Source organism: Lolium perenne, chromosome 6, assembly GCF_019359855.2.
Source record: "Lolium perenne isolate Kyuss_39 chromosome 6, Kyuss_2.0, whole genome shotgun sequence".
NCBI lineage: Eukaryota > Viridiplantae > Streptophyta > Magnoliopsida > Poales > Poaceae > Lolium > Lolium perenne.
In genome coordinates, this window is record NC_067249.2 from 13,014,734 (window position 1) to 13,158,912 (window position 144,179).

The window sequence follows — 144,179 nt, forward strand, 5'->3', positions numbered from 1 at the left end:
TCACTAAAGCCACATTGAAATTTAAGATGTTTAGTGTCCTCTTTAGAGCAACAGTTTATATCATGGCGTCTAAGCAAGATTCTAGCCATTGTATTCAATTTTTCTATCATAGCACTCATTATTTTACCAGTTCTTGATTCTCTATAATTATTATAGCATTCTATAAGCTCCAAGTAGGTTGTAGGTTCTCCCATAACAGCAGTTTTTAATTTTTTGGTTTTTCAAATTTTTATGGATTTTTGGGTATATGAGACAAATAAAACAAGACAAAAATAAACTAAGCAAAAGTAAACTACGCAAACTAATACTAGACAGAAATAAACTAAGCAAAGCAAAATAAAACAGAATAAAAGCAGAGAGAGAGGTAGAGTGTACTCCCCAGGTGAACTTATGAGTAGAGCTATGCCTCCCCGGCAACGGCGCCAGAAAACAGTCTTGATAACCCACAAGTATAGGGGATCGCGGCAGTCTTCGAGGGTAGTATAACCCAAATTTATTGATTCGACACAAGGGGAGGTAAAGAATACTTATAAGCCTTAACAACTGAGTTGTCAATTCAGCTGCACCTGGAAAAGCACTAGCAACAGGGGTGATGTGAAAGTAGCAGTAATATGAGAGCAGTAGTAACAGTAACACAGCAGCAGTAATAGCAATATGAGAGCAATGGCACGAGAGAATAGTGGATACTACTTCCAATGACATGTAGAACAAGTATATTATGATGAAAGATGGACCGGGGTTCCCAGCGATCTACACTAGTGGCAACTCTCCAATAACAAGTGTTGGGTGAACAAATTACAGTTGGGCAATTGATAGGATTGATAAAGCATTAAGAAAGAACATCAAGATTATTAATCATGTAGGCATGTTTTCCGTATATAATTAAATGCGTGCTCGCAATGAGAAACTTGCACAACATCTTTTGTCCTACCAGCCGGTGGCAGCCGGGCCTCAAGGGAAACTACTGGATATTAAGGTACTCCTTTTAATAGAGTACCGGAGCAAAGCATTAACACACCATGAAAACATGTGATCCTCACATCACTACCATCCCCTCCGGTTGTCCCGATTTCTGTCACTTCGGGGCCATTGGTTCCGGACAGTGACATGTGCATACAACTTGTAGATACAATCTAAGCAACAATATAGAGCTCAAATCTAAGATCATGCCACTCGGGCCCTAGTGACAAGCATTAAGAATAACAAGATTGCAGCAACAATAACTTCACAAACTTTATAGATAGACTAATCATAATGTATCATCCATCGGATCCCAACAAACACAACACCGATTACATCAGATGAATCTCAATCATGTAAGGCAGCTCATGAGACCATTGTATTGAAGTACATAGGGGAGAGTATACCGACATAGCTACTGCTAGAACCCGTAGTCCATGGGGGAACTACTCACGGAGCATGATGGAGGCGATGGCGTTGATGGAGATGGCTTCCGGGGGCACTTCCCCGTTCCGGCAGGGTGCCGGAACAGAGTTCTGTCCCCCGAATTGGAGTTTCGCGATGGCGGCGGCGCCCCTGGAGTCTTTCTGGAGTTTCGTCAATTGGTGATGCGTTTTTAGGTCGAAAGGGATTATATAGGCGAAGAGGCGGCGCAGGGGGGCACCTGGGGGCGCCACACCCTAGGCCGGCGCGGCCTAGGCCTGGCCCGTGCCGCCATGTGGTGTGGTGGCCCCCTGGCCCCTCTCCGACTCTTCTTCGGTGTTCTGGAGCCTTCCGGAGAAAATAGGAGGTTTGGCGTTGATTTCGTCCAATTCCGAGAATATTGCCCGAACAGCCTTTCTGGAACCAAAAACAGCAGAAAACAGGAACTGGCACTGTGGCATCTTGTTAATAGGTTAGTTCCGGAAAATGCATGAAATCATCATAAAGTGCAAGCAAAACATGTAAGTATTGTCATAAAACAAGCATGGAACGACAGAAATTATGGATACGTCGGAGACGTATCACCCTTGCATGATTATACCAATCTGTGAGTAGTACCTGAGCCAACACACTTTCTTGGAATCACTCGTTTTTTGGGATAGAGTGTAAACCGTATGAGAAACTGTGTTCATTGGTCACTTGCAGTTATTAGTGTTCAACACATCTACTTATGGCTGCTATTTTTCTTTGTTTGCTGTGATGGATCACAAGGATGGTATATGAGTAAGATTTCTCTTGAAAAGGGCCGTCTTCATTGATTATACATCCTAAACTGATCATTAGAGCAAACATGTGCTATACTAATTTGACCCGCAAAAAATTTTTTTTTTGACAGAAATTGACAAGCTGTGATAAATATATTAATTCTGAGTAAGTTAGAGGAATAATTGTTGCTTGGTCTAGTTAACAACTTCTGTGATAAATATGTTCAGAGAACAACTCAAGGATATAGCTAAATATGAGAACGGATTCTACAGAATTGTTGTCCAAGAACGAGCCCTAGCTAACATGAATTAGAAAACTTGAAGTTTCTCTCTTAGAAATTTAATTACTCTTGTACCTCCAGGCATCGACTCATCTCACAGGGAAACAGGAAACGGAACTTGAACATGGAAAACTAGTATTGGTGGCCTCACATACCGGTATACCTGTACTCCAAGAGGTCAAGAAACATATCAGGGATGGACTCCTCCATTCCAGCGATTGGTCCTGGTGTTTATCTTCCAGGCGCTGGCCATTGTAGGTGGTCGCGATGGCTCCAACGCTAGTTCTTGGAAGAGCTGCTATTTGGGTCAGTTGCAGTATGCTGGGGAATGGATCACGATGGGTGGAGTGGTCTATTTCGTTGGGGTAGAGCAATACTATTTGGTCACTTCTTTTCAAGTTAAGTAGATAACTTTTCTTGGATATTTTAGATAGGTGCACTGTAGCTAATATATATCAATCCAACACGGTTAGATATTTAGCTCTAGGTATGTACAGTAAATGTGTGGTTGGGAACTAGTTAAAGATACAGATTGCTTCTGACTCAACCAACTATATTCCAAACATTTTTTTAGGACATTTTCAAAATAGGGGGGATTAGATTAGAATTTAGTGGTTTTAAATTTGGCTCGGTGTATGTTCTCGAGAGTTCGACAAAAAGATGCATGCCATGCTGATGATGCGCATTACAATTCCTATATAGGCTTAGTTAAAAGAGGGATGTTACACTTCCCCTCAAGGAAGTGAACATCGGGATACATCATCGTCTCTACGTGCTTCGGTTATTTCTTTGCACTTATTTAATTTGTGATAGCCATTGAGGTTGAAGTTCTTGATATATATATTTTTCCATATAGGTGTTGGAGATATGCCCAAGAGGCAATAATAAAAGTGGTTATTATATATCTTTATGTTTATGATAAATGTTTATATACCATGCTATAATTGTATTAACCGAAACATTGATACATGTGTGATATGTAAACAACAAAGAGTCCCTAGTATGCCTCTTAACTAGCTTGTTGATTAATGGATGATTAGTTTCATAATCATGAACATTGGATGTTATTAATAACAAGGTTATATCATTATATGAATGATGTAATGGACACACCCAATTAAGCGTAGCATAAGATCTCGTCATTAAGTTATTTGCTATAAGCTTTCGATACATAGTTACCTAGTCCTTATGACCATGAGATCATGTAAATCACTTATACCAGAAAGGTACTTTGATTACATCAAACGCCACTGCGTAAATGGGTGATTATAAAGGTGGGATTAAGTATCTGGAAAGTATGAGTTGAGGCATATGGATCAACAGTGGGATTTGTCCGTCCTGATGACGGATAGATATACTCTGGGCCCTCTCGGTGGAATGTCGTCTAATGTCTTGGAAGCATATGAATAAGTTCATAAGAGACCACATACCACGGTACGAGTAAAGAGTACTTGTCAGGAGACGAGGTTGAACAAGGTATAGAGTGATACCGGTGATCAAACCTCGGACAAGTAAAATATCGCGTGACAAAAGGAATTGGTATCGTATGTGAATGGTTCATTCGATCACTAAAGTCATCGTTGAATATGTAGGAGCCATTATGGATCTCCAGATCCCGCTATTGGTTATTGGTCGGAGTGAGTACTCAACCATGTCCGCATAATTCGCGAACCGTAGGGTGACACACTTAAAGTTGGATGTTGAAATGGTAGAACTTGAATATGGAATGGAGTTCGAATATTTGTTCGGAGTCCCGGATGAGATCCCGGACATCACGAGGAGTTCCGGAATGGTCCGGAGAATAAGATTCATATATAGGATGTCATTTTATGTGAATTAAATTGACGCGGAAGGTTCTATGGAAGGTTCTAGAAAGTTCTAGAAAAGTCCGGAAGAAACCACCAAGGAAGGTGGAGTCCACATGGGACTCCACCTCCATGGCCGGCCAACCCTAGTGGGGGAGGAGTCCCAAGTGGACTCCCCCTTAGGGGGCCGGTCAACCCCCCATATGGGAGGTGGAACTCCCACCTCTAGTGGGAGTCCTAGCTTGGCTAGGTTTCCCCACCATATGGAAGGTTTTTGGTTCGGGTCTTATTCGAAGACTTGGAGACCAACTCTTGGGGCTTCCACCTATATAATGAGGGGCCAAGGGGAGGGGGCCGGCCACCCCAAGACCACAAGCTGGCCGCCCCTCTTGAGTGGCCGGCCACCCCCTCCCAAACCCTAGCCGCCCCGCTCCTCCACTTCCCGCACGCTTAGCGAAGCTCCGCCGGATTTCTCCACCACCACCGACACCACGCCGTCGTGCTGTCGGATTCAAGAGGAGCTACTACTTCCGCTGCCCGCTGGAACGGGGAGGTGGACGTCGTCTTCATCAACAACCGAACGTGTGACCGAGTACGGAGGTGCTGCCCGTTCGTGGCGCCGGAACCGATCGTGATCAAGATCTTCTACGCGCTTTTGCAAGCGGCAAGTGAACGTCTACCGCAGCAACAAGAGCCTCCTCTTGTAGGCTTTGGAATCTCTTCAAGGGTGAGACTCGATAAACCCCTCATTGCTACCGTCTTCTAGATTGCATCTTGGCTTGGATTTCGTGTTCGCGGTAGGAAAATTTTTGTTTTCTATGCAACGTTATCCTACAGTGGTATCAGAGCCGTGTCTATGCATAGATGGTTGCACGAGTAGAACACAATGGTTTGTGGGCATTGATGCTCTTGTTATCTTTAGTTTGAGTACTTTGCATCTTTGTGGCATAGTGGGATGAAGCGGCTCGGACTAACTTTACATGACCGCGTTCATGAGACTTGTTCCTCGTTCGACATGCAACTTGTATTGCATACGAGGCTTTGCGGGTGTCTGTCTCTCCTACTATAGTGAAGATTCAATTTACTCTTCTATTGACAACATTAGTATCAACGTTGTGGTTCATGTTCGTAGGTAGATTAGATCTCTCTCGAAAACCCTAAAACCACGTAAAATATGCAAACCAAATTAGAGACGTCTATCTTGTTTTTGCAGGGTTTGGTGATGTGATATGGCCATAATGTGATGATGAATATGTATGAGATGATCATTATTGTATTGTGGCAACCGGCAGGAGCCTTATGTTTGTCTTTAAATTTCATGTTGAGTAGTATTTCAAAATAGTTGTAATAGTTGCTACATGGAGGACAATCATGAAGACGGCGCCATTGACCTTGACGCTACGCCGAAGATGATGGAGATCATGCCCGAAGATGATGGAGATCATGTTCGTGCTTTGGAGATGAAGATCAAAGGCGCAAAGACAAAAGGGCCATATCATATCACATATGAACTGCATGTGATGTTAATCCTTTTATGCATCTTATTTTGCTTAGATCGCGACGGTAGCATTATAAGATGATCCCTCACTAAAATCTCAAGATAATAAAGTGTTCATCCTTAGTAGCACTGTTGCCAAGACTTGTCGTTTCGAAGCATCTCGTGATGATCGGGTGTGATAGAATCAACAAGTGCATACAACGGGTGCAAGACAGTTTTGCACATGCGGATACTAAGGTGGCCTTGACGAGCCTAGCATGTACAGACATGGTCTCGGAACACGTGATACCGAAAGGTAGAGCATGAATCATATGGATGATATGATGAACACTTTGAGTGTTCACCATTGAAATCACACCTTGTCTCGTGATGATCGGACTTAGGTGCGGTGGATTTGGTTCGTGTGATCACTAAGACAATGCGAGGGATATTGTTTTGAGTGGGAGTTCACCTAGATTTTTAATTATGTTGAATTAAAATTTGAACTCAATTTGTCATAAACATTAGTCTAAACTATTGCAAATATATGTTGTAGATATGGCGTCCCCAATCAATTTTAACCAGTTCCTAGAGAAAGAAAAGCTTAAGAGCAACGGTAGCAACTTCACCGACTGGTTCCGTCATGTGAGGATTTTCCTCGCTGGCGGAAATCTGCAATATGTGCTTGATGCACCGCTAGGTGACCCTCCTGCAGAAACAGAAACCGATGAAGTAAAGAATGTTTACGCGACTCGGAAAACTCGGTACTCTCAAGTACAGTGTGCCATCCTATGCAGTCTGGAAGCCGATCTTCAAAAACGTTTTGAGCACCACGATCCACATGAGTTGATAAAAGAGTTGAAGACTATTTTTGAAACTCATGCGGCCGTGGAATGCTATGAAGCATCGAAACAATTTTTCAGCTGCATGATGGAAGAAGGTAGCTCCGTTAGTGAGCACATGCTCGCCATGACCGGGCATGCGAAGAAACTTCGATGACTTGGAAATAGTTATTCCTAACAGACTGGGGATTAATCGTATCCTTCAATCACTGCCACCTAGTTACAAGAACTTTGTGATGAACTACAATATGCAGAACATGAACAAAGAGTTACCTGAACTCTTCGCCATGCTTAAAGCTGCTGAGATTGAGATCAAGAAAGAGCACCAAGTGTTGATGGTCAACAAGACCACCAGTTTCAAGAAACAGGGCAAGTCTAAGGGACAATTCAAGAAGGGTGGCAAGAAAGCTGCCACACCTTGCTGACGTGGGAGTCGTAGCTTCCTTGTGACGGTAAAGCACGCGTCCGTTGGGAACCCCAAGAGGAAGGTATGATGTCGTATAGCAGCAAGTTTTCCCTCAGTAAGAAACCAAGGTTTAATGGAACCAGTAGGAGTCAAGAAGCACGTTGAAGGTTGTTGGTGACGGAGTGTAGTGCGGCGCAACACCAGGGATTCCGGCGCCAACGTGGAACCTGCACAACACAGCCAAAGTACTTTGCCCCAACGAAACAGTGAGGTTGTCAATCTCACCGGCTTGCTGTAACAAAGGATTAGATGTATAGTGTGGATGATGATTGTTTGCAGAGAACAGTAGAAACAGTATTGCAGTAGATTGTATTCGATGTAAAAGAATGGACTGGGGTCCACAGTTCACTAGAGGTGTCTCTCCCATAAGAAATAGCATATTGGGTAAACAAATTACAGTTGGGCAATTGACAAATAGAGAGGGCATGACAATGCACATACATGACATGATGAGTATTGTGAGATTTAATTGGGCATTACGACAAAGTACATAGACCGCTATCCAGCATGTATCTATGCCTAAAAAGTCCACTTTCAGGTTATCATCCGAACCCCTTCCGGTATTAAGTTGTAAACAACAGACAATTGCATTAAGTATGGTGCGTAATGTAATCAATAACTACATCCTCGGACATAGCATCAATGTTTTATCCCTAGTGGCAACAACACAACACAACCTTAGAACTTTCTGTCACTGTCCCAGGTGTCAATGCAGGCATGAACCCACTATCGAGCATAAATACTCCCTCTTGGAGTTACAAGCAATGACTTGGCCAGAGCCTCTACTAGCAACGGAGAGCATGCAAGATCATAAACAACACATAGATAGATTGATAATCAACATAACATAGTATTCTCTATTCATCGGATCCCAACAAACACACATGTAGCATTACAAATAGATGATCTTGATCATGATAGGCAGCTCACAAGATCAGACAATGAAGCACAATGGGGAGAAGACAACCATCTAGCTACTGCTATGGACCCATAGTCCAGGGGTGAACTACTCACTCATCAATCCGGAGGCGACCATGGCGGTGTAGAGTCCTCCGGGAGATGATTCCCCTCTCCGGCAGGGTGCCGGAGGTGATCTCCAGAATCCCCCGAGATGGGATTGGCAGCGGCGGCGTCTCAGTATGTTTTCTCGTATCGTGGCTCTCGGTACTGGAAGTTTCGCGACGAAGGCTTTAAGTAGGCGAAGGAATTAGGTCAGGGGGGCGCCCGAGGGGCCCACACCACCTGGCGGCGCGGCCAAGGCCTGGGCCGCGCCGCCCTATGGTGTGGCCACCTCGTGGCCCCACTTCGTCTCTCCCTCGGACTTCTGGAAGCTTCGTGGAAAAATAGGGACCTGGGCGTTGATTTCGTCCAATTCCGAGAATATTTCCTTACTAGGATTTCTGAAACCAAAAATAGCAAAAACAAGCGGCTCTTCGGCATCTTGTTAATAGGTTAGTGCCGGAAAATGCATAATAATGACATATAATGTGTATAAAACATGTGAGTATCATCATAAAAGTAGCATGGAACATAAGAAATTATAGATACGTTTGAGACGTATCAAGCATCCCCAAGCTTAGTTCCTACTCCTCCCGAGTAGGTAAACGATAACAAAGATAATTTCTTAAGTGACAATGCTACCAACATAATCTTGATCATACTATTGTAAGCACATGTAATGAATGCAGCGATCAAAACAATGGTAAATGACATGAGTAAACAACTGAATCATAAAGCAAAGACTTTTCATGAATAATACTTAAAGACAAGCATCAATAAGTCTTGCATAAGAGTTAACTCATAAAGCAATAATTCAAAGTAGAAAGTATTGAAGCAACACAAAGGAAGATAAAGTTTCAGCGGTTGCTTTCAACTTGTAACATGTATATCTCATGGATATTGTCAACATAGAGTAATATAACAAGTGCAATATGCAAGTATGCAGGAATCAATGCACAGTTCACACAAGTGTTTGCTTCTTAAGGTGGAGAGAAATAGGTGAACTGACTCAACATAAAAGTAAAAGAATGGTCCTTCAAAGAGGAAAGCATCGATTGCTATATTTGTGCTAGAGCTTTTATTTTGAAAACAAGAAACAATTTTGTCAACGGTAGTAATAAAGCATATGAGTTATGTAAGTTATATCCTACAAGTTGCAAGCCTCATGCATAGTATACTAATAGTGCCCGCACCTTGTCCTAATTAGCTTGGATTTACATGGATTATCATAGTATAGCACATGTTTCAACCAAGTGTCACAAAGGGGTACCTCTATGCACTTTGTACAAAGGTCTAAGGAGAATGCTCGCATTGGATTTCTCGCTTTTGGTTATTCTCAACTTAGACATCCATACCGGGACAACATAGACAACAGATAATGGACTCCTCTTTAATGCATAAGCATTCAACAACAAATAATATTCTCATAAGAGATTGAGGTTTGTTGTCCAAACTGAAACTTCCACCATGGATCATGGCTTTAGTTAGCGGCCCAATGTTCTTCTCTAACAATATGCATACTCAAACCATTTGATCATGATAAATCACTCTTACTTCAGACAAGACGAACATGCATAGCAACTCACATGATATTCAACAAAGAAATAGTTGATGGCGTCCCCAGAAACATGGTTACCGCACAACAAGCAACTTAATAAGAGATAAAGTGCATAAGTACATATTCAATACCACAATAGTTTTTAAGCTATTTGTCCCATGAGCTATATATTGTAAAGGTAGAGAATGGAAATTTTAAAGGTAGCACTCAAGCAATTTACTTTGGAATGGCGGAGAAATACCATGTGGTAGGTAGGTATGGTGGACACAAATGGCATAGTGGTTGGCTCAAGGATTTTGGATGCATGAGAAGTATTCCCTCTCGATACAAGGTTTAGGCTAGCAAGGTTATTTGAAACAAACACAAGGATGAACCGGTACAGCAAAACTCACATAAAAGACATATTGTAAACATTATAAGACTCTATACCATCTTCCTTGTTGTTCAAACTCAATACTAGAAATTATCTAGACCTTAGAGAAACCAAACATGCAAATCAGATTTTGGCATGCTCTATGTATTTCTTCATTAATAGGTGCAGAGTATATGATGCAAGAGCTTAAACATGAGCATAACAATTGCCAAGTAACACACTATTCAAGATGTTATACCAATTACCACATATATCATTTTCCAATTCCAACCATATAACAATTTAACGAAGAAGAAACTTCGCCATGAATACTATGAGTAAAGCCAAGGACATATTTGTCCATATGCAACAGCGGAGCGTGTCTCTCTCCCATACAATGAATGCTAGGATCCATTTTATTCAAACAAAACAAAAATAAAAACAAAAACAAACAGACGCTCCAAGCAAAGTACATAAGATGTGACGGAATAGAAATATAGTTTCAGGGGAGGAACCTGATAATGTTGTCGATGAAGAAGGGGATGCCTTGGGCATCCCCAAGCTTAGACGCTTGAGTCTTCTTGATATATGCAGGGGTGAACCACCGGGGCATCCCCAAGCTTAGAGCTTTCACTTTCCTTGATCATGGTGTATATCATCCTCCTCTCTTGACCCTTGAAAACTTCCTCCACACCAAACTTAAAGCAACTCATTAGAGGGTTAGTGCATAATTAAAATTCACATATTCAGAGGTGACACAATCATTCTTTATACTTCTGGACATTGCACAAAGCTACTGAAAGTCATTGAAATAAAGAAATCCATCAAGCATGACAAAACAGGCAATGCAAAATAAAAGGCAGAATCTGTCAAAAACAGAACAGTTCGTAAAGACGAATTTCTAACAGGCCCCAGACTTGCTCAAATGAAAAAACTTAAAACTAATGAAAGTTGCGTACATATCTGAGGATCACTCACGTAAATTGGCATAATTTTCTGAGTTTCCTACAGAGAATGAGACCCAGATTCGTGACAGCAAAGAAACTGTTTCTGCGCAGTAATCCAAATCTAGTATCATACTTTTATTAGAGACTTTACTTGGCACAACAATGCAATAAAACTAAGATAAGGAGAGGTTGCTACAGTAGTAAACAACTTCCAAGACTCAAATATAAAACAAAATTACTGTAGTAAAAACATGGGTTGTCTCCCATAAGCGCTTTTCTTTAACGCCTTTCAGCTAGGCGCAGAAAGTGTGCATCAAGTATTATCGGAGGGTGGTGTATCAACCTTACCTTGGGCTTTGCCCTTACCTTTCTTGTTCTTTTTTCTTACCCTTTGCTTTAGGGAATATATGTCTTCCCCCTGGTGTAGAGGTGAATTTCATGGTGCCTTCTCCCATATCTATGACTGCTCCCAAAAGTTTCAGCAGGGATCTTCCAAGTGTGATTTGTCCTGTTCCTACACATTCAATAACAAGATAATCAACGGATATTGTTCTTCCAAGAATGGTTGTATGCACACCTGCAGCTATTCCCTTAGGATTTATAACAGAATTATCAATAAGAGTTATTCCTTCTCCCCCTTCGACGAAATCCCAAAGTTTCAAAGATTCATGAATACTCTTAGGCATTAGGCAAAATTCAGACATAATATCACAATTGGCATGAAGAGTTTGGTCACCGATAACAATTTTAATAGTAGGATCCCATAATGAAGGTTCAGAGTTCACTAAAACTTGATCAAGACGGTTACGGACATATCTATAATTTTCATTCAAGCAGGATGCACTTGTCTCAAGATTGTTTAATCTATTATAAATGCTAATAAGGGCTGAATCAAAGTTATTAGCTGAATCATGTGATGCAACCAACTTCTTTATGGCATTAAAAGCTTGATCCCCATTGCAATGGAGAAAATATCCTCCCACTAAAGCATCCAAAGAATATCTATAGCGAATCATAAGCCCAAAATAAAAGTTACTAAGGAGTAAACTTAGAGTCATTTGTGGTTCAGTTTTGCGATAAGCAGTAAAAATTCTAGACCAAGCATCCTTAAAACTCTCCTCATCCCCTTGTTTAAAAGTGAAAACTAATTCTTCAGGTGAAGAAGTAACAAGTGTAGAGCTAGACATGGTAACAAAAATAAAATGCAAGTAACTAATTTTTGTGTGTTTTTGATATAGCAAACAAGATAGTAAATAAAGTAAAACTAGCAACTAATTTTTTTGTATTTTGATATAATGAAGCAAACAAAGTAGTAAATAAAATAAAGCAAGACAAAAACAAAGTAAAGAGATTGCGATGTGGAGACTCCCCTTGCAGCGTGTCTTGATCTCCCCGGCAACGGCGCCAGAAAATATGCTGCTGACGTGGGAGTCGTAGCTTCCTTGTGACGGTAAAGCACGCGTCCGTTGGGAACCCCAAGAGGAAGGTATGATGTCGTATAGCAGCAAGTTTTCCCTCAGTAAGAAACCAAGGTTTAATCGAACCAGTAGGAGTCAAGAAGCACGTTGAAGGTTGTTGGTGACGGAGTGTAGTGCGGCGCAACACCAGGGATTCCGGCGCCAACGTGGAGCCTGCACAACACAGCCAAAGTACTTTGCCCCAACGAAACAGTGAGGTTGTCAATCTCACCGGCTTGCTGTAACAAAGGATTAGATGTATAGTGTGGATGATGATTGTTTGCAGAGAACAGTAGAAACAGTATTGTAGTAGATTGTATTCGATGTAAAAGAATGGACCGGGGTCCACAGTTCACTAGAGGTGTCTCTCCCATAAGAAATAGCATATTGGGTAAACAAATTACAGTTGGGCAATTGACAAATAGAGAGGGCATGACAATGCACATACATGACATGATGAGTATTGTGAGATTTAATTGGGCATTACGACAAAGTACATAGACCGCTATCCAGCATGCATCTATGCCTAAAAAGTCCACTTTCAGGTTATCATCCGAACCCCTTCCGGTATTAAGTTGTAAACAACAAACAATTGCATTAAGTATGGTGCGTAATGTAATCAATAACTACATCCTCGGACATAGCATCAATGTTTTATCCCTAGTGGCAACAACACAACACAACCTTAGAACTTTCTGTCACTGTCCCAGGTGTCAATGCAGGCATGAACCCCCCAGAAGAAGAAAGACCCGCCGCTAACGATTTGGAAATCCCTGGTGGGCTGGGCCTGAAAGACAAGTGTGTGTGGATTTCCACATCCTCGTCTTTACTTTAAGACACAACTCTTCTCTTTCTCGGTCAAATGACTTCTATCGAGCATAAATACTCCCTCTTGGAGTTACAAGCAATGACTTGGCCAGAGCCTCTACTAGCAACGGAGAGCATGCAAGATCATAAACAACACATAGATAGATTGATAATCAACATAACATAGTATTCTCTATTCATCGGATCCCAACAAACACACATGTAGCATTACAAATAGATGATCTTGATCATGATAGGCAGCTCACAAGATCGGACAATGAAGCACAATGGGGAGAATACAACCATCTAGCTACTGCTATGGACCCATAGTCCAGGGGTGAACTACTCACTCATCAATCCGGAGGCGACCATGGCGGTGTAGAGTCCTCCGGGAGATGATTCCCCTCTCCGGCAGGGTGCCGGAGGTGATCTCCAGAATCCCCCGAGATGGGATTGGCGGCGGCGGCGTCTCAGTATGTTTTCTCGTATCGTGGCTCTCGGTACTGGAAGTTTCGCGACGAAGGCTTTAAGTAGGCGAAGGAATTAGGTCAGGGGGGCGCCCGAGGGGCCCACACCACCTGGTGGCGCGGCCAAGGCCTGGGCCGCGCCGCCCTATGGTGTGGCCACCTCGTGGTCCCACTTCGTCTCTCCCTCAGACTTCTGGAAGCTTCGTGGAAAAATAGGGACCTGGGCGTTGATTTCGTCCAATTCCGAGAATATTTCCTTACTAGGATTTCTGAAACCAAAAACAGCAGAAAACAGCAACTGGCTCTTCGGCATCTTGTTAATAGGTTAGTGCCGGAAAATGCATAATAATGACATATAATGTGTATAAAACATGTGAGTATCATCATAAAAGTAGCATGGAACATAAGAAATTATAGATACGTTTGAGACGTATCACACCTCCTATGAAACCTAAGAACGGCCCTAAGCCTGATGCTGAGTGCTATTACTGCAAGGAGAAGGGACACTGGAAGCGTAATTGCTCCAAGTATTTGGCGGATCTGAAGAGCGGCCTTGTCAAGAAGAAGAAAGAAGGTATATCTGATATACATGTTATAGATGTTTATCTCACTGGTTCTCGTACTAGTACCTGGGTATTTGATACTGGTTCGGTTGCTCATATTTGTAACTCGAAACAGGAACTAAAGAATAAACGAAGACTACTGAAAGATGAAGTGACGATGCGCGTTGAAAATGGATCCAAAGTCGATGTGATCGCTGTCGGCACACTTCCTCTACATCTACCTTCGGGATTAGTTTTAAGCCTAAATAATTGTTATTTTGTACCCGCGTTGAGCATGAACATTATATCTGGATCTTGTTTAATGCAAGACGGTTATTCATTCAAGTCTGAGAATAATGGTTGTTCTATTTTTATGAATAATATCTTTTATGGTCGAGCACCTGAAAAGAATGGCTTATTTCTGTTAGATCTCGATAGTAGTGATACACATATACATAACATTGATGCTAAGCGAATTAAATTGAATGATAATTCTACTTATATGTGGCACTGTCGTCTTGGTCATATTGGAGTGAAACGCATGAAGAAACTCCATACTGATGGATTACTTGAATCACTTGACTTTGAGTCACTTGATAGATGCGAAGCATGTCTAATGGGAAAAATGACTAAGACTCCATTTTACGGTATGATGGAGCGAGCTACGACTTATTGGAAATCATACATACCGATGTGTGCGGACCAATGAGTGTAGCATCGCGCGGTGGTTATCGTTATGTTCTAACCTTCACAGATGATCTGAGTAGATATGGGTATATCTATTTCATGAAACATAAATCCGAAACTTTCGAGAAGTTTAAGGAATTCCGAAGTGAAGTAGAAAATCAACGTAACAAGAAGATCAAATTTCTACGATCTGATCGCGGAGGTAAATATCTGAGTTATGAGTTTGGCATGCATTTAAAGAAATGCGGAATACTTTCACAATTGACTCCGCCGGGAACACCTCAACGAAACGGTGTGTCCGAACGTCGTAATCGAACTCTCTTAGATATGGTTCGTTCTATGATGTCTCTTACTGATTTGCCGTTATCATTTTGGAGTTATGCATTAGAGACAGCCGCATTCACTTTAAATAGAGCACCATCAAAATCCGTTGAAACGACACCGTATGAATTATGGTTTAATAAGAAACCTAAGCTGTCGTTCCTTAAAGTTTGGGGTTGCGAAGCCTATGTAAAGAAGTTACAACCGGACAAGCTAGAACCCAAAGCGGAGAAATGCGTCTTCATAGGATACCCTAAGGAAACTATAGGGTACACCTTCTATCACAGATCCGAAGGCAAAATCTTTGTTGCTAAGAACGGAACCTTTCTTGAGAAAGAATTTCTCACTAAAGAAGTGACTAGAAGAAAAGTAGAACTCGATGAGATTGATGAATCTATACTCGTTGACCAGAGTAGCGCAGTACCGGAAGTTGTACCTGCACCGCCTACACCGGCAACAGAGGAAGCTAATGGTAATGATCATAAAACTTTGAACGAGGAAACTACTGAACCTCGCAGATCGACAAGGGAACGTGCCACTCCTGATTGGTATGACCCTTGTCTAAATGTCATGATTGTAGATAACAATGATGAGGACCCTGCGACGTATGAAGAAGCGATGATGAGCCCAGATTCCAACAAATGGCAAGAAGCCATGAAATCCGAAATGGGATCCATGTATGATAACAAAGTATGGACTTTGGTAGACTTACCTGATAGCCGAAAGGCTGTCGAGAATAAATGGATCTTCAAGAGAAAAACAGATGCTGATGGTAATATTACTGTCTATAAAGCTCGACTTGTCGCAAAGGGTTTCCGACAAATTCAAGGAGTTGACTATGATGAGACTTTCTCACCTGTAGCGAAGCTAAAATCTGTGAGGATTTTGTTAGCAATAGCTGCATTTTTCGATTATGAGATTTGGCAGATGGATCTCAAAACAGCGTTCCTTAATGGAGACATTGAGGAAGAGTTGTATATGGTACAACCCAAAGGTTTTGTCGATCCTAAAAATGCTGACAAAGTATGCAAACTTCAGCGTTCAATCTATGGACTGAATCAAGCATCAAGAAGTTGGAACCGACGCTTTGATAAGGTGATCAAAGACTTCGGGTTTATACAATGTCATGGAGAGGCCTGTATTTACAAGAAAGTGAGTGGGAGCTCTGTAGCATTCCTGATATTGTATGTAGATGACATATTATTGATCGGGAATGATATAGAACTATTAAGCAGTGTTAAAGGTTATTTGAATAATAGTTTTTCAATGAAAGACCTTGGTGAAGCATCATACATATTAGGTATCAAGATTTATAGAGATAGATCAAGACGCCTAATAGGGCTATCACAGAGTACATACCTGGACAAGATTCTAAAGAAGTTTAGAATGGACGAAAGTAAGAAAGGATTCTTACCTATGTTACCAGGCAAGGTCTTGAGTAAGACTCAAGGTCCGGCTACGGCAGAAGAAAGAGAAAGGATGAGTCAGATCCCCTATGCCTCGGCAGTAGGCTCTATCATGTATGCCATGCTATGTACTAGACCGGATATAGCACATGCTGTTAGTTTGACTAGCAGATATCAAAGTGATCCAGGAATGGAACACTGGACAGCGGTCAAGAATATCCTGAAGTACTTGAAAAGAACTAAGGATATGTTTCTTTGTTATGGAGGTGACCAAGAGCTCGTTGTAACAAGTTACACCGATGCAAGTTGGAACAACCGATCCGATGACTCTAAGTCACGGTCTGGGTACGTGTTTATATTGAATGGTGCTGCGATGGCTGGGCAAGCTCAAAGCAGTGCACGGTGGCGAAGTCTTCAACAGAATCAGAGTACATAGCGGCTTCAGAGGCTTCATCAGAAGCGGTATGGATGAAGAGGTTCATTGTAGAGCTCGGTGTGGTTCCTAGTGCATTGGACCCATTAATCATTTACTGTGATAACATGGGTGCCATCGCCAATGCACAAGAGCCAAGGTCACACAAGAGGCTGAAGCATATCAAGCTGCGTTACCACTCGATTCGCGAGTACATCGAAGATGGAGAAGTAAAGATTTGCAAAGTACACACTGATCTGAATGTAGCAGATCCGTTGACTAAAGCTCTCCCTAGGGCAAAGCATGACCAACACCAGAATGCCATGGGTGTTAGGTACCTTACAATGTAATCTAGATTATTGACTCTAGTGCAAGTGGGAGACTGTTGGAGATATGCCCAAGAGGCAATAATAAAAGTGGTTATTATATATCTTTATGTTTATGATAAATGTTTATATACCATGCTATAATTGTATTAACTGAAACATTGATACATGTGTGATATGTAAACAACAAAGAGTCCCTAGTATGCCTCTTAAATAGCTTGTTGATTAATGGATGATTAGTTTCATAATCATGAACATTGGATGTTATTAATAACAAGGTTATATCATTATATGAATGATGTAATGGACACACCCAATTAAGCGTAGCATAAGATCTCGTCATTAAGTTATTTGCTATAAGCTTTCGATACATAGTTACCTAGTCCTTATGACCATGAGATCATGTAAATCACTTATACCAGAAAGGTACTTTGATTACATCAAACGCCACTGCGTAAATGGGTGATTATAAAGGTGGGATTAAGTATCTGGAAAGTATGAGTTGAGGCATATGGATCAACAGTGGGATTTGTCCGTCCCGATGACGGATAGATATACTCTGGGCCCTCTCGGTGGAATGTCGTCTAATGTCTTGCAAGCATATGAATAAGTTCATAAGAGACCACATACCACGGTACGAGTAAAGAGTACTTGTCAGGAGACGACGTTGAACAAGGTATAGAGTGATACCGGTGATCAAACCTCGGACAAGTAAAATATCACGTGACAAAAGGAATTGGTATCGTATGTGAATGGTTCATTCGATCACTAAAGTCATCGTTGAATATGTGGGAGCCATTATGGATCTCCAGATCCCGCTATTGGTTATTGGTCGGAGTGAGTACTCAACCATGTCCGCATAATTCGCGAACCGTAGGGTGACACACTTAAAGTTGGATGTTGAAATGGTAGAACTTGAATATGGAATGGAGTTCGAATATTTGTTCGGAGTCCCGGATGAGATCCCGGACATCACGAGGAGTTCCGGAATGGTCCGGAGAATAAGATTCATATATATGATGTCATTTTATGTGAATTAAATTGACGCGGAAGGTTCTATGGAAGGTTCTAGAAAGTTCTAGAAAAGTCCGGAAGAAACCACCAAGGAAGGTGGAGTCCACATGGGACTCCACCTCCATGGCCGGCCAACCCTAGTGGGGGAGGAGTCCCAAGTGGACTCCCCCTTAGGGGGCCGGCCAACCCCCCATATGGGAGGTGGAACTCCCACCTCTAGTGGGAGTCCTAGCTTGGCTAGGTTTCCCCACCATATGGAAGGTTTTTGGTTCGGGTCTTATTCGAAGACTTGGAGACCAACTCTTGGGGCTTCCACCTATATAATGAGGGGCCAAGGGGAGGGGGCCGGCCACCCCAAGACCACAAGCTGGCCGCCCCCCTTGAGTGGCCGGCCACCCCCTCCCAAACCCTAGCCGCCCCGCTCCTCCACTTCCCGCACGCTTAGCGAAGCTCCGCCGGATTTCTCCACCACCACCGACACCACGCCGTCGTGCTGTCGGATTCAAGAGGAGCTACTACTTCCGCTGCCCGCTGGAACGGGGAGGTGGACGTCGTCTTCATCAACAACCGAACGTGTGACCGAGTACGGAGGTGCTGCCCGTTCGTGGCGCCGGAACCGATCGTGATCAAGATCTTCTACGCGCTTTTGCAAGCGGCAAGTGAACGTCTACCGCAGCAACAAGAGCCTCCTCTTGTAGGCTTTGGAATCTCTTCAAGGGTGAGACTCGATAAACCCCTCGTTGCTACCGTCTTCTAGATTGCATCTTGGCTTGGATTTCGTGTTCGTGGTAGGAAATTTTTTGTTTTCTATGCAACGTTATCCTACAATAGGGTGCTCCACTTACTTTGCATTAAGCCATTTTATTTATCCGCATAGCCTAAAATTGCAAACAAGTCAAGAAAATTTTGTAGAACCTATTCACCCCTCCTCTAGGTTACCGACATTGAACTTTCAGAAAATCCTCTCAACATAGCTCTTAGCTGGAAGGAGACTTGTGGCCTTCTGAGAGGCATCGGGTATGGGGCTCAATGGAAGACATATTATCATGGATCCCCCGAGCATGCCAAGCTAAGGAGGAGGTCCAGTAAAGAGGCATGTGAGGCTCTATTCGTGAAAAATATGTGGAAAAGAAGATCACAATTGTGTTGCATGGAATGGGTTTGGGACTTGCACAATTCCATTTTAACACCATGCCGCCCTCAGAGACAGCTCCACGAGGTAAGAACGACATCGCTGAAGTATCCGCCCACAAAAAAGGAAAACACTTTATTAGACATTAAATGTTTACATTAATATCCCACATGAAAAAAAAGTAATGAACATAAAAGATTTGGACTATGCACACATAGACGTATCTTCAAGATATAATATCAACATTGCATGCATATCTTCTAGATAAGGTCACACCATCATATATTCCAGATCTAATCACACAGTCATATCTTTTCGTCGGGATCGAACAATTAAGTCTTCCAAATAGATCACACAATCATATCTGCATATACAAACGTATCTTCAAGATAGAATATCAACATTGCATGCATATCATCTAGATATGATCATACAATCAAATATTTCCGATATGATCACACAATAATATCCTCTAGATATGCTCACACAACCATATCTACCAAATAGGATTAATTAGACAATCATATCTCTGGTAATGCTTTACTTTAGTCCTGAACATACATGGCTATAAGAGATGGCAGAAACTATTTGAGTTTCCATCAGTTCTCTGGAAGCTTACTTTCCTTTGTATCTTTATATTCCCGAAGACATGGAAGTACTCAAGGTTCCAAGGCCACTATGCTTTCTACTTCTCATGCTACTCCTCCCGGTTCCTGGTAATTTTTCTTAAATAAATCAATTATAGAGCAAGGCACTTCCTTTTTTTAGGGGAGCAAGGCACTTCCTCAATGCATCGTCTACACATTTTCCAGTCGTTTGTGAAATTTATACTCCACGCCACATATGTATATCCTGTTTCTATGTAGAAAACTGTAGCATCAGATGTTTTCATGCACCATATTGTGTCATTCATTTTGTAGGCTCTGAAGCTAGGACATGCAATGTGGCCAGCCATACCTATAAAAGTTTACAATGCAGGAATGGTCCATGTGCGGAGGCCTGCCAAAAGGAGGGCTGTACTGATGGATGGTGTCACCTTATCCAGACCCCTGTGTTCCGTTGTTTATGTAGGAAAGAGTGTTGAATAAAAACACGTTACAACAACTGTAGGATGTGTTGCAAAAAAAGTAATTGCGTACTTTGAATAATTGAGGATGATGAGTCAATAAAATGTTGCTCTTAAAGATATTCCTTAGGTTTGGGATCAAATTTGATTACAAAGAGAACATTTCTTTACATACACGAATCTCTAACTCTTGTCCATGTTCTACAAACTCACATGCTAGACATATCCGGTACATGATACCACAAAGCCTAATTTTGCTACCCAGTGAAGTGTATCAAATCATATGGGAAGCGTTGCCCTAATCAGGGTCGCTGGTGTGTATTTATATATGGACATGGTTACATCGGTTACAAGAGTTCTACCTCTATACGGTATAGTACAGGAGACCTATACAAACTACAACTAGCTATACAGGATGTTTAACACTCCCCCTCAATCATAACTTATCTAAGTTAAGATTGCGACGAAACACAGCTAGCTGTCTTGAGGATAGTGACTTTGTGAAACCATCAGCCACTTGATCTCCTGAAGGAACAAACCGAATGTACAAAAGCTTTCGAGCTACTCTCTCACGAACGAAATGATAATCTATTTCAATATGCTTTGTCCGAGCATGAAACACTGGATTAGCAGAGAGATATGTAGCTCCAATATTATCACACCATAAACATGTCGTCCTATCCTGCGGCACCCCCAACTCATTGAGTAAACTTTGCACCCATATAACCTCTGCTGTGGCATTAGTTAGAGCCTTATACTCAGCCTCTGTACTTGATCTAGAAACAGTAGCTTGTTTCCTTGCATGCCAATAGATCAAATTTGATCCCAGAAACACTGCAAATCCTCCAGTAGAATGTCTATCATCTGGGCAACCTGCCCAATCAGCATCAGAAAAAGCACTGACTGTAGTGGAGTAAGATTTACTCAAACGTAGTCCAAGAGATATTGTGCCACAGAGGTATCTCAGAATCCATTTCACAGCTGTCCAGTGAACTGTGGTAGGTGCATGAAGAAACTGACAAACCTTGTTTACTGAAAAAGGAATATCTGGTCTGGTCAGTGTAATATACTGCAAAGCTCCAACAATACTCCTGTATCGAGTAGAATCCTCATTACTCAACGCCTCACCATCTGTCACAGACAGTTTTTCAGACACGGATGAAGGAGTATCAACCGACTTGCAATCTTTCATGTTCACCCGGCTCAACAACTCATTTGCATATTTCTCCTGAGATAGAATTATACCATCATGTACCTTGTTTACCTCAATGCCAAGAAAATAGTGCAATGCTCCCAAGTCCTTCAAAGCAAACGCTAGGCCAAGATCATGAAGTAAAGCATCAACAGCCTTCTCTGATGAACTTGCAACAACAATATCATCAACATAGATAAGCATAAATATAGACACTCCCCCTTTATTGTAGAAGAACAAAGAAGTATCAGCCTTAGAGGCAGAAAAACCAATAGAATGAAGCTTGGAGCTGAGCCAAGAGTGCCATGCTCGAGGTGCTTGTTTTAGACCATACAGAGCTTTATCGAGCTTGCAAACATGTCCCACACGCTCCTCATAACCAGGAGGCTGTCTCATATAGACCTTGATGTCTACGCCCCCTCCTTTTCCTGTAGACAGTGTTGGGCCTCCAAGAGCAGAGGTTTGTAGAACAGCAGCAAGTTTTCCCTTAAGTGGATCACCCAAGGTTTATCGAACTCAGGGAGGAAGAGGTCAAAGATATCCCTCTCATGCAACCCTGCAACCACAAAGCAAGAAGTCTCTTGTGTCCCCAACACACCTAATAGGTGCACTAGTTCGGCGAAGAGATAGTGAAATACAGGTGGTATGATTAGTATGAGCAGTAGCAACAGCACCAGAAAATAGCTTGCTGGCGTGTAGTAAGTAAACATGCAGTAAAACAGTTGTTGATCGCCAAAACCCACCGGCGGGCAGCGGCCTATCAACACGGTAGAGCCGGGAAGAGCCTAGAGCTGCGGCTGGCTGAGACCCCTCCGAGCGACGGCCCGCAATGCTCTTCTGGTCACACGCGGCGATGCGAAGTGCAAGGGCGTGCCACCTGACCTATACCTGGTCAGGAAGGTGATGGGGATGCCTCGCTTAGTTCCTGCATGGCATACACGTAAACATTAAATACGAGCCTCGATCGGCTCTCAGGTTATCCTGTGAATCGGCTCAAAGAGCCGATCCACCCATGATTCGTACGGGGTGCACGAATACTTGGTGATCCTGCTTGATCAAGATAAAGCTAATGAGATCTACGACGATTTAGGGTTTTCACCGCATAATCGGATCATCCTACTCCAGGTTGGGCCTCGCGGCCACGCACGGTGCTCATAAGCCGATCCTAAACAAGGCCAAAGAACCAACAATGATGTTGATCCGCGGAACATCCTGTTTAGGACTTGCGAACGCCACCCTACGTGCCACTGGATCCTCCCCCCCTTTGTAAGGCCTAACTATTGCAGATATTAAACTAATCCTTGCATAACAAGGAGCAACCGTAACGGATCAGATCTACTAAATAAAGAACAAGCAGGGTGCCGCCCCCACGCCTGAGATAGGCGTGAGGGCGGCTAGACATGCAAGGGTTGCACTACGTAAGCATGTTATACGGAGAACCATGCTAACCCTAACACATCTATGATAACTACGTTGCCCGCCATCAAAGGCGCTTCAGTACGGGCAACGCATGAACAACGTGGAGCTTGTGCTGCCTAGATCGCAAGATGCGATCTAGGCAGCATGTCGCTTACCTGATTGAAACCCTCGAGACGAAGGAGTTGGCGATGCGCCGAGATTGGTTTGTTTTTGGGGTGAACGTTGTGTTGTTGTTTATTCCATAAACCCTAGATACATATTTATAGTCCAGCGGACTTTCTAACGTGGGAATATCCCACCGTGCACAGGTAAAACTCTAACTTCTAACTTAAGATACGATCTAATAAATTACAGATAAATGGGCAATCTAGCCCAATCTTTGCATATAAGGCCGATCTTCGTATTTTCTCCATATATAACCTTCAAGCTTGTCTTGATCGTGGCCCACCTCCGCCTTGGTCAAATTCTGGTGATAACACATGCCCCCCTGGTTTTGGAAATGACATTTCCAAAATCATTATGCTTTTCCCGTCGGGTCATGTCGTGGCAGAGCAGAACCATTGCAGTATTTTTCGTCATGATACCCTGTCTTCTTGGCTGCTCCGCATGATTTGACCGTTGTCTATGGGCACTGCCTCCTCGAAAACTGCTGTGGCATTGAATTTCACCATAGCCCCCTTTTACTTAACCGCTCTGAGCAGTTCGCCACTTCACCATCCTGTTCTGTTCTGGCCATCGGCACCCAAAAACCCCAATCTCCCACAGCCATGTCTTCCTCTTCTTCCCCTTCCTCGCCGGTCTTCCACGACTCCTCCTCCGAGCTTTCCTACGGGTCCCCCTCCTCCCGCGAGACGCCGCCGGACATCCGTGCCCCAGAAGCATGGGATCTGGAAGACCATGCCTCCTCGGTTTGGTCCGAAGACGACCAGTCCCTGACCAGCGGGGACGAAGATCTTCAGTTCCTCGCCGTCGGGAAACTGGAGTCGGAGAGCGAGGACGATCAGCTCCCCTGGGACGGCTGCCCCACCTCTGAAGAAGAGGAAGAGGAAGACGACGATGACGACGACGACTCCCTCGAGGGCTACCCGCCAGCGAAGCGCCTCCGCATGTGGTGGGACGACGACAGCAGCGACGATGAAGACGAAGATGAAGCTCCCGTAGAGGGCTATGGGAGCAGCGACGAGGAACCCATCGGCAGCAGTGCCGATGAGAGTTCCGAGGATGACGACGAAGGAAGCAATGGCCCGTAGATTAGGACCTACTAGTGTAGGCCTAGCAGTAGTAGATTGGTCAATAGACCCTTCTTTTGTTCTTCCTTCTTAAGAAATCGGCTCTTTCTTTGTAAGAAATCCCTTTATCAATGAAGAAAATCTCTTAATTAATTTCGCTCCCTTGCCGATTGTCGAATGGAGTCGTCGCACAGGGAGCCGATAGCAGAACATCGGCTCATATCGCTGCCTGAAGCCAAGCTGTTGTATAAACTTATTTCGCTAAAGTCGATATCAGCGTATCGGCTTTGTCTTCTGAAGTCGATGCCCACGCATCGGCTGTACTTTCATACTGTTAATCTCCATATGTCTTCTCAAGTCGATGTCTGTACATCGGCTGTGATTTATCTTATTATATTTTTCTTGCGGCCGATTCTGAAATCGGCCCCCACATCTTCTTGTCCATCATCCCACATGCTTGGGAAATATTTCTTGAGGTGTTGACCATTTACAGCCACTGGGAATTTTTCGCCGCTCAACTCCTCCAGCATGTATGCATTACCCTTCAAGGCCTGGACAACTTTGTACGGACCGTGCCAATTAGGAGACCATTTGCCATACGCCTTATCCCTGGTTCCCAATGGCAACACAGCTTCCCACACAAGATCACCAACTTGGAACTCCTTTGGCCTAACCTTTTTGTTGTAAGCACGAGCCACCCTGGCTTTGTTCTCCTTAATCTTCTCCAACGACCAAAGCCTGAGTTCTGTTGCGTCCTCAATAGTGTCGCTCATCAAAGCTGCATATTCTTCAGCTGTCAGATCATTCTGAAACGTGACACGTCTTGATCCAGCCGTAATTTCCCAAGGCAATACGGCTTCCTGTCCATAGACAAGTTGGTACGGCGAAGTTTTTATGGCTCCATGGCACGACATGCGGTAGGCCCATAATGCTTCTGATAACTTCTCATGCCAATCCCGAGGGTTCTCGTCGATTTTTCTCTTGATCAACTTGATCAGACTCTGATTGGACGCCTCAGCCTGCCCGTTAGCTTGAGCATAGTACGGGGATGATCGGATCAATTTAATCCCTAAGTCATCACAGAACTTCCTGAATTCTTTAGAAGTAAAGACCGAACCTCCATCGGTCGTGATAGTTTGGGGAATCCCAAATCTATGAATGACGTGTTCTTTCACAAATTTGATCACATCTTCTGATTTCACCTTTTTCATAGGGACGGCTTCCACCCACTTAGTGAAGTAATCTGTGATAACCAATATCCATTCATGTTTTTTACCTGACGCAGGATGGATTTTACCGATCATATCCATTCCCCACCCCCGAAACGGCCAAGGTTTGATGATTGGGTTCATCGCTGATGCTGGCACCATCTGAATCTTTCCAAACATCTGACACGCTTGGCACCCCTTATAATAATTGAAGCAATCTTCAAGCATAGTGGGCCAATAAAACCCTGATCGCCTGATCAACCACTTCATCTTATGAGCCGACTGATGCGTTCCACAGGAACCTTCATGCACCTCATGTAAAAGCCGATTAGATTCAGTCGGTCCTAGGCACTTGAGTAGCAACCCTTCCAATGTCCTGTAAAACATGTCGTCTCCTATAAGGACATACTTCATGGCTTTGTATCTTATCCGTTTGGGTGCCCCCCGAGCCGAATCTTTTAAATAATCGAAGATCTCGGCTCTCCAATCATTCTGTTCCAGGAATTGTATCTGAACTTCCGATCCGTCGGCTATATCTATGTAGCCTGACGCCATCTGTGCGAGATTGTTGGCATCGGTATTCTGGGATCTTGGGATCCAATTAAAGTTGATGTACCGAAACTGTGTCATCAACTCACGGCATTCCATCCAATATGGGAAAAGCGATTCACTTTCGCAATTATATTCATCCGTGAGCTGGTTAATCACCAACTTTGAGTCTCCAAAAAGCTCCACAGCTTCCGCTCCAGCTTCCAATAGCAATTCCATTCCCTTGCGTATTGCCTCATATTCTGCTACGTTGTTGGTGCAAGGGGTAGATAATCTGATGGAGAAGGAGTATTCTGCCCCCCGAGGCGACACAAGCAGAATGCCGATGCCACAACCACCGTCACAAACCGATCCATCAAAGAACATAGCCCATGCTCGTATAGATAGTGCTGCTATATTGGTACTGATCCGTTCAGCGATGAGATCGGCCAACGCTTGGCCCTTGACTGCCTTCGCCGGCTGGTACCGGAGATCAAATTCCGACAGTGCCAACATCCACTTACCGAGTCGGCCTTTCAAAACAGGAGCCGACAACATGTGCTTGACAACGTCTGATTTGCAGATGACGGTGATTTCTGCCGTCAGAAGGATGTGATGAAGCTTGGTGCAGGTAAAGAACAGGCAGAGGCAAAGTTTCTCGACCTCAGGATATCTTGTCTCCGCGTCCAGCATCCTTCTGCTGAGGTAGAAAACGACTCTCTCAACGCCCTCGTAGAGTTGCACCACTACCGAAGCAATGGACGTGTCGGCCGACGGGTAGATGTAGAATGGCCTGTCTTCTTTGGGGCGGAACTAATACGGGTGGTGTCGTCGGATATCGCTTAATTTCATCAAACGCCGTTCTTTGTTCTGCCCCCGATGAAACTCGTCGTCGGATTTAGTCTTCACCAACGCCATGAACGGCTCGATTCGTCACGATAAATTAGAGATGAACCGCCGGACGAAATTGATCTTGCCGATGAGGCGTTGGAGCTCCTTTTTCGTGGTGGGCGGCTGCATGGTACGCACCGCCTCCGACTTTTCAGGCCGATCTCAATTCCCCGCTCATGAACCGGAAAACCTAGGAATTGACCAGCCGTCACGCCAAAGGCGCACTTCTTGATTCATTCTCAGCCCGAATTTCCGAGTTCGGTCTAGGACGCGCCGTAAATCGTCCAAATGCCCCTCCATGGAGACCGATTTGACCACCACGTCGTCGATATAGACCTCCACCAACTTGCCGATCAGATCATGAAATATATAATTCATGGCTCGTTGGTAGGTTGCACCAGCATTCTTCGAGTCCAAAGGTCATGACCACGTACTCAAACAAGCCTACGCCCCACAGGTACTCTGAATGCGGTCTTGTGTATATCTTCCGGAGCCATGAAAATCTGGTTATAACCGGCGTTGCCATCCATGAAGCTCAACACCTTGTGGCCAGCAGCAGCGTTTATCAATGTTTACGCCACGGGCATTGGATATTCGTCCTTTGGGGTGGCTCTGTTAAGATCTCGGAAATCGATGGCCACGCGCCATCGGCCATCCTTCTTCTCCACCGGAACGATACTGGAGATCCACTCAGCATACCTGCATGGCCTGATGAATCCGGCGGCCAACATTTTCTCGATCTCCTTCTTGACTTCTTCCGTGATCTCGGCCCTCATCCGACGTGCTCGCTGTTGGAACGGCCGAAATCCTTTCTTGAGGAGCCGATGCTCAATGATGCTCCTGTCCAACCGGCATCTCCGTGTAATCCCATGCAAAGCAATCTGGGTATTCCTTCAACAGGGCTATCATCTGTCCCCGGAGCTGTGGATCTAACTTCTTGCTGATAAAAGTGGGTCGAGGCTTGTCCCCAGGACCGATGTCGACTTCTTCTAGCTCATCAGCTGATGTAAACCCGTACCCTAGCTTTCCGTCACCTGTGAGGTCGACGCCACATACCGGGAGAGCATGTGATACGGATACTACGGGCCGATCGCTAGCATCGGCTTCTACCTTGATCATCACCAAGATGTTTTGGCGGTGTCGGGGCCGATCGCATGGAGCAGCCTCCTCCTTATCTTTGCCACGAGAGCAGTTGCCCTCGCCTTTTTCTCCATCCAGGGGGTGTCCCAGTCCTATCATGTTGATGTTGAACGAGTGCCCTGGTTGGCACCTCCCAAGGCAAGTACCGTTAATCCTATCAACGGTGCGCGACGGTGAATGAGGTACTCCTGGTGCCGCCGATGTGCACGACAACGGCAGACGGGGCTGGAGTGGCACTTCTCCTCGGTAGGTCCTGAGAGTTGGCTCTAATAGAGAGTGCTGATTCTTCATGACCTCCTTGACCAACCGAACGGCGACGTGCTCCAAAGTATTCACCAGGCTCTCGGAATGGAGACGCAACGAGTGAGCCACCATGCCACCAATCTCCTGGCGCACGGCCCTGGTACGTTCCTCTGACGGGACAGATAGATCCACCTCATCGAGTGCGCCTTCCGGTGAGAACCCCTTCCGCCTGACGCCATGTGAACGAGTTCTGTGATATGAGCCGATGAGGTCGGCTTCGAGGGTGGCCTTGATCTCGTCATGTTTCTTCTTGAGCTCAGCAGGCAGCTCCTCGTAGGTGACTGGCGTGCCGTCCGTCGCCATCTCAGATGTAGATGGCGATGTGGTTGATGTAGACGATCGTCCCACCGGGCGTGCCAGAATGTGTTGATCGCCAAAACCCACCGGCGGGCAGCGGCCTATCAACACGGTAGAGCCGGGAAGAGCCTAGAGCTGCGGCTGGCTGAGACCCCTCCGAGCGACGGCCCGCAATGCTCTTCTGGTCACACGCGGCGATGCGAAGTGCAAGGGCGTGCCACCTGACCTATACCTGGTCAGGAAGGTGATGGGGATGCCTCGCTTAGTTCCTGCATGGCATACACGTAAACATTAAATACGAGCCTCGATCGGCTCTCAGGTTATCCTGTGAATCGGCTCAAAGAGCCGATCCACCCATGATTCGTACGGGGTGCACGAATACTTGGTGATCCTGCTTGATCAAGATAAAGCTAATGAGATCTACGACGATTTAGGGTTTTCACCGCATAATCGGATCATCCTACTCCAGGTTGGGCCTCGCGGCCACGCACGGTGCTCATAAGCCGATCCTAAACAAGGCCAAAGAACCAACAATGATGTTGATCCGCGGAACATCCTGTTTAGGACTTGCGAACGCCACCCTACGTGCCACTGGATCCTCCCCCCTTTGTAAGGCCTAACTATTGCAGATATTAAACTAATCCTTGCATAACAAGGAGCAACCGTAACGGATCAGATCTACTAAATAAAGAACAAGCAGGGTGCCGCCCCCACGCCTGAGATAGGCGTGAGGGCGGCTAGACATGCAAGGGTTGCACTACGTAAGCATGTTATACGGAGAACCATGCTAACCCTAACACATCTATGATAACTACGTTGCCCGCCATCAAAGGCGCTTCAGTACGGGCAACGCATGAACAACGTGGAGCTTGTGCTGCCTAGATCGCAAGATGCGATCTAGGCAGCATGTCGCTTACCTGATTGAAACCCTCGAGACGAAGGAGTTGGCGATGCGCCGAGATTGGTTTGTTTTTGGGGTGAACGTTGTGTTGTTGTTTATTCCATAAACCCTAGATACATATTTATAGTCCAGCGGACTTTCTAACGTGGGAATATCCCACCGTGCACAGGTAAAACTCTAACTTCTAACTTAAGATACGATCTAATAAATTACAGATAAATGGGCAATCTAGCCCAATCTTTGCATATAAGGCCGATCTTCGTATTTTCTCCATATATAACCTTCAAGCTTGTCTTGATCGTGGCCCACCTCCGCCTTGGTCAAATTCTGGTGATAACAACAGTAAACAAGCGGAGATTGCAGTATTTAGGAACAAGGCCTAGGGATCGTACTTTCACTAGTGGACACTCTCAACATTGATCACATAATAAAACCACTCTACACTCTCTTGTTGGATGATGAACACCAATTGCGTAGGGCTACAAGAGCACCTCAATGCCGGTGTTAACAAGCTCCACAATATTCGATATTCATATTTAATTAACCTTAGAGTGCATGATAGATCATTGTAATTATACCAAGTACTAACATAGCATGCACACTGTCACCTTCACAATATGTAGGAGGAATAGATCACATTAATACCATCATAGTAATAGTTAACTTCATAATCTACAAGAGATCATAATCATAGCCTATGCCAAGTACTAACACGGATGCACACACTGTCACCATTACACCGTGCAGGAGGAATAAAACTACTTTAATAACATCACTAGAGTAGCATGCAGATAAATTGTGATACAAAACACATTGCAATCATAAAAAGATATAAATAAGCACTTCACTATGCCATTCATAACAGTGAATAAGTATTTTGTGAAATATAGCCTAAAAGACCCACACGGTGCACACACTGTCACCTTTACACACGTGGGACAAGGAGTCTCCGGAGATCACATAAGTAAAATTCACTTGACTAGCATAACGACATCTAGATTACAAGCATCATCATATGAATCTCAATAATGTAAGGCAGCTCATGAGATTATTGTATTGAAGTACATAGGAGAGAGATTAACCACATAGCTACCGGTACAGCCCCGAGCCTCGATGGAGAACTACTCCCTCCTCATGGGAGACAGCAGCGTTGATGAAGATGGTGGTGGTGTCGATGGAGAAGCCTTCCGGGGGCACTTCCCCGCTCCGGCAGCGTGCCGGAACAGAGACTCCTGTCCCCCAGATCTTGGCTTCGCGATGGCGGCGGCTACAGAAGGTTTCTGCGGGTTTCGTCCGTCGTGATAGGGTTTTCGCGACGGAGGCTTTAAATAGGCGGAAGGGAAGCCTCGGAGGCCTGACAGGGGGGCCACACACTAGGGCGGCGCGGGCCCCCCCTTGGCCGCGCCGGCCACAAGTGTGGGCCCACCAGGGCTCCCCTCTGGCGGCTCTCGGGTGTTCTGGAAGCTTCGTGTGAAAATAGGATACTGGGCGTTGATTTCGTCCGATTCCGAGAAGATTTCCTTACTAGGATTTCTGAAACCAAAAACAGCAGAAAACAGGAACTGGCACTGCGGCATCTCGTCAATAGGTTAGTTCCAGAAAATGCATAAATATGACATAAAGTATGCATAAAACATGTAGATATCATCAATAAAGTAGCATGGAACATAAGAAATTATCGATACGTCGGAGACGTATCAGCATCCCCAAGCTTAGTTCCTGCTCGTCCCGAGCAGGTAAACGATAACAAAGATAATTTCTAAAGTGACATGCCATCATAACCTTGATCATACTATTGTAAGCATATGTAATGAATGCAGCGATCAAAACAATGGTAATGACACGAGTAAACAATTGAATCATAAAGCAAAGACTTTTCATGAATAGTACTTCAAGACAAGCATCAATAAGTCTTGCATAAGAGTTAACTTATAAAGCAATAAATCAAAGTAAAGGTATTGAAGCAACATAAAGGAAGATGAGTTTTAGCGGTTGCTTTCAACTTGTAACATGTATATCTCATGGATAGTTGTCAATGCAAAGCAATATAACAAGTGCAATATGCAAGTATGTAGGAATCAATGCACAGTTCACACAAGTGTTTGCTTCTTAAGGTGGAGAGAGATAGGTGAACTGACTCAATAATAAAAGTAAAAGAATGGCCCTTCGCAGAGGGAAGCAGGGATTAAATCATGTGCTAGAGCTTTTCAAGTTTTGAAATCATATAGAGAGCATAAAAATAAAATTTTGAGAGGTGTTTGTTGTTGTCAACGAATGGTAATGGGTACTCTAACTACCTTATCAACCAGACATTCAAGAGCGGCTCCCATGAAGGACGTTATCTCTACCAGCAAGGTAGATCATCCCTCTTCTCTTTTGTTTACACATGTATTTTAGTTTCATTATTGATGACACTCCTCCCAACCTTTTGCTTACACAAGCCATGGCTAACCGAATCATCGGGTGCCTACCATCAATCTCATACCATGGAGGAGTGTCTATTTGCAAAATTAAGTTGCTTACTGATGAATCAGAGCAAAACATGTGAAGAGAATTATTAATGAAGTTTGATTAATCGGGGCTGGGAACCCCATTGCCAGCTCTTTTTGCAAAATTATTGGATAAGCGGATGTGCCACTAGTCCATTTTGAAAGTCTGTCAAGAGTAAATGACAAGGTTGAAAGATAAACACCACATACTTCCTCATGAGCTATAAAATTTTAACACAAAATGAGAAGCATTTTGAAGGTTTAAAGGTAGCACATGAAGTATTTACTTGGAATGGCAGAAAATACCATGTAGTAGGTAGGTATGGTGGACACAAATGGCATAGTGGTTGGCTCAAGGATTTTGGATGCATGAGAAGTATTCCCTCTCGATACAAGGTTTAGGCTAGCAAGGTTATTTGAAACAAACACAAGGATGAACCGGTACAGTAAGACTCACATAAAAGACATATTGTAAACATTATAAGACTTTACACCGTCTTCCTTGTTGTTCAAACTCAATACTAGAAATTATCTAGACCTTAGAGAAACCAAACATGCAAATCAGATTTTAGCATGCTCTATGTATTTCTTCATTAATAGGTGCAAAGTATATGATGCAAGAGCTTAAACATGAGCACAACAATTGCCAAGTATCACATTATTCAGGACATTTTACCAATTACTACATGTAGCATTTTCCGATTCCAACCATATAATGATGAACGAAGCAATCAACTTTCGCCATGAACACTAAAAGTAAAGCTAAGAACACATGTGTTCATATGCAACAGCGGAGCGTGTCTCTCTCCCACACAAGCATGATGTAATCCAATTTATTCAAATACAAACAAAAATAAAAGCACACAGACGCTCCAAGTAAAGCACATAAGATGTGACAGAATAAAAATATAGTTTCAAGAGAAGGAACCTGATAATTTATCGATGAAGAAGGGGATGCCTTGGGCATCCCCAAGCTTAGATGCTTGAGTCTTCTTGAAATATGCAGGGATGAACCACCGGGGCATCCCCAAGCTTAGACTCTTCACTCTTCTTGATCATAGTATATCATCCTCCTCTCTTGACCCTTGAAAACTTCCTCCACACCAAACTCAAAGCAAACTCATTAGAGGGTTAGTGCACAATTAAAATTCACATATTCAGAGGTGACACAATCATTCTTTATACTTTTGGACATTGCACAAAGCTACTGAAAGTCAATGGAACAAAGAAATCCATCAAGCATGACAAAACAGGCAATGCAAAATAAAAGGCAGAATCTGTCAAAACAGAACAGTTCGTAAAAACGAATTTCTAACAGGCACCAGACTTGCTCAAATGAAAAAACTTAAAACTAATGAAAGTTGAGTACATATCTGAGGATCACTCACGTAAATTGGCATAATTTTCTGAGTTTCCTACAGAGAATTAGCCCCAGATTCGTGACAGCAAAGAAAACTTTTTCTGCGCAGTAATCCAAATCTAGTATCATACTTTTATTAGAGACTTTACTTGGCACAACAATGCAATAAAACTAAGATAAGGAGAGGTTGCTACAGTAGTAAACAACTTCCAAGATACAAAATAAAAACAAAGTACTGTAGCAAAATAACACATGGGTTATCTTCCAAGAAGTTCTTTCTTTATAGCCATTAAGATGGGCTCAGCAGTTTTAATGATGCACTCGCAAGAAATAATATTTGAAGCAAAAGAGAGCATCAAGAGGCAAGTTAAAAACACATTTAAGTCTAACATGCTTCCTATGCATAGGAATCTTGTAAATAAACAAGTTCATGAAGAGCAAAGTAACAAGCATAGGAAGATAAAACAAGTATAGCTTCAAAAATTTCAGCACATAGAGAGGTGTTTTAGTAACATGAAAATTTCTACAACCATATTTTCCTCTCTCATAATAACTTTCAGTAGCATCATGAGCAAACTCAACAATATAACTATCACATAAATCATTCTTATCTTGAGTCTCATGCATAAAATTATTACTACCCACATAAGCATAATCAATTTTATTAGTTGTTATGGGAGCAAATTCAACAAAGTAGCTATCATTATTATTCTCATCAAGTGTTGGAGGCATAGTATAATCACAACAAAATTTACTCTCCATAGTAGGTGGCACCAAAAGACCACTATCATTATAATCATCATATATGGGAGGCAAAGTATCATCAAAGAAAATTTTCTCCTCAATGCTTGGGGGACTAAAAAGATCATGCTCATCAAAACCAGCTTCCCCAAGCTTAGAATTTTCCATATCATTAGCAACAATGGTGTTCAAAGTATTCATGCTAACATGTTCCATGGGTTTTTTAATTTTCGGATCAAACCATCCATGTTTTAAATCAGGAAATAGAATAAGAAGCTCATTGTTGTCCATTATGCCAAACTAGTGTAAACAAGAAACAAAAAGATGCAATTGCAGGATCTAAAGGAAATAGCTTCGAGCACAAACACAATGGCGCCAGAAAAGTACTGCTACCTGGAACCGGAGTATGAGTGCCTTTTACCTTTCCTCCCCGGCAACGGCGCCAGAAAAGTGCTTGATGTCTACGCCCCCTCCTTTTCCTGTAGATAGTGTTGGGCCTCCAAGAGCATAGGTTTGTAGAACAGCATCAAGTTTTCCCTTAAGTGGATCACACAAGATTTATCGAACTCAGGGAGGAAGAGGTCAAAGATATCCCTCTCATGCAACCCTGCAACCACAAAGCAAGAAGTCTCTTGTGTCCCCAACACACCTAATAGGTGCACTAGTTCGGCGAAGAGATAGTGAAATACAGGTGGTATGAATAGTATGAGCAGTAGCAACAGCACCAGAAAATAGCTTGCTGGCGTGTAGTAAGTAAACATGCAGTAAAACAGTAAACAAGCGGAGATTGCAGTTTTAGGAACAAGGCCTAGGGATCGTACTTTCACTAGTGGACACTCTCAACATTGATCACATAATAAAACCACTCTACACTCTCTTGTTGGATGATGAACACCAATTGCGTAGGGCTACAAGAGCACCTCAATGCCGGAGTTAACAAGCTCCACAATATTCGATATTCATATTTAATTAACCTTAGAGTGCATGATAGATCATTGTAATTATACCAAGTACTAACATAGCATGCACACTGTCACCTTCACACTATGTAGGAGGAATAGATCACATTAATACCATCATAGTAATAGTTAACTTCATAATCTACAAGAGATCATAATCATAGCCTACGCCAAGTACTAACACGGATGCACACACTGTCACCATTACACCGTGCAGGAGGAATAAAACTACTTTAATAACATCACTAGAGTAGCATGCAGATAAATTGTGATACAAAACACATTGCAATCATAAAAAGATATAAATAAGCACTTCACTATGCCATTCATAACAGTGAATAAGTATTCTGTGAAATATAGCCTAAAAGACCCACACAGTGCACACACTGTCACCTTTACACACGTGGGACAAGGAGTCTCCGGAGATCACATAAGTAAAATTCACTTGACTAGCGTAACGACATCTAGATTACAAGCATCATCATATGAATCTCAATCATGTAAGGCAGCTCATGAGATTATTGTATTGAAGTACATAGGAGAGAGATTAACCACATAGCTACCGGTACAGCCCCGAGCCTCGATGGAGAACTACTCCCTCCTCATGGGAGACAGCAGCGTTGATGAAGATGGTGGTGGTGTCGATGGAGAAGCCTTCCGGGGGCACTTCCCCGCTCCGGCAGCGTGCCGGAACAGAGACTCCTGTCCCCCAGATCTTGGCTTCACGATGGCGGCGGCTACAGAAGGTTTCTGCGGGTTTCGTCCGTCGTGATAGGGTTTTCGCGACGGAGGCTTTAAATAGGCGGAAGGGCAGCCTCGGAGGCCTGACAGGGGGGCCACACACTAGGGCGGCGTGGTCCCCCCCTTGGCCGCGCCGGCCACAAGTGTGGGCCCACCAGGGCTCCGCTCTGGCGGCTCTCGGGTGTTCTGGAAGCTTCGTGTGAAAATAGGATGCTGGGCGTTGATTTCGTCCGATTCCGAGAAGATTTCCTTATTAGGATTTCTGAAACCAAAAACAGCAGAAAACAGGAACTGGCACTGCGGCATCTCGTCAATAGGTTAGTTCCAGAAAATGCATAAATATGACATAAAGTATGCATAAAACATGTAGATATCATCAATAAAGTAGCGTGGAACATAATAAATTATCGATACGTCGGAGACGTATCAGACCTCTTCTTCCAGAACACCATGTAAAAACACGTTCTTCACATCTAGTTGGCGAAGATGCCAATCACGAGAAACTGCAAGGGATAATACCAGACGAATCGTCGCCACTTTGACTACAGGACTGAAAGTATCCTCATAATCAATAGCATAGCGCTGTTTAAAACCCTTAGCAACAAGACGAGCTTTATACCGTTCAATTGAACCATCAGCTCGGCACTTAACTTTGTAAACCCATTTGCAGTCATTCACATTTTTACCAGCACTAGCAGGAACCAAGTGCCATGTTTTATTTGCTTGCAGGGCCATGTATTCCTCATCCATGGCAGCCTTCCACTTAGAATAGTAAGAGCTTCATGAAGATTCATAGGTTCACCAGTTATGCAGTAGTTGGCAAAGCGGACACGGTCATAACGAACATTAATGTAAACATTTAATGTGGGCGGATACTTTTCATAAAGTGTTTTCCTTTTTTGTGGGCGGATACTTCAGCGATGTTGTTCTTACCTCGTGGAGCTGTCTCCGAGGGCGGCATGGTGTTAAAATGGAATTGTGCAAGTCCCAAACCCATTCCATGCAACACAATTGTGACCTTCTTTTCCACATTTTTTTTCACGAATAGAGCCTCACATGCCTCTTTACTGGACCTCCTCCTTAGCTTGGCATGCTCGGGGGATTCATGATAATATGTCTTCCATTGAGCCCCATAACCGACGCCTGTCAGAAGGCCACAAGTTTCCTTCCAACTAAGAGCTATGTTGAGAGGATTTTCTGAAAGTACAATGTCGGTAACCTAGAGGAGGGTGAATAGGTTCTACAAAATTTTCTTGACTTGTTTGCAATTTTAGGCTATGCAGATAAATAAAATGGCCTAATGCAAAGTAAGTGGAGCACCCTATATGGAAAAATACATATATCAAGAATTTCAACCTCAATGGCTATCACAAATTAAATAAGTGCAAAGAAATAACCGAAGCACGTAGAGACGATGATGTATCCCGATGTTCACTTCCTTGAGGGGAAGTGTAACATCCCTCTTTTAACTAAGCCTATATAGGAATTGTAATGCGCATCATGAGCATGGCATGCATCTTTTTGTCGAACTCTCGAGAACATACACCGAGCCAAATTTAAAACCACTAAATTTGGCTAATCTAATCCCCCCTATTTTGAAAATGCCCTAAAAAAATGTTTGGAATATAGTTGGTCGAGTCAGAAGCAATATGTATCTTTAACTAGTTTCCGACCACACATTTATTGTACATACCTACAGCTAAATATCTAACCGTGTTGGATTGATATATATTAGCTACGGTGCACCTATCTAAAATATCCAAGAAAAGTTATCTACTTAACTTGAAAAGAAGTGACCAAATATTATTGCTCTACCCCAACGAAACAGACCACTCCACCCATCGTGATCCATTCCCCAGCATACAGCAACTGACCCAAATAGCAGCCCTTCCAAGAACTAGCGTTGGAGCCATCGCGACCACCTACAATGGCCAGCGCCTGGAAGAGAAACACCAGGACCAATCGCTGGAATGGAGGAGTCCATCCCTGATATGTTTCTTGACCTCTTGGAGTACAGGTATACCGGTATGTGAGGCCACCAATACTAGTTTTCCATGTTCAAGTTCCGTTTCCTGTTTCCCTGTGAGATGAGCCGATGCCTGGAGGTACAAGAGTAATTAAATTTCTAAGAGAGAAACTTCAAGTTTTCTAACTCATGTTAGCTAGAGCTCGTTCTTGGACAACAATTCTGTAGAATTCGTTCTCATATTTAGCTATATCCTTGAGTTGTTCTCTGAACATATTTATCACAGAAGTTGTTAACTAGACCAAGCAACAGTTATTCCTCAAACTTACTCAGAATTAATATACTTATCACAGCTTGTCAATGTCTGTCAAAAAAAAAATTTGCGGGTCAAATTAATATAGCACATGTTTGCTCTAATGATCAGTTTAGGATGTATAATCAATGAAGACGGCCCTTTTCAAGAGAAATCTTACTCATATACCATCCTTGTGATCCATCACAGCAAACAAAGAAAAATAGCAGCTATAAGTAGATGTGTTGAACACTAATAAGTGCCAAGTGACCAATGAACACAGTTTCTCATATGGTTTACACATCATCCCGAAAAAGAGTGATTCCAAGAAAGTGTGTTGGCTCAGATACTATTCACAGATTGGTATAATCACGCAAGGGTTAGAGCCATCGCTGATATACAGTCCGTCAAGGAAGATCAGTGCATACTGTAAACATCCATCACTAAGCACAACGGCCAGATCTACTAAACATCAAAGCAGCAACTGGAGCCTATGGAAAGGCCGCTATGCAGTACAAATCGCATCCACGTTCACGTGATATTCACGTACCACTTCTTCAAGGCAGACGAACGATTGAAACTAAGCAAAGCACACTACATTGCCTGAGACCTCACATGCCTAGCTATATCCGCATCCACCGCAGGCGAATTCGTCTAACTGAGCTACGAGAACACATTCTAACTGGATCAACGAGGCCACGACCACGAGCGCGCAATATGATACCATCGGAGGGGAAATCAATCGCATCTTCTGAAGGTGTGTTCCCATCGGATCTGAAGTGGTTCTATCTGGAGAGTGAGAAGAAGCAGGGGCGGTGGCTAAGAGGAGAGTGGGTCGATCTGGTAGGGATCGGCCGTAGGGAGGGCCATGGAGGCAAGATGCGGCGGCGGCTTTAAAACCCCAATGAATCCCTCTGGGCTCTGGCTCGCTCCATATATATGCCAGGCAACACACGTTCTATCTACGTAAACTGTTCTCAATGATGAACCTTGGGAGTGGGGTATACATACTAGTAGCACGTGCTTTGCATATTGCGACATATATCATTTTAAAATATTTATTTATATTTTGTTTAATTCATGCCGGATGTTGATAATTTTTTCTGCCAAACTTAGTCACAAAAGTAAACTTTGGTTTTTTGAAAACTATATAATACTCCCTATAACAAGAAATGGAAGGAGAAATAAACTGATATCACTACACATTTTTTTAATATATATATATATATAAGATATATATATAAGAAATATAATAGGGTCCATCTTACAGAGGGTGGTCCGCGCATTTGGATGGCTAGACTTTCAACATTATAGTCTGCTGGCATAATTTTTAAATTTATACAAACATAACCCGGTATCTATGCCTAAATTAATAATTTAATTTTTTATTTTATGTATCCCACACACTTGCAGTGTTTGATTTTATGGGATCGTTATTTTTTGTGTGTATTTGTCATGTTGCAGAGTAAGCTCTTTATTATATAAGAAATGAGCCTGACTCATTTGGTTAGGAAAGTGCATATGTACAATCCAGCCATCCAAATGTAAATCCACATGAATTTAGATTTCAGTTCTTATTATTAAAAAATCATTGTAGGAGTTTCCTCTACTATATTCCTTTTTAAACATATAGACTTTTCATTAAGCTCAACAACATTTTACAGAGGTAAGCGTGGCATAAAGCATCACTGAAGTCCAAGATTACATATCTGAAAGAGCAAGTTTTTTAGAAATGCATCTGATAGAGAAAGTCTTGTCTTCAATCCTGGTAGTGTAAGTTTTGCTTGTAAGTTTTGCTTGGAACGTGAAAGATTTTCCGTCCCTGGAAGGAAGGGCCAGTGAAGAGAGTAGCAAGTTGTGGCCTAATCTGCCAATGACATGGTCTTCAATTATGTTACGAATCGCTACTGCCTGAATAAGGTAACATGTTGGAGCTGAAGGTGGTACACCAAATTGGCTGCGAGAAGCAGCCCGATTAGTGGAGCCAATTGGTGTTAGGGTGGGGGTGCCCCACCCTACCATTTCAGCACATCACATTTTTCAGTGAGAAAAAAATGTCTAGAAAATATCGTTCATATATATATGAGATTATCCTAGTTTCTCCATCCTAAGAAAATCTTCAAGATCCGCCACTGGCCAAACGTTTCTTCCTGTAGCGCTGAAGTGCCTGGGGAAACCACTGAGATGAGGAGTCAAGTACAGCGGTGAGCTCCTTCAAGCTGGATGAAGATTCCAAGTCATGCACGTGACAAAGAGCTGCAATGTTGCATCTATGAAACATCTGTGAAGATGTTTGTGCTTAGGATGCTCCCCATCGACACAAGTTTTTCCTGGAGTTGGTAACACCTGAAGGTTGATGAGTTGATTCTGAGATGTAGCTTAATATGTAGCATTAATTTTATCTTGGGCTGGGGAAGCTTGTATGGGAGATTGCCGCTTCTGAAGCAAAGCTTGTGGCGGCCTGTTCTGAGCTTGATCGTCTAGTTTGGTTCCCTGTAGTATAACCTGCGTTGCAGCAAACTCCTGATATGGTTTATGAGCTTTCCAGCAAAAAAATAAGTTGGCCATTCCGTGCCTTCTATAGGCACCATAAAATGTATAGATATATTCGAGTGCAGCTAAAGGGTGACCAGCGGTAAGCATGGCTTGAGTCAAGTCTGGAATGGATCGATGACTAGAAGAAAACACTTCAGACCTAATGTACCACAGGTGGCTGAACCAGGCTGCTTTAGAAAAAGAACATAGGAAAAATAGATGCATTTCGTCCTCGATCATTCCGCTGTCACACTCCTCATTGATGTGAATGGAGAACTTACCTTCCCTTTTACTGGCGGGAAGGCACCACGTTCTTGCATTTCCAAACCTGTAAAAGAATTTTTTTGATCTGAATCGGCACTTCCTTTAGTCTTTGGTTGATTGGGAGCACCAAGTGTGTCCTGCAATGGCAATAAGCACTTTTTTTTCCGAGCACACACCTGTAGGGGTTAGTTTTCAACAAAGTGCATCTTGTCCATCTGCTATTCTGCTATAATGATAGGAGTTTGGATAATTTGATTAGTAGTTTGAGGAGTGAAGATGGTTTGGATAAGAGGGACATTCCAGGCTTTCTGGTTAGGTATTCATAGATCTTTAACAACAACTGGGTAATTATAGGGGGTTGTTGGATAATAAGATTGTCATATATGGTTTCCTATCCCGAAAACCAAGGGGTGCTCCAAATTGAAACAATGTCATCAATGAGCTGATAAAAAGGAGCAGAGTACAAAAGAGGCCTCGCCTTTAGTATAGTACATTCCTTTTTTCAAAAGCTCTTTGTTCTAGGGAGCAGCGTTTTGGCTCCCGAGCTCATCTACTCCCGCTCGTTGATTGGCCACCAGGAGCATTGGAAGTTGTGCTGATGTATTTCACCTAGCAAATACAAGCCTTTTGAAAATATCGGATACGCATATGCATCGTACATCTTTTGGTGGGTCAGTGAGATAATGGACTATGTCAGTCTGTACCGGTCCAGAATTTGCATCAGATCCACTGGTAATAAATGACATCTTCTAATGAGACCTCTAGCATGGGAATGGTGGTGTGAGGAATCTTCAACGGGGCGACGCAAACGAACACTGATTGATTGTTTGCGTTTGCGCGGTTGAAAAATGCGCGAACATCATGCTCTAGCGGAGCAACGCATAGTGATCAGATCGTCCGCGGAGGCGCAAACACGGTGTAAATTTGCCCTCGGATGCAGCGAACGCTCCAAGTGACCGTTCGCTTTTCCAACAGGCCGTCTGGCAGCAAGCCATAGGACTGTATCGAGTCCGCGGTCATCGCTTCCGCGTCTGCATCTGCGCCGCAGCCTTCGCCATCAATGTCGCGGCTGGCTCTTCTGCACGCCACTGGCGGGCGGTGGCTGGGCTTCTGCGCTACCATCAATGGCATCGTGTCACGCGCGCGCCCTGCCTTAAAAGTCGACCGGCATCGTTCCTGCCATTGCCCACACCACCGACACCTCCACTCCTACCCCTCACCGCCGCACGCCATCGCATAACCATGGGAAAGAAAAAGCACGACTCCGAGGCATCCAGCAGCGACACCAAGAAGGCGGAGCGGGCGAACAGGGTGCCGCTGCCCGTCAAGGTGGCGTGGCTCATGCACAAGAACTAGACGCCGTGCGACGGCTGGCGGGACGTGCAACTGCCTGGCGGCGGCATGCGGCTCAGCCACCTCTGGGTGCCTGTCCCGCCCGTGCCTCTACGCGAGCCAGACAGGAGCGCCGAGATCCGGCGCAGGCGGCGGTACCTGCCGCCGGACCTCCACCACCGGCGTGGGCTGCTCCACCTCCACCACCGGCGCCGGCACCAGGCGTTAGTTTTTATATTTCTTCGTGCTCGACGACGACGACGAGTAGGCGCAGGCGTTAGTTTTTATATTTTTATATTTTCCTTTCTTTACAATGTAAATTATGTTATTGTGTTGAAAAAATGCAAAACCGAATAAAACGCGTCGTGCCGCTGGGAGCACCCCGACGCAAGCGGACGCGCGATCGATTTCGACCATTTGAACCGACGCAAACGGATGCGTGCGGATATTTTAGGCGTACGAAATGCGTCGCCCCGTTGGAGATGCCCTGAAGGCAAGGAATGACGGTGTGGATGAATGAAGTGAACTCATCAGAATCGCAGCCCGATAGAGGGTAAACATCAAATCCAGCGCGTGCCCACGACTCCTGTGCCTGGTTATATCTGGTTTCTCCTTTGATTCATGTGCTCAGAACTCTTGGATCTGGTGTCTCCGTCACCTTCAGATCATTTACGATGATGTGCTTCCCACCGCTGGGCAGCAGGTCTTCCGCGTGCGACGACCGTCACGATGCCCAAGTCCCTATAGCACAATATGTCCTCCAAGCCCGTCTTACACTCTGCTCAAATCCCGCACCATCATCTCCGCGCCCAATTCACTCCACCACCTTGCCTTGCCCATCATGGAGTCTTTGCTTCGGCAACGCGTTCGCGCCCACTGTCTCCGCCGCCAAATGAGCTTGCCGACCCATCGCTCTACCACTACGATATCTTCTCCAAAAACATCGTTGTCCGTCATGGTGGCCTCCGTCGTGCGTGGCAATCCTGAGCCCTCCCGCACGTCTCTCTCTCCCACTTGGTCAACACCTCCATGTACCTCACGTTCTTCCATGTCTCGCATGCAGCACGCCGCCGCTCGGTGCACAAGTGCCGCTGCTCGTCGCCTCTGACTTCCCCTTCCTCAATGCCTCCTCGTTGCTCATGCTCCGGCAGGTCGAGGACGGGAACAATGTCTTGACGCCGTGTGAGCTCGACTACCTTTAGTTCTACCTTACCATAGATGTTGGCGTTGCTGCGCGAGCATGATGACCACGAATCCATGAATTTGCTTTAGTAGGTCGGAGGCTGCTGACTCGGTACTGATGAGTCATGGCATGCTCGGCAATAGGGAGAGTGCCACAGCTATACTGCCAAGCAACAAGCGGCTTTCGTCTCATTAATTGATCAATGAACATGGGCTACTGACACTGTGCATAAAAACCAGAACAAGTAAAATACGACGGAGAAATACAGCCGTTGGCATGGATACGGGTGATAGCCATTGGTGCAAGCTGCGGGAGCATCTGAACCCGAGTTCCGAATTGAATATCCGTTTGTTCTATCCCATTGGAAGTTAATATGTTTAGATTACTGAATTCAACTATGGTGTCATTGTGCTCTTGAATATTTTTCTTCAATTCTTTTTGTTTTCATGTTCATTTAAATGATGTGGCTTAAACATCTTTTGTAGATTTTTGACGCTCTTTGTTCTATCCCATTGTAAGTTAATATGTTCAGAATACTAAATTCAACTATGGTTTCATTATGCTCTTAAATATTTTTCTTCAATTCTTTTTGTTTTTCAAGTTCATTTAGTGATGTGGCTTAAACATCTTTTGTAGATTTTTAACTTAATTTTGTTTTTAGTGTCGCTTGCATCCAACGAAACTTTTTGTTGATTCCTTTATCTCTTTTTCTACCTTCTTCTTTTTCTTAACAATTCACAATTCAGAATTTGAGTTTTAATTAGCTTGTGATTTGACTTTTGATCCTTTTTATGGTTGTTATTCTATTTTCCCCAAGCCACATTATTTCTATTTTACGTCGGCTAGTGGTGCATGGGAGCTTACGTCTACCATGACTAAGGCTCGGCCCGAGCTTTTCTCGGCTCGGCCCGAGTTGCAGCTCGGCCCGCGGAAGACACAGCTCGAGTCGAGCCTGTTTTTCTGGACCGTAGCGGGCTAAAAGCTCATCCGGCTCGGCCCGAGCCAGCCCGTTAGCTCGTGACTTTTTTTTTCTCGAATTAAGAGGAGGCAGTTGGGCTGTTGTGTGGCCCATGAACGGTGGACCGGTGAATGTCTGGAACTCTGGATCCTGTGAAATCGATCGAGACTAGATCGAGTCCTTCAACCTGCACACGCGCCGCCGCGCATGATGTCGCCATCGCCGCCACCGCTCATGATGTCGCCGCCGTCACCTGGTGACTCACTGCCCAAGCATATGCGCCGCCGGCAACGCATGCGCCCTCGTCTGGGAAGCCGCAGCCGTGCCCTGCCTTCTCTCCCTTGCCCCTGCCTCTCGGTGAATCAGCTCATGAAGGCTTCTCTCCGTCCCCTCCCTCCCATCTCCGACGAGCAGGCCACTCTGCGCCGCCGCTGCCACTGCTGGGGAAGAAGGACCCACATGTCAGCGACCTTTACCTCCGTGGCTCGCGAGCTGCACCGAGCCAGACCGAGTTTATGCTAAGCTCGAGCCGAGCCCCTTTTCTCAGCTCGCCAGCCAAACGAGCCAGCCCGAGCCGAGCCTGTTTGGAACGAGCCAAACTGCGGCTCGCACCGAGCCGAGCTCGAGCTGGCTCGTATCCAGCCTTAACCATGACCATGCATCGTTTGCACCTTGATTTTCTGAACAATTAGAAGATACATAAACTCCAGATGGATTGATCATCGTTCGAATACCATTATTGGGATGGCACATGTTTGACTGAAGAAGGATGCGTTGGTCAGATGCTGACACATCAAAATAACCTACTGCGGTCATTGTTTGTCATACGGAAAAAATAAGTTAGACTATAATATTAGTAAGTACAAAATACTATTGTAAAAAAATTTAATGCAAAATATTAGTTCTAAATTAATACTATATTTTAGCAGTGTCCACACTTGAGACACACAAGAAATAAAGAAAAAGGAATTGCACTAACTATACTGTTAGGACTAACAAGGAGCATCATATGTGCTGCAATTGACGCAAATGAACTGTGCAAACCCATGACTTTCATTTAAGAGAAGGAACGACTCACACCTGAGCAGTACAGCTGGAAAGAGCTAAGAGGTGAATGTAGTATGCCGCAGATAGGAGATGCAGCGTATCAGGCCACACTTCAACTCAACCAAGCTCTGTGATTTGACAGCAGCAAGGCCGTTGAAGAATGAAGGCAGGTGGGAGCGAGACCAATATGCGGCCGCAGCGAGAACACGAGTTATGAGCGGCGAGACGGAGTACTATGGAAAATATGGATTGATGAGTAGACATAAGACCTTGTTTCTTAATCTTTTTTTTCTCTATGTAAGTATAGCATTAATTCCTCAAACTATGCAAGGTAAATTTTGTATAGAAAGTAAAGTGGAGCAACAAAGCTCTGGAAATCAAGAATATGTTGTCTTGACTGAAATGTATGTTTTTTTGGACATAGTTATACGAATAACTAGTTGATACCCCGCACGTTGCTGCGGACATAAGAGATGATTGTCGTGTATGCAAAAAATAGCAAGAACAATATATCAAAATGCGGAGAAAAAAATTGCAGGGGGTGAAAGTGTAGAATGCTGAATATGTTAGTATCAAGTGTAACATATTGTGTTTTTTAGATGGAACGACCCGATCTCGTTTCCATTATGGCAGACTTCCCAGCATAATCCGTGTCAACAATTACATAATTTTTTTTGTGAGATCTGGCTTAGCCAAGCCAATGTTCAATGCTATCTACGCTGAAAGATCAGCACGATATACATGTCCTCGGGGAACAATTACAGAAAAAGAACAAAAAGAAGCTTGTGGGCTTGTGGCTGTGTGGTTCAAAACCTTTTTTTTTTTGAAATGGAGGCAAAAGCTTTGCCCCAATCTATTAATTAAGAAGAGGAATGCCCAGTTAATTAACGGAAAACCGGGCAAAAAACCGTAACAACAACACAACCAACCACAAACGACAACAACACTTACAACACATGGGGACTACTTCCAAAGCAAACAACTCCTACAAGACAACAAAGGAGAATAATTCATCAACCAACCGCAGACTCTTTTCTTGTGGCGCCATTTTTCTTGCTTTTGCTCCCAAGGTAGTCTTTCACCTTCTGAATTTTGCCCCTCGAAGACTTCTCCTCTAGGAGGCGAGCAATCTCTTTGCTAGATCCAGGGCTAGCCGCCTCCAACCTGGCGAGAAGGTCGCAAAGCTCAATAGCAAAGAGCGCATCAGAGTTAGGTGCCAAAACATCTGCCTCCATAACCTTGTCGCTACAACGACTTGCCTCCACTGGTGATGGTGCGGAAGCCACCTCCGATATCACAAGCGAGTCCGCCTGATGGTGAACCATCGAAAGAGGAGGGGAAGTGTCCTCACACAGCTCCTGCAGGTCAGGCATGATCTGAATCACAGGCATGATCCCATCGTTACCCTCGCACTCAGGGGCAACAGACACATCATGCTGCGGTGATGGGGAGACCCGAGGGGATAAACAACCAAAGAAGCATTCCTCACCAACCAAATCTGCCTCCCCATGGGCCTTGCCATTAATGGCTCCATCATCAACCTTTGACGCCATCACATCGACCACATCATCATCAACAACCACAGATGGCTCTTGCTCATAGGACTCACAGGAAGCAAACAAATCCGCATGCCCCATAGACTCGGTAACACACGCCAACAAAAGCTTGAATTTTGCAGCTTCCTCACGCAGAGGACGAGCCACCTCTTCGATGCGAACGGCGACAAGCTGAAGGATCTCGGTGCGCAATAGGGCAAACTGGGACTGCAAGGCAGGGTCCAAACCGATGTTGGCATTGGAACCTTTGCAACACCCGGAAGGGGACCTAGGCGGCACCATCACACGTAGCGACGGGCAACCCACAACCTCAGCCCAACTACGCGTCAACGCCGGCTGACAAGGCTGGACAGACGGGGTGCAACTCTTCTGGCAAGGAGCGCGAGCGACTGGAGAGCGATCGCGAGCAGCTGGAGAGCGAGCACGACAGAACCTTTCGCGATGCCCTGGGCGACGGCAACGAATGCATCTGAAGTAGTCGCGGCATGCGCTGACTTGATGGCCACGCTCGAGGCAACGAAAGCACCTTCCTCGAGCCCAACGCTTGAAGGCGAGGCTACGCTCGAAACCTTCCCTTGATGGCTCGAGGGAAGAGCCCTGGTCGGAGCGGCACCCCCAACCCACATGCTCCCAACCCTCCTCAGCTTCAGCAACTTCAACAGAAGCAGCAGTAGCATCAGAGAGGCCGTCGCATGCCGACGGCGAAGATGGGTCAAACGTCTTCATCTTCTGAGGCGTCATTCCCTTAATGCGCACATCATCGGTGCCCTCCATTCCCTTAATGGTTCAAAACCTGGCTGTCAGTCTCGAGTATGAGTTTTCAGCATCCTGATCGGGTCGCCTGTCAAGTGTGTGTGGAAAAGAACGGGGGCCTCAACTTTAAGCGTTTCATCTCTTGGTTTTATTTTTCTGCAGCTCCCAGACAGCGGTTTTTGTTCGTGATCATGTAGATCGATCTTCAGAAAACCAATAGGAGGTGGAGAAGACCTCTGATCCTGCAGGCTGGCTTCTCCCATTTTCTTCTTTCTAATACTTTCAATATAATCTTGGCTGTCGATTTCCACAGATTTTTCTACTGCTTCAATGCTCCTAATCTTATCCCTAGTATGTGCTTTGATCGACCATGTGACTATTGTGCGGATGGTTGAATCTGCAATCTGAACGCAAAAGTTTTGGGGAATAAAAGGCATCATCATGTAATCCAACTGTAATATAGCATGGGTGGTAAATTACTGACAAAATAAGTAATATAATGCGACAGGCTCCATCATTATATTATAGCAATGTGGCAGCGTACTATTTGTTGGAAAAATACATAAAACAGAAACTCCAGCAAAATAAACTCAAACAATACAAACAGAGCTTGACAGAATACAGAGTACATGATAAACTGAAAGAGATGAAGTCCTTCTTGTACCCTGACGATGAGCGTTGAATATAAGCCAATAAGCACTTATAACCTGGAAAGCTCTGGAAACAAAGTGCAATTTAATTGATAGATATGCCCTCACCTAGAGTCCTGTAAACGTAGAGCTGATAATGAAATCAAAAGAAGGAGGGCTAAAGAGTAAAGACAGAGATGAAGACCTATGAAGATTCAAGATGTGAGACGGATGTGAGAATTTTATCACATCCGACATCATTGGTAGGCAGGCAACAACAATTCTAGGCTGTCTGTTAAGGGAAAAGAGGTTACCCAGGGAGCTAAAACACATAGAGAACTGTAACTGGCATCTGAGGAAGCTATTAAAATCATTAGAGCTCTCTCTGAGAGAATGCTGCAAGGGAAATTCAGATAGACATTAGATATAGAGCTTCACGAAATACATATAGCACATAATGAAATCAACGGTAAGATGGCCATCACATATGAGATGAAAAACTTGGGGAGCTGCACGGATTTGCAGATCGAGTGTGCTCTCGTCCAAAAACACCAGCAGACGCACGCAACAGACACAGGGTGCAGGGGCATTTGAGGGGCTTAAATAGGAGGCAACCTTGAGGATTAAATACACGATCAATCTCAGCAGTCAGCGAATGGAAACCATTAAAATCGATAGAACTGAACAGATTGTGGCCTCATGGAAGATACAGTGACAGGGAGCGTTACCATCCAATAGCGGAAGGAGTAAATACAAAAGATAAATGGAAAATCGGGAGGCATCCAGCAGTTTTCGGTGGGAGGCATCCGGCAGTTTTCGCTGGGAGATCAGCCGGAACGGCCGGCGATTCATGCGACGACATGGGCATGTCCTGCTGTAGTTGGAGAAGAAGAACCGAAGGTGGGCTAGCTATGAATTAAACCGGACGCGGGCTGGGCCGGTCCAGCGTAATGAGCAGTTCGGCTCTAACTGGGTAGAGGGAGGACGTGGGAACAAATGATATTGGGACATGGATAGATATAATCAGGGCCGCACTTGTGAAATCCAACGGACAGGGTTAATGGGGTGACGCTGCACCTGCTTTGAGCTTGCAAACATTAACTGCATCTTAGTGGGGATAAACTTTATAGATATTATAGATACGGATTTTTTGGTATCATGGATATTCAAATGTATGTAGTTGATGAGATGACGAATGAAAGTGAGCACGGGAGTAGTTGTTAGTTCATAACTTCACTTAAGTTCACTCTATCTAAGATGTAGAACATGTATTCAGCAAAGCTTGGCTAGTTCCAGGTACCAGCCTATTAAAAAAGTATCTTTATCCAGAAGCAAAGTGACATTATCTAGCAGCTATAAATGGGGAGCGGCGATTTGGCTCCCGGGAGCATATGCTCCCGATTTTTTCGAAAAATCAGAACAAATCGAAAACTTATCAAAAAAATTCGAAAAAAAATCATGCACGTACCTAACCATGGCACGCACCAACGTGTAGAATGTCGTTGCAAAATGTCATTGTATGCGCCCTGGACAAAAATGACAAATTTCTGACATGAAATGAGATCCAAAAATTTGAATCTCAGATCTGGAAATTTGTCATTTTTGCCCAGGACGCATACGATGACATTTCGCAGCGAAATTTTACACGTTGGTGCGTGCCATGGTCAGGTACGTGCATGATTTTTTTCGGAATTTTTTGAAAAGTTTTGAAAAACAAAATTTGCTCCCCAAAAATCCGGGAGCAAATGCTCCCGGGAGCCAAGACGAATTTCCGCTATAAATGCTTCTAATGGTTATATATAAATAGATTGTTCTAGTAGTAGTGGTTTTGTACTTCAATAGACCGAGGAAAATTGATCCAACAGAGATAACTTGTAGCGCCCACCTAAGGTAGTCTTGTGTGCATGTACATATATACCTGTAAACGGACACGTCCGTGGCGTTCCACCAAGTGCCGCTCGTACCCTTTTAAATTGAACGGGACGTTCCTGCTTGTCCATTTACTCCCGTCATGGTAAGCGGCTGGCCGGTTGCCCGCTACGGAGCTGACCAAAGCATACAAGGATACGAATGTGGCATGTACAGTACATAGAACAATGTGGCATGCAAAATCTGAACTTCCTTTTTCTATTTTTAATTCCCTCCAATGCGAGCATGAGAGACCTCGGGATGTTAACCTCTACCTTTTGATCTTCACACTGAAACTTCTGCAAATAATTTAGCCCTGTGTAGAAGTGCAGAGAATGCTAAAATCCAGCTCATCCATCTTTGTAAATACGCTTGAGACTGAATTGCGGATAGCTCACAGAGCAACCCCTCAAAGAGTAATGCTTAGTGCAACTGCTAGTACTAATAAGTGGACTATTGCATTTGTTATGTCTGAAATACACTACTATTTTGTACGCACTACAGTAGAAATTCGAGTATTAGAGTCAGTCGGTATTAGAACAAGAGAATGGGCAACACTTTTGCCCGGTTTCAAAAAATAAGATGCTCTATGGGTCGGTTTTCTCAAAAACGGGCTCCAAACGAAAAACCGACTTCAATAATATATTTTTGGAGTTGACTAAAACTAAAAACCAACTCCACAAGTCTTAGAGTTGGCTCTAAACTAACCATGTCCCAAAAAATATTTAGGACGGGTGAAATTAAAATCGATCGAAAAATTGGAAGAATAGGTCCAGAAAATAAAGCTGATCCTCAAAAATATATTATTGGAGTCGGTATTCTTAAAAAAACTGACTGGGTGACCCCATGCGGCAGTGTATTCGATGCTGCTATACCATGTGACGGCCACATGTTTGCGACTGCGTGACCCTAGCAACTAAAGGACCGGCACACCTCCAAAAAAATTACATTTTTAAGCAACCAACTAAAGGATCGTATCATAGTGAAGCGACCAACTAAAGGATGAACATTTTGATGAAAACACAAACATTGGAATCAAATTAAATTTGTACATGTTCGCTGAGAATACATGATCAGTTTAATGTGCATGCTCAAGGAAGGAGGCTCTTCTTCAACAAATGCCTTGCTAAAATACCATCGTTGTGATTCATCACAGCAAAGAAACAAAAATAGGTCATTGTACAATGGGTATAACACTAATAAATCATAATCAATGTTCACAGTTTCCTGTATGTCCACATAATCCGAAACATCTGACATACCAAAAAAATGTGTTTGTGCTCATATATTAGTCTCGGGTTTGGTATAATTCATAGCGAATTTCACATCATCAACTAAACAGAGCAGCTACAACGCGATTATATAGAACGGTTGATAGTCCGTACTAACCGCATTCACTTGCACAAGATAGCAAGGTACGTACTCAACGGGTGCAGTGACTAAACATCAAAGCTATAATGCGAGAGAGGAGAAAAACAAAGTACCGCCTCTTCATGCTGCACTACCGATTCTTGCTAAGCAAAATATACTACATCGCCCGAGACCTCCCATGCCTAAGTAAACCTGTGTCAAAGACCCCCCAATACGAGCTTGGGCAACACATTCTATTCTAACCGGATCAAAGAGGTCACAAGCGCACAATACAGTACCATTGGAGGGGAAATCAGTCACTCCTTGTGTAGGTGCGCGCCCATCAGATCTAATGAGATATGAATTTTTGTATATGTGGAACGGGTAAGGAGGAAGAGCTGTCATGATGCGGAGGTGCAAGCTGGAAGGTAGAAAACCCCGACGGACCTAGCGTGGATGGGTTCCTTAGTTCCTAACTTTACTAATGAAAGTAAGTGCAAACCATGTATTCAATAAAGTCTAGCTGGTTGCAGCTACCAGCTATAAATGGATTGTCACTTTATCTAGAACCAAAGGGACTTTATCCAACAACTATAAATGTTTCTAATAGCTGTATATAAATTGATTGTTGTAGTAGTGGTTTTGTACTTCCATAGACCCATGGAAATTGGAAACTAACCCCCAAAAGATCACTTGCAACGCCTATCTGAGACAGTATTGGGTTCGTGTGCACATAACAATGTGGCATGCAAGACCTGAACTACTTTTTTCTGTTGTCAATCCCCTGCAATGTGGGCATGAGAGACCTCAGGATGTGAACCTCTACCTTCAGGTACCAAAACTGAAGCTTCCGCAAATAGTTTAGCTCCGTGTACAAGTGCAGAGATTTCTAAATTCCACCTCATTCATCTCCGTAAGCATGCTTTAGAGCAAATTGAGGATCGCACACCGAGCAACCCCGTTCGAAGATTGCAACAAGAAGAACTTTGCCGTGTTTGAAGCATAAGATTATTTTATACACGCACTAGTATAACTTTGAGTATTATCATCCGTCGGTAGACTCAATTTTAGAAGAACAAGATAAGACGATTCTAAATGCGCTCCCTGAGTTGGTTTATTGACAAACCAATGACTAAAGAAAACACCGATTCCAACAATATATTTTTGGAGTTGGCAAAAATAAAAATAAACCCACTTAAAAATCCTAAAACCCAGTTGTACAAACTAACGGCCTCCCAAAAAATATTATAGTTACATGAAATTAAAAACTGATTCAAAAGATGCTAGAGTCAGTCAAAAAATAAAACCGATTCCAACAATAATAATATTCGAGTCAGGTAATTTAAAACCGACCGAGCGACCCCAGCCAGCCCGATATTGGTTGCTGCGATGCAACTGGCCAAAAAGATCAAACCTGAGTTCTATGATCCATCTGATTTTCTTATTGCAGAAAAAGGCCATTCAGGGTTGTACTGCCCTGAATCGTGATGATATTATTTATTATCTATCTTAACTTTTTGAATTTTTAAAATTTAATTTCTTACAGAGAATTGCACTATCATGGTTAGACTCGTTTCATTTTCAGTGAGAACAGAACATGACTACACTCACAAAGCACAAACTGAAACTCATAGGTGTATATTGCACACTCTGAAACTCATGTTATTACTGTTAAAACATCGATATACAGCCATCTCAAAATGAGTAGTCAATATATATCCACTGTTACAGATCATATGAAGCAAATTTACTAAGAATGATCATCTTTATTTCATATATTCAGATGGTGAGCATGGAGGTTCCATCACTTGAGTGACTTTCAATGTACGAGTTGAAAAACAAGACTCCTTACTCATTATTGAACAGTATAGCAATGATCCAGGGCTCACAATAAATATTTGTAAGTTAACGATAGACAAAGAAATTATATTAGTAGATTTAATTGTTTATGCCTGCTTGCTCAGAATATTAGATCAGTTTAGGATGCGTAATCAAGGAAGGAGCACTCCTTCAGGAGAGCCCCTTCTCAGATACCGTCCTTGAGATTCATCAAGACAATCCAGCATTGAGAAGTAAAATCCAGAAACACTGGGGCACTATTTCTAGCTTGAAATTAATAATGGTTAACAGAGTGACTGCAAAGCAAAGAACAAATCAAAGGAAGATAATATTGTTTGATTCTCCATAGCAGATTTGCGGTAATGGCCGTCAGATAGGAGCGAAAGACTATTTTGTTCAAGTAATCATGGTTTGATCATCTGAATTATGCACTTGCGATCATCATTCGACCTAGAAAAAAAAACTACTGAAGCAAATGAGTTTATCATTATTAAAAGATGGACAATACGTTTATAAATAGCAGGAGCATGCCAAGAGCCCCAGAAGCCATTCACTAAAAATCGTACTTATTTGCTCAGAAAATATGATCGGTTGAGGATGTATAATCAATGAAGGAGCACCTTTACAAGAGCTACCTTACTCAGACACTGTCCTTGTTGATTCAACAGAGCAAACAAGGTGATTGCACTCTTAATTTCAAGCTACTCCCTCCATACCGGTTTACAAAAGTTTGACTACAAATTTAGTCAAGAAAATACAAGATATATGTCACAAATTATACCATTGGATTCATATTCAAAAGATGTTTCTAATAGTATAATTTTTGTGATATATATTTTATATTTTGTTGACCAAATTAGTCAAACTTATTTCTCGAATTGCGTAATTGCCCTGTGAACCGGTATGGAGGGAGTGCCTTACCCAAGATGTATAACTTCAAGGATGATACATGAAAGAAAACGATAGCAGTCTGCTCTAAAGCATGAAGAGCATGGGACTTGATTTTCATTTCAGAAAAAAAGCATGTGTTTGCTCAGAATATATGATCAGTTTAGGATGTATAATCAATGAAGGAGGACCTTTTCAAGAGCTGCCTTACTCAGATACCGTCCTTTTGATTCATCACGCAAACAGGTAGTTGTGCTCATATTTTTAAGATAGATACCATGACAATGAAAAGATTGCAGTTTGCTCAAAAAGCAGAAACAACTAGTAAACTCATTCTAATTTCAGAACTGCTCGTGTTTGCTCAGAATGTATGATCAGTTTAGGAGGTGTAATCAATGAAGGAGGACTTTTTCAAGAGCTGCCTTACTCAGATACCGTCCTTGTGATTCATCACAGCAAAGAGGTAGATGCACTCATTATTTCAAGATAGCTAACATGACAAAAAAAGATAACAGGCTGCTCTAAAGTCACAAAAATGTGGGAGCTGCTTTTTAATTTCAGAATTGCGGTGTGTTTGCTCAGAATATATGATCAGTTTAGGATGTGTAATCAATGAAGGTGGACTTTTTCAAGACTAACCTTACTCAGATACCGTCCTTGTGATTCATCATAGCAAACAGGTAGTTGCGGTCATATTTCAAGACAGATAACATGACAAAAAAAAAAGGATAACCTACTGTTCTAAAAGCACAAAAAAAAATTGCAAGTGTTTGCTCAGAATGTATGATCAGTTTAGGATGCGTAATCAAGGAAGGCATCCTTTTTCAAGTGCTAGCTTACACACATTACAGGTATGAAAGAATGAACAACAAGGAAACATAATAAAACATTTGTGAAGCAACCCCACCAAAGGATAAAACATTTAGTTCAAAAGCAGAAACAGCTTGTGGATAGCTGTCAAAATTAAGATTTGTGTATGTTTGCTCAGAACATATGATCAGTTTAGAATGCATTGAACACTACCAACAAGTAAACAATGAACAGAGTTTATCATGTCAAAAAACAAACAAAATCAGGCAAAGAAAGAGATGCCGTGCTATCTGGTAGAGACGTGAGAGTGAAACATTGTAAGTTTGCTAAGTAACTAGTCTCAGAATAGGTCCTGGATTGACCTTCACAGATTGCTAGACGGGAGATCAAGATTGCACATCCGTAGGAACCGCAACCGCCTGCACAATACGGTACACTACCCTCTGGTCCAGGCACACTAACGACTCCTACTACGCAGAAGAAAGTGCATCGCCCGAGACCTCCGATTCCTAATTCAACTGCGCACGAAACCCGCGAAAACGAGATGATCGGATAACACAATCTAACCGGATCAACGAGGGCACGAGCGAGCCCATCGGATCTGAAGCGGTTCTAGCTGGGGAGTGAGCAGAGGCGGATGGCGACGGCCAAGAGGAGAGTGGGAAACCCTAGATCTGGCGGGGGTTCGGCTGCAGTTCGGCTATGGAGGCGCGCGAGATGCGTCGGCGGGGGCTCCGTCTCGACGCCGTTATATCGTAGAGGAGATGGCAATTATCTGACAGGTCCCTTATGATCTTCTTAGGGCATCTCCAACCGGGCGACCCAAACGGACGCGCTGGACCGTCCGTTTTGGGCCGTTTGGGTGGCCGAACGGACACCCGGACAGCGCCCCGCGTCCGCGTGTCCGTTTGGGTCGCACGCTGCGCCCAACGCGCGGACGCACCGCATATGTAATTAAAATAACAAAAATAAAAATAAAAATAAAAAAGGAAAACAGCCAAAAAAACATTAAACTAGTGGTTAATTAAACTTAGCCCTATTTTGGGCAATTTTTACACAAAAGAAAGCCCTATATGGGCTTTAAACTAAAAAAAAAAAACCCTACACAGGGTTTGCGAGCACGGTGGCCGCCGGCAGTACGACCCCCACTAGTACTCGTCAGCGTTGGTGTCGATGACGACGACGCCCCCGGCGGCGACGCTGTTCGGCTCGACACGCCGGAGGGCACCGGGGACTCCGGCCGGGGCTCCCATCGCGCCCTTTCCCGGGCGGTGCGGGTTCGGTGGGCTCGCCGGCTGCGCAGCCGTGCCTGCGCGCGGACTGCTGCCGGAGCTGCTCCTCCGCCGGGCGCGTGGCTGGCGCTCCTCCTCCGCCGAGCGCGCGCGGCCGGCGCTCCTCCTCCGGAGCGCCGCTCGACGCGTAGCCTCCTCCCGACGGCGCGCCGGCTCCGGGAAGGCCCACGCCTCCGCACAGGCGTCCTCCTGGGCCTTCCTGGCCGCCTCCTCCCGGCACGGAGGTGCGCGGCGCCTCGGCGAGGTGCGGCCATTTGGCCGGCTCGTCGAGGTCCTGGCTCGCGGGACGCCGCGAGCGCCGCCGCGGCTCCGGGTCGTTCTCCTCCTCCCGGGGCTGCGGCGGGCTGGGGCGCGGGCTCGTTGATGTAGAGGCCGCCGGGGCGGCGGCCAGCCCGCCTAGCGGTGTGGTGGGCTGCGCGCGAGGCCGCGCCGTCGCGGATGTGAAGCATGTGCGCCGGCGCGCATCGTGCTCCACCTCGAACCACAAGTCCCAGTTGGGACTTGCGTCACCGTACGCGGGGTCTGCCGGAGGTCCGCCGGCGGAGCGCGGCGCCTCCGGATCTCGGCATAGCGGGCGCGGCCGGAGCCCGGGATGGGCGGCACCGGAACCCGATCCGGCTCGGTGCCGGCCGTGGGGAGGTGCACGTCCCCCACGGCATTGGGACGCCGGCGTCCCCGGAACATCTGCGCCACCGCTACGGTGACGTAGATCCGGTCGCGTCTGGGAGGCGCCGGCGGCCCCATTGCGAACGCCGGCGGCGCGACTTGCCGGCTGCTGCCGGCCTCGTGGTCGTTGGCAGACGGCTCGAACTCGCGCTTCGGGGCCATGGCGGCGCGGAAGCTTCGAGCTCGCGCGTGCGGATGGAGTGGAAAGTGGGGACTGGATAGGGACAGTCCCCTTCCCCAGTCCACATTTAATAGGACTGGGGCACCGACAGGTGGGCCAGCCAGGCGGACAGGGCGGACACGCGAGGACGCCGCGTGCCATCCGCAGCCACGCAAACCCGGCCCAGATTTGGGCCGGGTTTGCGTCGTTCCGGACGCCGCGGCCGTCCGCTTTTGCGGTGCGTCCCCGCGTTGGGCCGCGTTTTTGTCCGTTCGACCCATCCGGACGCGCGGGCGCGGGATGGGTCGCCCGGTTGGAGATGCCCTTAGGCCATCTCCAACGGCACGTGACCGGAAATACGTCTGGCACTACCTTCACCGGAGCGATGCGCATAGTGACCTGCGTCAGGTTTGCGTCTCTGTGGACGCTGAGCGGACGCACAAAGTGTCCACTCGGTCCTCGCACGGACCCGCCTGGCAGTGACACAACTGCTTCGTCTTCCACGGCATTACTTGCGGCCGGCGCGCTGTAGCATTTGCAGGCGCGCCTCGACTTCCGCGAGCGTGCGCAGCTAGGCGGTGTTGCAGTGGCAGACCATTGAAGGCGAGATGGCGTCCGATTCTCTTAAAGGGACGCTGTCGGCGGCTATTTCCCCGACCAAACTATTGGCACATCCCACACTATCTACTCCACCGACGCCATAGGGAAGAAATGCTGGCCGTTCCGCAAGACCAAGAACGACCACGAGTCTAGCGGCTCGCGGTCCGGCAAGAAGGCACGGGTCGGCCGGTACGTCCGCGTCGACTTCGTGCGGCAGCTATGGGAGAAAAACCGGCCGGTACCATGGCCGGACGCGAACTTGCCGGGAGGGGGCTGCTACCTCAACTCGAGGCGCGTGTCGGTTCCCCCCCCCCCCCCCGTACCGCACGAGGGCCGAGAACGGCGGGACGAGGTGCGCCGCCACCGAGCGATCTTGCCGCCGGATCTGCGGGAGGATCCGGCGTACGCGTTGAACTCCTACAACTGGATTTCATTCGGGTCGTGGGAGTTCGACGCGCGCCGCCGCGCTGGCTACCTCGGCGACGTAGAGTACTTCGAGCGCGAGATCCCCGCAGAAGAAGAAGATAACGACCAGGAGGACACGGACGGGGACGAGGACATGAACATGGCACACTACGACCATGACGCCAGCGGGCCGGCGTGGGATCCGGAGACCCAGCCGCCGGACATTTCCGAGGAGGAGGCCATTGCCATGGCACTGGCCAACAGCGAGCAGGACGAGCTAAACGACCACGCCGACGCGTTCCAACGACCGCGCTCCGCCTGCTACTCCGACGTGGGATCCCTGGCCACAGCCTCCTGCCCATGCGGCGGTACTTCCTCCGCCGTCGGCGTACAAGCTTCCATGGCCGACGCCGGAGTTCATTGACCTCGTCAGCGACGACGACCAGTAGGCAACATCTGCATTTAGCACGCCTTTATAGCTTATTTATGTTTTTTTTAAAAAAATATGCGTCGTGCCGCTGGAGCCACCCCCGACGCAAACGGACGCCCGGACGATTTCGACCATTTGGGCCGACGCGTCCGTTTGGATATCCGAAATCCATCGCGCCGCTGGAGATGCCCTTATTCAAACATTCTGAGTGGCTGCCCCACCAGAGGGACACATGTAAGATTTTAGTACCTTTGGGGTACTCAGATGTACAATGAGAACCGTATTAAGTGCCAAAATAACAGAGGGACGCGGCGAAATTAACAGAGCACCGTTCTGTGTAATCTCACTGCCTCTTGCCCCCGCCACCGCCGACGCGGCCTTCTATCCCCCTCCTCCCGCTCCTGCCGGCGCGGCCAGTGGCCCTTTGGGTACGTGTGGGGCAACGCCGCGATGGCGCGGAGGAAGGCGGTGGCGAAGGAGTTGGCCACGCAAGCGGTGAACCGCATCGTGTCGTGCTTCGCCAGCTTGTGCGGCGTGGCGGTGGTCGTCGTAGACGCGAACGGGGTCATCTCGGGGGACGCCGTGATGGCACCTCGTTGATGTCTACGCCCCATCCTTTTCCTGTAGACAGTGTTGGGCCTCCAAGAGCAGAGGTTTGTAGAACAGCAGCAAGTTTCCCTTAAGTGGATCACCCAAGGTTTATCGAACTCAGGGAGGAAGAGGTCAAAGATATCCCTCTCATGCAACCCTGCAACCACAAAGCAAGAAGTCTCTTGTGTCCCCAACACACCTAATAGGTGCACTAGTTCGGCGAAGAGATAGTGAAATACAGGTGGTATGAATAAATATGAGTAGTAGCAACGGCACCAGAAAAGTGCTTGCTGGCGTTTGGTTGATGGTGGTAATATTGCAGGCAGTAGAGATGCAGTAAAACAGTAAACAAGCAGCGATAGCAGTATTGGAAACAAGGCCTAGGGATAATACTTTCACTAGTGGACACTCTCAACATTTATCACATAACAGAATAAATAGATAGATGCTAGACTCTACACCCTCTTGTTGGATGATGAACACCATTAACTGTGTAGGATTACACGAACCCTCAATGCCGGAGTTAACAAGCTCCACAATATTCGATGTTCATGTTTAAATAACCTTAGAGTGCATGACAGATCAACATAACCAAACCAAGTACTAACATAGCATGCACACTGTCACCTTCACATTACGAAAGGAGGAATAGATCACATCAATACCATCATAGCAATAGTTAACTTCATAATCTACAAGAGATCACAATCATAGCCTACGCCAAATACTACACGATGCACACACTGTCACCATTACACCGTGCAGGAGGAATAAACTACTTTAATAACATCACTAGAGTAGCACACAGATATATTGTGATACAAAACACATTGCAATCATAAAGAGATATAAATAAGCACTTCACTATGCTATTCATAACAGTGAATAAGTATTCTGTGAAATATAGCCTAAGAGACCCACACGGTGCACACACTGTCACCTTTACACACGTGGGACAAGGAGTCTCCGGAGATCACATAAGTAAAATCCACTTGACTAGCATAATGACATCTAGATTACAAGCATCATCATATGAATCTCAATCATGTAAGGCAGCTCATGAGATTATTGTATTGAAGTACATAGGAGAGAGATTAACCACATAGCTACCGGTACAGCCCTTAGCCTCGATGGAGAACTACTCCCTCCTCATGGGAGACAGCAGCGTTGATGAAGATGGCGGTGGTGTCGATGGAGGAGCCTTCCGGGGGCACTTCCCCGTCCCGGCGGCGTGCCGGAACAGAGACTCCTGTCCCCCAGATCTTGGCTTCGCGATGGCGGCGGCTCTGGAAGGTTTCTCGTACCGTGGCTTTTCCGTATCGAAGATTTAGGTCGAGGGGCTTCTTATAGGCGAAGAGGCAGCGTCAGAAGGGGTCTGGGGCCACCACACCCTAGGGCGGCGCGCCTGGCTTCTTGGCCGCGCCGCCACCATGTGTGGCCCCCCTGTGGCCCCTCTCTGGCGGCTCTCGGGTGTTCTGGAAGCTTCATGCAATCCTAAGATGCTGGGCGTTGATTTCGTCCGATTCCGAGAATATTTCCTTACTAGGATTTCTGAAATCAAAAACAGCAGAAAACAGCAACTGGCCCTTCGGCATCTCATCAATAGGTTAGTTCCGGAAAACGCATAATAATGACATATAATGTGTATAAAACATGTGAGTATCATCATAAAAGTAGCATGGAACATAAGAAATTATAGATACGTTTGAGACGTATCAAGCATCCCCAAGCTTAGTTCCTACTCGTCCCGAGTAGGTAAACGATAACAAAGATAATTTCTTAAGTGACAATGCTACCAACATTATCTTGATCAATACTATTGTAAGCACATGTAATGAATGCAGCGATTTGAAACAATGGTAAATGTAATGAGTAAACAAATGAATCATATAGCAAAGACTTTTCATGAATAGTACTTTCAAGACAAGCATCAATAAGTCTTGCATGAGAGTTAACTCATAAAGCAATAGTTTCTTAGTAAAGGTGTTGAAGCAACACAAAGGAAGATTAAGTTTCAGCGGTTGCTTTCAACTTGTAATATGTATATCTCATGGATAGTTGTCAACATAAAGTAATATAATAAGTGCAATATGCAAGTATGTAGGAATCAATGCACAGTTAACATAAGTGTTTGCTTCTAAGACAGAAAGAAGTAGGTGAACTGACTCAACATAAAAGTAAAAGAATGGCCCTTCGCAGAGGGAAGCAGGGATAAATCATGTGCTAGAGCTTTTCAAGTTTTAAAATCATATAGAGAGCATAAAAGTAAAGTTTTGAGAGGTGTTTGTTGTTGTCAACGAATGGTAGTGGGCACTCTAACTACCTCGTCAACCAGACTTTCAAGAGCGGCTCCCATGAAGGACGTTATTTCTACCAGCAAGGTAGATCATCCCTCTTCTCTTTTGTTTACACACGTATTTTAGTTTCATTATTGATGACACTCCTCCCAACCTTTTGCTTACACAAGCCATGGCTAACCGAATCCTCGGGTGCCTTCCAACATTCACATACCATGAAGGAGTGTCTATTTGCAAAATTAAGTTGCTTACTGATGAATCAGAGCAAAACATGTGAAGAGAATTATTAATGAAGTTTGATTAATCGGGGCTAGGAACCCCATTGCCAGCTCTTTTTGCAAAATTATTGGATAAGCGGATGTGCCACTAGTCCATTATGAAAGTCTGTCAAAAGTAAATGACAAGATCGAAAGATAAAACACCACATACTTCCTCATGAGCTATAAAACATTGACACAAATAAGAGATAATAGCTTTTGAATTGTTTAAAGGTAGCACATGAAGTATTTACTTGGAATGGCAGAGAAATACCATGTAGTAGGTAGGTATGGTGGACACAAATGGCATAGTTTTTGGCTCAAGGATTTGGATGCACGAGAAGAATTCCTCTCAATACAAGGCTAGGCTAGCAAGGTTGTTTGAAGCAAACTCAAGTATAAAACGGTGCAGCAAGACTTATATAAGAACATATTGCAAGCATTATAAGACTCTACACTGTCTTCCTTGTTGTTCAAACCCTCACCAGAAAATATCTAGACTTAGAGAGACCAATCATGCAAACCAAATTTTAACAAGCTCTACAGTATTTCTTCACTAATAGGTGCAAAGTACATGATGCAAGAGCTTAAACATGAGCACAACAATTGCCAAGTATCAAATTATCCAAGACATTTTACCAATTACTACATGTAGCATTTCCTGATTCCAACCATATAACAATTAACGAAGCAGTTTCAACCTTCGCCATGAAAATTAAAAGCTAAGAACACATGTGTTCATATGAACCAGCGGAGCATGTCTCTCTCCCACACAAGCATTTATTCAAACAAAAACAAAAACAAAAACAAACAGACGCTCCAAGTAAAGTACATAAGATGTGACCGAATAAAAATATAGTTTCAAGAGAAGGAACCTGATAATTTTGTCGATGAAGAAGGAGATGCCTTGGGCATCCCCAAGCTTAGATGCTTGAGTCTTCTTGAAATATGCAGGGATGAACCACGGGAGCATCCCCAAGCTTAGAACTTTCACTCTCCTTGATCATGTTGTATCATCCTCCTCTCTTGATCCTTGAAAACTTCCTCCACACCAAACTCGAAACAAACTCATTAGAGGGTTAGTGCACAATCAAAATTTACATATTCAGAGGTGACACAATCATTATTTACACTTCTGGACATTGCACAAAGCTACTGAAAGTCAATGGAATCGAAAAATCCATCAAGCATGGCAAAAGAAGCAATGCGAAATAAAAGGCAGAATCTGTCAAAACAGAACAGTCCGTAAAGACGAATTTTATTGAGGCAACAGACTTGCTCAAATAAAAATGCTCAAATTGAATGAAAGTTGCGTACATATCTGAGGATTACTCACGTAAATTGGCATAATTTTCTGAGTTACCTACAGAGAATTAGGCCCAGATTCGTGACAGCAAGAAATCTGTTTCTGCGCAGTAATCCAAATCTAGTATGAACCTTACTATCAAAGACTTTACTTGGCACAACAATGCAATAAAATAAAGATAAGGAGAGGTTGCTACAGTAGTAAAATCTTCCAAGACACAAATATAAAACAAAGTACTGTAGCAAAATAAACACATGGGTTATCTCCCAAGAAGTTCTTTCTTTATAGCCATTAAGATGGGCTCAGCAGTTTTAATGATGCACTCGCAAGAAATAGTATTTGAAGCAAAAGAGACCATCAAGAGGAAAATTCAAAACAAATTTAAGCCTAACATGCTTCCTATGAAAAGGAATCTTGTAAATAAACAAATTCATGAAGCATAATGCAACATGCATAGAAAGATAAAACAAGTGCAGCTTCAAAATTTTAAGCATATAGAGAGGTGTTTTAGTAACATGAAAATTTCTACAACCATATTTTCCTCTCTCATAATAACTTTCAGTAGTGTCATGAATAAACTCAACAATATAACTATCACATAAAGCATTCTTATCATGAATCTCATGCATAAAATAAGTACTACTCCCAACATAAGCATAGTCATTCTTATTAATTCTAGTAGGAGCAAATTCAACAAAGTAGCTATCATTATTATTCTCATCATCAAATATAGGAGGCATATTGTAATCATAATCAAATTCATCCTCCATAACAGGTGGAACCAAAAGGCTACTATCATTATAATCATCATAAATAGGAGGCATATCATAATCAACATAAACTTTCTCCTCAATACCCGGAGGGCTAAAGAGATCATTTTCATCAAAACCGACCTCCCCAAGCTTAGAATTTTCCATAGCATTAGCAACAATAGTGTTCAAAGTATTCATATTAATAACATTCCCATTAGCATGCATATAAAGTTCCATGGGTTTTTTAATTCTCTCTTCAAACACATCATGTCCTAATTCAAGATAAAGTTCATAAAGATCTCTCATATTTTTGTTGTTTTCCATTATGCCTAACTAGTGTAAACAAGAAACAAAAAGATGCAATTGCAGGATCTAAAAGAAATAGCTTCGAGCAATCACAACGGTACCAGAAAAGTGTTTGGTTACCTGGGACCAGCGTGTGAGTGCCTTTTACCTTTCCTCCCCGGCAACGGCGCCAGAAAAGTGTTTGATGTCTACGCCCCCTCCTTTTCCTGTAGACAGTGTTGGGCCTCCAAGAGCAGAGGTTTGTAGAACAGCAGCAAGTTTCCCTTAAGTGGATCACCCAAGGTTTATCGAACTCAGGGAGGAAGAGGTCAAAGATATCCCTCTCATGCAACCCTGCAACCACAAAGCAAGAAGTCTCTTGTGTCCCCAACACACCTAATAGGTGCACTAGTTCGGCGAAGAGATAGTGAAATACAGGTGGTATGAATAAATATGAGTAGTAGCAACGGCACCAGAAAAGTGCTTGCTGGCGTGTGGTTGATGGTGGTAATATTGCAGGCAGTAGAGATGCAGTAAAACAGTAAACAAGCAGCGATAGCAGTATTGGAAACAAGGCCTAGGGATAATACTTTCACTAGTGGACACTCTCAACATTTATCACATAACAGAATAAATAGATAGATGCTAGACTCTACACCCTCTTGTTGGATGATGAACACCACTAACTGACAAGGTATCAACTTGTCAATGCCTACGAATAGTAGACTAGGGTTTCGTGTTATGTAGAGGGCAAGTAGATCTCGAAGGTTATCAGCCGAAAAGTACTCGACGAAATAAAACTAGGGTTTGCTCAACAATGATTCGATGATCTCTTCGTCCCTCGACTCCCCCTTATATACAAGTTGGAGCCGAGGGATTCGTAATACACAAGTTTACAGAGTCCGGGAGGGTTTCTAACCCGTCCCGCAAGATTACAGTTTTACACTTCCTATTACAACTCTATCTTTCCATCCTGGGCTTCCGAGTCTTCATGTCCTTTGAGTAGTGGGCCTTCAGTAAACCCTGGGTACTATCTTCGGCAGGCCCATTGGGGATGCCTATGTCAGTAGCCCCCGAGATTTTGCTTGAATCGTAGAGTCAGGGAAAATCTCCCCTGTTTATTTTTACTCGACAACTTTAACTTGTCTATATTTTTCACATGAATTTCTATACTTGTGCAGGGATAATGGTAGTTGGGGCTAGTTCATCTGACGGATCAGGTACTAGTTAACTGCTCTAGTGGCAATCCGCAAAAACCTACTTCAAGATCACGTCCCTGGACATGATCTCGGTGATACTGGTGTAAACTTCGACAGGTGCCGCTTAAGGTCTTACCATTCTGTCGAGTCCCAGTCATTTTTATCAAGTCCACAGCGCGTCCGCTGGGATATTTCTTCACATCTGTTGATGTGGAAAAAAGTAGCAGAGCGCAGTCTTTGGCGGTGCCACGCCGCACAGAACGGATCTGGGGTCTTACCTTCGCAGTGTTTTGCGGCATTCAGAATTCGCAACTTTTAGCGTTCTGAGAATATATTGTCGAGTGCTTATTCGGCTGTTGGAATAGCACATTTTATCGAGTCAATTTCTGACTTATGTTACTCTCCCGATGGGAGTATATGTAGAGTTATTTTTATAACTCGAAATATACTCCTTCTTTCTTCTTTCTTCTTTCTCCTTCTTGATAATTTTCATCGGGCACGCGAACAGCGTTCCCGATGGGAGTAGCCCCCGAGGCTACAACCAAGAACTTGTGCTTGGTTGTAGGCTCAACATTCTAGTGCACGTTGTCGCTTTATTGTCATTCTTCTCGATATTTTCTTCTTTTTATCTCTCGGGTGCGCGAACAGCGCTCCCGATGGGAGTAGCCCCCGAGGCTAAGAACAAAAGCTTGCATTTGATCATAGGCTCCCGCAATTTCTATATTGTCATACCCGAATTTTACTTTTTTCGAAGTAGCCCCCGAGCATTTGGGCAAAAACTTGTATTTGATCAAAGGCTCCCGAAGTATTCAATAACTTTTTCTGTCGCCAATCTTCTTTTATTTTTCTTGTCGACATTTTCTCCCTTGACCAAAGTTACTTTGCTGCTGTTAATAGTCGTAATTTTTCTTCCTTGTGGGTCCTCTGTTTGCACCACGTTGACACATCGTGTAAGTGGTGGACACACGTTCTCCGATTTTCCTGGCGCACGTACCATAACTCCTCAATGTTAAAATACTTTTTTACCCTTACTTCCACGTGGCTATCATCTGCGACGCACTTTTTTCATCCAATGGTCCGCCGTTTCGCCGCACCCCTATATAAGATCTCCTTCTTCCTCCTCGGACACTTCCGCTCGCATCGTTGCTGTACTCTCCGCCGCAAATCCTCCTGCACTTCCCAATTCTCCAAGCTTTGCATTCCCGCGCCATTGTGAATGCCTCCGCGGCGCTTGACCAGGCACAACACACCAGAATCCTCCATGGCCGCCGCGGATCTGGGAGCTTCGGAGTGGGAAAGATCCAAGCTTTCCGCTCAGGACATCAACCTCCTTAAGAAGCTAGGGCTCAACAAGAAGCCCGATTCACTACGCTTTCCTCATGAGGAGAGCTACCCAACCCCTCCAATGGGGTACCGGGTAAGTTTCATTGACCATCTCATCCGCGGGCTTTCCGCCCCCATTCATCCTTTCCTTCGCGGACTGCTTTTTGTGTATGGTCTGCAACTTCACCACTTGACCCCCAACTCTATCCTCCATATTTCCATCTTCATCACCCTCTGCGAAGCCTTCCTCGGCGTCCAGCCTAACTGGGCGCTATGGAAGCGCATTTTCTTTTGTCGCCGCAATGGCTCTCCCAACGTCGCCTACAATATAGGCGGCGTTGTAATTTCTGTTTGCCCCACTGTCGACTACTTCGACGTCAAGCTTCCTGATTCAGTTCAAGGATGGCGCAAGAAGTGGCTGTACATTCAGGAAGAAAACGACGGATGTGCTGAGGACAACATCCCTCCTTTTGATGGTGCCGAGAGAATTCTCCGCCGCCGCTCCTGGGACGCAGAGGCTACCGAAGAAGAAAGGATTGCGACTGAGGCCCTGATGACTCGCATCCACGAGTTGCAAAATACTCGTGGCGAAGAATTATCAGGCATCCAAATCACAGCCTATTTTCTAAGGAGCAGAGTGCAGCCTCTCCAAGCTCGCAAACGCCCTCTCTGGAAATATTCTGGGGACACGGACTCTGATCGGTTGTCGACGGATTTAGAGGTCAAGGATTTAGAAAAGCTTGTCCGAAAAATCTCGTCTCTCAGCAAAAAAGATCATGTCCCTTCTTCTTGCCGCGTGAAACCATTCAGCGCCGCCAATCCGCTTCCCAAGGTTAGCTTCTTTATTTGGTTTGCTTTTGTTATCTTTATTTTTCTCTTGTCGACTTTTTTCTTACATCTTCTGCTTTTTCCTTTTATAGAACCATCCAAACCTCGTCTCGCTTCCTCCCCTTCCTGAAGGTGGAGAAGTCGAGGAAAGGGCTGTCTTCACCGATGACAACCAAGACGCCCCCTCTTTTGTAAATGAACCCGTGGATTCTCAAAAATCTGCGGGTTCCTCTGAAAAGGAAGCTGCCTCCGAAGATACTACGTCGGCACAATCTCCTCCTCCTGCTGTTTCTCCAAGGAACAAGAGGAAAAGGACTGACGCCGAAGATTCCGGCACTTCCAAAGCCGAAGACGTTGATCCTTCACGTCAAAAGGCAGCTTATGATCCATACCTTTCATCCCTCATCAGTTCGTAAGTTTTTATTTTCCCTTATCTTTGTACTCGAAGTTTCTCTCTTTTTTTTTCCTTTTTTTTATCTGTCTTGCTTTTTATGCTGTCGTCTTTTTATTTGCAGTGATGATGAGGAAGAACCACCAACTCTTGACGTGGCAGCTCGAACGAGCTCGTCACGTACTTTAGTTGTTTCAGAGACGCCAGCTGAAGGAGAGAAATCTTCGCCTCCTCTCCTGAATGTTGACGCTCCCACTCCACCTTCAAGCCCTCTTGTCCCTTCACCAAAAAGGACAAGAGTAGAAACGATCGCGGAGCCTACCCTTGAATTGGGTAGCTCCTCCAATTCTCTTTTGGATGACGTAAGTTCTAAATTTGCTCATCTATATTCCCTCTTGATTCCCGCTGCAATGTCTTGAAATTTTTTTTTTTTTTCGTATCGACGTTTTCCTTCCTTTGTCTTTCTTTGACAGCCTATGGTCAAAGAACTTCTTCGAATCGGTGCCCAATTTGTCGGGTACCGTGAGTATGCTAGCAAGACTGAAGGTGATAATTTTTTATGACACCTCATTTTTCCTCGATTTCCTGTTCCTGCTTTGTTTGTGCTTTTTAACGACTTCTTGACTATTGTGGCAGAAAAACTTGCTGAAGCCAACAAGCATGCCGATGCTCTTGCTCAAAAACTAGAGCAGAGTGAAATGGCTCGCAAGAAGGCTGATCTTGATGCTAGCCGAGCTAAAGCAGAGGCTGAGGAGGCCATAGCTAAAGCTTCTGGTGTCGAAGATTTACAGAAGAGGCTGGCTGATGCCGAAGCTGCTTTAAATGAACACAAGGCCTCCCAAGCTGCTCGCGAAAAGGCAATCACCAAGCGCTTACTTGCGCAGAATCGACGTTTTGTCGGTAATTTTGCCGTAACCTTCTATCTTTTTCTTTTTTATGATTAATTTTTCCTTCCTGCTGTCAACCAACATGTGTTGTCCTCGGCAGCCAAGACGCACCAAGAATTTGAGCTTGAAGATCCCGAAAATGATCCTCTCCTAGACGCTCTCTCTATCCTGGAGTTCCACGGAACTGAAGCTCGCGAGGGTATAGAACATGCTGACGCGGGTTTCTCGAAGCTCTTCCCCTACTTCTTCCCCAGGAAAGAGGAACCCAAATTTTTTCTTGCTCTTGCCAAAGAGTTTGACTCTTCGGAAGATCTTGGACTGAAGATGCGCCAGGAGAATATGAAGGTTGCTGTCGAAAGCACTGTTGCCTTGGTCGCGGATAGCCAACAAACTGTTGACTGGATGAAAGTTGGCGCCACCGAGCAAATAGAACAAACGAAATGGCGCTCGTTGATCAAGGCAGCCAAACCCAATGCGAAGAAAATCCTGGCTTATCTCGGGATCAAGCCAGCTCCGACTCCCAGCTCATCAAGGCCGGAGGTCTAGTCGAAAGCTTCTTCTTTTATTTTTTCTTTATTATTTTGATGCTGTCGCCGAAGTAGCTTTTTGGCGACACCTATCTCACTAGCTCCACCTGTAATGCCTTGTAAATATAATGAACAATCAATGAAAATCCTGTCTTTCCTGTTGATTGATGTCGACTCTCTGTTAACTTTCAGTTGGTGTTTGATAACTATACTCCGTCTCCTGCTCCTCTCGATGTTTTGCCTTCTCCTTCTTGCCCGAGGAAAAATCTTGCTGATGCTGAACCTGTCGAAAATTCCTTATCGCAAGAATTGGATGATCTTCGGCAACAGCTTCAATATGCGAAGAGACAAACGCTTGTGATGATGGAGCAATCTCGCAAAACATTAGAAGCCGAGAAGACTGCACTTCAACAAGCCCAAGAAGCCTTGGATGCTAAGGAGGCCGCCCTTGCTGAAGTTGAAAAAGCAACCACTCGAGAAAATCTTATGCTGGAGTTGATGAATGAAGCTAGCGCAAATATGTCGGGTATGTTTGCCGCCACTCTTTTAGACGTTTGCGACACCTTCTGTTCTTTCGCCATTTCTCCTGTCTTTAAAGCTCATGCACTGTTTCTTGATAGGTTCCTTTCTTGACTCTGCTGCTGAAGAGGAAAGGGTAAATACTAGGACTAACCTCCTTGTTAACCTTTCCCTTGACCATGGTTCTCTGTTCTGGGCTACCCCAGAACGAACCCGACAAATTGTCAGGTTTCAGGACCGCGCCTCCCAGATTCGCGACTTCTTAGACTTCTGTACTAAGACCTTGTCTCTTGTTTACAAGACGATGTTTCCTCGCAACGAAGCTCCTGATACACTTCTTGGTTTGATGGAGAAATTTCGAGATGCTCCCAAAATCCATGGATTTGTTCGGGCACAACTTTCTGCTGGCGCTAGATTTGCTATGATGATGATCAAGATCTGCCATCCCAAATTTGACATGAGCCAAATTGTTTCCAAGTGTTTAGCCAAGATGGCGAAGAAGAAAAGGGACGTCGGAAGAATTGATGATCATGTGACTCCCGTTGCCGAAGATATGATGGATGAGCTTCTTCGGATGGACTCCGAATTTTTCGTTAAGGGCAGCTATGCTGAACATAGTACTCGCTCTTCAAATCGACTGAACATAGATAACATACTAGGTCGTCATTAATTTTTTTCCTTGATTCTTTCTCAGAGTTCTTGTGTGTATTGAGATCACTTTCTATATTGTATAGCACATAAACTGTTCTTTCTTCGTTGATACTTCAAGTATCTTGGTGTCGACTTTATTTATTGTATGCGCGAGGTTTTTAAACCAAAGCGTCGGAATTTGTAATGAGCATGCTATATTTGCGGGTGTTAGCCCCCGTGCCTTTTTTGATTGATATTTTTGTCTTTGCTTATTTCGCGAGGTATTTTATACCAAGGCGAAAATATTGTGGAGAACGCTTATTTCGCGAGGTATTTTATACCAAGGCGAAAATATTGTGGAGAATATATTTTGCAAGTCAGAGGCATCAGCCCCCGAGCCTGCCGAAGAAGCGTATGTCTCAACTATCTTTATTATATTGCAGCACCGCGAGCCCGCCTCATTAAAAACCTTTCCCGGCCCCACTCGGTGCCCCGAAAAAGGAAAAGAGTGCGTCTGAAAACTCGCGGGCGTTTCAGTACATTGAAGCTTTACAAGGACTATATTTCGACTCTAGGCGTAGAACCGCCTGAGCTGCGCCACGTTCCAGGGATTTGGCTCCTCCACTCCTGTCTTCTTGTCCTTTATCCTGTACGCTCCTCCTCCAATTACTTCTGTGACGATGTAAGGTCCAAGCCATGGTGACTCGAGCTTTTCATGACTTTTTTGCGTGAGCCGAAGGACTAGATCTCCCACCTGAAAGGATCTTGGCCGTAAACGTCGACTATGATAATTCTTCAAGTCCTGCTGGTACTTAGTTACTCGAGAGAGGACTTCATCTCTAGCCTCGTCGAGCGCATCGACGTCATCTTCTAACGCTTTTCTCGACACCTCTTCATCGTATTCTACGACTCGTGGAGAATCGTGTTCTACCTCAATTGGTAATACTGCTTCTGCTCCATGAACCAAGAAAAACGGAGTTTCTTGTGTCGCTGTGTTTGGTGTTGTTCGTATGCTCCATAATACACTGGGCAGCTCCTCTGGCCAGGTATATCGAGCTTTTTCCAGTGGCCCTAGTAAGCGTTTCTTGATGCCGTTGCAGATTATTCCGTTGGCTTTCTCGACTTGACCGTTGGTTTGCGGGTGTGCAACCGACGCAAAGTTTAGCTTGATACCTACTTCCTCGCAGTAATCCTTGAATTCATTGGATGTGAAGTTACTACCATTGTCCGTGACGATGCTGTGAGGTACTCCAAACCTGAAGACTAGACTTTTCACGAATTTAACTGCGGATGCTCCGTCTGGTGAATTTATCGGCTTCGCTTCTATCCACTTTGTGAATTTGTCGACAGCTACCAGCATATACTCTTTTCCTCCTGGCCAAGACTTGTGTAACTTGCCCACCATATCAAGGCCCCATTGAGCAAAAGGCCAAGACAAGGGTATTGGCATCAGTTCTGCTGCTGGAGAGTGAGGTTTCGCGGCGAACCTCTGGCACGCATCGCAGGTTCGTACTATCTCCTTCGCGTCCTCTATCGCTGTCAACCAGTAAAATCCAGCTCGAAAGACTTTTGCAGCAATAGCTCGGCTACTCGCGTGATGACCGCAAATTCCTTCGTGTACATCTTTCAGGATCAGCCTTCCTTCTTCGGGTGTAACGCACCTTTGTAGTACTCCCGAAATACTTCGTTTGTATAACTCCCCTTTGACCACAGTGAAAGCTTTTGATCGTCTAATAACTCGCCTTGCTTCAACTGGATCTTCGGGTATTTCCTTCTTCATGATGTATGCTATGTACGTCTGCATCCATGGTACCTGTATCATCATGACCAATTCCTGGTCCTCTTCTTCTTCCTCCTGCTCTTCCTTAGTAGCCCCCGTGGGTTTCTTCTCCTTCTTTTTTGGTTTTATCGACTTCGTAGATCTTTCTGCTATTTCTTCCCAAAACACGCCTGGCGGGACTGCGAGGCATTGCGACCCGATGTTTGCAAGAACGTCGGCTTCGTCATTGCTCAATCTGCTAATATGACTTACTTCGCATCCGTCGAACAGCTTCTCGAGCTCGTTGTAGACTTCCTTGTATGCTATCATACTATCGTTGACTGCGTCGCATTGGTTCATGACTTGTTGAGCTACCAACTGCGAGTCGCCGAAGATTTTTAATCGAGCTGCACCACAAGCTTTCGCCATCTTCATCCCGTGTATGAGGGCTTCGTATTCTGCCTCATTGTTCGACGCGTTTGGGAACGTCATCCTCAGAACGTACTTCAGCTTGTCGCCTTCTGGTGATATTAGTATCACGCCTGCGCCTGCTCCTTCTAGTCTCTTGGATCCGTCGAAGTTCATGGTCCAAGTTCTCGACAAATCTGGTGGTCCTGTGTTTTGCAGTTCCATCCACTCTGCGATGAAGTCTGGCAGAATCTGCGATTTGATTGCTTTTCTTTTTTCATACGTGATGTCCCGAGGAGAAAGTTCTATTCCCCAAAGGGAGACACGACCTGTAGCTTCTGGATTGTTGAGTATGTTTGACAAAGGAGCCTCATTGACCACTATGATCGGGTGTGCCGAAAAATAGTGCCGCAGTTTTCGCGCTGTTGTGAATACTCCATATGCTAGCTTTTGGTATTGAGGGTACCTTTGCTTTGAAGGCGATAAAACTTCGCTGACGAAGTATACCGGCCTCTGCACTCCATGGAGTTTTCCTTCTTCCTCCCTTTCGACGACAAGTACCGTGCTTACCACCTGGGGTGTGGCCGCGATATACAGCAACAGCGGCTCCTTCTCCTTTGGCGCCACCAAGATTGGTGGTGTCGAGATTTTGCGCTTAAGGTCCTCAAAAGCTCTGTCCGCTTCCTCGTTCCACTGGAACTTGTCTCCCTGTTTGATCAAGGCGTAAAATGGTAACGCCTTTTCTCCTAACACAGCGACGAATACGCTTAAAGCTGCGACTCGCCGGTTAAGCTATTTGTACTTCTTTTAATTTTGTCGGCTTCCTCATCGTTACGATGGCCTGTATTTTCTCGGGGTTTGCTTCAATCCCTCTTGCTGATACTAGGAACCCAAGAAGTTCCCCTGCAGGAACACCGAAAGAGCATTTTGTCGGGTTCAGCTTGAGGCAGAACTTGTCGAGGTTGGCGAAAGTTTCCTTCAGGTCCTCAATTAGGGTGTCGCCTTTTTTGGATGTTATCACGACATCATCGATGTATACTTGTACATTTTTCCCTATTTGCTCTGCTAAGCACTTCTGCATCATCCGCTGGTACGTTGCTCCCGCGTTTTTCAACCCGAAGGGCATTGTTCGATAGCAGAACACGCCATAAGGGGTGATGAACGCTGTTTTCACTTCGTCGTCTTCTTTCAATCTAATCTGGTTATAACCAGAATAAGCATCCAGGAAGGAAAGACATTCGCATCCTGCCGTGGAGTCGATGATTTGATCGATCCTTGGGAGGGGAAAGTGATCCTTTGGACAATGTTTATTGAGACACGTGAAGTCGACGCACATGCGAAGGACCTTCGTGTTTTTCTTTGGCACCAACACTGGGTTGGCTACCCATGTGGCCTCTGTATGTATTTCTTTGATAAAGCCTGCTTCTCTGAGTCTGTTGATTTCTGACAGCATAGCCTTGCGGTTTGGTTCCGAAAAGCGCCGCAAAGGTTGTCTGATTGGTTTCGCGATTGGATCCACGTGTAGGTGGTGCTCGGCAAGTTCCCTGGGTACTCCTGGCATGTCAGCTGGACACCATGCGAAGATTTTCCAGTGCTCACGGAGGAACTCGACGAGCGCGCTTTCCTATGCGAGGTCCATGTTATTTGCGATGGACGTCGTTTTCTTCGGGTCTGTCGGGTGGATCTGTACTTCCTTGGAATCCTTTGCTGTGTTGAAGGTTGAGTCCTTGCTAGGCCTCCCTACATCTGGTAGTACGTCGTAGTCTGTCGTGAGCTTGGACTCCATGTACTCTGCCTGCATCCCGAAGAGTTCTCATAGTCGATGGAAATCCTTATCGCATTTATCGGCAAGCGAAAAGCTTCCTTTGATCGTGATTGGTCCTTTTGGTCCAGGCATCCTCCACAACAGGTACGTGTAGTGTGGTACTGCCATGAACCTAGCGTATGCTGGGCGTCCCAACAGAGCATGGTACTGTGATGGGAAATCCACGACTTCGAACTCCAACCTCTCGATCCTGTAGTTTTCTCGGGTGCCAAACTGAACGTCGAGATTGATCTTCCCCAATGGGTAACTTGGCTTGTCTGGTGTGATGCCGTGAAAACGTGTATCCGTTGGCTTGAGGTTTGCCAAGGATATGTTCATCTTCCTTAGTGTATCTGCATACATAAGGTTTAGACTGCTTCCTCCGTCGATAAAAACTCGAGACACGTCGAATCCTGCAATTACTGCGGGCAGAATAAGTGCTGACTGCCCTGGTCGAGGAACTTGCTGGGGGTGATCCGCGATTGTGAAACCGATGTCCTGTCCTGACCAATTGAGATACTCGACTATTGGTGGAGGCATCTTCTCTGCCATGAACACCTGTCGCGAGATTACCTTCTGAGCTTTATTGGATGGTCTTCCTTTCTGAATCATCGAGACCGCTCCATGTGAGTTGGGGTCAACGTATGGTGGTGGTGCTGGTGCTGCCGCAATTCTGAGCTGGTGTCGATTTTCTTCTGTGATTGCGGGAGGGGGTGGTAGGTGTATCTCACTCCTAGGTCCCTGGGGATTTCGACTTGCTGCTTGAGCGTGGGCTTGTGCGGCAACCCTCATCATTGCTTGAAAATTGCGATAGTCCTTCTGTAGGTGTCCTGACTGCCTTACTCCGTTGTTGTCGACGAAGAAGTGCATCTGGCATGGGCCATTCATCATATCCTCAGGGGTCACAAAGGGCCTCCTAGGTCCGTTATTTGGTCTATTATTTCGTGGGTCATCCCTGTTGTCACTTCGCTGCTCACTGCTCCGTTGGTAATTGTCTCTGTTGCTTCCTCCAGCGCCTGACCGAAACCCAGCCGAAATTTGACCAGGTGGATCATAACTCGAAATCGGGAAAATCGTCGCCTGCCTTGATAGTTTCGGCTGCGGTCCTCCTCTGGTGACCTGTGTCGCTTATTGTGCACAGCGTCTTCACCATCTGCCCACTTGTTTGCTATCTCCATCAATGCTGACACTGTTCTTGGGTTAGTTCTTCCCAGATCCTCCACGAAATCTCCTCGCCGGACTCCTGCAACGAACGCGTCTATGGCTCTCTCGTCAGATATGTTTTCTGCCGAGTTTTTGATAATATTCCATCTTTGGATATATTTTCTCATTGATTCATCATGTTTTTGTCGACATGATCTCAATTCCTCGAGTGTTGCAGGCTTTTTGCAGGTGGACCGGAAATTCTTGATGAATATCTCCTCGAAGTCAGTCCAGTTGTCGATGGAGCCTACTGGAAGCTTCTTTATCCAAGATCTTGCGGCTCCACTCAAGTGCACCTGAATGCTCTGCATTGCCGTCGCCCTTGTACCACCGATTAGCTTTACTGTCTCGAGGTAATCTACCAACCAATCCTCGGGATCCTGCAATCCGTCGAATTTTTTAAAATTGTCGGGTAGCTTAAACCCTGAGGGTACCCGAGTTTTTCGGACCCTTCTGGTAAAGCATGGTAGCCCGCACATATCCTCCTCAGCTAGGTCTGGAGAGTGTCGATGTTCCCTTCTCTGTTGTCGTGCCCTGTCCACCCTTGCCTGGGTTTCTGCGTCCCTTGCGTCGCCTGTTCTCTCGGGAGCTGCTGCTGCCACCGCAGGTCGTGGACTATTTTGCCTTGCTGATCCTTCAGGAGGCGTTGATGCAAACGCTGTTCCCATGGCTCCAACACCTGCCATGGCCATGTTGTATAGTGCTTCCCTTGGATCTCCAGGAGGTGGCCTGGATGCGAGGATATAAGCTTGTGTCGCCATGTACCCAGCTTCCGGTGTTTTGGGAATAATATTTCCTCTTGTGTCTATCGACATAAAGGACATGTCGAGGTTTTGGACTAGATTCTCTCTTTCTGCTTCAGGTATGTTTTGTAACCTTGACCTTGCCCTGTTCCGAGCTTCTCTGTGACTATCTCCCGAAGTTCCTGATTGTCGGCTGAGGTCTGCCCTTCGCCTGCTTGACGCAGAAGCTGCTTCCCTTCTTTTGTTCAGAACTTCTGTTTGTTTTTCTAATTCTCTTCCAGCTCGAGCAAGTCTATATTGGTATGCCTGCAATTCTTCGACCGTGGCGGTTGTCGCCATTGGTTCTGAACCATCCATAGCTCTTGCGGCTCTGTCCCACGCTGTTTGTGGCAACTGAACTCTCATACGTGGTGTAGGTCCGACGTATTTGTTGCCCAATCCTCGCCTTAAGTCAGAGGGATCGACGTATGGGTTTCCCAGATCGTCGAAAGCCTCCGACGTTTCATCCTGGTCACGACTTGCTTCTCCGATGACGTAGACTTGGTGATAGTTAGAGTTCTGCGCCTTGCTGGATTTGGTGACACCATCGTAGAGATTGGTGAAGACCTTTCCAATGGTGATAGATTTGTCGATGAAGTCGAAGCTGTCGACACTTTCGGAATCGCTGCTTATATAAGAGTCCGCAGACGACTCGAAAGACATGTCACTGAAGATCTTGGCGAGTGTTTCACTTGCATTGATGCCGACGAAGCGTGGCGAAGATGTTTCCTCGTCGCCTGACTCGATCGATGACGCCGAGCTTGAAGATTCAGTATGCTCCACAGGAAACCTCGGGAAGGTCGGGACTTCGAGACGATAACTTCCTTCCTTCCCGACGCGAAAGTGGAACCTCCCGAACGTCATCTCCATGGGCTCCTCCGGATAGGTATATGCATCCAAACGGGAGGGCGGGTGAGGCACAAAATCAACGAGACCAGTTTCGATCTGTTTACCTCTATCCATGATGTTGCTTGCTGCCGATGAAGTCGACGATTCTGAACGTGCCATCGAGATCAGCTCCTTGTCTCCTCTAAATCCCACAGACGGCGCCAATTGACAAGGTATCAACTTGTCAATGCCTACGAATAGTAGACTAGGGTTTCGTGTTATGTAGAGGGTAAGTAGATCTCGAAGGTTATCAGCTGAAAAGTACTCGACGAAATAAAACTAGGGTTTGCTCAACAATGATTCGATGATCTCTTCGTCCCTCGACTCCCCCTTATATACAAGTTGGAGCCGAGGGATTCGTAATACACAAGTTTACAGAGTCCGGGAGGGTTTCTAACCCGTCCCGCAAGATTACAGTTTTACACTTCCTATTACAACTCTATCTTTCCATCCTGGGCTTCCGAGTCTTCCTGTCCTTCGAGTAGTGGGCCTTCAGTAAACCCTGGGTACTATCTTCGGCAGGCCCATTGGGGATGCCTATGTCACTAACTGTGAGGATTACACGAACCCTCAATGCCGGAGTTAACAAGCTCCACAATATTCGATGTTCATGTTTAAATAACCTTAGAGTGCATGACAGATCAACATAACCAAACCAAGTACTAACATAGCATGCACACTGTCACCTTCACACTACGAAAGGAGGAATAGATCACATCAATACCATCATAGCAATAGTTAACTTCATAATCTATAAGAGATCACAATCATAGCCTACGCCAAGTACTACACGATGCACACACTGTCACCATTACACCGTGCAGGAGGAATAAACTACTTTAATAACATCACTAGAGTAGCACACAGATATATTGTGATACAAAACACATTGCAATCATAAAGAGATATAAATAAGCACTTCACTATGCTATTCATAACAGTGAATAAGTATTCTGTGAAATATAGCCTAAGAGACCCACACGGTGCACACACTGTCACCTTTACACACGTGGGACAAGGAGTCTCCGGAGATCACATAAGTAAAATCCACTTGACTAGCATAATGACATCTAGATTACAAGCATCATCATATGAATCTCAATCATGTAAGGCAGCTCATGAGATTATTGTATTGAAGTACATAGGAGAGAGATTAACCACATAGCTACCGGTACAGCCCTTAGCCTCGATGGAGAACTACTCCCTCCTCATGGGAGACAGCAGCGTTGATGAAGATGGCGGTGGTGTCGATGGAGGAGCCTTCCGGGGGCACTTCCCCGTCCCGGCGGCGTGCCGGAACAGAGACTCCTGTCCCCCAGATCTTGGCTTCGCGATGGCGGCGGCTCTGGAAGGTTTCTCGTACCGTGGCTTTTCCGTATCAAAGATTTAGGTCGAGGGGCTTCTTATAGGCGAAGAGGCAGCGTCAGAAGGGGTCTGGGGCCACCACACCCTAGGGCGGCGCGCCTGGCTTCTTGGCCGCGCCGCCACCATGTGTGGGCCCCCTGTGGCCCCTCTCTGGTGGCTCTCGGGTGTTCTGGAAGCTTCATGCAATCCTAAGATGCTGGGCGTTGATTTCGTCCGATTCCGAGAATATTTCCTTACTAGGATTTCTGAAATCAAAAACAGCAGAAAACAACAACTGGCCCTTCGGCATCTCGTCAATAGGTTAGTTCCGGAAAACGCATAATAATGACATATAATGTGTATAAAACATGTGAGTATCATCATAAAAGTAGCATGTAACATAAGAAATTATAGATACGTTTGAGACGTATCACTCGTCACGGTGCCGAAGGTGCTCGAGGAGGTGCGCGACGTGGCCGCGCGCCGGCGCCGGCATCTCGCGCTCCTACCTACGCCGGTGGAGACCGTCGAGCCCACCCTCGAGTTCGTCAAGAAAGGTTGGCACTGGTCCTGGTCGATGTGGAGGAGGTATTATTTCCTTGAGATGCTTGATGCCGAGAGGACAATGTATTCATTGCTGAGATACCATGTGATGGCTACATGTTTGCGACCGAGTGACCCGAGCAACTAAAGGACGGTCACGCCTGCAAAATTTTTTTTTGAAGCAACCAACTAAAGGATCGCATCATAGTGAAGCGACCAACTAAAGGATGAACATTTTGATGAAAACACAAACATTGGTATCAAATTAAATTTGTACATGTTTGCTGAGAATACATGATCAGTTTAATGTGCATGCTCAAGGAAGGAGGCTCTTCTTCAACAAATGCCTTGCTAAAATACCATCCTTGTGATCCATCACATCAAACGGACAATAAATAGGTCATTGTACAATGGATATAACACTAATAAATCATACTACCTCCATCCCAAGGCTTAAGGCTTATATTTTTTTTGGAAAAGTCAAAGCAAGTAAAGTTTGACCAAAATTTTAGAATAATCTATCAATAAATATGATATTTTGTAGATAGGCACATGAAAATATATTTCATTCTCTATCTAATAATATCAATTTTGTATTTGACATGTTAATGATTTTTTATAAAACTTAGTCAAACTTAACATAGTTTGAGTTTCTAAAAAAAAATAGGTCTTAACCTTGGGATGGAGGTAGTAACCAATGTTCACAGTTTCCTATATGTTTCCACATAATCCGAAAAATCAAGCATACCAAAAAAAATTGCGATTGTGCTCAGATATTAGTCTCAGGTTTGGTATAATTCATAGCGAGGTTCACGCCATCAACTAAACAAAGCAGCTACATCGCGATTACACAGAACAGTTGATACTCCGTACTAACTGCATCCACTTGCATAAGATAGTAAGGTACATGCTCTGCATGCGACTAAACATCCACGCTACAACGCGTGAGATGAGGAATATAGCAAAGTACCTCCTCCGCATGCTGCACGACCGATTCCTGCTACGCAAACCACACTACATCGCCCGAGACCTCCCATGCCTAAGTAAACCTGTGCCCACTGCAGGTGGATCCCCCAATACGAGCTTGGCAACACATTCTATTCTAAACGGATCAAAGAGGTCACAAGCACGCAATACACTACCATCGGAGGGGAAATCAGTCGCTCCTTGTGTAGGTGCGCGCCCATCGGATCTGATGAGATTTGAGCTTTGTATATGTGGAACGGGGAGGGATGAAGAGCTGTCGTGACGGAAAGGTGCAACCTGGAAGGTAGGAAACCCCGACGAACCTGGCGTGGATGGGTTCCTTAGTTCCTAACTTTACTAATGAAAGTGAGTGCAGATCATGTATTCAACAAAGTCTAGCTGGTTGCAGCTACCAGCTATAAATGAATTATTATCGCTTTATCTAGAACCAAAGGGACTTTATATAACAACAATAAATGGGAAGGGGATTTGGTGCACTCGAGCTTCAGTGCTCCTGCCAACTGGTGCTTTGTGACTGGCTCGTTTCGGTGTTGGCAGCTGTGTCAGAAATGTTTTAGAGGCAATACACACGCTTAGAAATCGTATATACGAGCTGCTATGTATTGGAACACAGTGCCTCGGTCAGAAGTTTGGTGAGGGATGCGGTCCCCTTGAAGTCAGCTGGGCCAGGAAACATAACACAGTTCTCGTCCACATGTAAGTACAATAATATGTTTAGCGGGCCATACTTCTCCATAGCACGTGTTTCAATACAGAACAGCTAGGGCAAAAACAGAGAGCCTGGAATAACAGTGGAAAATCACAACATCTTGAGAGGGGATATTCCGCAACTAGTTGCGCCCGCACCCCATTTTTGTTCTGATGTTTTCAAGTTTTCAAAAAATACAAACTAAAATTCTAGACATACATTGTGTTGTATCTTGTGCATGTATAAGCTTGTGTGAATTCGATTAGCTTATACTACCTCCGTTTCAAGAAATAAAGTGTCCTTAGTTTACTTAATTTTTGTTTGATCAAAAAATACTTCAAATATATAAAAAATACTTCGTATGTGCTTTTCAATATGAATTCAACAATACTAATTACATATAAAATAATCAAGATTTTTTCTGCTCAATTTTTATGGTTAAAGTTCATCATAAAATACGGCGTAAGCCTTATTTTTTTTAGATAACAGGCCAAAAAGGGTTAAATAAATAACGCCCTGAACGGAAACAAGATACATGGTGCTGAACCCATCTTACAAGGATGCACACCACACCCACCGAAACTATCAAGGAAGATACAACAGGAAGCGCAAACAGCGGGCATGACTATTACGAAGACTACGCAATGTCGGGGCAGAGACTGGACAACAACAGTGTCGGGCCGGAACTCACCCAAAGAGCAAGCCATCAAACACGCACACCGTCGACAGACCTCTCCGTCGCAGACAACGCACCAGAAGTCGACCACTACCATGAGCCGACCAAAGCTGCCCACAAACCAACATGAAGCACCAAGAAAGCTCGACACAGGGGTAGAGCATGAAGCAAACTTTGCTGAGAGTTGCGCAACGTAGAGATAACACCATCCGAAGAGGCACCGCACCTCCGCCACACCACCGTCGCAGAACCGTGCGCCTAGTGCTCCAAGACGGTGTCTTCAAGAAGAGAGCGACATTAATGATTGCAATGCTGACACTGAAAAATGTGGTGGAAAAGCCAGGAATATAACAACTTTTGACACAATGCAGGGATTCAGAATTATACTTTGGACACATTGCATGAATTCATAATTATACTTTGGACACAATGCAGGGATTCAGAATTATATATGATTTTAACATTAATGATTGCAATGCTAACACTGAAAAATGTTGTGGAATGGTCAGGAATATAAGAAATTTTGACCCAATGCAGGGATTGAGAATTATACTTTGGAGTTGGGACTCGATAAACGATCATGAAATAGTATAAGCACATGACTACTATGGTGTCGAAGGTACGATTGTACATACAAAGATTTATTTTATTCTCAGACATGGATAATGAAAAACAATAAGTATATATTAGGAAATGTAACAATAAAAGTGGATGTGAAAGGAATTTGCTTACAATAATCTCGCGAAGTCAATGATGATTCAATTAATGACAGTCATGGAGGCAATGGAGCTACTCCATCAGGGCACATGCTTCGTAACAACAACACACCTGGAAGCAGTGGCGGACGCAGGAGAGAATTGAAGGGGGGGCACACCTCTAATAGCTGTATATAAATAGATTGTTGCAGTAGTGGTTTTGTACTTCCATAGGACCATGGAAATCGGCCCAAAATAGACCACTTGCAGCGCACATCCAAGACGGTATTGGGTTCGTGTACACATAACAATGTGGCATGCAAGACCTGAACTACAGTTTTCTGTTTTCAGCTCCCTTCAATGTGGGCATTAGAGACTTTGGGATGTTAACCTCTACGTATTTGTTCTGAGACGGAAGCTTCTGCAAATGGTTTAGCACATTGTCTGTGTTTTCAGTAAACTGAAGATTGCAACAAGTCACCTAATTCCTGTTTTAGTGCAATTGGCGGTACTAAATACAGTAGAGTTTTCATTAAACTGAAGATTGCAACAAGAACTTGTTGTCTGTGTTTGAGACGTAAGATTATTTTATCTATACTAAACTAGTATAAATTCGACTATTATTACACTATCAGAGCAACCCCGCATGGAATAATGTTTTATCCACGCACTGTATAAATTAGAATATTATTTATCTATACTAAACTATCTTAAGTTTTTGCATTTTTAAAATTTAATTTTCTTGCAAAGAAGTCCACTATCATGGTTACATTTGTCTCATTTTCAGTGCGAATGGAACAGGGCTACACTCACAAAGCACAAACAAAAACCTCACAGGGGTATATTGCACACTCTGAAATTCCTGATGTTAGTGTTAAAACAACGTTGTACATCCATCTCAAAATGAGAAGTCAATATACATCCACTGTTACAGACCATATGAAGCAAATTTACTAAGAAGATGATCTTTATTTCATATATTAACAGGCAAAGTCAATTACACTGTCCAGTCTTTCAGATGGTGATGACCCTACATCTCTCCGGTGGAAAGTCATGCTCCATCAGGGGGCCAGTTGACGTGGACACCAAGAAACCATCAACCCTGGCCGCCGTGTCGACATCAACCGTCACTGTGCTCAGTCCCCTGCCGATCACGTAGATCTTCCTACCAATGGCCACAAGATCACAAGGGGGGCGCGTGAGCTTGTCCGACAGCCTGCCTAGCATCACCCACTCTTTGGTCTCGTTCAGCCACATCATCAGCTTCGTGCCCAGAGACTGGTCAAGCATGTAGAGGGTTCCATCATCCAGAACAACAGTCGGGCCAGACCAGCACAAGGCAATCTCATTCGCCGTGCCCCTCCAGGTCTGGTCAACAGGGTTGTATATCCCAGCGAAGTACATCCTGTTCCAGGCGGCCTTGTGGATGGTCACCAGCTCACCGCCCAAGGCCACAAACTTGACTATGTCAGGGGTGAGCATTGGATTCTTGTGCGCAAACCAGGAGTCTGTGGCTTTGTCATAAATGTCCCAGGAATTAGGTGACTTGTCCGTCAAACCTAATCCACCAGTAACATAGAGCTTGTCTTTCAGAGCTGCTGATACAAAATAACACCTGAAATCATTGAAGCAGTGTACACGTGAGTGGTCCATCCTATACCCACAGGAATAGCACGCTACATATGGAACAGAAAATAAAGTACACGGAAGAACTATGCCAGTACAAATACCTAGCAGTAGGCATGGGAGCTGCTTTGCTCCAGGAATTTGAAGAAGCATCGTAACAATACACTTCATCATTAGCATCCTTTAGCCAGCTACAACCACCCAACAGGAATAACCTCCTGTCCAAGGCCTCTATGGAAATGCCTTCACGCGCTGAGCATGGAGGTTCCATGACTCGGATGACTTTCAAGGTACGAGTTGCAGGATCAGGAGCAAGAACATAGCACTTGCAGCCAGTACCCCTACATATCACATATATCCAAGACTCGTCCAAATTGTTCCGCTTGCGGTAAGAGTGCCACTCCTCACTGCATAACAATGCTTTCCATCTCCTTGAGACACATCTGAGAGCATTATGACACTGCCGAGGAACCCTTGCTAAGCAAAGGAGGGCAATCTCATCAGGAAGACCATGTAAAAGTGGGGTCTCAAAGACAGCAGATTCCATCTTCCTACAGGACAGCTTCCTGTGATGCACTACTTTGAAGGATCCTGACAAAGAATAAAGCAGATGAGAACAACACTGCTGGTCTACTTAAAGATATACTGATAGGAACATAGTTGTAAAAAACATAGAACATCAATTCTGGTCTACTAAAAGAGATACTGATACTAAAATTGTGGTACAAAACATAACCATTATTCCTCACATAACTACAGATAAAATGATTTGAGTAAAATTGAAGGATAGATAAAACATGCCACTATTGCATAGTGAGATTGTAAGAACAAAAGCATAAAAAAATAATACATTACACTAGCGCAAGAATATAGGAGAACAAAGACAAGCAATTTAAAGCACAAAATAACCTGTTGTTAAAGAGATAATCAGCTACAACAAGGCACAATATTCTAAGAACACATATATATTATATATATTTATAGATACAATACCAATAATGAGAGGAAATACAACTTTTCAAAAGAAGTGCCAGTTTAGGAAATATCATGATTGACCAAAACAAATTTATACTTGTCAATTTTATAACAAACAAATAATACTATATTATTTATTCAAATTGTTTAAGCACATTTGCTCAGAACATTAGATCAGTTCTGGATGTACAACCAAAGAAGAAAGAACTTATTCAAGAGCCATCTTTGAACACCAGAGTTTTTTATTTTATTCTGCTTGTTTACTGTGAAGAAGTCTTTTATTTGAAGAAGCAAATACATTTGCAATGATCAGGTGAATGCTATGAGGCCCAATGTTTCTTTGAATTGAGATAAATATAAATATAAACATCATAATAGCTGTATTAATTGTTCACATACATTTGCTCAGAATCTTTGATCAGTTTAGGGTGTATAATCAAGGAAGGATCACTTTCTCAAGAGACACCTTTCTCAGATACCGTCCTTTTGATTCATCACAGCAAATAGAAGAAAAAAATTAAAACAAATCTGTTATGCCATTAACTCAATATAAGCAGGAAAAAAAATATCCAGGGAAATTAACTCGCGCTGATACGTACAATTCTTTCAAGTCAAAGAGTATGAAAATAATGAGTGTTCATCATTTGCTAAGATTATTTGATCAGTTTTGGATTTAGAATCAATGAAAGTTTCAAAATTAATAATGCTTAATAAAGTGGCAGCTAAAATAAAATCAAAGGAAGACAAAATTGTTTGATTCTCCAGAGCAGATTTGTTTTGATGACCGTCAGATAGGAGCGAAAGACTATTTTGTTCAAGTAATCATGGTTTGATCATCTGAACTATGCACTTGTGATCATCATTCTACCAGGACAAACTGATTGCTCCAGAGAAAAAGGACCCAGGGAAGGCAACGAATTTATCATTATTTCAAATTGGACAACATGCTTAAAATTAGCAGGTGTATGCCAAGAGACACACAACCATATTAGTAGCCGTTTATCAGAAATCATTTGCTCAGAATATATGATCAGTTTAGGATGCATAATCAATGAAGGAGAACTTTTTGAAGAGCTGCCTTACTCATATACCGTCCTTGTGATTCATCATAGCAAACAAGTGGGTGTGCTCATTATTTCAAGACAGATAACATAAAAAAAAGATAGCAGTTTGCTCGAAAAGCACAAACAACTAGTGAATTCATTCTAATTCCAGAATTGCATGTGTTTGCTCAGAATGTATGATCAGTTTAGGATGTGTAATCAATGAAGGAGGACTTTTTCAAGAACTTCCTTACTCAGATACCGTCCTTGTGATTCATCACAGCAAACAGGTAGATGCACTCAATATTTCAAGAAAGAAAATATGACAAAAAAAAGGATACAGGCTGCTCTAAAAGCACAAAAAGGGGTAACTGCTTTTAATTTCACAATTGCAGTGTTGTTTGCTCAGAATATATGATCAGTTTAGGATGTGTAATCAATGAAGGAGGACTTTTTCAAGAGCTGCCTTACTCAGATACCGTCCTTGTGATTCATCACAGCAAAGAGGTAGATGCACTAATTATTTCAAGATAGCTAACATGACAAAAAATGACAATGGGCTGCTCTAAAATCACAGAAACGTGGGAGCTGCTTTTAGTTTCAGAATTGCAGTGTGTTTGCTCAGAATATATGATCAGTTTAGGATGTGTAATCAAGGAAAGAGGCCTTTTTCAAGACTAACCTTACTCAGATACCGTCCTTGTGATTCATCATAGCAAACAGGTAGTTGCGCTCATTATTTCAAGATAGATAACATGAAAACAAAAAGGATAACAGACTGCTCTAAAAGCACAAAAAGACTTTGGATGTGTTTGCTCAGAATATATGATCAGTTTAGGATGTGTAATCAAGGAAGGCAGCCTTTTTCAAGTGCTAGCTTACTCAGATACCGTCCTTGTGATTCATCACAGCAAATAAACAAGCATATATGGTTAACTTAATACCAATGAAGTATAGGGTATACATTTCAGGTATGAAAGAATGAACAACAAGGAAGTATGATGTGAAGCAACCCACCAAAGGATAAACATTAGATTTTTGCATTGTTTGCTCAAAACATATGATCAGTTTAGGAAGTGTAATCAAGATAAGAGTCCTTTTTCAAGAGACACCTTACTCAGATACCGTCCTTGTGATTCATCATAGCAAACAAACAAGAAAACACATGTGCCTGGATTAAAAATCAACTAAGCTAAATATATTGTCTAAATTCAAAACAAGGAACCAAACACAATTACGAAGCAACCCAGTCGAAAAGCACAAACATCTTACGGATTGCTGTGGAAATTACAATTTGTTAATGATTGCTCAGAACATATGATCAGTTAAGGATGTGTAATCAATAAAGGGAGCCTTTTTGAGGTCAAACCCTTGTCAGATACCGTCCTTGTGATTCGTCACAGCAAACAAGCCAAAACATAAGTCATGCTCAGAACGCATCGAACACTAACAACTCCAGTAACCAATGAACGCAGTTTAGCATGTCGGGAAATAACCAGGGGTACAAAGTGGTATTGTTCTCTGGAGCCGAAATGAAGTGAAACATTGCTAGTTCGAGTAACTCGTCCCCGACTGGATAGTGGTTAGAGCAACACAACAAGCTACACTGCAGTCAAGGACTGTACATCGGTAGGAAACAAGACCGCATACAGAAGACGGTACGCTACCCTGTGGCACAGGTACACTAACGACTCCTACTAACCAAAATAAAGTGCATCGCCCGAGACCTCCGATTCCTAAATCAACTGCGGACGAAACCCGCGAAAACAGATCGGATAACACAATCTACACGGATCAACGAGGCCACCCACGAGCGAGCAATACGGTACGAGTGGGAATCAATCGCACCTTGTGAAGGCGCATGCCCATCGGATCTGACGAGGTTCAAGGTGGGGAGTGAGCAGAGTCGGATGGTTAGGAGTGGGAAACCCTAGATCTGGCGGGGATCGGCCGCAGGATGGGGAGGCAGTGGCGGCGGGGCTAGGGTTTGGGTTCGGCCATGGAGGCTGTCGAGATGCGTCGGCGGCGGCGAGGGATGGAGATGGTGATGGAATGGCTCCGTCTCAACGCCGTTATATCGTGGCGGAGATGGAAATTATCTTACAGGCCCCTCGTGATCTGCTAATTCACATAATCTGAGTGGTTCTGCCAGCAGAGGGAGACATATAATATTTTGATACCTTCCGGGTACTTAAATGTAAAATGAGCAGCGTATTAAGCGCCAAAATAACAGAGGGAAGAGGAACCCTAAAACCCTAGCGCGCCGCCGCCACCGCAACTCTCCTCTCACCGCGATGGAAGCGTGGCCGCCTCTCGCTCCCGCCGCCGGCGACGCGGCCTTCCCGCCGCTCGGCCCGGCCGCCGGTGACCCGGCCTTCCCGCCCCCGCCTCCCGCCCCCTTCCCCGCCGCCGCCGGCGGCGCGGCCCCGTGGGCGTGGGGCGACGCCGCGACGGCGCGGAGGGAGACGGTGGCGAAGGAGTCAGCGGCGCAGGCGGTGAGCCGCATCGTGTCCAGCTGCGCCGACTCGGGCGGCGTGGCGGTGGCCGTCGTGGACGCCAACGCGGTCATCTCGGGCGGCGCCGCGCTCGCCACCACCGCCGGCCGCCTCGTCACGGTGCCGGAGGTGCTCGAGGAGGTGCGGGACGCGGCCGCGCGCCGCCGCCTCGCGCTCCTGCCTACGCCCGTGGAGACCGTCGAGCCCGCCCCTGAGTTCGTCAAGAAAGGTCCGCGCCATTCTCTGCAGTTCATCATGGATTAATCTGTTCATGTGTTGGTAGATTTTTTAGCTGGTTATCTGTAGTCCGTGATCTGCCTGCGCTGTTTTTACTTATGTTTTTGTTGTCGGAAATTAGACCTCTAGTAGCATCAACAGTCACAGTATGACAACTTGTTGATAATACTGTACTTCACTCTTTATCAATTGAAGCGTTGGAAAGCAAGTAGACATTGTAGTTTAGGCACATCTTAATAGCCTTATTGCTTGATTCTGATTGGTGTTACTTAGAGTAACCTTGACTGCTATGTTGAGGGCATTGTTAGGCACATATATGGAACACTGAGAACATAGCAGTTTAAAATGATGCTGCAATGTCAAGCTACAGATATTACTGGATGTTTGATGTCATCATAGTTTGTTTTTCCTACGATACTATGCTGAGATACGGTAGCAAGTACCCTACAACTTACTTCTACCGAATATAATCACCCTTTTACCATCATCGTTTCTCTGGTTCATCTATCCGTATTGATAGGAGAGACTAACTCGTGTGCCTGCATTGCTCGCAGTTGTCAAATTCGCCAGGGAAACAGGAGATCTCCAAACACTTTCAGATGTCGATATGAAGATCATCGCTCTAGCTTACATGTTGGAGGCTGAGATCCACGGGACCAGCCATCTGCGGGAGCACCCACCTCCGCTGCATGTCGTCAGCGTCCGGAGCTTGAAGGAGGCTCCACTGCCGGGCTGGGGCAATAACGTGCCAAACCTGGCGGAGTGGGAGGCGTTGGATAAGATGTCTGAAGCACAGGGTGATCTTAGTTCTCGGATACTTCCGCTGAAGGATCTTGAGAACCAGCATGTCCCTACAAGTGAGACCAACAGTATTTCTGAGACACCTGGGGATGAAGAGTTTCAGCCTTCGAAGAGGGAGGCCTGTATACCTTGGGAGGATGACGAGAATAATGAAGGGTGGTTTCCTGCTGTTAGCCGTACCACGCACAGGAAATACTTACGGAGGAAAGCGAGGCGTGATGCCCTCAAAGGATCTGAGCAAAGTTTTGACACGAGTTCTATTGCTCCATCAGTCGATGATGATAATGATTTATCTGAAAATGGTTTGGATCCAGTGGATGACACTTCTGCTGTTCCAGAGAAAACAAGGTCAAATACTGACATCTTGCAGTCCCAGGAAGAGAATAAACACCAAATTGCTGGAGACCATTTCCACTCTGACCAACTATCTAATGGAGATAATGGGGTAGGCAACGCTGCTGCTGTTGAAGGGAGAGATGCTACTGATGCATGCACTGAGCAATTGGGTAACTTAGATATAAAAAGTGAGACAGAGGAAGGCCTTGAGGCTTCTTTTGTAGATGATGAGAGTAGTGAGCAGAGTTGGGCACTGAGGTCCTTATCTGAATCTACTGTAGCATGTGTTACTAGTGACTATGCAATGCAAAATGTTATCCTGCAGATTGGTCTCCGTCTCTTGGCACCAGGTGGCATGCAAATACGCCAGTTGCATAGGTATTTGAGTTTTAACATTTTCGGACCTCTTTGGCTTCTCAACAGCCATTTAGATGTGTATTCTATTTATAGAAGCTTACATGCTCTTATATGTCTCTCATATGTTGCTGCTGATTGGGCAGATGGGTTCTGAGGTGTCATGCTTGCTACAAGGTCACCCAAGAGATTGGAAAAATATTTTGTCCAAAGTGTGGCAATGGTGGCACCTTGCGAAAGGTTTCGGTAACAGTCGGTGAAAATGGGATCACTATGGCTTCACGACGGCCACGTGTTACACTCCGAGGAACAAAAGTGAGTGCGGTAACTGCTCACTTGTTTATTTTTTTTTTCCCCGTATTGCCTAGTCATTGTCTTGTTTTGTCACTTCTCTGTAGTGTGGCCATTGTGATTGATTGTTTTCTGTATGGTCTGCTATTCTCCAAGAAACATTTGAAAATACACATGGGACAATGTTATCATAGAGCATGTGAATATTTCTTTCTGTGGAGGTCAGAGGTGTAGCAGTGAAGAAATGTGTCCTTTCAAATCATTGGTGATGGATACCCAGAACTCTGCTAGGAGTATTTCGACAGTTCATTATGCATGGCTTGATATTAGAACATCCGATCTCTCCAGTGAAGCAGATTTTAAATATGTAACAGTGTCATGGTTTTCCATGAGGGCTTACATGTTCATTTCATTACTTGTTCTTGAATACTTGGGTTGAAATATTTCCATGTGCCGGCTACCTTTGCTGAGTTGATTCACATAGTGATGTTGACAATGGTGTTACTAATTGCCTATTTGCTTTGCAGTTCTCCCTCCCAATGCCCCAAGGTGGGAGATCTGCCGTAATTAATAACCCCATTTTACGTGAAGATCAACTTCCCTCGAAGGTTCTGCATCCTAAATCGAAGAAGTCGAACAAGCTGGTTAGTGCCCCTGCTTTACATGATCGCCGTAACAAGGATACATAGTTAAAAATTCTCAGTTGTAAATTTTTACAGCTTTCCTGTTATTTCTTTGTTTGGAATGCTTCAGTCTGTTTGTAGCAATGGAGTTCTTCATAGAGGAACATCCCGTATAACCATTACTCTTTTGCTATAGGGGGATGATTTCCTGGGTGCCGAGGACATATTTACCCACAGCGGCGAGAAGAAAGTGGAGCTGAAACCCCCAGTTAGGAAGGCACTCGCAATGTTCAGTGGGAAACGGAATCCTAATGACAACCACTTTTCTCGCAAGAAGGGCTAAGTTCATTCACATGTGCCCTTCTGTTATTTTGTCATCATGGTCTCACAATATGTAACGAGAAAACCAGTGTTCCCTGGACCTCTTCTGTTGGCTAGTGTGGAGAATGTTAAGACTCGGGGCATGGAAACTTTACAGAGTTTTGCAACACCTATGTAAGGTTTACTTTGAAAAGAACATCTATGTAAGGTTCTCTTTTATTACAATTATTATACTACTGAAGTACCTAAAACCAGGATATGTAAGAAGTAATGGGAGGGTAGCAAGTAAGGCATGATCTTATTGAGTAAGAGTTATATTGTTCCTGCATCCATTGGATTCATCTCTATAAAACTAAGCGTGTTTTTGGTTGATGACTACATAAGGGTCGGATTGGATCATTCCTGTTTTTGTGGATGGGATGGGACCATACCTGTTTCTGTTTGGTTTGAGCGGTATGAGGTGGATGGATGGAGTGTGTTTATCGCATTTTAGCAGGTTGTTAACTTTAGTTAATCAAACATTATTTGGGCCTCATCCCCTCTTTGCTGGCGTCCCTCTGTTATCTCATCGGCATTCTCCTTGAAGCTAGCGCGTTCAAATCTTGGGGGAGCAGTTGTCTGAGGAGAAGGGGAATCGTGACACTTGACGAACGAGACGGAGGATGGCCCGAGGTGATGATGAGGAGGATTGAAGTCGGGATCTGGCATGTGCGCTAGCCGTCTGGCGGCGGGGTGCCGTTCATGTGTCTGCAATGGTAAAGGAGGTTAGCCAGAAAGTGGGATCGGGATCGATGGTCGGGGCAATTTTGGCGGACCTCTCGATCCACGTTTTCTAGTGAATATTTCCCTTTCCCATCCACCTCATCTCTAACCAGACACTATCAAAAAGTAGATGGTCCTATCCCATCCCTCCTCTGGTTAGCAACCAAACGCGCGCTAAAACAGTAGTTTACATGCTAGAGCAACTAGGATGAACAGTTCACTCGAAATAAACTAAAAAAATGTCCTGATCACAACTCATATTTTCCTTGGCAATGGCATCTCGTTATTTCTCTAGACATGCTCCATAGTTAGTCTTGGGAGGCAAAGAAACGCACATATTCCCTAGTTAGCTAGGCCGAGAAAATTACAAAAAACTACCACATTACAGGCAGTCGTTTCAAAAAACCACCACTTTATGAAAAAGTTTCAAAAAACCACCACTTTACAGGTAACACGTAACAAAGAACACTGATTCGTACATAATGATGGTTTAATAGCCAACCTGACATGTGGGTCTCACTGTCAGGATGACGTGGCATGTAAAATTTGCAAAAGAGACCTTGGTCTATTGTAAATTCTAATTTTGTGGTCCACTTCTTTTCTTACTTTTTCTATCCTTTTTTTTTCTTAATTTTTTTCCACCGGGGCGGCGCGCTGGAGGGCGGCGGAGATGCGCCCAGACCAGCACGGCCACGGGCCTGCGCGGACGAGATTAGAGGGCAGGGCAGGCAAGCTCGTCCAGGGCCGGCGAGGGTGACCACGCCCAGGACCGGCGCAGATGAGCTTGGCGACGGGGCAGCGAGGTCGGCATGGTGCGGCTAGGCTAGCTCCGACCAGGGTCTGCCACTTGCGGGTGCAGGCGAGCGCGGGAGAGGCCTCCTGCTGGTGGGGGCTCGTCGGCGTCGAGGATGGTGAGGACGCCTCGCTGTGCAGGCTCACCGGCGCCACGGTCCCTGCTCGGGCTCTTGCCCATGTGGGCTCGCCTGCGTCTCGGATGGGCGGAGGCGGAGGAGGTGGTGGGGAGGGCCTCATCACCGGCGCCGGCGGCCGGACACGGGCCTGCGCGGACGAGCTTAGAGGGCAGGGCTGATGAGCTTGGCGACGGGGCGGCGATGTCGGCCGTGGTGAGGCTCGGCTAGCTCCGGCTAGGGTCCACCACTGAGAGGCCTCCTACCGGTGGGAGCTCGCCGTTCCCGCCTAGGCGGAGCTTGCCGGCGCCCGCCCCGAGCTCGTCCGCCCGCGCCGGCACGTCAAGGAGCTCGCCGGCCCCGAGTTCGCCCGAGCCGGCCCGTGTCGGATCTCGCCGACGCCCGTGCTCGCCCAGGTCACCCTCATCCGCCTCTCCTGCAGCGGCGCGGGCTCGCCTGCATTGCGGATGGGCGGCCGGACAGGAAGGAGATGGTGGGCGGCAGCGTTTTCTTTTCCTTTTTAAAGTTTTCTTCCTTCTTTTTAGATAACCAGTAGTGAAAAAAAAACTACAGAGAAAAAGAAATGAGATGACAGTTGTCCTGAAATTTACAATAAAGTCCAAAATTTAGATTGGACTAACATTTGTTGTCCTGGACCGTTTTTACGGTGCCATGTCATCCTGACAGCGGGGCCCACCAGTCAGTTTTGTCATTAAACCAGTGTTAGATAAGAATCAGTGCTATCTGTTACGTGTTAGCGCTAGAGTGGTGGTTTTTGAAACTTTTTCGTAAAGTGGTGGTTTTTTGAAACGACTGCCTGTAATGTGGTGGTTTTTTGTAATTTTCTCAGCTAGGCCGGAGGAGTTAAGATTGTTGAAGCCCTTTGCTTCAGCATAACTCAATGAATTTTTGGTCGTGAGATACCAATCTTTTTAGGAAAAAAAACAACGCTTAATTAATCATTAATATTATTTTAGACAGTTTTTAACCGAACCTGGCTGCCCTAAGGGGGTTGATTTTGAATGCCTTTCTCTTTTCTCGAGTTTCTATTTTGTACGATGCTTTCAATAAAATGAAAATTGAACCTAATGAATATAGCTAGCGCATAGTAGCCTTCCATTTGGGGAGAGATATAAAATCTTCCTGAAAACAATCCCAGTCTTCCATCTTGAGCTCATCAATTGATACATTTAGTTGATATTACTGCTTCGACGTCTCCTCACACGTCCTTCGACGTCCCCTCACACGAACAGTCATTTTGAAGACAAAACACTTGGGCTGTTTTTGACTATTACTCTTGCAAATGCAGCAAGTGTATCCAATTGTGCGTGATAGTAACTACTATGCAAGAAAATAGAACATATCTTCAGCAATGCAGCAAGAGTACGGCAACCGAGAACCGACACCTGTCCTCCCATTGATCACAGTACGAAGTCTTCATGCACAATTTTCCACAGTAATGACAGAAGACCTCAAAGTTTGGAGAACCAGGGTAGGTAACAAGTAATGGGAGGATAGTAAGTATGGCCTGATCTTGTCATTTCTTCAAGAGATTGTATTCCTGCATCCTTGGACGCAACTCTATATAACTGATACAACCGAGTAATAGGTTTGGACAAGCTAGAGCAACTCGTATGTCATCTCATTATTTCTCTAGACATGTTTGCTAGTTAGGGTTGGGAGGCAACGGGTAACCGAGGAACACATGTTTTTGTTTTTCCACCATTCCACGAGTTCTAGTGCAGACCGGCTTGCATGGAACTTCGATTTCCATGCGTTATATGGGTTGACTTCCAGTCAAGTGCAGCACTCGATTCGGAAGGAGAACGACAGGCCAATCAGGTCTGATCAGGAAATTTTACAAGACTTGGTCGGCTTGGCACATAAGGGTCGCGTATCATCACAGTCGCAGGAGATTACTGAGTGTAGTTGTCAGACGGTTGCCGTCCAGGCTTCCTTGCGGCGGTGTCTACAAACCTTTTTTTTAGAAATATCCGCGGGAGTCAACTCACTCATGCTAGATGAAGGATCTGATCACGTTTCTGATTTCAGTCTTAAAGTCCTTCCTGGAAAAGTCCAGAGATATGTTTGTAATTTTTTTAATGTTCTAGGTCCTGATGTAAACCATTGTGTACTGTTAGGGCATCTCCAACGCACTGACCCAAACGGACGTCCCTTTCGGGTCGTTTGGGTCGTCGCGCGGACACGCGGATGTCACCCGGACACCCACACACGTCCGGCTACATTTTTAATCCCCAACGCACATACGACCCAAACTCAAAAGTAGACCAAACAGAGGCAGAGGCTGGGCGACGGCGTGGGCGCGGCGCGGCCGGCGACGGCGTGGGCGCGGCGCGGCCGGCGAGCCCCGCGCGAGCCCCTGCTGTCCTCCTTTTGCTTGCAAATAGTACTAGTACTAGTACTAGTCGTGGAGAGCTCCGACCCGGCGTGGTGACCGGCTGCTCCTAGGCCACGCACGAGCAAGAGGAACGACCCCAAGCTCGCGCTGGAGTTGGAGAGGAGCACGGCGGTCGGGCACGGCGGGGACGATCGCGACGGCGCGCGTCCTCCCCTGCCGTGCCGCGAATGCCCGACGTGGCCGGCGCCGCCCCTTTCCGTCCGCCGTGCCCGCGCGTGCCCGCTCGTGGCCGGCCGACGCGGCCGGCGTCGGCGCGCACGGCCGGCTCCGCCCCGCCCGTGGCCGCCCGCGGCCGGCGCCGCCCGCCCGTGCCTCGCGCGGCCGGCTCCTCCACAGCTCGTGCGTGCCCCGCCGTGCCTCGCGCGGCCGGCTCGCCACGGCCGTGCGTGCCCCGCCGTGGCCGACGCGGCCGGCGTCGCGGCGCGCACGGCCACCGCAGCCCCGCCACTGGCCGGCTCCGCCCTCGCTGGTGCCCGCGCGTGGCCGCCGCAGCCCCTGCCCGTGCGTGCCCGCCCGTGGCCGACGTGGCCGGCTCCGCCCTCGCCCGTGCCCGCGCGCCGCCGCGGCCGGCGCAGCCCCCGCCGGTGCCTCGCGCGGCCGGCTCAGGGAGGTGAACGGGCGGCCGACGGCGTCGTCGATGGCGACGCGCGGGGCAGCCGGCGTCGTGCCGGCGCCCTCGCCGTTCACCGCCGCGGGCGCGGCCGTTCGCGCCGCCGCGGCCCCGTCCCGTCTCCGCGAGCGCAGCCCCGTCGCCGCCCGCTGCCCGTCTCGCGAGCACGGCCTCGTTCGCCGCCGCCGCGGCGCGTGTTCGGGCGTCCGGGCGGAAGCGGCGCGCGCCGCCGTCTTGGGCTCGGCCGTGGCGAGGCGCGCGGCCGCTCGTGGCTCGGCGCAAGGCGCCGCCCGTTCACGCACCCTTGGCCATCGCTCTGCGCGTCGCCGTCGGACGAGCTTTGTCGCCGGAGCTCATTTTGGCGGCAACTTCCGTAGGGATGAAAAAAGGAGGACTCGGCGCCAGGGTGCTCCATGTGTGGCGGCGGCGGCGGTTGGCGAGCCGGCCAAACTCCGGCAGCTATTCGGCCATATCCATGGGAAAAAGAAGACATGGGAGAGAGAAGATGTGGGGTCGAGCGGATAAAAACGGACGTCCGGAGTCGTCCCCGAGCGACGGACGCATAAAGTCCGCCCAGATTTGCGTGAGATTTGGGTCGCCCCGGACTATTATTGCCGTCCGTTTTGCATTTGCGTCCGCGCGTTGGGACGTGTTTTTACCTAAACGGACGAAAGTGGTATCCGTTTTTGGGTTTGGGTCTCCGCGTTGGAGATGCCCTTATCTCCTTATTGATGCAGCGTCAGGGTCCTCGGAGGCCCTTCTTTGTTCAAAAAAACCCACTCCAGCTAGCGCAAAGTTTTTGTTGCTTCGTGAATGCCAGCTGTGTATATCAACTGGATAATCCCAACTTCATCTTCAGCTAGAAATCGATCTCAGATCGACGGAGCACGACATAGTAGAAGAAACACATGGCAATATAGGGCACGGTTGGTAGGTCACACGACCCCTAAACAGGCCTGGGAGCCAAAAACCGGGCAATTGGAAGCCTAAGCTCCCTCAAAATATTTGTCCGTGCGTGCGTTAAAGCAGTCTGGCCCAGCTGCTACGTTTGATTCGACCGTTTCCACGGATGTAGGCCCCCTGAGTGCAAAGTGGGGCTTCCCAGCACGCGTGAGGAAGCAGGAAGCAGCGCGAGACGCCGCGTCGGTTTGTGTCACGCGTCATAAATTTCCCTCGCCACCCTCTTCCTCATCTCACTCTCTTGTCTCACACCCTTCCCCCAAACTCCTCGGCGGTTCCTTTGCCCGTGACGAGGCGTAAATTCCCCGCTGTCTCTGCTGCCACTGAACGATCTTGAGAACCAACGCCAAATCCCTACATGTGAGACCAAGAGTATTTCCGAGACACAACACTACGGGAGAGATGCCATGCGCCGACGGCCCCGCATCGTCGGCACAGAACATTCAACCGTCGGCACCGTCTGTGCCGACGGTGACCGTCAGCACACCATCGTCGGCACAACTCTGGTCGGGCTAGCCAAGGCCACCGTCGGCACGACCGGTCACCGTCGGCACAGCTCTGCACCGACGGCTGGGAAGGTGGCCGTCGGCCGTGCCACCGTCGGCACGGCGTAACGACGCCGGCGATGCACGTTAGGCTGTGCTGACGGTGTTGCCGTTGGCTTAGTTGCTCCCTTTTGTTTCCAGAAACGGCGCGAAGCGTGTCCATTTCAAACTGGGAAAAAAGGCGCGATGCTAGGCCGGCTGTGCCGATGGTGTCACCATCGGCACATACCCTGCCATTTGGCACAGCTGTGGGTCTGTGCCGACGGTGACACCGTCGGCACAGCTGTGCCCAGTTTTTTCAGTTTTTTCCCAAATTGGTTCGATTAGCTCAGAAATTGCAAAAAATGCAGAGGAAATATCATTGAATGTTCCAGTAACATATATAGCACAAATATATGGCCATAGAGCACAAATATATCACCATATAGCGCCAAATCCCACAAATATAGCACCAAATCCCACATATAGCACAAATATAGCATACAAGATCATCGTACATACACGGGATCCACTACAAAGATAGCAATAGTAATCATGTAGCTAATACAATGTAGCAACTATCATGATCCACACGGAGGATAGTAGTCACGCAGCTCGTCTGAGTTGAAGCGAGGGAAAGGTACTTCGACGGTGCTCGTGGAGGTAGAACCGCGATGAGAGCCACCGGAAGTAGAAGCATGCCGAGCTGCGCCAGAAGCACCAGGAGAACATCGACCGGGGTGCATCGGTTTACCATCAGCAGAGACGTTCCCGGATTCTCCCAATCCCTACATGTTTGAGGGAGTTAGCAACTTAGCCATGTAACAACAATTGAGCAACTTATCCAAGTTAGCAACTTACCGGGTTCAACTGACACTGACGCTGACGCTTGTACATGCAATAGAATTCCTCCTTCGATGGGAAGACTGGCATCGGCCCCGGATGAGGTGGCTCTGGCTGTGTTTCCTCTCGCACTCCAGTCATCATAAACCGAGTCAAAGTCTGCAAGAAAGGAGAGAGATATGTCAGGTTCAAACAGGGGGACTTATGATGTTTTGCAACCATAGAGATTGAAACTTACCGCCATCTGGTTGCTCGACCACTGGAAGTAGGTATCTTTCACAAGGTCATGCTCCTAAATCTTCTCGAGATACTCCTCATAAGCTGCTGCATAGGCCTCCTCGAGATGAGCCTACAATTTCAGAAATAATGCGTCTCATCAACATAGCCATTCAGGAAAAAAAGTCAAAATAGAGGATTAAAATGTGGATGACTTAAATCTACATCTGCCCGAGAACGGCACGTAGTCCGCGAGGAGGTACCGTAGCTGCCGGAGGGGAGGGTAGCCTTGATTTGCGTGAAGTTCCTCTCAGGCTTGAAACTCCCAGCAAGGCAGGCAGGACGGCCATGCAGCTGGCCGCACCCCGCCAGCATCATCGCCACCTCATCGATCGGCTCGCTCATAGGGTCCCCCACCTCTGGATGGAGCTTGGTGAACTCCTCGTAGTATTTTTCCTTGTTCTCTTTGGCCTTGATGAAGTACTTGGCAGGCGCGGGCTGAGGCTCACTCGAACCGGGCGTCACCAGCTTCATGTGCTCCCACGCGTCCATCTCACCAAGATCCCTCCCGAGCTTCTTCCCCTGCATCACAAAAAAATGTTATGCATATCATCGAAAAAAAATAAATGCAGCTTGTTCTATTTTTATATGTACCAGACGCTGCCAATAGCGATCGGTGCTGCTGCTCCCCGCACTGTGTGTTCCCTCATGCCCGCGGTTTGCCTTATTCCGGTCGCTCACGGCCTTGAAATCGGGGTTTTCGCCGACCCAATTCTTGACCAACTTCATGAAGGCGGCCCTCTTATTATTATCAGCCCAATGTGGTACAACCTGCAAAATCAAAACTCATTTGAAGAACAAACAATATAATTGAAAATTAGCCGCAACATAGAATCTCATTGACAATTACTTACCGACATGAAGTCCTCTATCTTCATAGGCGGGGCGGATCCCTGCACAATCTCAGGCTTTGTGTACATTACGCTCTCCTCAGCATAGAAGTGGCTGATGCACGTGATCCTCTGGTTGTACCACTGCTGCCGTGTCAACTTCCGACACATGGCACGGAGGATCACGTCTGCCCTCTCCTTATGCTCAGTCGCCACCCTATAATTGCGCTGCAATCAAGCATAACAGAAAGTGTGAGAGGCATGAGTTATCATGGTGTGTTTATCAACTATGAACGAAACCCAAAAAGTATGCATTACGTACCCAAAACTTCTTGATCACGGCGTCGGCCGCGGAAGTAAAGCCCGGTTAAGGCGCTATCGCATACTCTTCCCAACTGTAGACTAGCTTGGACTCACCGCTAGGGACCGGAGTGTACATGTCCGGCTAGTACTTCCTAATAGCAGCTCCAATCATGCTCCATGGCACGCAGACACTCTTCCCCGTATATGTAAAATTGCTACACAATTATCAAACATTAGAAAATGCTAAGTGTCATAACCAAAATGAAATTACTTTACTACTTACTCTATCTTTCCTGGAACAATGAGCCATTTCTCATCATCCGTAGCAGGTTCCTTTACTCTCATCGGGGACCTGCGCTTCCCCACGAATCTGCAACTTCTTCGGAGCCATCTGCGTAGAAGCCTCCTCGTCCCTAGGCTCCTCCACCTTTGTCTCCTCCTCCTCCCTAGTCTCCTCGTCCTCGTACCTAGACTAGGAAGCCACTGAGCCATAAGTAGAGGGAATGCCATCCAGAAGGAGCTGTGCATCCCCCTCGTCATCTAGCTCATCCTCCCACTCGTCCTCTAGCTCGTCCTCCCCCTCGTCCTCCAGCTCGTCCTCCCCCTTGTTCTCCAGCTCGTCCTCCCCCTCGTCCTCCCCATCCTCCTTCTGCCTCTTCGTAACGCCGGTTGGGAACAACGGGTCTTCCACTCCTAGAAGCACCCCCTGGCTTCCGCTGATGCATCTGATCAAGCAAGGAGCTCGGTTATGCCTTTCGTTGGCTCATATTGGGCAATTACCTGCATTAAAAAAGAGTAAACAATTAATAAGCATGTTGAAAAACAGTAAACACTAAGCATAATGACAATGTAGATACTAAGCATAATGACAATGTAGATACTAAGCATAATGACAATGTAGACACTAAGCATAAAAGACCCTCACTATTTGACATAGGCATCCCCAATGGGCCTGCCAAAGATAGTACCCGAGGTTTGATGAAGGCCCACTACCCGAAGAATGAGAAGACTCGGAAGCCCACAGATATTATTAAGGAAAGTTAGAGTTGTAATAGGAAGGGTTGTTTGTAATCTTATGGGATGAGTTAAGAACCTCCCCGGACTCTGTAACGTGTACAATATGAATCCCTCGGCTCCGCCTCATATATAAGGGGGGGTCGAGGGACGAGAGGATAATCGAATCATTGTTGAGCAAACCCTAGCTTTATTTCGTCGAGTACTTTTCGGCTGAAACCTTCGAGATCTACTTGTCCTCTACATCCAACGAAACCCTAGTCTACTACTTGTAGGCATTGACAAGTTAATACCTTGTCAATTGGCGCCGTCTGTGGGATTTAGAGGCGACAAGGAGCTGATCTCGATGGCACGCTCAGAATCATCGACTTCATCGGCGGCAAGCAACATCATGGATAGAGGTAAACAGATCGAAACTGGTCTCGTTGATTTTATACCTCACCCGCCCTCCCGTTTGGATGCATATACATATTCGGAGGAGCCCATGGAGATGACGTTCGGAAGTTTCCACTTTCGCGTCGGGAAGGAAGGAAGTTATCGCCTCGAAATTCCGGCCTTCCCGAGGTTTCCTGTGGAGCATACCGAATCTTCAAGCTCGGCATCATCGATCGAGTCAGGCAACGAAGAAACCTCTTCGCCACGCTTCGTTAGCACCAAGGCAAGCGAAAAACTCGCCAAGATCTTCAGCGACATGTCCTTCGAGTCGTCTGCGGACTCCTATATAAACAGCGATTCCGAAAGCGTCGACAGCTTCGACTTCATCGACAAATCTATCACCATTGGAAAGGTCTTCACCAATCTCTATGATGGTGTCACCAAATCCAGCAAGGCGCAGAATTCTAAATATCATCAAATCTACGTCACCGGAGAAGCAAGTCGTGATCAGGATGAAACGTCGGAGGCTTTCGACGATCTGGGAAATCCATACGTCGATCCCTCTGACTTAAGGCGAGGATTGGGCAACAAATACGTTGGGCCTACACCACGTATAAGAGTTCAGTTGCCACAAGCAGCATGGGATAGAGCCGCAAGAGCTATGGATGGTTCAGAACCAATGGCGACAACCGCCACGGTCGAGGAATTGCAGGCATACCAATATAGACTCGCTCGAGCTGGAAGGGAACTGGAAAAACAAACAGAGGTTCTGAACAAAAGAAGGGAGGCAGCTTCCGCGTCAAGCAGGCGAAGGGCAGACCTCAGTCGACATTCAGGAACTTCGGGAGATAGTCACAGAGAAGCTCGGAACAGGGCAAGGTCAAGGTTGCAAAACATACCTGAAGCAGAAAGAGAGAATCTAGTCCAAAACCTCGACATGTCTTTTATGTCGATAGACACGAGAGGAAACATTATTCCCAAAACACCGGAAGCTGGGTACATGGCGACACAAGCCTTTATCCTCGCATCTAGACCATCTCCTGGAGATCCAAGGGAAGCATTGTATAATATGGCCATGGCAGGCGTTGGAGCCATGGGAACAGCGTTCGCATCGACGCCTCCCGAAGGATCAGCAAGGCAAAATAGTCCACGACCTGCGGTTGCAGCAGCAGCTCCCGAGAGAACAGGCGAAGCAAGGGACGCAGAAACCCAGGCAAGGGTAGACAGAGCACGACAACATAGAAGGGAACATCGACATTCTCCAGACATAGCCGAAGAGGATATGTGCGGGCTACCATGTTTTACGAGAAGGGTCCGAAAAACTCGGGTGCCCTCAGGGTTTAAGCTACCCGATAATTTCAAAAAATTCGACGGATTGCAGGATCCTGAGGATTGGCTGGTAGATTACCTCGAGACAGTGAAATTAATTGGCGGCACAAGGGCAACGGCAATGCAGAGCATTCAGGTGCACTTGAGTGGAGCCGCAAGATCTTGGATAAAGAAGCTTCCAGTAGGTTCCATCGACAGCTGGACTGATTTTGAGGACATATTCATCAAAAAAATTCGGTCCACTTGCAAAAAGCCTGCAACACTCGAGGAGCTGAGATCATGTCGACAGAAACATGATGAATCAATGAGGAAGTACATCCAAAGGTGGAATATCATCAAAAACTCGGCAGAAAACATATCTGACGAGAGAGCCATAGATGCATTTGTGGCAGGAGTCCGACGAGGAGATTTCATGGAGGATCTGGGGAGAACTAACCCAAAAACAGTATCAGCATTGATGGCGATAGCAAACAAATGGGCAGATGGCGAAGATGCTGTGCACAACAAGCGACACAGGTCACCAGAGGAGGACCGCAGTCGAAATTACCAAGGCAGGCGACGATTCTCTCGATTTCGAGTTATGATCCACCTGGCCAAATTTCGGCTGGGTTTCGATCAGGCACTGGAGGAAACAACAGAGATAACTATCAACGTAGCAGCGAGCAGCGAAGTGACAACAGAGACGACTCGCGAAATAACAGGCCAAACAACGGTCCTAGGTTTCAGAGGCCCTTTGTGACCCCTGAGGATATGATGAACGGTCCATGCCAGATGCACTTTTTCGTCGACAACAATGGGGTAAGGCAGTCAGGACATCTACAGAAAGATTGTCGGAACTTTCAAGCAATGATGAGGGTTGCCGCGCAAGCGCACGCCCAGGCAGCAAGTCAAAATCCCCAAGGACCTAGGAGCGAGATCCACCTACCACCTCCTCCCGCAATTACGGACGAAAATCGACACCAGCTCAGGATAGCGGCAGCACCAGCACCACCACCATACGTCGATCCCAACTCCCATGGAGCAGTCTCGATGATTCAGAAAGGAAGACCATCAAATAGAGCTCAGAAAGTAATCTCGCGGCAGGTATTCATGGCAGAAAAGATGCCTCCACCAACAGTCGAATATCTCAATTGGTCGGGACAAGATATTGGTTTCACAATTGCGGATCACCCGCAGCAAGTTCCTCGACCAGGGCAATCAACACTTATTTTGCCCACAGTAATCGCAGGATTCGACGTGTCTCGAGTTTTCATCGACGGGGGAAGCAGTCTAAACCTTATGTATGCAGATACACTAAGAAAGATGAACATATCCTTGGCAAACCTCAAACCAACGGATACGCGATTTCATGGCATCACACCAGATAAACCAAGTTACCCACTGGGAAGGATTAATCTCGACGTTCAGTTCGGCACCCGAGAGAATTACATGATCGAAAGGTTGGAGTTCGAAGTCGTGGATTTCCCATCACAGTATCATGCTCTGTTGGGGCGCCCAGCATACGCTAGGTTTATGGCAGTACCACATTACACATACCTGTTGTGGAGGATGCCTGGACCAAAGGGGCCAATCACGATTAAAGGAAGCTTTTCGCTTGCCGATAAATGTGATAAGGATTTTCATCGGCTTTCAGAAACCTTCGGGATGCAAGCAGAATATATGGAGTCAAAGCTCACGACAGATTACGATGTATTACCAGATGTGGGGAGGCCTAGCAAGGAGTCAACCTTCAACACAGCAAAGGATTCCAAGGAAGTACAGATTCACCCGACAGACCCGAAGAAAACGACGTCCATCGCAAATAACATGGACCTCGCATAGGAAAGCGCGCTCGTCGAGTTCCTCCGTGAGCACTGGAAAATCTTCGCATGGTGTCCAGCTGACATGCCAGGAGTACCCAGGGAACTTGCCGAGCACCACTTACACTTGGATCCAATCGCGAAACCAATCAAACAACCTCTGCGACGTTTTTCGGAGCCAAACCGCAAGGCTATGCTGTCGGAAATTAACAGACTCAGAGAAGCAGGTTTCATCAAAGAAATACATATAGAGGCCACATGGGTAGCTAACCCAGTGCTGGTGCCGAAGAAAAACACGAAGGTCCTTCGCATGTGCGTCGACATTACGTGTCTGAATAAACATTGCCCAAAGGATCACTTTCCCCTCCCAAGGATCGATCAAATTATCGACTCCACGGCAGGATGTGAACGTCTTTCCTTCTTGGACGCCTATTCTGGTTATAACCAGATTAGATTGAAAGAAGATGATGAGGTGAAAACAGCGTTCATCACCCCTTACGGCGTGTTCTGCTATCGAACAATGCCCTTCGGGTTGAAAAACATGGGAGCAACATATCAGCGGATGATGCAGAAGTGCCTAGCAGAGCAGATCGGAAAAAATGTACAAGTATACATCGACGATGTAGTCATAACATGCAAAAAAGGCGACACTCTAATTGAGGATCTGAAGGAAACTTTCGACAACCTCGACAAGTTCTGCCTCAAGCTGAACCCGACAAAGTGCTCTTTTGGCGTCCCTGCAGGAGAACTTCTCGGGTTTTCTAGTATCAGCAAGAGGGATCGAAGCAAACCCCGAAAAAATACAGGCCATCGTAACGATGAGGAAGCCAACTAAGTTGAAAGAAGTACAGCAATTAACCGGGCGAGTCGCAGCTTTAAGCAGATTCGTCGCCAGGCTAGGAGAAAAGGCGTTACCATTCTACGCCTTGATCAAACAGGGAGACAAGTTCCAATGGAACGAAGAAGCGGACAGAGCTTTTGAGGACCTCAAACGCAAAATCTCGACACCCCCCATCTTGGTGGCGCCAAAAGAGAAGGAGCCTCTGTTGCTGTATATTGCGGCCACACCCGAGGTGGTAAGCACAGTCCTTGTCGTCGAAAGGGAGGAAGAAGGAAAACTCCACGGAGTGCAGAGGCCAGTATACTTCGTCAGCGAAGTTTTATCGCCCTCAAAACAAAGGTACCCTCAGTACCAAAAGCTAGCATATGGAGTGTTCACAACAGCACGAAAATTGCGCCACTATTTTTCGGCACACCCGATCATAGTGGTCAACGAAGCTCCCTTGTCAAATATACTAAACAATCCAGAAGCTACGGGTCGTGTCTCCCTTTGGGGAATAGAACTTTCCCCTCGGGACATCACGTATGAAAAAAGAAAAGCAATCAAGTCGCATATTTTGCCAGACTTCATCGCAGAATGGATGGAGCTGCAAAACACAGGACCACCAGATTTATCGAGAACCTGGACCATGAACTTCGACGGATCCAAGAGATTAGAAGGAGCTGGTGCAGGTGTAATACTAATATCACCAGAAGGCGACAAGCTGAAGTACGTCCTGAGGATGACGTTCCCAAACGCTTCTAACAATGAGGCAGAATACGAAGCCCTCATACATGGGATGAAGATGGCAAAAGCTTGCGGTGCAACTCGACTAAAAATCTTTGGCGACTCGCAGTTGGTGGCTCAGCAAGTCATGAACCAATGCGACGCAGTCCACGATAGTATGATAGCATACAAAGAAGTCTACAACGAGCTCGAGAAGTTGTTCGATGGATGCGAAGTAAATCATATCAGCAGATTGAGCAACGACGAAGCCGGCGTTCTTGCAAACATCGGGTCGCAATGCCTTGCAGTCCCGCCAGGTGTATTTTGGAAGAGATAGCAGAGAGATCTACGAAGTCGACAAAACCAAAAAAGAAGGAGAAAAAACCCTCGGGGGCTACCAAGGAAGAGCAAGAGGAAGAAGAAGAAGACCAGGACCTGGTCATGATGATACAGATACCATGGATGCAGATGTACATATCATACATCCTGAAGAAGGAAATACCCGACGATCCAATTGAAGCAAGGCGAGTTATTAGACGATCAAAGGCTTTTACTGTGGTCAAAGGGGAGCTATACAAACGAAGTATCTCGGGAGTACTACAGAGGTGCGTCACACCCGAGGAAGGAAGGATGCTCCTGAAGGATGTACACGAAGGAATTTGCGGTCACCACGCAAGTAGCCGAGCTATTGCTGCCAAAGTCTTTCGAGCTGGATTTTACTGGTTGACAGCAATAGAGGACGCAAAGGAGATAGTACGAACCTGCGACGCGTGCCAAAGGTTTGCCGCAAAACCCCACTCACCTGCAGCAGAGCTGATGCCAATACCCTTGTCTTGGCCCTTTGCTCAATGGGGCCTCGATATGGTGGGAAAGTTACACAAATCCTGGCCAGGAGGAAAGGAGTACATGCTGGTAGCCGTCGACAAATTTACAAAGTGGATAGAAGCGAAGCCGATAAACTCACCAGACGGGGCATCCGCAGTTAAATTCGTAAAAAGTCTCGTCTTCAGATTTGGAGTGCCCCATAGCATCGTCACGGACAATGGCAGTAACTTCACATCCCACGAGTTTAAAGATTATTGCGAAGAAGTGGGTATCAAGCTACACTTTGCGTCGGTTGCGCACCCGCAGACCAATGGTCAAGTCGAGAAAGCTAATGGAATCATCTGCAACGGCATCAAAAAACGCTTATTAGCACCACTGGAGAAAGCTCGATACACCTGGCCAGAGGAGCTGCCCAGTGTATTGTGGAGCATACGAACGACACCAAACACAGCGACGCAAGAAACTCCGTTCTTCTTGGTCCATGGAGCAGAAGCAGTACTACCAATCGAGATAGAGCATGATTCTCCATGAGTCGTGGAATATGATGAAGAGGCGTCAAGAAAAGCGTTAGAAGATGACGTCGATGCACTCGACGAGGCTAGAGACGAAGTACTCTCTCGGGTAACCAAATATCAACAGGACTTGAAGAATTACCATAGTCGACGTTTGCGGCCAAGATCCTTTCAGGTGGGAGACCTAGTTCTTCGGCTCACGCAAAAAAGTCATGAAAAGCTCGAGTCACCATGGCTTGGTCCTTACATCGTCACGGAAGTAATCGGAGGAGGAGCATACAGGATAAAGGACAAGAAGACAGGGGTGGAGGAGCAAAAACCCTGGGCATTGGCGCAACTCAGGCGGTTCTACGCCTAGAGTCGAAATATAGTCCTTGTAAAACTTCAATGTACTGAAACGCCCGCGAGTTTTCAGACGCACTCTTTTCCTTTTTCGGGGCACCGAGTGGGGCCGGGAAAGGTTTTTAATGAGGCGGGCTCGCGGTGCTGCAATATAATAAAGATAGTGACAATATAGCTCTTCTTCATCGACACGCTCAAAGGCTCAGGCCTGACGAATTTCAATATAGTTCTTCGAAAAAAGAAAGCCTCGCCTTGGTATTAAAATACCTCGCGAGTCAATAAAAATACAAAATAGTACTCGACAAAGAAGCTCGGGGGCTGATACTCGTCAAAACTACATATTGAATAAATGCCTTGGTTCAAAACCTCGCAATACACAAATACAGAAAGTAGCCACCGAAACACTCGGGGGCTAGACAAATATAAAAGTATGATGATTGCTTCACAATATAATCACAATTGTGGTTTACAAAGAAGAGTCGTCTACCAAAGAAAAATAATTAGTCGTGATTCAATATGTTATTAATGGTAATTCTGCCTTCTTCGGGAGCAGCGCCAAGAAAATCAGCATAATGACCGTCTGCAAAAAAGTCGGCATCCATCTGAAGAAGGTCTTCAATCATTTCTTCGGCTACAGGCGAAACCTTCGTGTTAATTCGGTCGACACCAACTCTTCGACGCCTCACCTTCTCATGAACTTTCGCAACAACTTGGGTCAGGTCAAGCTTCGAGTGGCAGATCTGAAGCATGATAAGGGCAAACCTGGCGCCAGCTACCAGTTGAGCTTTAACAAAACCATGGATCTTGTAGGGATCCTTAAATTTCCCCATTAGCTCGGGAAGAGTTTGTGGCTGAACGTTCTGAGGAAACATGGAATTATAAACCATAGACAGGGTCCTGGTACAGAAGTCAAGGAAGTCGCGAGTTTGAGAGGTGCGATCCTGAAATCTGACAATCTGTCGGGTCCTCTCTGGGGTAGCCCAGAATAGAGAACCATGGTCAAGGGCAAGGTTAACAAGGAGGTTCGTCCTAGCATTTACCCTCTCTTCTTCGGCAGCAGCATCAATAAAGGAACCTATCAAACAACAGAGCAAAAAAATTTAAGGGACGTAGCATGAAAACGGAAGGTATCGTGGTCTTATAAAAAAAGGGGGGAGGATGCGACAAGCATACCCGACATATCCGCGCTGGCTTCATTCATTAACTCGAGCATGAAATTTTCTCGAGTAGTCGCCTTTTCAGCCTCGGAAGCAGCGATTTCCTTAGCAGCCACGGCCTCGCGAGCTTGCTGAAGCGCAATTTTTTCGGCTTCAGATGCCTTACGAGACTGTTCCATCATCACAAGTGTTTGCTTCTTTGCATACTGAACTTGCTGCCGAAGTTCATCCAATTCTTGCGGCAAGGAATCTTCGACAGGCTCAGGATTAGCAAGATTTTTTCTTGAGCAAGAAGGAAGAGGCAAAACACCGGAAGGAATAGGAGTTGGAGTATAGTTATCAAATATCAACTGAAATTAAAAGGAGTCGAGATCAATCATCAAGCAAGACATAATTTCATTGATTTTTCGGAATAATTACAAAACAGTACAGAGGAGCTAGTGGGATAAGCGTCGCCAATAACTACTTTGGCGACATCATCAAAAAGAAGAAAAAAAAATAAAAAAAAGGGGAGAGAGGAAAGACAAAGCGTCTACTTGACCTCCGGCTTAGATGAGCTTGGAGCTGGAGTAGGTTTGAAGCCAAGAAAGGCAAGGATCTTCTTCGAGTTGGGCTTGGCAGCCTTAATCAAAGAAACCCATGTTTTTGTCTCCATCTTCGGCACATCTCCAACCTTGGCCCAATCGACGTTTTGCTGACTGCTCGCAACCAAAGAAATAGTACCTTCGACGCCAACCTTCAACCCTTCTTGGCGAAGATTGTGCCCAAGATCCTCTGCAGCATTGAAGCACTTGGCCAGCTCGCCGAATGTCTTTGGCTCTTCTTTCTTCGGGAAGAAGAATGGAAATAGCTTCGCCAGGGCCGAGTCAGCATCTTCCATGCCTTGGCGTGCTTCGTCCCCGTGAATCTCAAGAAGGGAGAGCGTGTCAAGAAGGGCGTCGTTCTCGGGAAGTTCAAGATCATAAGGTTGACGCGTCTTCCCTATGAGGCGAAAAATATAGATCGTCAAAAAATAGAAAACATGACAGCAATCAAACAAAGAGAGGTCGAAGTACTTACTAACGAAACGGCGACACTGCGACAATAAGCGAGTAATAATTTCATTTTCGCGCACAGTCTGTTGAGTGATATGGTCACTCAGAGAAGTCTCCGCGTCGTGAAGCCTTTTTCGAAGCTCTTCAACGACAGCGGCGCTGGATTCAGCTTTCCTGCGAGCCTTTTCGCTCTGCTCCAATTTTAGAGCAAGAGCATCAGCACGTTTGTTGGCTTCTGCAAGGTCAGCTGAAAAATAATCAACAGCAAACAAATTGTCGCGTTAATGATCATAGCACAGAAGGTGCAATCAAGAGGAAAAAGGCAGCATAGTACCTTTCAGCGAGTCCGAAAGATCACGGTACCCGACGAATTGGGTACCAAGCCGAAAGAACTCGTTCATTAAAGGCTGAGGAGAGAACCAGACAAAGAAAAATCAAATACAGCATAACGAAAAAAGGAGGGATGGAAAGCTACAAGTCAAAATACAGACGTGGAGGAAAAAAAGGGAAGAGACTTACGTCATTTAATGAAGAAGTCGTAAAACCACCACTTAGTTGGGTGGGTCCTTCGACTGGTTCAACCCTTGATCTTTTTGGTGAAGGGGCTCGGGGGCTTGCAGCTGGAGCAGTAAGTTCGACACCTCTTTGAGGTGTCGAAGTTTCATCTCCATCTGGTTGCGCTTCCGAAACGACCAAAGTGCGAGACGTGCTCGTTCGAGCAGTCACATCAATGGCGGGATTATCTCCCTCTTCATCACTGCAACAAGCAAGTTATAGCATAAAGAGACAATATAGTAAAAAACTCGAGAGTAAATAGTAAAAGGAAACTTACGAGCTGACAAGAGCAGCATCATAAGGATGTAAAGTTGTCCCCTCTTCAGTAGGAGCAACTTCCTCGGCAGCTTTGGAGGTACCAGTGTCGACGGCTTCAGACCTTTTCCTTTTGTTCCTTGGGGAAACAGCAGGAGGAAGGGATTGCGTCGACTCGCTGGCATCAGATTCAACTTCTTTTTCAGAGGAAGCCGCAGATTTGTGAGAACCTGCGACTTCACTTTCAGGGAGAGAAGAACCATGGTTGTCTTCAGCGACAACAGCTTGCTCTTCGACTTCTCCATCCTCAGGAAGAGGAGGAAGCGAAGCCAAACTAGGATGGTGATGGCGTGTAACTCACACGTTCGTTGGGAACCCCAAGAGGAAGGTATGATGCGCACAGCAGCAAGTTTTCCCTCAGAAAGAAACCAAGGTTTATCGAACCAGGAGGAGCCAAGAAGCACGTTGAAGGTTGATGGCGGCGGGATGTAGTGCGGCGCAACACCAGGGATTCCGGCGCCAACGTGGAACCTGCACAACACAACCAAAGTACTTTGCCCCAACGAAACAGTGAGGTTGTCAATCTCACCGGCTTGCTGTAAAAAAGGATTAACCGTATTGTGTAGAAGATGATTGTTTGCAGAAAACAGTAAAACAGTATTGCAGTAGATTGTATTTCAGTAAAGAGAATTGGGCCGGGGTCCACAGTTCACTAGAGGTGTCTCTCCCATAAGACAAACAGCATGTTGGGTGAACAAATTACAGTTGGGCAATTGACAAATAAAGAGAGCATGACCATGCACATACATATCATGATGAGTATAGTGAGATTTAATTGGGCATTACGACAAAGTACATAGACCGCCATCCAACTGCATCTATGCCTAAAAAGTCCACCTTCAGGTTATCATCCGAACCCCTTCCAGTATTAAGTTGCAAAGCAAAAGACAATTGCATTAAGTATGGTGCGTAATGTAATCAACAATTACATCCTTAGACATAGCATCAATGTTTTATCCCTAGTGGCAACAGCACAACACAACCTTAGAACTTTCATCCTTTGTCCCAGTGTCAATGCAGGCATGAACCCACTATCGAGCATAAATACTCCCTCTTGGAGTTACAAGCATCTACTTGGCCAGAGCATCTACTAGTAACGGAGAGCATGCAAGATCATAAACAACACATAGATATAACTTTGATAATCAACATAACAAGTATTCTCTATTCATCGGATCCCAACAAACGCAACATATAGAATTACAGATAGATGATCTTGATCATGTTAGGCAGCTCACAAGATCCGACAATGATAGTACAATGGGGAGAAGACAACCATCTAGCTACTGCTACGGACCCATAGTCCAGGGGTAGACTATTCACACATCACACCGGAGGCGACCATGGCGGTGTAGAGTCCTCCGGGAGATGATTCCCCTCTCCGGCAGGGTGCCGGAGGCGATCTCCTGGATCCCCCGAGATGGGATCGGCGGCGGCGGCGTCTCGATGGGTTTTCCGTATCGTGGCTCTCGGTCCTGGGGGTTTCGTCACGGAGGCTTTAAGTAGGCGGAAGGGTAGGTCAAGAGGCGGCGCGAGGGGCCCAGACCATAGGGCCGCGCGGCCAGGGCAGGGGCCGCGCCGCCCTATGCTCTGGCTGCCTCGTGGCCCCTCTTCGTTTCGTCTTCGGACTTCTGGAAGCTTCGTGGAAAAATAGGCCCCTGGGCGTTGATTTCGTCCAATTCCGAGAATATTTCCTTACTAGGATTTCTGAAACCAAAAACAGTGACTTGACAGAATGGCACTTCGGCATCTTGTTAATAGGTTAGTTCCAGAAAATGCACGAATATGACATAAAGTGTGCATAAAACATGTAGATAACATCAATAATGTGGCATGGAACATAAGAAATTATTGATACGTCGGAGACGTATCAGCATCCCCAAGCTTAGTTCTGCTCGTCCCGAGCAGGTAAAACGATAACACGAGATAATTTACGGAGTGACATGCCATCATAATCTTGATCATACTATTTGTAAAGCATATGTAGTGAATGCAGCGATCAAAACAATGTATATGACATGAGTAAACAAGTGAATCATATAGCAAAGACTTTTCATGAATAGCACTTCAAGACAAGCATCAATTAAGTCATGCATAAGAGTTAACTCATAAAGCAATAATTGAAAGTAAAGGCATTGAAGCAACACAAAAGAAGATTAAGTTTCAGCGGTTGCTTTCAACTTGTAACATGTATATCTCATGGATATTGTCAACATAGAGTAATATAATAAGTGCAATAAGCAAGTATGTAGGAATCAATGCACAGTTCACACAAGTGTTTGCTTCTTGAGGTGGAGAGAAATAGGTGAACTGACTCAACATTGAAAGTAAAAGAATGGTCCTCCATAGAGGAAAAGCATCGATTGCTATATTTGTGCTAGAGCTTTGATTTTGAAAACATGAAACAATTTTGTCAACGGTAGTAATAAAGCATATGTATCATGTAAATTATATCTTACAAGTTGCAAGCCTCATGCATAGTGTACTAATAGTGCCCGCACCTTGTCCTAATTAGCTTGGACTACCGGATCATCACAATGCACATGTTTTGACCAAGTGTCACAAAGGGGTACCTCTATGCACTTTGTACAAAGGTCTAAGGAGAAAGCTCGCATTGGATTTCTCGCTATTGATTATTCTTCAACTTAGACATCCATACCGGGACAACATAGACAACAGATAATGGACTCCTCTTTTATGCATAAGCATGTAACAACAATTAATAATTTTCTCATTTGAGATTGAGGATATTTGTCCAAAACTGAAACTTCCACCATGGATCATGGCTTTAGTTAGCGGCCCAATGTTCTTCTCTAACAATATGCATGCTTAACCATAAGGTGGTAGATCTCTCTTACTTGCACAAGACGGACATGCATAGCAACTCACATGAAATTCAACAAAGAGTAGTTGATGGCGTCCCCGAGTGAACATGTTTATCGCAAAACAAGCAACTTAATAAGAGATAAAGTGCATAATTACATATTCAATACCACAATAGTTTTTAAGCTATTTGTCCCATGAGCTATATATTGCAAAGGTGAATGATGGAATTTTAAAGGTAGCACTCAAGCAATTTACTTTGGAATGGCGGAAAATACCATGTAGTAGGTAGGTATGGTGGACACAAATGGTATAGTGGTTGGCTCAAGTATTTTGGATGCATGAGAAGTATTCCCTCTCGATACAAGGTTTAGGCTAGCAAGGCTTATTTGAAACAAACACAAGGATGAACCGGTGCAGCAAAACTCACATAAAAGACATATTGAAAACATTATAAGACTCTACACCGTCTTCCTTGTTGTTCAAACTCAATACTAGAAATTATCTAGACCTTAGAGAAACCAAATATGCAAACCAAATTTAAGCATGCTCTATGTATTTCTTCATTAATGGGTGCAAAGCATATGATGCAAGAGCTTAATCATGAGCACAACAATTGCCAAGTATCACATTACCCAAGACATTTATAGCAATTACTACATGTATCATTTTCCAATTCCAACCATATAACAATTTAACGAAGGAGAAACTTCGCCATGAATACTATGAGTAGAGCCTAAGGACATACTTGTCCATATGCTACAGCGGAGCGTGTCTCTCTCCCATAAAGTGAATGCTAGGATCCATTTTATTCAAACAAAACAAAAAACAAAAACAAACCGACGCTCCAAGCAAAGCACATAAGATGTGATGGAATAAAAATATAGTTTCAGGGGAGGAACCTGATAATGTTGTCGATGAAGAAGGGGATGCCTTGGGCATCCCCAAGCTTAGACGCTTGAGTCTTCTTGATATATGCAGGGGTGAACCACCGGGGCATCCCCAAGCTTAGAGCTTTCACTCTCCTTGATCATGTTGCATCATACTCCTCTCTTGATCCTTGAAAACTTCCTCCACACCAAACTCGAAACAACTTATTAGAGGGTTAGTGCACAATAAAAATTAACATATTCAGAGGTGACACAATCATTCTTAACACTTCTGGACATTGCATAATGCTACTGGACATTAGTGGATCAAAGAAATTCATCCAACATAGCAAAAGAGGCAATGCGAAATAAAAGGCAGAATCTGTCAAAACAGAACAGTTCGTATTGACGAATTTTATTAGGCCACCAGACTTTTCACAAATGAAAATGCTAAAATTGAATGAAAGTTGCGTACATATCTGAGGATCATGCACGTAAATTGGCTTAATTTTCTGAGCTACCTACAGGGAGGTAGACCCAGATTCGTGACAGCAAAGAAATCTGGAACTGCGCAGTAATCCAAATCTAGTACTTACTTTTCTATCAACGGCTTAACTTGGCACAACAAAACACAAAACTAAGATAAGGAGAGGTTGCTACAGTAGTAAACAACTTCCAAGACACAAAATAAAAACAAAGTACTGTAGCAAAATAACACATGGGTTATCTTCCAAGAAGTTCTTTCTTTATAGCCATTAAGATGGGCTCAGCAGTTTTAATGATGCACTCGCAAGAAATAGTAGTTGAAGCAAAAGAGAGCATCAAGAGGCAAATTCAAAACACATTTAAGTCTAACATGCTTCCTATGCAAAGGAATCTTGTAAATAAACAAATTCAAGAAGCATAATGCAACAAGCATAGAAAAACTAGACAAGCTCAACTTCAAGATTTTAAGCATATAGAGAGGTGTTTTAGTAACATGAAAATTTCTACCACCATATTTTCCTCTCTCATAATAACTTTCAGTAGTGTCATGAGAAAACTCAACAATATAACCATCACATAAAGCATTCTTATCATGAGTCTCATGCATAAAATTATTACTCTCCACATAAGCATAATCAATTTTATTAGTACTAGTGGGAGCAAATTCAACAAAGTAGCTATCATTATTATTCTCATCATCAAATATAGGAGGCATATTGTAATCATAATCAAATTCATCCTCCATAATAGGTGGTAACAAAAGACTACTATCATTATAATCATCATAAATAGGAGGCAAAGTATCATCAAAGTAAATTTTCTCCTCAATTCTTGGGGGACTAAAAAGATCAAGCTCATCAAAACCAGCTTCCCCAAGCTTAGAATTTTCCATAGCATTAGCAACAATAGTGTTCAAAGCATTCATATTAATAACATTCCCATTAGCATGCATATAAAGTTCCATGGGTTTTTTAATTCTCTCTTCAAACACATCATGTCCTAATTCAAGATAAAGCTCATAAAGATCTCTAATATTTTTGTTGTTTTCCATTATGCTTAACTAGTGAAATAAAAACATGCATGATATTAAGTAAAGTAAAACAAGTAACTAATTTTTTTGTGTTTTTAATATGGAGAACAAGATAGTAAATAAAGTAAAACTAGCAACTAATTTTTTTTTTGTGTTTTGATTTAGTGCAGAAAACAAAGTAGTAAATAAAACTAAGCAAGACAAAAACAAAGTAAAGAGATTGAGAAGTGGAGACTCCCCTTGCAGCGTGTCTTGATCTCCCCGGCAACGGCGCCAGAAATCTAGCTTGATGGCGTGTAACTCACACGTTCGTTGGGAACCCCAAGAGGAAGGTATGATGCGCACAACAGCAAGTTTTCCCTCAGAAAGAAACCAAGGTTTATCGAACCAGGAGGAGCCAAGAAGCACGTTGAAGGTTGATGGCGGCGGGATGTAGTGCGGCGCAACACCAGGGATTCCGGCGCCAACGTGGAACCTGCACAACACAACCAAAGTACTTTGCCCCAACGAAACAGTGAGGTTGTCAATCTCACCGGCTTGCTGTAACAAAGGATTAACCGTATTGTGTGGAAGATGATTGTTTGCAGAAAACAGTAAAACAGTATTGCAGTAGATTGTATTTCAGTAAAGAGAATTGGGCCGGGGTCCACAGTTCACTAGAGGTGTCTCTCCCATAAGACAAACAGCATGTTGGGTGAACAAATTACAGTTGGGCAATTGACAAATAAAGAGAGCATGACCATGCACATACATATCATGATGAGTATAGTGAGATTTAATTGGGCATTACGACAAAGTACATAGACCGCCATCCAACTGCATCTATGCCTAAAAAGTCCACCTTCAGGTTATCATCCGAACCCCTTCCAGTATTAAGTTGCAAAGCAACAGACAATTGCATTAAGTATGGTGCGTAATGTAATCAACAACTACATCCTTAGACATAGCATCAATGTTTTATCCCTAGTGGCAACAGCACAACACAACCTTAGAACTTTCATCCTTGTCCCGGTGTCAATGCAGGCATGAACCCACTATCGAGCATAAATACTCCCTCTTGGAGTTACAAGCATCTACTTGGCCAGAGCATCTACTAGTAACGGAGAGCATGAAAGATCATAAACAACACATAGATATAACTTTGATAATCAACATAACAAGTATTCTCTATTCATCGGATCCCAACAAACGCAACATATAGAATTACAGATAGATGATCTTGATCATGTTAGGCAGCTCACAAGATCCGACAATGATAGCACAATGGGGAGAAGACAACCATCTAGCTACTGCTATGGACCCATAGTCCAGGGGTAGACTACTCACACATCACACCGGAGGCGACCATGGCGGTGTAGAGTCCTCCGGGAGATGATTCCCCTCTCCGGCAGGGTGCCGGAGGCGATCTCCTGGATCCCCCGAGATGGGATCGGCGGCGGCGGCGTCTCAGTAAGGTTTTCCGTATCGTGGCTCTCGGTCCTGGGGGTTTCGTCACGGAGGCTTTAAGTAGGCGGAAGGGTAGGTCAAGAGGCGGCGCGAGGGGCCCAGACCATAGGGCCGCGAGGCCAGGGCAGGGGCCGCGCCGCCCTATGCTCTGGCTGCCTCGTGGCCCCTCTTCGTTTCGTCTTCGGACTTCTGGAAGCTTCGTGGAAAAATAGGCCCCTGGGCGTTGATTTCGTCCAATTCCGAGAATATTTCCTTACTAGGATTTCTGAAACCAAAAACAGCAGAAAACAGCAACTGGCACTTCGGCATCTTGTTAATAGGTTAGTTCCAGAAAATGCACGAATATGACATAAAGTGTGCATAAAACATGTAGATAACATCAATAATGTGGCATGGAACATAAGAAATTATCGATACGTCGGAGACGTATTAGATGGTTCTGCAGGAAAATAGCGACAAAAGAAAAATTATAGAGATATCAATAAAATGTGACGCAGGAAAAGTTCGGGACAAGACAAAAATTCAAGAAGACAAAATACCAGAGGGATAGGATTGGCGGCACTGTATAGTTCCACGCGGCAAGAGGAGGGAATAGGATCCGTCTTGCTGAGCGAGGAAATTCTTCGAATAAGCTTCTTCAAGTCCTTCACAGAAAGATCCTTGGAGAGCCTATTGGCGTCATTTGCACCAGCATACGTCCAAAGGGGATTTTTACGAGCCTGAAGAGGCTGCACCCTAATCCTAAGGAAGTAGGCGGTGATTTGGACACCAGACAGCTCCTTGCCTCGAGTATTTTGAAGTTGATGAATACGGGACATAAGGGCTTCTGTCGCCGTTTTCTCTTCTTCGGAAGCTTCAGCATCCCAGGAGCGGCGGCGCAGAATTTTGGCACTTCCGTCAAAAGGGACTATGTTGTGCTCAACAGAATTGGCACTTTCTTCGTGTATGTAGAGCCACCTCTTGCGCCACCCTTGGACAGAATCAGGGAATTTGACGTCGAAGTAATCAACGTCAGTTCGGACACAGATAACAACGCCGCCTATGTTATAGGTGGCGTTGTGGGAGCCATTGCGGCGGAGGCAGAAAATGCGCTTCCACAGAGCCCAGTTAGGAGGGACTCCGAGGAAGCACTCGCAAAGAGTGATAAAAATGGCGACATGGAGGATGGAATTAGGGGTCAGCTGGTGCAGCTGAATCCCATAAACAAAAAGAAGGCCGCGGAGGAAATCGTGAATTGGGGCAGAAAGGCCGCGGATGAGGTGATCAACGAAACTAACCCGGTACTCCATTGGAGGGGTTGGGTAGCTTTCTTCGCTGGGAAAGCGGATGGCGTCCTCCTTCTTCATCAGGCCTAGCCTCTTCAGCATGTTGACGTCTTGGTTGGAGATTTTAGATCTCTCCCACTCAAAACCTTCAGCGGCCATCTTGGACTCTGGAGTACTGTGGCGAGTGAGTCGAGCGCGTGGTGGCATCAACGACACTGGAGAAGCGAAGTTCGTGCGTGCGTAAGATCAAAGAGAATTGGGCGCAGTGGAAGTTTTTGCAAAGAGGAGCAGAGGTGCGGCGCAAGCGAAGGTGCGAACGGAGGTTGAAGAAAGGTTTATATAGGAATTGGGCGAAGCAATGCACCGTTGGATGAAGAAATCGTGCGGTGAAAAAAGATCTTGCAGATGAAGGGTAAAAAAGTATTTCTACTGGGATGGAACGGAACAGGCGTAACAGTACGTGCGCCAGGAAAAGCGGAGGACGTGTGTCCCCCACTTGCACGACGTGTCAACGTGGTAAAGACAATGGACCCACAAGGCAGAAAAATTGCGACTATTAATAGCAAGGAAGTAACTTTGACCAAGGGAAAAATGTCGACAAGAAAAATAAAAGAAGATTGGCGACAGGAGAAGTTATTGAATACTTCGGGAGCCTTTGATCAAATACAAGTTTTTGCCCAAATGCTCGGGGGCTACTTTGAAAAAAGTAAATCTCGAGTATGACAATATAGAAATTGCGGGAGCCTATGATCAAACGCAAGCTTTTGTTCATAGCCTCGGGGGCTACTCCCATCGGGAGCGCTGTTCGCGCACCCGAGAGATAAAAAGAAGAAAATGTCGAGAAAGAATGACAATATAGCGACATGGTGCACTATAATGTTGAGCCTACAACCAAGCACAAGTCCTTGGCTGTAGCCTCGGGGGCTACTCCCATCGGGAACACTGTTCGCGTGCCCGATGAAAAATATCAAAGAGAAAAAAGAAGTAGAGAAAGAAGGAAAGTAAAAAAAAGAAGGAGCATATTTCGAGTTATGAAGATAACTCTACATATACTCCCATCGGGAGAGCAATATAAGTCAAAAATTGACTCGATGAAATGTGCTATTCCAACAGCCGAATAAGCACTCGACAATATATTCTCAGAACGCCAAAAGTTGCGAATAAATTCTGAATGCCGCAAAACACTGCGAAGGTAAGACCCCAGATCCGTTCTGTGCGGCGTGGCACCGTCTATGACTACGGTTTGCTACTTTTATCCGTATCAACAGATACGAAGAAAAATCCTAACGGACGCGTTAGGTACCCGAGAACGAGACCGGGGACTCGACAGAATGGTAAGACCTTAAGCGGCACCTGTCGAAGTTTACACCAGTATCCCGAGATCATGTCCAGGGACGTGATCTTGAAGTAGGTTTTTACGGATTGCCACTAGAGCAGTTAACTAGTACCTGATCCGTTAGATGAACTAGCCCCAACTACCATTATCCCTGTACAATATAGAAATTCATGTGAAGAAATATAGACAAGTCAAAGTTGTCGAGTAAAAATAAACAGGGGAGATTTTCCCTGACTCTACGATTCAAGCAAAATCTCGGGGGCTACTGACATAGGCATCCCCAATGGGCCTGCCAAAGATAGTACCCGAGGTTTGATGAAGGCCCACTACCCGAAGAATGAGAAGACTCGGAAGCCCACGGATATTATTAAGGAAAGTTAGAGTTGTAATAGGAAGGGTTGTTTGTAATCTTACGGGATGAGTTAAGAACCTCCCCGGACTCTGTAACGTGTACAATATGAATCCCTCGGCTCCGCCTCATATATAAGGGGGGGTCGAGGGACGAGAGGATAATCGAATCATTGTTGAGCAAACCCTAGCTTTATTTCGTCGAGTACTTTTCGGCTGAAACCTTCGAGATCTACTTGCCCTCTACATCCAACGAAACCCTAGTCTACTACTTGTAGGCATTGACAAGTTAATACCTTGTCACTATTCATCACCACTCTCATCTCTAGGCATTGGGTTCTCAGCTTCACTATCACTATCAGTATCATGTGAGTACTCAGGGTCGGCACTAGGTTCCGGTGGAGTCTCGACAATGTTGTCTTTGTTCGCATGGCGCTTGGTGAGCATAGATATGTCCTTTGGGTCCACCACGGTCTCACCACGCATTTGTACGTCGTTGTGGAGATCCTGAAGACCTATGTCTATTTGAAGGTCCCCGAACTGCGCTTCCTCTTGATAGAAAATTCCCTCATATGTTACCGGGTCAATGTTGTTGTAATCATCGTCGGAGGGGATGGGTAGCTTACCATGTGGCGATACCTGGAACACGACTTCCCAGCCCATGAGTTCCTCGTTCGGACATGGGTAGGACAAATAATAAACTTGCTTGGCTTGGTGAGCCACAATATAGACATCGGCTCCGCTGTAGGTGGTTGAAGGCCTAACTTCAACTAACCCAATGGAGGGGGTGCTTCTCATTCCACCGTTTGGGTCGATCCAATGGCATTTGAACGCAAAGAGCTTGAGTTCTATGTTTGCGTTGTTGAACGTCAACTCGTATACCTTTTGTAACCTTCCGTAATAATCAGTGCCATCGGCTCCGCTGGTGTAGACTATTTATTGTTTTTGCATTAGGCCGGTTCTTCTCGTGAAACTCCGTATGTAAGCGATACCAATTTACATCATACTTATCATGCGTATGGACTCTACGGTTAAAACCCTGGGAAACGCATCTCAACTCGTCTGTCATCTCAACGTTGGGATCATCTCCCTACAAGTTTAGTTCAGATTATTTTGTGCATTAGTTACATGTAATAAGACAAGTCATGAATTGCAAAGTAAGAGGGACATTTTAGAAATTAATTTTTCATGGTACTAGTTCACGAAGATTTTATTTAAGGGCGGGACACCCTCTTTCAGAAGAGTGTACCACTGCGTGGGAGTGGGACCATTCCTTCGTGACCTCATCTTGGAATTGGCTGAAATGAGAAAATACGTATTAGACCAAAACCAAAGGAGAAAATACGTATTAGACCAAAACCAAGTTACTGGTTGCAAAGTAATTGCTTCACCATTTACCTCGCGAAATCGACCACTTCCACCATGTTCATAAGCACATAAAGTTGTATGCAATCCTCCCATATGATCTCAAGGTTCTCTCCGGTTCACCTCCTAGGGAGTTCCCCCTATACATCCAAACTCTGCCTAAGTGTAGGAACCCCATGTCCAAGAAGCCAGACACACCTGGGGGTAGCCTTGGATATAAAACCATCTCAAATCAATTTTGTGCATGCCATGTGGACACACAAAATTTGGGGCCATTCACACCCTCCGAGGCTCGATTTCTGACGAAACCCTACTTCTATTGACCGGGCGGTCTACCCCTTTGACTACATCCCAGCGGGGGTCCCCTGGTGGGCATATGCCTCCATTTGAGCTTGGTTAGGTCATAGGTACATGTGGTAACAAGGATCATCCCATATGATCTCAAGGTTCTCTCCGGTTCACCTCCCAGGGAGTTCCCCCTTTACATCCAGAATCTCCCTAAGTGTATGAACCCCATGTTCGAGAAGCCAGACACACCTGGGGTAGCCTTGGATATAAAACCTTCTCACATCAATTTTGTGCATGCCATGTGGATACACACAAGTTTCGGGGCCATTCAAACCCTCCGAGGCTCGATTTCTGGGGAAACCCTAGACCAGGATCCCGAGGGATCTATACCGCCCTTATACATAGGTTTCCGCAAATGGGTTCGCCAAAATAGTACTGAGGAAGAAATAAACAAATAAAATTGATTGGGATTAACAATTATATGGGTAAAAGTTATCTTTGTACTAAATCAAAGTGTAAAAGTAAAAAAGGTGCATAAGTTCTGCCGATGGCCATGTTTGTGCCGTGGGCTACCGTCGGCACAGCCTGAACGGCACCGTGATGGAGTAATGGCTAGGCCCGCCTGTCAGTTGGTGTGCCGATGGTGGCCTTCGGTCACCACCTTGCTGTGCCGACGACCGGAGTTGCGCCAAGGGTGGCCGTCGGTGTATCCTGCGGTGTGCCGATGGCCGGCCTGTGCCGACGGTCAGTTCCGTCGCCGGTCGATAGGGCCTCTGTGCCGACAACCCCGACATTTGGCTGTCGGCACATCGCCTGACTGTCGGCGCACGTGAACTCTCCCGTAGCTAGTGCAAGGGGCTGAAGAGTTTCAGCCTTCAAAGAGAGATGCTTGTATACCTTGGGAGGATGACGAGAATAATGAAGGTTGGTTTCCTGCTATAAGCCGTACCACACACAGAAAATATTTTAGGAGGAAAGCGAGGCGTGATGCCCTCAAAGGATCTGAACAAAGTTTTGACACAAGTTCTATTGCTCCATCAGTCGATGATGATAACGATTTATATGAAAACGGTTTGGATCCAGTGGATGACCCTTCTGTTGTTCCAGAGAAAGCAAGGTCAAATACTGATATGTTGCAATCCCGGGAAGAGAATGAACCCAAAATTGCTGGAGACAATTTCCACTCTGACTAACTATCTAATGGAGAGAATGGGGTAGGCAATGCTGCTACTGTTGAAGGGAGAGACGCTACTGATGCATGTACTCAGCAATTGGGTAACTTAGATATAAAAAGTGAGACAGAGGAAAGCCTCGAGGCTTCTTTTGTAGATGATGAGAGCAGTGAGCAGAGTTGGGCACTGATGTCCTTATCTGAATCTACTGTAGCATGTGTTACTAGTGACTATGCCATGCAAAACGGAAATGCCTCACGTACGAATCTAACGTGTACGATCCGTGTACGACCAGACTCAGGAGGAGGCTTCCCATGATCGGACCCACAAACGACTAGACTAGTCTGATCGTACCGAATTATCGGACCAATTCGATCGTACGTATAGCACTGCTCCGGTGAAAATGGGATCACTATGGCTTCACGACGCATACGTGTTACATTCCGAGGAACAAAAAGTGAGTGCGGCAACTGCTCACTTGTTTATGCTTTGGAAAAAGTCCATTTCAAACCCTGAACTCGTAGAGGTTTGGCGGTTTGAACCCTGAAATCGAAATCCCTGTTGTTCATACCCTGAACTATTATATCCCGGTCTAAATTAAACCCTGAGCTGGATTTTCAGAAAATAAATGAAATTTAAAAATTGTTACTCTCACTACCATCATGGGCCCACCTGTCATATGTATCTCCTACCTCTATTCCCCTCTCTCTTGGATTATGTTCTCATCTTGCCGTAGAGGAGGGCCCCGCGCAGAGCAGCATGCCTGCCCATCTGACCACGTCGTTCGACGGCCACGCCACTCCAATGCACATCCTCGCTCCAGCTGTTCATGGACTAACTGCCCCGCGCGAGGGACGAGGACGAGCAACACGCCACTAAACAAAGCAAGCGCCCGCCATCCCAGGATGCCATCCGACGGTAATTGGCCAAGATCTCGCGGCGGCTCCGCATGGCCTCGAGTCCCCGCGCGGCGGTAGCCGAGGGGAGAGGGCTATATCGCATGCGCAAGTGCTGGTCGGCACAGGCCGCCCAAATCCGGTACAGATGAACTGGTGATGTCCGTCTAATCGACCGCAAATCTGTGGAAGAATTGAAACAAACATCGATCCAGTACCAGTACTACGGTACTACCACATCGACATTTATGAAGTGATGTTATCTGTGTGTGTAGCAATTCACAGAGACAAAATATTTGTCTAGTACTGGTGTATATGCGCTGATTAATCAAGTGTTGTTATCCAGCACCACTACTACCCGTGATTTGGAGCAACGTCGCTGCCTTCGATTTAGAAACATAGTGAGAGATGAGATTGGAGAGACAACTAAATTAATCAGCTGAGCTGTTCGTCCTAACTTCAGAACATAATCTGGCCAAGCCATCAGGCCGGACGCGCCGCAGGTGCCTATCTCACGCAGCCCCGACTCTTCCCAGACACCATCCCTGTTGATGCCGTTGCCACGGGTTGCTCGATTGGGATGAATTTGAGAGTAAATAAAAGAAAATTAGTAGAAGAAAATGAATATGATACATGGGCTCCACTATGAGTGAAAGTAGCATGTAATCCCGGCCGGGATTTTTGCTTCCCGGTGTACCAAACAGGTTCAAGGTTTAATTTAAACCGGGATATAATAGTTCAGGGTATGAACGACAGGGATTTCGACTTCAGGGTTCAAACCGCCAAACCTCTACGAGTTCAGGGTTTGAAATAGACTTTTTTCCTTATGCTTTTTCCCGTATTGCCTAGTACTTGTCTTGTTCTGTCACTTCTCTGTAGCGTGGCCATTGTGATTGCTTGTTTGTTGTATGGTCCGCTATTCTCCAAGAAACATTTGAAAATACATATGGGACAATGTTATCATAGAGCATATTGTTATAAAAGCGACAAGTAAATAACAAAGAACGATAAAAGAAAACGCAGCGGAGACACGAGATTTAGCGTGGAAAACTCCTTCCAATACAGAAGGGGAAAAACCACGGACGCCAGTCAACAAAAATTCACTATATCTGGGAGTGTTTACAAATACCGTGGGTTATCTTATATTCTAATCAACCCTAACCAGCGGCTTACAAGATGCATATATAGGCGGTGGCAACGATTCATACCGCGGGGGGCTGCCGCCCCCCCCCCCCTCGCAAGCATTCCTTTTTTGATAAAGGAAATATATTAATATCAACAGATACCAATTACACCCAGCTTCTGCAACAACGCATCACCCTAATGGCACTACGGATGCACATAGCCAAAATATAGAAAACAAAACTAAGAAACAAAAGTTCCGCTACAGTATCTCGGGTCTAACAGCAGCAATACATCCACTACCAAGACAACACCTGGAATACAGACTCTCAAAAAACGACGCCTTCAAGAAGGAAACAATGCTCTAACACCGTCGTCGCCCGATCAAAGATCTTAGGTTTTCATCCTGAAGATAGTCCCCGCTCTCAAAACAATGCCTCCAATAAGGCCATTGCCAGGCACAACCAGTTAAGGCCAGACCCTGGGTTTTCATCCTGAAAGTTAGGACTCTGAACTTCACCTGTGTTGTCGCCCCCACTTTCATACCGCTGCTGTTTGATACGCGTAGATGACGTATTGTCTTCCCGTTCAACACGCGTCCGTTGGGAACCCCAAGAGGAAGGTGTGATGCGTACAGCAGTAAGTTTCCCTCAGTAAGAAACCAAGGTTTATCGAACCAGTAGGAGTCAAGAAGCACGTTGAAGGTTGATGGCGGCGAGATGTAGTGCGGCGCAACACCAGGGATTCCGGCGCCAACGTGAAACCTGCACAACACAACCAAAGTACTTTGCCCCAACGAAACAGTGAGGTTGTCAATCTCACCGGCTTGCTGTAACAAAGGATTAGATGTATAGTGTGGATGATGATTGTTTGCAGAAAACAGTAGAACAAGTATTGCAGTAGATTGTATTCGATTAAAAGAATGGACCGGGATCCACAGTTCACTAGAGGTGTCTCTCCCATAAGATAAATAGCATGTTGGGTGAACAAATTACAGTTGGGCAATTGACAAATAGAGAGGGCATGACAATGCACATACATGACATGATGAGTATTGTGAGATTTAATTGGGCATTACGACAAAGTACATAGACCGCTATCCAGCATGCATCTATGCCTAAAAAGTCCACTTTCAGGTTATCATCCAAACCCCTTCCAGTATTAAGTTGCAAACAACAGACAATTGCATTAAGTATGGTGCGTAATGTAATCAATAACTACATCCTCGGACATAGCATCAATGTTTTATCCCTAGTGGCAACCGCACATCCACAACCTTAGAACTTTCTGTCACTGTCCCAGATTTAATGGAGGCATGAACCCACTATCGAGCATAAATATTCCCTCTTGGAGTTAAGAACAAAAACTTGGCCAGAGCCTCTACTAATAATGGAGAGCATGCAAGATCATAAACAACACATAGGTAATAGATTGATAATCAACATAACATAGTATTCTCTATCCATCGGATCCCAACAAACACAACATATAGCATTACAGATAGATGATCTTGATCATGTTAGGCAGCTCACAAGATCCGATAATGAAGCACACAAGGAGAAGACAACCATCTAGCTACTGCTATGGACCCATAGTCCAGGGGTGAACTACTCACTCATCACTCCGGAGGCGACCATGGCGGTGAAGAGTCCTCCGGGAGATGATTCCCCTCTCCGGCAGGGTGCCGGAGGCGATCTCCTGAATCCCCCGAGATGGGATTGGCGGCGGCGGCGTCTCTGGAAGGTTTTCCGTATCGTGGCTCTCGGTACTGGGGCTATTATCGACGGAGGCTTAAGTAGGCGAAGAGGTAGGTCAAGGGGCGTCACGAGGGGCCCAGACGCCAGGGCCGCGCGGCCAGGCTCCAGGCCGCGCCGCCCTAGTGTCTGGCCACCTCGTGGCCCCACTTCGTTTCATCTTCGGTCTTCTGGAAGCTTCGTGGCAAAATAGGCCCCTGGGCGTTGATTTCGTCCAATTCCGAGAATATTTCCTTACTAGGATTTCTGAAACAAAAAACAGCAGAAAACAGCAACTGGCTCTTCGACATCTCGTTAATAGGTTAGTGCCAGAAAATGCATAAATATGACATATAATGTGTATAAAACATGTAGATATCATCAATAATGTGGCATGGAACATAAGAAATTATCGATACGTCGGAGACGTATCACTGTGAAGCCCGGAACACCAAGCAAGTCCCTCAACAGCGCGGAGACTTGAACCTCCCTTAGCTAGTCCTCCCATTTGGCCTTCATGAAATTCTCTTCTTCCGACTTTCATCATGGATCCATAGTCACATGATGTCAACACAAAAAAAAGAGCTTCACGTCGCTCCCTCCAGAACCAAACGGTCGGGCAAACTACAGGCAAAAGATGCGCTGATGCATTCACCGATGGAGCCTTCCGGATCTCAACACTCCGGCTAGATGAAAAGGATCAGCATCCGGTAGGTCTTCATCTTCGCAGAAGAAGAACCCTAGGACCACCACCTTCAAACCCGAAGCAGACGAATAGGCCCCCACGCCACCATTCGCTGACCAACGTTGACGAAGGAGAATTCGGTGGACGGCGGAAGCTGCAACCACACCATCCTCGCCCCGCACATCGCCGCCCCCTTCCTCGCACCGCCAGCAGAAGCCGACGATGAATCTCGGCGGTCACAAGATCCAACAGCCGCCGCCACCACCATCTATCACCGGAGGCCGTGGTGGAGGAGCCGCCGCCGCACATCCAGGGACGCTGCCCTAGACACACGATGTATGTGCTAACTTCAGACTCCACTACGCTTCGGCCCAAGCCTACCGGCGATGGGCCTCGCTCCGCTCGTTAGAAGTTAGCCTCCCTTTAGTATATGAATTTGGATCACAATATAACACATGTGAATATTTCTTTCTGTGGAGGTCAGAGGTGTAGAAGTGAAGAAGTGGGTCCTTTCAAATCAATGGTGATGGATACCTAGAACTCAGTCAGTTCCATATGCATGGCTTGATATTAGAACATCTGATGTCTCTTCAGTGAAGCAGATTTTAAATATGTAACAGTGTGATGGTTTTCCATTTGGGCTTTCATGTTCATTCCATTACTTGTTCTTGAATACTTGGGTTGAAATATTTCCATGTGCCCAGCTGACCTTTGCTGAGTTGATTCATATAGTGATGTCGATAATGGTGTAACTAATTGCCTATTTGTTTGCTGTTTTCCCTCCCAATGCCCCAAGGTGGAAGATCTGCCGTAATTAATGACCCCATTTTACGTGAAGATCAACTTGCCTCGAAGGTTCTGCCCCTGCTATTGTTGTACATGATCGCAGTAACAAGGATACATAGTTCAAATATCTCAGTTGTAAAGTTTTGCAGATTTCCTGTTTGTAGCAATGAAGTTCTTCATAGAAGAACAACCCATATAACCATTACTGTTTGCTATAGGGGGATGATTTCCTGGGCGCCGAGGACATATTTACGCACAGCGGCAAGAAGAAAGTGGAGCTGAAACCCCCAGATAGGAAGGCACTCGCAATGTTCAGCGGGAAACGGAATCCTAATTCATTCACATGTGCCCTTCTGTTATTTTGTCATCCATGGTAATGTAGTCTCACATTATGTAATGAGAAAACCGGAATGTTTCCTGGACCTCTTCTGTTGGCTAGAGAATCTTAAGACTCGGGGCATGGAAACTTTACAGAGTTTTGCAACACCTATGTAAGGTTTACTTCGAAAAGAACATCTATGTGAGGTTGTGTTTCATTGCAATTATTATACTACTACTGAAGTAATGGGAGGGTAGCAAGTAAGGCATGATCTTATTGAGTATGAGATATATTATTCATGCATCCATTGGGTGCAAGTCTATAAAACTAAAACAACCGAGCAGCCCTAGTTTAGGACATGCTAGAGCAAGTAAGATGAACAGTTCACTGGAAATAAACTAAAACAAATGATCACATGTAGTTTAGGACATGCTAGAGCAACTAAAATGAACAGTTCACTGGAAATAAACTAAAACAGATGATCACAACTCTTATTGCATCTCGTTATTTCACCAGACATGCTGCTCCCGAGTTAGTCTTGAGAGACACACAACAGGCCTAATGTCGCGGGTGGTAAGGGCCTTTTGTCGCGGGCGGCCAGCCGCGACAAGGGAGGCGATAAAAGGGTCCCCCTTTTATCGCGGGTCGCTTACGACCCGCGACATAAGGTCCACCACGTGGCAGGTGCGGGGCGCGCAGGGGACAGGCCCTTTTGTCGCGGGTGGTAATACCACCCGCGACAAAAGGCCCTCTACGTGGCGCGCGCACAACCCTGCTGCTTTAGGGTTTGTGGGGTGCAGCACCCCCCCCCCCCCCCCGCCGCCACCGACCCCCCTTTTATTTCATTTTTTCCATTCGAAAATAAAAGTTGCATATATTTGTACGCTACTAGAAGTTATACACGTTCATTCATTATATATATATAGATCGATCAAACAAATATGGAAGCACAAGTCGATTCCCCTTACATATTCTTCCCTTACATATATATATACATGGAGCTCAAGATCGACAGACAAGCGGTACTAACGACCGTCTATTTGGAGGTAGAGCATCCATTTGGACTAAACAAGCCTTTGTTGTTTAATACTTCTCTTCCATGTGCCATCGCAACAACTTGGCATGCTCTTTGTTTCTGAACAAACGTTTCAACCGTGGTATTATTGGAGCATACCACATCACCTTCGCAGGAACCCTCTTCCTAGGTGGCTCGCCCTCAACATCACCAGGGTCATCTTTTCTGATCTTATACCGCAATGCACCACATATCGGACATTTATTCAAATTCTCGTACTTCTCACCGCGGTAGAGGATACAATCATTAATGCATGCATGTATCTTCTGCACATCTAATCCTAGAGGGCAGACAAGCTTCTTTGCTTTATATGTACTGACGGGCAATTCATTATTTCTTGGAAACAGCTTCTTTAATATTATCATCAATTTCTCAAATCCCGAGTCAGTCACACCGACCTCTGCCTTCCATTTCAGCAATTCCAATATGCTACCCAACTTTCTCTGCCCATCTTCACAACCTGGGTACAACAATTTGTGGTGGTCCTCTAACATCTTGTCGAACTGCAACCTCTCCTTATCCGTGCCACAGTCTCTTCTTGCATCAGAAATGGCCCGACGAAGATCATCATCAACAGGACCATCTGATGCATGTTCTTCACCTCCTTCTTCTTCATTGTCGTCCATTGCGGTATCAAAGCATTCAGAGAACATAGATCGGTAATGGTCATCATTATCTTCTTCTTCTTCGCCGTCTTCCATCATAACCCCTTCTTCTCCGTGCTTGGTCCAAACATTATAGCTGGACATGAATCCAAACCGAAGCAGGTGGCTCTTAATGTCTCTTGAGCAAGAGTAATCCTTCTCGTTCTTACATTTTAGACATGGACAACACATAAAACCTTGCTTCGACTTGTTGGCCTCGGCCACAAGCAGGAAAGAATTCACGCCCTCTCTGAAAGCGAGAACACATCGGTTACCGTACATCCATGGATGACTCATCTGCATCATAAGTACAATTATATGTATCAGATGCAATCACCTTGCTAAAATTAGTATTGTACGGACTATACATATATATACGAGAAAATAGTTGCTAACCTTTTAGGATCAAAAAGAGGAGAAATCTTATCAAATAAAACCAAGTGGCATCCCTCTCACAAGCATTCCATCAAACACCTCTTGTGCACATGTAGAAAAAATGAGCTAGCATACACCTCCACCTTCACCACCAAGGAAAAAATGAGGTGGGGGGTGGCTGGCTGCTTGTCTATATATATAGGCATGGCCCTTTTGTCGCGGGCTACGACCCGCGACAAAAGGGGTGCCGCGAAAGCCTCTGCCGGATTCGGAGCGACGTGACCACCCCATTTGTCGCGGGTGCAGGTGCGCCCGCGACAAATGGCTCCCACGGAAGCCCTATTTTCCACTAGTGACAGGAACGCATACATTTGCTCTTCCGTGTCTGCAGTCTTTAGTTCCATCTTATATTTACTAATTGGAGACTCCCATTAAGTCTCAACATTAATCCTGGATTAGTGATTGTCTTAGTTGTCGGATCTGCCAAATACCTCCGCCACCTCTCTCCAAGTCGTAGGCTATCACGACTCCTCCCCTTCCTCAGGTTGAACCTATCTTATGTTATGTCTATTCTACTACCCGCCTCAAGCTTTCAGATATATGGCCAGTCGCCACAGCTGCCGCCACTACTCCTGATCTGCTATGGGCTAATGCGAAAATTTGGTTGAGTCCTCCTCTCATCTTTCTTAGACGTACGCTCTGCTCGAGGACCTCTCGGAGATGGTATCTGTCCGGGCGTCTGGCGACGGCAAGGTAGATATTGTTTCCAGTCAAAGGGCGTATCCAACACTAATTCCTTGATCTGTCCTTATTTTACAAAGTTCGTCCTAGCACTTTGCTTTGGAGGCCAACGGACCAATCTATTTGATTTTTTCGGATTTACTGTTTTTGTTTATTTTCATTGTGATCAGCCATGTACGGATCGTAATACGAATTTAGATAAGTATGCTCTTTTTTGGTTGTGAAGTTAAGATCTCTATTCTTACCCGCAAAAAAGGATCTCTATTCTTGATTACTAAAAAATTTAACAAAGCAATATAGATTGACAGTCTCTACCTCCCCCCGATCCAGCAGCGATGAGTCCCTTCTTTGAGAAATCAGCAGCAATGAGTTCTTCCTCCTGGAAACCAGCGGCGATGATTTTCAATCTGGCTGCCCTTCCTAACCTCGGCTCACATGTGACATGATCCATCTTAAGTCAGCGCCATTGATCGACCGACCTGATGGCGTTTTAGCATCACGCAAACAAAGGCTCCTCCCGTACTCCAGCTGCTGAAACCCAAGTATGCTCTTTTTCTGATGTCATATTGTTGGCCGGTCCCTAAACATGGTTCTTGATAACCCACAAGTATAGGGGATCGCAGCAGTCTTCGAGGGTAGTATTACCCAATTTATTGATTCGACACAAGGGGAGACAAATAATACTTGGAAGCCTTAACAGCGGAGTTGTCAATTCAGCTGCACCTGGAAACAGACTTGCTCGCAAGAGTTTATCAGTAGTAACAGTTTTATAGCAGTAGCAGTAGTGAAATAACAGCAGCAGAGTAGCAGAAACAGCAGTAGTAATTATAGTAAACAGCAGGATTAAAATACTGTAGGCACAGGGATGGATAACGGGCGTTGCATGGATGAGAGAAACTCATGTAACAATCATAGCAGGGCATTTGCAGATAATAATAAAACGGTGTCGAAGTACAAAGCAATCAATAGGCATGTGTTCCAATTATAGTCGTACGTGCTCGCAATGAGAAACTTGCACAACATCTTTTGTCCTACCAGCCGGTGGCAGCCGGGCCTCAAGGGAATCTACTGGATATTAAGGTACTCCTTTTAATAGAGTACCGGAGCAAAGCATTAACACTCCGTGAACACATGTGATCCTCACATCACTACCATCCCCTCCGGTTGTCCCGATTTCTGTCACTTCGGGGCCATTGGTTCCGGACAGCGACATGTGTATACAACTTGCAGGTAAGACCATAAACAATGAATATCATGATGAAATAATAACATGTTCAGATCTGAGATCATGGCACTCGGGCCCTAGTGACAAGCATTAAGCATAACAAGTTGCAACAATATCATCAAAGTACCAATTACGGACACTAGGCACTATGCCCTAACAATCTAATGCTATTACATGACCAATCTCATCCAATCCCTACCATCCCCTTCAGCCTACAGCGGGGGAATTACTCACACATGGATGGGGGAAACATTGCTGGTTGATGGAGAGGCGTCGGTGGTGATGGCGGTGATGATCTCCTCCAATTCCCCGTCCCGGCGGAGTGCCAGAACGGAGACTTCTGGCTCCTGCGACGGAGTTTCACGATGTGGCGGCGTTCTGGAGGGTTTCTGGCGACTTCGACTTCTCCCCGTGCGTTTTTAGGTCGAGGGCGATAAATAGTCCGAAGGAGGGCGTCGGAGGCCAGCCGAGGGGGCCACACCACATGGCCGCGCGGGCCCCCCCTGGGCCGCGCCGCCCTATGGTGTGGGGCCCTCGGGCCTCCACCTTACTTGTCCTTCTGGCTCCGTCGGTATTCTGGGAAAATAGGGCCTTCTGCATAAATTCCGAGGATTTTCCCAAAAGTTGGATTTCTGCACAAAAACGAGACACCAGAACAGTTCTGCTGAAAACAGCGTTAGTCCGTGTTAGTTGCATCCAAAATACACAAATTAGAGGCAAAACAATAGCAAAAGTGTTCGGGAAAGTAGATACGTTTTGGACGTATCAACTCCCCCCAAGCTTAGCTTATTGCTTGTCCTCAAGCAATTCAGTTACAACTGAGCGATAAAAGAACTTTCGCGAACACATTTCCTCATATGATGTATATATTCTCATGCTATGGCTAATACTTAGGCAGTTCATAATGAGATGCATGCAAATAATATCATCTAACAGCTATGTCAATCATGGAGAGGTACCAACAATTAATAATAAGCATCATGAATCATGTATATAAGCAGGATTGCGATGTTCATAAGAGAATATGATAAAGTGGTATCTCGCTTGCCTGTATTTGAATAGCAAAACATAAATGCTCAGGCACCTCTGAAGTTCATAGAAGGACTAGAAATAGAGATTGTCAAAGATAAAAGCATCAAAGTTATACCACAATTAATAATATTTTGAGACAAGCATATTATACTAAGAATGACAGTTGTGCTCTCAAGATAGTGCTCAAAGAAAGGATGGAGACACAACATAAAAATAAAAGATTGACCCTTCGCAGAGGGAAGCAGGGATTAACATGCGCTAGAGCTTTTCATTTTTAAAGCAGGAGTAAAATTATTTTGAGAGGTGTTTGTTGTTGTCAACGAATGGTAATGGGTACACTAACTACCTCGCCAACCAGACTTTCAAGAGCGGCTCCCATGAATTATTTGCATGTTTATGTGGCACTCCTTCCAACCTTTCTTACACAAACCATGGCTAACCAAATCCTCGGGTGCCTGCCAACAATCACATACCATGAAGGAGTGCCTTTTTATTTTAGTTTTATTATGATGATGACACTCCCCCCAACCTTTGCTTACACAAGCCATGGCTAACCGAATCCTTCGGGTGCTGTCCATCAATCACAAAGCATGGAGGAGTGTCTATTTAAGTTAATTAATTCGAGACTGGGAATCCCATTGCCAGCTCTTTTTGCAAAATTATTGGATAAGCGGATGTGCCACTAGTCCATATGAGAGTCCGTCAAGAGTAAATGACAAGGTTGAAAGCTGAACACCACATACTTTCTCATGAGCTATGAAACATAAACACAAATTGAGAAGCATTTTGAAGGTTTTAAAGGTAGCGCATGAGAATTTACTTGAAATGGTTTGAAATGCCATGCATAGGTATTTATGGTGGACACTTTGGAACAACTTGGTTTTCAGGTGTTTGGAAGCACGAGCAGCGTTCCCGCTCGATTTAGTGAAGGCTAGCAATAGACTGGGGAGCGACAAATCAAGAGAGCAATAACTGTCATAATCATGCTTGCGGCAAAATAAATTAACAGAGGCATAAAAGTGATACAAGAACTCTGAAGCAATATAAATCATTGAGGCTTAATTGACTTTGGTTCAGTCATATGCATGCGTGAGCATGTGCCAAGTCGATATAAATGAATTATTCAGAGGAGGATACCACAATGCCATACCTACTTGTGAATAAAACAATGCAAGCAAACATCCATGACATGCTACTCATATTAATAAATTGGAGCTAAACATGAGAGATCATGAACTACTAGACTTTCTCAAATGACATATACCTCACATGAACCAACTAAGCATGCTCACATGGATGAGTATATGTACAAAAATGAAAACAAATAGAGTTCATACCAGCCTCTCACCACAATCCAATTGTCGTAGATCGTCATTATTGCCTTTCACTTGTGTAGCTTGGATAATATAAGATGAAAACCACGCTCCAGCCACCGAAGACCATTGAACTCATGATGAACTTTACAAACCAAAGAAGAACAGCAAATATTTTTGGTGTTTTCGAATTGGGAACAAGAACAAAGGAAACAAGCAAACAAAGCAAAATCTTTTTGGGTTTTCTTGTAGCAAACTAGTAATAGCAAATAAAGCGAAATAAATGCAAGAAACCAAAACAAACAAATGATGAAGAGAAACAACAGAAATATTTTTGGTCTTTTTGTGTTTAAGGAAAGAAACAAAGCAAAAACAAGAAAATGAAAACTAAAAGAAACACAGAAAAGCAAGATGACAGAAATCTGCCAAAACTTGACAGCAGTACAGAAATCGATTTTTACAAAAATCTTCCGTTGCTCAGCTCGAAAAGTGTTCAACTAATGAAAGTTAGATAATAACCTGGGGAACATGCACAAAAATTGGCTTCGCAAAATAACGTTCTGGCTGTTTTTGAGAATTTTTATGGTGACAGCCCAGAATCTGTTTTCAATCAGCACTTCCCCAAATATCATCTTCCTCTCATTAGAAAACCACTCAAACAAACTAAACAAGTATATATAAGTATCCAGCAATCATAATATGCAAAGAATGAGTGATACCGGTATACCTCCCCCCAAGCTTAGGCTTTTGGCCTAAGTGGAGTTCAACCCCAGCGAGGGTCAGGGTTCCATGCTGGTGGATCGTACATGGCATAGTCATAGTAGGGCCACTGTGCAGAAGAAGAACGTGGAGGCTCCACATGTCCAAAATGTTGATGTGAGGAACTTGCTGCATCGGATGAGTCGAGAGGTTCCTCGGCCTCCTCCGTGTTATCTCTTGCATGGTGGCCTCCTCCCTCTATGTGTGCATTCAGTGCACCTTCTGTGACTGACCAATCATTCCTGGAATCAAGGTTAAATAGAACAGGCGCAGGCAATTTTACTAGTTTTTCAGTTTTCTTAGTTAATCTCCAAGTTTTCTTATAAAAAGTCATCTTGTACAACAGGTTACCCAAGTTAGATGAATTAGAAACAAATTCATGTTTAATCATGGAGGCTATGTCAAGTTTCTCTACGGTGAACGGAATATCAAGATGATGAGGTTCTACACCATGCATATCTAATAAACGAGAGGCGACGAGACCTCCACAAATTCCTCCCTTCTCACGGTTAGTAGCAAGTCTATAGGCTATCAAAGCACCCAAGTTATAAGTCCTATCACCTTGTAATGCAGCAGCTAAGAAGGCTAAATCCGGGATAGATAACTTACTTCCATTCCTTCTGGCAAGAACGCACTTGGTGATGAAATAAGCAAAGTAACGAATGGCTGGGAGTTGAATACTACTAATTTTACCACTATCCTCTGAGAAGCTCCTTCCATGACAAATCATCTTGTAGAGATTCGAGAGCTCTTGCGGCGATCCCCTCATCTTCTCGCACGATCCCCATTGCGGCACTTTAATGGCTGCACAAAAATCACTGAATGGCAAGTTGACAGCTTTATTATAAATCTTATACTGAACCGTGGGGTTAGACCGCGACCAATTGAACTTGAAGTCCTGCACAACAGACATAGTTAATTTTGCATATTGGCTTGGCTCTCCATCAACAAATTGCTCAACCCTGCACGAAGAATTAGACTTTGAACATCTTCCAATATTCCTGCGCTTCCCATGAAATCGGCGCACGGGTAGTAAGAAGGGTATACCCCCTCTTCGCGATTCACTCTCATGACTTGTTGTACCTCCAATTCTTGTTGATTCAATTGATATCTATTCCACTCCATTTTCTGAAATTTTTCAACAATCATTATAAAATTTGATTTGGTGACATATAATCAAGGAAAACTACTATAGGAACTTGCTAGAGTACTAATCATGCATCAAAACTAATTTATTCAACTTAGAACAAGCATGCAAGCTCACCATACATGTTACCTACAGCAGCAAAATAATCAAGATATACTCAACCAAACAAAATTCTACTTGGATCATTGGAGGAGTCACATACCAAGGAGCAAATGTGCCAAATTTCAGCAAGAAATCTGGGCTGAGCAAGGAGATCGAAAAATCCTGAGCTCTTGAGCAAAAACGCGAGTGAGAGAAAGCTGGTTCGAGTTTTTTCGGGAGAGAGAAGATTCTGGGAGAAAGAGATGGCAAAGTGGGGCAAGGAGGGGCCCACACCACAGGGTGGCGCGCCCCCCTCCTTGGCCGCGCCGGCTGGTGGGGTGGCCCCCTGGGGTGCCCCACTGGTCATCCTCTGGTGCTCCCAGGTGCCTCGTCGAAAAATAGGACCAACGGTATAATTTTTGTGAATTTTTGAAAACTTTGAAAAATGCACTTTTCTGGGTATTAAGTTTATTATTACTGGCCAGGAAAAATTTTGAAATCTCTAATTAACTAAGGAACTTTGCCAATCAAAAGTGCTACAGCAAATAGAACAAGTGGAGGAAGAAAGAGATGCTGTTTACCCCTCTATGCATATAAAAAGTATTTGTTAACAAGGTTGATCAAGTCTTGCCACCAAATAAATTTTACATAACATATGAAGAAATAAACCTCAAATCAATCATGTTACCTTGTATTGAATTGATATGGATCCAATTGTGAGAGTTTGATATTCTTCTTTAGGCTCATATATAGGACAATCAATAGTTCCAATTTTGATAGTTCTCACATTGGAGATAGTATTAACTCCACATGCTTTCTCAACCCTCTTGGGAAAATAAACGGTATGTTCCTTATCATCAACATTGAAAGTAACATTTCCTTTGTTGCAATCAATAACAGCCCTTGCGGTGTTAAGAAAAGGACTCCCAAGAATAATAGACATATTATCATCTTCAGGCATTTCCAACACAACAAAATCAGTTAATATCAAGCAGTTAGTAGTAACTTGAACAGGAACATCCTCACATATACCAACAGGGATAGCAGTAGATTTATCAGCCATTTGCAAAGATATATCAGTAGGTATCAACTTATCTAAATAAAGTCTCTTATAAAGAGAAAAAGGCATAACACTAACACCGGCTCCCAAGTCACACAGAGCAGTTTTAACATAATTATTCTTAATAGAACAAGGAATAGTAGGTATACCTGGGTCGCCCAACTTCTTTGGAACTTTGCCATTGAAAGAGTAATTAGCAAGCATGGTGGAAATTTCCTCATTGGGGATTTTCCTTTTGTTAGTAACAATATCTTTCATATACTTTGAATAAGGAGGCAATTTAATAGCATCAGTCAAAGGGATTTGCAAGAATAAAGGTTTCATCCAATCACAGAATTTATTATAGTGTTATTCTTCCTTTGATTTTAGTTTCTTAGCAGGAAAAGGCATTTGCTTTTGCACCCAAGGTTCTCTTTCATTACCATGTTTCTTAGCAATAAAATCTTCTTTAGTATACTTTTTATTTTTAGCATGCTTTTCAGGTTCATCTTCAACTTCTTCTTTATCAGAAGCGTCATTCTTATCATTATCTTTATCATTATCATGTTCATTACCACTTTCAGTTTCAGCATCAGAAATAGAAATACTATTAGGATCGTTAACAGGTTCAGAGGATTCTACAACATTTTTATGTTTCTTCTTCTTTTTCTTAGAAGGAGCACTAGGTTCAATTCGTTGAGAATCTTGTTTAATTCTTTTGGGATGCCCTTCAGGATATAGAGGATCCTGGGTAGAGACACCGCCTCTAGTTGTTACTTCATAAGCATGTTTCTCTTTAGAATTATTTTTTAACAAGTCATTTTGAACTTTAGTGAGTTGATCAATTTGAGTTTGAACCATTTGAAAATGTTTAACAAGCATCTTAACATCATTGGAGGTTCTCTCCACAATATCATGCAAATTGCTAATAGCTTGAGAATTTTCTGTTAGATGATTCTCTACTCTCATATTAAAATTTTCTTGCTTAACAATATAATTATCAAACTCATCTAAGCATTGAGCAGGAGGTTTTGAATACGGAATATCTTCCCTAGTAAAGCGTTGAAGGGAGTTTACCTCGATCATGGATGAAGGGGGAATTATCTCACATATATCTTCTATGGGAGGTAGATTCTTCACATCTTCGGATTTAATACCTTTCTCCTTGAGAGACTTCTTAGCTTCCCTCATATCTTCATCATTCAATTCAATTAAACCCATCTTCTTCAATATTGGCGTTGGAGTTGGTTCAGGTGTAGTCCAATCATCATAATTCCGGCTTATTCTAGCCAATAATTCTTGACTTAAATGCAGAGTTCTTTTCCTGAAAACACAATCAGCACAACTATCCAAATATGCTTTAGATTCAATGGTTAGTCCACTATAAAATATATCAAGTAGATCATTCTTTTCTAAATCATGTCCAGGTCGAGCTCTGATAAGAGAACAAAATCTTGTCCAAGCCTCGGGCAATTTCTCTTCATCTCCCTGATCGAACCTATAAATTTTCTGTAAAGCAATATGTTGAGCACTAGCAGGAAAGTATTTTCGAAAGAAAACATCACGCAAATCAGTTGGATTTTTAATAGAACCAGGAGGCAAATTATTATACCAAGTTTTAGCATCATCCTTTAATGAGAAAGGAAAAATTTTAGCGACAAAGTAAGTACGCATCTTGACATCATCAGAAAACAAGCTACTCATAGAAGAAAGTTCAATCATGTGTTCTACAACACTTTCTTTTTCAGTACCACAAAAGGGTGTTTTCTCTACAATAGCTATATGAGATAGATCAAGAGAAAAATCATAATCTTTATCCTTAATGCATATAGGAGATGTGGCAAATTCAGGATCAGGAGATAACTTATGTCTAACAGTATATTGTGCGAGAAACTTTTTAATTTTTCTTGCATCAGTAGTAGCATTGCATCTAGCAATAAAATCATCATTAAGCTCCACATAATCCTCATCAGGATCATCACTAGAATAATCAACAGACTCAGGTGAACTAACAGGTGTAGTAGCATTAGGAGTTTCAGCATTTTCAATTTGTCTAGACCTAGCAATTGTAGCATCTAGAAAGGATCCCAATGAACCACTATCATCAAGCACAGCAGAAACATTATCAATATTATAAGAGTTTTCAGATTCAGCAGAAGTACCAGCAAGTGAAGCTTGCGGCGGTGAAACAAGTTGACTTATCACAGATGGTGAATCAAGAGCAGCAGAGGTACTCAGAGTTGTACCTTTTCTTGTAGTGGATGGTAATATGGCGACTTTAGGATCGCGAGATTTATCCATGATGGAGAATTTGCAGCGAACAATATCAATCCAAGTGAACCTCCAAATAAAGCTATGCTCCCCAGCAACGGCGCCAGAAAACAGTCTTGATAACCCACAAGTATAGGGGATCGCAGCAGTCTTCGAGGGTAGTATTACCCAATTTATTGATTCGACACAAGGGGAGACAAAGAATACTTGGAAGCCTTAACGGCGGAGTTGTCAATTCAGCTGCACCTGGAAACAGACTTGCTCGCAAGAGTTTATCAGTAGTAACAGTTTTATAGCAGTAGCAGTAGTGAAATAACAGCAGCAGAGTAGCAGAAACAACAGTAGTAATTATAGTAAACAGCAGGATTAAAATACTGTAGGCACAGGTGTCACGCCCCGAGACCGGGCCTGGACGAGACAGCCGCCGCGCGCCTATAAACCGAGAGGCTTATACTCGCGCAAGGCTAAAAATGCAGGCGTAAACCAGCACAGTGGAACTCGAGAAGCTCAACTATTCCACACTTTACAACTTTATTTACAATTACACAAGAATTACAACTAGATTCTCTAGCGCTTCCCACCTGCTGGTCCAGCCTAATCTTCGATCGACGAACTCTTCTGCTGCGTAACTCTGATAAAAACATTGGGGAGTTGGGGTGAGTACGACAAGTCATACTCAGCAAACCGATTATACACAATCATATACAATGTAAAATAGAAATACTTTTGTAAAACAACAACATGTGGTTAAGGTATTAGGCAATTTAAAACGCATGGTGCCACACATGAAAGTAAGTTTCCCTACCCGGGAATCACAGGGGTGAAATTCACACTTTTACACTCTGCAGAGGGGTACTCCGACATCTACAGTCTTGACTAGGTTGCGCTAGTCAAGCAGTGTTCTTATACCCGCTAAGACCCGGACACTCTGACCTACTGATGCCGGTCGCTCCTACGGATCCATCACCGACACGTTCCCGAACAGAGGTCGTCCCCAGCGGAGAACACAGACAGTCCCATACCTGAACTGTGACCGGTACAATATGTTTACCTTCGTAGCACCAAGTTTGCTCTTATAAAAACATGTATCTCTCATGTTGATCACTTTCTATCGATATTCGCGCTAATGCCCGATTCGTACCGGTGGCTCCAGCGGATCCATCACCGCGTAACGACACCGGCGGATTAGCCCACAAATATCTCATATCTCATATCAAATACTAAATTAGGTATTTTAGCAGCAAAACCTACTTTACAAAATATATAAGAGGGTATAAAGCAGCTTGCCTGAACTAACAATCATCTGTCGTGGTGATAATTACCAGTAACACTCCAACAGATTGATTGATATACAGATACTAGTATCATACTATCTACGCGCCGACTCTCCTCTCTGGTGTATAGAAGCACCTCATGCTAGATTTTTCACCTCATCAAAGATACGTACACTTGCTCTCTCAACCGCTTTCTCACTCTCTCTGGTCGATCGGACTCTCACTCACCCTTTTCTCTGGACAAACTAATGAAACGACCGCTGGCTATTTATAGGAGGGAGAACCGACTAAGCACCAAAATATCAAGCCGCACAAGCTGCCGCTTGCCGCTTCGACCTCGACGGAAAACGTCTAGGTGCTGCCCTTCGTGTGAGTCAAAAGATCAGTCTAGTACGTATACGTGTCAATGGTTCACAGGTTTGCTACCATGCAAAACTCCACATAGGGAAAACTAAGCTGACTCAGCCACTAGCATGTAGCCACGTTGGCTCTACATGGTTAAATATTCTGCCGACATGCATGAATGCAAAAGATCCGATTTCTATTCTTCTCTCCCATGAGCTAATCTACCAGGACATGCATATGTACTAATTCTAGTTTACCTCCTGGTGAAGGAATGCTACTTACATGCATGCACTAGTATGTACCAGCTATGAACATGCACATCCAAGTCAAATACTAGCAAAAATATATAATTACAAGTAAAATTTGTATTAAACCAAGATTAATTAATAACTCGAAAAATCGGGTTATCACATCCTCCCCACCTTATAAGAATTTCGTCCTCGAAATTCTTAACTCAAATCTACCCAAACAATTTCCTATTGGTTTGCAGTTACTTACAACATGATCTAATCTATGCTAGAGAATTCATAAGTACAACAGATATATATGCAGCTAGTTTCATTAGCCATGAAATAACGGAAATAAAACTAGCTTCATCAAGGTAATTTAGAAAATCAAATAACAAGCATAAATTTTAATTTACTTGCAAGAAAATATTTCTACCGATGACTAGTCGCAAAATCTACGATCTACCCATTTTCCCCGCGTATCTTAAACCTAGAGCTCTGATACCACTTTAACTGTCACGCCCCGAGACCGGGCCTGGACGAGACAGCCGCCGCGCGCCTATAAACCGAGAGGCTTATACTCGCGCAAGGCTAAAAATGCAGGCGTAAACCAGCACAGTGGAACTCGAGAAGCTCAACTATTCCACACTTTACAACTTTATTTACAATTACACAAGAATTACAACTAGATTCTCTAGCGCTTCCCACCTGCTGGTCCAGCCTAATCTCCGATCGACGAACTCTTCTGCTGCGCAACTCTGATAAAAACATTGGGGAGTTGGGGTGAGTACGACAAGTCATACTCAGCAAACCGATTATACACAATCATATACAATGTAAAATAGAAATACTTTTGTAAAACAACAACATGTGGTTAAGGTATTAGGCAATTTAAAACGCATGGTGCCACACATGAAAGTAAGTTTCCCTACCCGGGAATCACAGGGGTGAAATTCACACTTTTACACTCTGCAGAGGGGTACTCCGACATCTACAGTCTTGACTAGGTTGCGCTAGTCAAGCAGTGTTCTTATACGCGCTAAGACCCGGACACTCTGACCTACTGATGCCGGTCGCTCCTACGGATCCATCACCGACACGTTCCCGAACAGAGGTCGTCCCCAGCGGAGAACACAGACAGTCCCATACCTGAACTGTGACCGGTACAATATGTTTACCTTCGTAGCACCAAGTTTGCTCTTATAAAAACATGTATCTCTCATGTTGATCACTTTCTATCGATATTCGCGCTAATGCCCGATTCGTACCGGTGGCTCCAGCGGATCCATCACCGCGTAACGACACCGGCGGATTAGCCCACAAATATCTCATATCTCATATCAAATACTAAATTAGGTATTTTAGCAGCAAAACCTACTTTACAAAATATATAAGAGGGTATAAAGCAGCTTGCCTGAACTAACAATCATCTGTCGTGGTGATAATTACCAGTAACACTCCAACAGATTGATATACAGATACTAGTATCATACTATCTACGCGCCGACTCTCCTCTCTGGTGTATAGAAGCACCTCATGCTAGATTTTTCACCTCATCAAAGATACGTACACTTGCTCTCTCAACCGCTTTCTCACTCTCTCTGGTCGATCGGACTCTCACTCACGCTTTTCTCTGGACACACTAATGGAACGACCGCTGGCTATTTATAGGAGGGAGAACCGACTAAGCACCAAAATATCAAGCCGCACAAGCTGCCGCTTGCCGCTTCGACCTCGACGGAAAACGTCTAGGTGCTGCCCTTCGTGTGAGTCAAAAGATCAGTCTAGTACGTATACGTGTCAATGGTTCACTAAGGATGGCTATTTTACCCACGGGTATGGGTACCCGCGGGTACCGTACCCGCATGGGCAGGGTATGGGTACACTTTTATGCCCATGGGTAGTACTCATATCCTACCCGTTAAGTCATGGGTAGGACACGGGTATAGCTTTGTACCCGCGGTTATACCCATACCCTGCC

At 45.1% G+C, this 144,179-nt stretch overlaps 2 protein-coding genes, 19 non-coding genes and 1 pseudogene across 21 annotated transcripts; 3 read left to right on the plus strand and 19 right to left on the minus strand.

Moving 5' to 3' along the window:
* Positions 1-2,131: 2,131 nt before the first annotated feature.
* LOC127310976 (small nucleolar RNA Z118/Z121/Z120) lies at positions 2,132-2,234 on the plus strand. Its single transcript, XR_007857474.1, has one exon. It is a non-coding gene; the product is annotated as a small nucleolar RNA Z118/Z121/Z120 (small nucleolar RNA).
* A 36,046-nt stretch (positions 2,235-38,280) lies between these two features.
* On the minus strand, positions 38,281-38,383 carry LOC127310975 (small nucleolar RNA Z118/Z121/Z120). The gene has a single exon (XR_007857473.1). It is a non-coding gene; the product is annotated as a small nucleolar RNA Z118/Z121/Z120 (small nucleolar RNA).
* Positions 38,384-51,385: 13,002 nt separating this feature from the next.
* Positions 51,386-51,494, minus strand: LOC127310977 (small nucleolar RNA Z118/Z121/Z120). The gene has a single exon (XR_007857475.1). It is a non-coding gene; the product is annotated as a small nucleolar RNA Z118/Z121/Z120 (small nucleolar RNA).
* Positions 51,495-53,635: 2,141 nt separating this feature from the next.
* LOC127310968 (small nucleolar RNA Z118/Z121/Z120) lies at positions 53,636-53,743 on the minus strand. The gene has a single exon (XR_007857466.1). It is a non-coding gene; the product is annotated as a small nucleolar RNA Z118/Z121/Z120 (small nucleolar RNA).
* Positions 53,744-53,882: 139 nt separating this feature from the next.
* LOC127310998 (small nucleolar RNA snR60/Z15/Z230/Z193/J17) lies at positions 53,883-53,975 on the minus strand. Its single transcript, XR_007857493.1, has one exon. It is a non-coding gene; the product is annotated as a small nucleolar RNA snR60/Z15/Z230/Z193/J17 (small nucleolar RNA).
* Positions 53,976-54,088: 113 nt separating this feature from the next.
* LOC127310970 (small nucleolar RNA Z118/Z121/Z120) lies at positions 54,089-54,197 on the minus strand. The gene has a single exon (XR_007857468.1). It is a non-coding gene; the product is annotated as a small nucleolar RNA Z118/Z121/Z120 (small nucleolar RNA).
* Positions 54,198-54,547: 350 nt separating this feature from the next.
* LOC127310959 (small nucleolar RNA Z118/Z121/Z120) lies at positions 54,548-54,654 on the minus strand. Its single transcript, XR_007857457.1, has one exon. It is a non-coding gene; the product is annotated as a small nucleolar RNA Z118/Z121/Z120 (small nucleolar RNA).
* Positions 54,655-54,763: 109 nt separating this feature from the next.
* On the minus strand, positions 54,764-54,871 carry LOC127310958 (small nucleolar RNA Z118/Z121/Z120). The gene has a single exon (XR_007857456.1). It is a non-coding gene; the product is annotated as a small nucleolar RNA Z118/Z121/Z120 (small nucleolar RNA).
* A 109-nt stretch (positions 54,872-54,980) lies between these two features.
* LOC127310954 (small nucleolar RNA Z118/Z121/Z120) lies at positions 54,981-55,088 on the minus strand. The gene has a single exon (XR_007857451.1). It is a non-coding gene; the product is annotated as a small nucleolar RNA Z118/Z121/Z120 (small nucleolar RNA).
* Positions 55,089-79,573: 24,485 nt separating this feature from the next.
* LOC127310979 (small nucleolar RNA Z118/Z121/Z120) lies at positions 79,574-79,682 on the minus strand. Its single transcript, XR_007857476.1, has one exon. It is a non-coding gene; the product is annotated as a small nucleolar RNA Z118/Z121/Z120 (small nucleolar RNA).
* A 3,480-nt stretch (positions 79,683-83,162) lies between these two features.
* Positions 83,163-88,033, minus strand: LOC127308839 (F-box/kelch-repeat protein SKIP4). Its single transcript, XM_051339741.2, has 3 exons — positions 87,834-88,033; positions 84,072-84,558; positions 83,163-83,956 (listed from the first exon to the last, which is right to left on the minus strand). Exons 2-3 carry the CDS (start codon positions 84,512-84,514, stop codon positions 83,356-83,358), a joined length of 1,044 nt encoding a protein of 347 aa, XP_051195701.1. The 5' UTR covers positions 84,515-84,558; positions 87,834-88,033; the 3' UTR covers positions 83,163-83,355.
* Positions 85,341-85,448, minus strand: LOC127310946 (small nucleolar RNA Z118/Z121/Z120). Its single transcript, XR_007857444.1, has one exon. It is a non-coding gene; the product is annotated as a small nucleolar RNA Z118/Z121/Z120 (small nucleolar RNA).
* LOC127310999 (small nucleolar RNA snR60/Z15/Z230/Z193/J17) lies at positions 85,722-85,814 on the minus strand. The gene has a single exon (XR_007857494.1). It is a non-coding gene; the product is annotated as a small nucleolar RNA snR60/Z15/Z230/Z193/J17 (small nucleolar RNA).
* LOC127310963 (small nucleolar RNA Z118/Z121/Z120) lies at positions 85,953-86,060 on the minus strand. Its single transcript, XR_007857461.1, has one exon. It is a non-coding gene; the product is annotated as a small nucleolar RNA Z118/Z121/Z120 (small nucleolar RNA).
* On the minus strand, positions 86,167-86,274 carry LOC127310947 (small nucleolar RNA Z118/Z121/Z120). The gene has a single exon (XR_007857445.1). It is a non-coding gene; the product is annotated as a small nucleolar RNA Z118/Z121/Z120 (small nucleolar RNA).
* Positions 86,384-86,491, minus strand: LOC127310955 (small nucleolar RNA Z118/Z121/Z120). The gene has a single exon (XR_007857452.1). It is a non-coding gene; the product is annotated as a small nucleolar RNA Z118/Z121/Z120 (small nucleolar RNA).
* Positions 86,600-86,707, minus strand: LOC127310949 (small nucleolar RNA Z118/Z121/Z120). Its single transcript, XR_007857447.1, has one exon. It is a non-coding gene; the product is annotated as a small nucleolar RNA Z118/Z121/Z120 (small nucleolar RNA).
* On the minus strand, positions 86,795-86,902 carry LOC127310960 (small nucleolar RNA Z118/Z121/Z120). Its single transcript, XR_007857458.1, has one exon. It is a non-coding gene; the product is annotated as a small nucleolar RNA Z118/Z121/Z120 (small nucleolar RNA).
* On the minus strand, positions 87,030-87,137 carry LOC127310956 (small nucleolar RNA Z118/Z121/Z120). Its single transcript, XR_007857453.1, has one exon. It is a non-coding gene; the product is annotated as a small nucleolar RNA Z118/Z121/Z120 (small nucleolar RNA).
* On the minus strand, positions 87,287-87,394 carry LOC127310971 (small nucleolar RNA Z118/Z121/Z120). The gene has a single exon (XR_007857469.1). It is a non-coding gene; the product is annotated as a small nucleolar RNA Z118/Z121/Z120 (small nucleolar RNA).
* Positions 88,034-88,224: 191 nt separating the features above from the next.
* Positions 88,225-91,771, plus strand: LOC127308838 (RNA-binding NOB1-like protein). The gene is made up of 5 exons (XM_051339740.2): positions 88,225-88,709; positions 89,272-90,232; positions 90,355-90,523; positions 91,027-91,143; positions 91,319-91,771. Exons 1-5 carry the CDS (start codon positions 88,280-88,282, stop codon positions 91,463-91,465), a joined length of 1,824 nt encoding a protein of 607 aa, XP_051195700.1. The 5' UTR covers positions 88,225-88,279; the 3' UTR covers positions 91,466-91,771.
* A 30,806-nt stretch (positions 91,772-122,577) lies between these two features.
* LOC127310775 (RNA-binding NOB1-like protein) lies at positions 122,578-128,708 on the plus strand (annotated as a pseudogene).
* Positions 128,709-144,179: the final 15,471 nt, after the last annotated feature.

Excerpts from the sequence above, each read along its gene's own strand:
- LOC127308839 (XM_051339741.2), bottom strand. The coding sequence starts at position 84,514 with ATGGAATCTGCTGTCTTTGAGACCCCACTTTTACATGGTCTTCCTGAT. Across the intron at positions 83,957-84,071 it reads GCTCCCATGCCTACTGCTAG|GTGTTATTTTGTATCAGCAG; the intron begins GTATTTGTACTG and ends CAATGATTTCAG.
- LOC127308838 (XM_051339740.2), top strand. The coding sequence starts at position 88,280 with ATGGAAGCGTGGCCGCCTCTCGCTCCCGCCGCCGGCGACGCGGCCTTC. Across the intron at positions 88,710-89,271 it reads CCCTGAGTTCGTCAAGAAAG|TTGTCAAATTCGCCAGGGAA; the intron begins GTCCGCGCCATT and ends CATTGCTCGCAG. Across the intron at positions 91,144-91,318 it reads CGAAGAAGTCGAACAAGCTG|GGGGATGATTTCCTGGGTGC; the intron begins GTTAGTGCCCCT and ends CTTTTGCTATAG.